The 127,964-nt window shown below is 28.0% G+C and overlaps 6 protein-coding genes and 2 long non-coding RNA genes across 10 annotated transcripts in view; 6 read left to right on the forward strand and 2 right to left on the reverse strand.

The window, feature by feature from the left end:
* Nucleotides 1-11,659, forward strand: part of LOC100198634 (uncharacterized) — a 63,380-nt gene extending 51,721 nt beyond the window's left edge. For both annotated transcript variants that reach the window (XM_065809158.1, XM_065809159.1), the window contains exons 4-7: nt 3,300-3,384; nt 10,043-10,203; nt 10,579-10,700; nt 11,406-11,659. In XM_065809158.1, coding sequence (XP_065665230.1) covers nt 3,300-3,384; nt 10,043-10,203; nt 10,579-10,700; nt 11,406-11,450 — 413 coding nt within the window. In that variant the 3' untranslated portion in view covers nt 11,451-11,659. The remainder of the gene's footprint in view (nt 1-3,299; nt 3,385-10,042; nt 10,204-10,578; nt 10,701-11,405) is intronic.
* Nucleotides 11,660-19,956: 8,297 nt separating this feature from the next.
* On the forward strand, nt 19,957-22,301 carry LOC136087302 (uncharacterized). Its single transcript, XM_065809739.1, has 4 exons — nt 19,957-20,523; nt 20,911-21,228; nt 21,333-21,869; nt 22,022-22,301. Exons 1-2 carry the CDS (start codon nt 20,084-20,086, stop codon nt 21,173-21,175), a joined length of 705 nt encoding a protein of 234 aa, XP_065665811.1. The 5' UTR covers nt 19,957-20,083; the 3' UTR covers nt 21,176-21,228; nt 21,333-21,869; nt 22,022-22,301.
* Nucleotides 22,302-28,232: 5,931 nt separating this feature from the next.
* On the forward strand, nt 28,233-32,201 carry LOC136086743 (uncharacterized). Its single transcript, XR_010641546.1, has 3 exons — nt 28,233-31,601; nt 31,671-31,739; nt 32,035-32,201. It is a non-coding gene; the product is annotated as an uncharacterized LOC136086743 (long non-coding RNA).
* Nucleotides 32,202-38,886: 6,685 nt separating this feature from the next.
* On the forward strand, nt 38,887-65,505 carry LOC100203971 (polypeptide N-acetylgalactosaminyltransferase 13). Its single transcript, XM_065809161.1, has 10 exons — nt 38,887-39,599; nt 39,677-39,840; nt 40,251-40,504; nt 41,559-41,707; nt 53,566-53,683; nt 53,779-53,951; nt 54,062-54,218; nt 54,337-54,438; nt 64,372-64,515; nt 65,305-65,505. The coding sequence occupies exons 1-10, from the start codon at nt 39,079-39,081 to the stop codon at nt 65,437-65,439; spliced, it is 1,917 nt and encodes a 638-aa protein (XP_065665233.1). The 5' UTR covers nt 38,887-39,078; the 3' UTR covers nt 65,440-65,505.
* A 42-nt stretch (nt 65,506-65,547) lies between these two features.
* On the reverse strand, nt 65,548-82,465 carry LOC124813791 (protein Abitram). Of its 2 annotated transcripts, XM_065809163.1 has the most exons (7): nt 82,334-82,465; nt 82,211-82,241; nt 82,057-82,129; nt 76,175-76,217; nt 75,829-76,029; nt 75,676-75,745; nt 65,548-65,776 (listed from the first exon to the last, which is right to left on the reverse strand). In XM_065809163.1, exons 1-7 carry the CDS (start codon nt 82,357-82,359, stop codon nt 65,561-65,563), a joined length of 660 nt encoding a protein of 219 aa, XP_065665235.1. In that variant the 5' UTR covers nt 82,360-82,465; the 3' UTR covers nt 65,548-65,560. The 2 variants fall into 2 exon arrangements, with proteins under 2 accessions (XP_065665235.1, XP_065665236.1); XM_065809164.1 differs by lacking the exons at nt 82,057-82,129; nt 82,211-82,241; nt 82,334-82,465 and adding an exon at nt 76,344-76,473.
* A 276-nt stretch (nt 82,466-82,741) lies between these two features.
* Nucleotides 82,742-92,601, reverse strand: LOC100215245 (uncharacterized). Its single transcript, XM_065809162.1, has 5 exons — nt 92,369-92,601; nt 89,038-89,107; nt 84,416-84,525; nt 83,385-84,303; nt 82,742-83,298 (listed from the first exon to the last, which is right to left on the reverse strand). The coding sequence occupies exons 1-5, from the start codon at nt 92,534-92,536 to the stop codon at nt 83,123-83,125; spliced, it is 1,443 nt and encodes a 480-aa protein (XP_065665234.1). The 5' UTR covers nt 92,537-92,601; the 3' UTR covers nt 82,742-83,122.
* Nucleotides 92,602-101,048: 8,447 nt separating this feature from the next.
* On the forward strand, nt 101,049-115,741 carry LOC100203986 (MATH and LRR domain-containing protein PFE0570w). The gene is made up of 4 exons (XM_065809165.1): nt 101,049-101,206; nt 104,391-108,505; nt 109,649-111,290; nt 114,008-115,741. The coding sequence occupies exons 2-4, from the start codon at nt 104,414-104,416 to the stop codon at nt 115,357-115,359; spliced, it is 7,086 nt and encodes a 2,361-aa protein (XP_065665237.1). The 5' UTR covers nt 101,049-101,206; nt 104,391-104,413; the 3' UTR covers nt 115,360-115,741.
* A 9,076-nt stretch (nt 115,742-124,817) lies between these two features.
* Nucleotides 124,818-127,964, forward strand: part of LOC136086746 (uncharacterized) — a 5,970-nt gene continuing 2,823 nt past the window's right edge. Inside the window, exon 1 of the long non-coding RNA XR_010641548.1 lies at nt 124,818-125,369. This is a non-coding gene — a long non-coding RNA (uncharacterized LOC136086746). The remainder of the gene's footprint in view (nt 125,370-127,964) is intronic.

Raw genomic sequence — 127,964 nt, forward strand, 5'->3', positions numbered from 1 at the left:
CATTTGCAGTCTGTTTTGATCTGACATCTCAAGCGTGTCGATAATTGTGTACTTCTCTTGGTAGCTAGTGTGGCTTATGTACATTTTGGGTCAGAAATATTTGCTTTTCTTAGCTGTTCAGATAAATGCATGAAGAAAGTTTTGTCCCAAAATTTTTGTTGTGTAACTTTTTAAAAATGATCCCACTATTTATGCCAGTCAAGTCCAAAATATTGAAAACAGCAAGCCACTAGTGTTTGTATCCAGATTTTGTTTCAGATTTATTTGCATTGTAATAAAGAATTCCCTCTGGTTTTTACTTTTCATTACTCTGGGTTTCTTGCATTCATACAACTGCGAAGATATATTTGGTCTATAAAAGTATCAAGTTCAATGTCTATTTAATATTCCATGCTTTATTTGATATATTTGCAAATAAAATAGTATAGTTTTTTTATAAAGTGTCATACATAGTCAGTTTTTTATAAAAAGTCATACATAATTAGTCTAAAAGCATCAATGGTTATCAAAACATTATGGCAATAAAGTTTTTGGCAGTGGACACACGTTCTGAGTTTAAAATATACCAGTTACACCTACTTTCATAATCTACCAGTTACGTCGGTTATGCTCCACTTTTCGGTATTCGGCTGAATTTTACAAACTTTTGGCAGAATATCAAATACGCCACACTGTAATGAAAAAAAACAAATAACATTTCCCTATTTTTTAAAATTTTTTATTTAAAAAAATGGTTAGCATATTTGATACTTGAACTTTAAAGTAATTGGTTATGATAAAAATATTTTCATCATTTGACGATAGCATATGACACATATTTCACATAAACTATACATACTTTCAAAATAAGCCATTTACTATGTACACTGCCACTGGCAAATAATAAGAAAATTTTGGCCAGTTTTGTTAGGATAATCTTTTGTGCTTGCTGACCACAACTTACAAAGGTTTGCTGTCAAATTTAAGCGAATAGTTTCATGTTAAAACTAATTTCATTTGTCATTGGACTCTTCTTTTCCACATCTTTATATTTATATTATTGTATATTTTAATGTATATTTTTTTTATAGAGATTGGTTTGATTGTTTTCATTTAAATTTTTCTTATGATCTAAAAGTGAATTATCACCGGTGCTACTAGGCACCAGTGATGGTTCATTGATGTCAAGCAGCCTTTGACTGAGAAGGATTAACCCTTCACTGACTTAATCTTTCTTAGAGCTTTTAAATTTTGTTGTTGTTTTGCTTGTTGTGTTTTAACTCATCCCTTGAAAGAGTAGAATGCATTGATGATTCGGCTGGAAAATCTTTGTATATAAATGTCTAAGCAATGGATAGAAGAAGTGAACTTCCTGTTATTTGTACTATATGTGAATATTCCATGAAAACCTATTTCAGAAAACATTTGATTTGATTTATCAATACTATCTAATATCTTTCATGGCTAAATAAAATGATGTTAATTTTTGTCTATTATATAGTTATAGGTGTCTTTGTTACTGTGTTAGTGCACCTATAATTTACTATACATGTATGTTTGTTTTATCTGAACCACTTGCTCAATGTTCACTAACCTGTAAAATACTATATGTATGTTTATGCTCTGTCTGAACCTTTGTCTAGGTGTTAGCTCACCTGTAAGTTATCTGTATCTATTTTTAAGTTCAGTTTAAATCTCTGGTGTAGTGTTCACTTACCAACGACTACAACTATATAACATTCATCTTAATTTTCAGTATTTCTTTAGATGTAATTTTTTTCCTAATGCATCTCCAAAATCTCCCATTTAATGTTTTAAACCCTGCTACTGGTAACATGAAACCTAAAACTACCTGTCCCATGTCCTGCTGCCTAAAAAACAAATCTTGCCTTATAGGGTTTGCATTTTTTAGGCAAAGGCTAGGAGAAAATTCCCCTGCTTTAGGGCTGAAATTCCCCTGCCTTAGGGCTCTTTGTTTGGTAAAGGCTAGAGATGGTGTCTTAATAAAACAACTCATTTTGGGCAGATGGTAACTGCATCCAGCTACTGTCTTGAAGATCTCCTAGGTAAAGACCTTAGGGGTAAACAGAATAATTTTGTTGACCAGCCTTGCATCTCTTCTTTATCTATCAGGTCGTTGTATATGTAAACCTGTGTTACATTGTTTGTATTCATTGTTGTGATTGATATATTGAAACAGTTAAAATGTGTGTGTATGTGTATATTTTTATTTCATTGGGTAAACAGCTGTAGGATATGGGGTGGATGCTAGTTATTGAAATGCAACACAATTTATATTTGTTTTGAAGAAGGAAAAATGAGACTAGTGTCTAATTTTTCCCTCTTCAGAGCAACTTCTTAAAAATACTAGAGTGACACAATCATACCCCGAGAAGTTCACCTTTGCTGCTATGATATTTAATCTTAGGATTTTTATATTTTTCATATTTTCCATCATTTATTTGATCATATTTTTCTTTTATTTATGCCTTGCATATTTTTGATTGCTATTTTGACTGTTTGGTTTTTATAGATGAGATTGTCATTACTTTGTTAGTTTATGTGTTCTTGGTTTATAAATGTTTTTTTTAATTTTTTTTTTGTTCAAGAGTGACACAGAGCACTAAGTACTAATATGTTTTGTTTATTTAAATATTTAAAGCTAAAATCCACTAACTATAAACAACTATAGCCAACTTAAATCAAAAAGGTTGAATGTAATAAATGTCCTTCACACATATATACTGCTACCCAAACTAGTATGGCACCATTAGTTCATGCACAGCTAAATTTACACGCAGAGTTTTTTTACAATTTCAGATCAAATGGCAACAATAACTTTTGCCAAATTTTTTCAATATTTTTTTTTACTCAAATTTATTACTACAATAAATTCATAAATTTTGTAGTATTTATTGTCATAGCTTAAATCTAAACTTGAAAAAATAAAATTATTGAAAATTTTAACTTCTATAAAGGTAGTTAAAATTAATTTGTTTAGAACATTTAACTAAAGAGAGGAATTTTCAGTTACATTGTTCACAAATAATAAAATAAAATAAAAAAAAGATATTTAAACTTGTTCTTATAAGTTGTACTTTTTATTTAAAAAAAAGTTCATAACATTAAAACATAAATTAAATGTAAAGCATGCCAATTTATGTTATATTACATATAAATGTCATATTTTAATCAATCATATGATAAAGTTAAAAAATATTAGTGTTATTAACTGTTTTTAACCTAGTGGTTATTGATGTTTTTTCTTTTAATAATGTAAATAAAACAGTGTGAATAATTTCGATTAATTTTATTTGAAGGTCAACCTCTAGCATCTGATATGAGTCCTGCCCCTCTACCTCAAGACATTTCTGATTCACCTAGAAAAGTTGAAGATATTTATAAGTATGTATATTTGTTAAATTATTAATACAATTATATATATATATATATATATATATATATATATATATAATATATATATATATATATATATATATATATATATATATATTTATATATATATATATATATATATATATTGGTATATTGGTCATTCCATGCCAACCTGGACCAAGGTCAAACATGGACCCCCTCAGATTTTGCTGAAACTTAGTGGGTTTGTTAATATCAATGAGAAAAGCAATTCCTGAAAATTTCAGCATAAAATCTTTTGTGGTTCATGAGATATGGTCATTGGAAATTTCTGATTTTTACAAAAATAAAAACTTCAGTAGCAAAAACATGATTTGTTCATACTTTGAAGCTCTATATTTTAAAAACAAAATTTCAGAAAACCTTCTAGTTTTTTTTATTGTTTACAACTCTAGACTTACTTTAATAAAACTTTGACATTGAATTCTTGAATGTCATATTTTTTCCATAATGGCTACCTAAAAAAACGAAAAAATTGTTTGCAAGTATAAAAAGTTGGTTTTTGATGAGTCAATATACAAAACCTGCAATTTAAGAAGTAAAAAGAAATATTTTTTTAGTTTCTATATATGGTAGGCTTCTAAATTTTTAGAAATTTACAGAGAAGATACAATTCAGTAAAAAATTATAGACCTCTAAAAATGGCTGCAGCTAAAATTTAGGAAAATGTGCCTCCACTTTAAACCACCGGTAACCTAGGATCAACACTGGTTATAATAAGATTTTTTTTTTCTTCTAATTTAGTAGACTTTATTACATTGATTTCAGAAAAAATAATAGTGGGTACTCATGGGAAAGTTACAAAATCAGAACAATGAAAATTGCCCAAAATGTATTAAAAACAATAAAAATAAAGTTATTGTTGTACTTTAGTTTGTATTATATATTGTAATACAAAGTATGTTCGAATTTAAAAGTATTTCATAATCTGTACTAGAAATAAGTCTTTAGTTAAGCCTGAATTAAATTCAATTTTTAAATAGCCCTAGCTCTTTCCTGCCCCCTCCCCCGTCCATTTACTTTTTAACATTCACATTTTTTCCCAGAACTTAGAACAAAATTGTAATTAAACACTTCTCCTTACATGGTGCGTCTGGTTTTATGTCCGATGTATGAAGTGCCTTTATGTCCAAACACACCACTAAACATTCATATAGAAAAACTAAAATTTAGTTTTTAATGTTTTCATATAAAACTTATTAGTAGCCTATTAAGTAAAACTGAAATGAAAGACTTTTAGTCTAATTTACCTGATATTTAATACCATGACTATCAAGAGTATCTTACTTTGTTTAATAGACATGGCATGGAAGATATCACCTTTAATCAGTGGCAAAAAGCCAAAAAAAAAACATGATATAGTTCCAGTCACTCTTTCTATGTATGATTTTATTGAAAAAGCTTGTCAACAAATATACCAATTAAGAGACCACCATTATATAGCCAAAAATCAATTACCAAGTAATCATATTTAATCATTACCAAGTAATCATATTTTACATAAAATGTAAAAGTGTTTATAACATTTCAGATCATTTGCAACACAATACAAACGCAGTTCATTGTTTCATCTATGAAGTAATAAAACAAAAGAGTTGTTGCCTTTAACCATTGCATTTATTTCAGTGATGGTGCATGTTCACAATACAAAAAATTATAAAAACATATCTAACTTATGTCACCATAAACTTGATCATAAAGAATCTGCAGATTGGCATTTTTTTACTACATCACATGGAAAGAGTGCTTGCCATGGTGTTGGGGGCTCTATCAAAACACTTGTAGCTAAGGCCAGTTCACAATCACTTATATATCCAGAGTAGGCAAAATATATTTTCAATACATTTTAAATGACGCAATTTTATTATATTGCTAGAGATGTTTCGGACTGATTGACGTTTTTCTGTTTGCCCGCGTTCGTACGGTCCGAACCACCGAACTGGTCGAACACGAGCAGCAATAATTTTGTCAAACAACCCGGACAACTTGGACACCCCAAACATCAAACAGAAAAATTAATGTCGAACCGAACACCGAACAGTCATTGAACTAAAAATCTCGAACGCGGTCGGACGTTGAACATGCAAAAAAATGAAAAATAAAAAATGACACAAGAATCGGACAATTTTTTGTTGTTGTTGTAGTTCTTCATATTTATTGGTATTTCATATTTACAGGTTCGTAGTAATTTCTAGTACAGATTTAAGTAAAGTATATACCGGTAGTAAATTTAAAAAAAAAGTTGAGTAAGTTTTCAATAAGTTTTTTTAGTGTTTGTCCTTGGCATTAAAATGGCATGTAATTTGAAGAGCAAAGAAAAATTCATCCAAACTTCTGACTTGCCTTCACTAGTAGTTTTCGCTTTCAAAAGAACAGAACCACTGGAAATTTGTTTATTTAAAATTGCATTAAGTTCAATGACTTCATCTGAAGTCTCATAGATATCTTTTATAGCATGCGTCATTTTGTATTTTTGTGTAATAAGTTCTCAAAAATGTGTAACTAATATTCACCAATATGCTGTAGTCCAAGGAGAATGAAACTTTTAAAAGTCTTGAAAAAATTTAAAGCTGTGGTGAATAATTTGGATTAAAATGGAATAAATTCAAGAGAGATAATAATGCTGAACAAGTCGTACAACCGAACAGTCGAACACTTTCGGAAAAGTCAATCAACTTTAATCGATTTGACCCAGAAATGCCGCCCCGGTCAGACGCCGAACATGGCGGCCATAAAAAAGTAGGACAAAACATTCTTCAATCAGAACCGAACATTTCGATCACGGACACTGTTGAAAATTTTTCAATTCAAACCGATCAATCATCTTGTAAAATTTTTTTTGACTCGGTCGCACATCGGACACAATTTGGCCCATGTCCGACCATCTCTATATATTGCATAATCTTTACAGATGAGACAGGTGTCTTACTTAATGTAATACTTTGTATTACAATATATAATACAAACTAAAGTACAACAATAACTTTATTTTTATTGTTTTTAATACATTTTGGGCAATTTTCATTGTTCTGATTTTGTAACTTTCCCATGAGTACCCACTATTATTTTTTCTGAAATCAATGTAATAAAGTCTACTAAATTAGAAGAAAAAAAAAATCTTTTTATAACTAGTGTTGGTCCTAGGTTACCGATAGATTAAAGTGGAGGCACATTTCCTAAGTTTTAGCTGCAGCCATTTTTAGAGGTCTATAATTTTTTACTGAATTGTATCTTCTCTGTAAATTTCTAAAACTTTAGAAGCCTACCATATATAGAAACTAAAAAAATATTTCTTTTTACTTCTTAAATTGCAGGTTTTGTATATTGACTCATCAAAAACCAACTTTTTATACTTGCAAACAATTTTTTCGTTTTTTTAGGTAGCCATTATGGAAAAAATATGACATTCAAGAATTCAATGTCAAAGTTTTATTAAAGTAAGTCTAGAGTTGTAAACAATAAAAAAAACTAGAAGGTTTTCTGAAATTTTGTTTTTAAAATATAGAGCTTCAAAGTATGAACAAATCATGTTTTTGCTACTGAAGTTTTTAATTTTGGAAATCTGATGAACCACAAAAGATTTTATGCTGAAATTTTTAGGAATTGCTTTTCTCATTGATATTAACAAACCCACTAAGTTTCAGCAAAATCTGAGGGGATCTATGTTGAAATCCTAATATTTTGGTCCATTTGGCATGGAATGACCCATATATATACTTCTATAAATTGTTGCATTTAGGAGTACCAAAGGTAAAAAATGATACTTTTGCCAACAAATGCGTCACTTTTAATTACTTTTGGTTTTTATTCAATATTTCCGTGTTGTCAGAAAGTTAAAACCATTAATTTAATTAGAAGTTGTTTGTTTTTTAAAAAAACTGCAAAAGCGCAAATTTAATTGACCAGAATGTTTTTAAAAACGTTCTGAATGTTTTTTAAACATTTTAAATGCTTTTAAAACATTCTGAATGTTTTTAATAATATAAACAATGTTTTTTTTTTTTTTTTTTTTACTGTAAATCATGCGTGAAGTGTTGCTACATCGACTATCTTATAGCCTGACTCACAACGGAGTGCTGCTACATCAACTGACAAATAGCCTGACTCGCAAGGGAGTGCTGCTACATCGACTAAGGGTTTGGTTGGGGCAGGCAGTCTATCAAGTAATAAAAAAAAAAATTCAGGTCTTGCATTTTAATTTTTTTTTTTTATGTCAACAAAATACAGAAAAACTTTCTGACCACCAGTTTGGAGTGTATATATATATATATATATATATATATATATATATATATATATATATATATATATATATATATATATATATATATATATATATATATATATAAATATATATATATATATATATATAAATATATATATATATATAAATATATATATATATGTATATATATAAATATATATATATATATATATATACATATACATATACATATATATATATATATATATATATATATATATATATATATATATATATATATATATATATATATATATACATACAGTATTGGACAAAACATTTGCAACCAACAACAAACAATGCTGAAAATTGTACCTAGTTTTACATGTCTTAAAAACGAAACGAACTATACTACCACAGCAAACAGTTCAGGAGTCTGGAGTCATAGCATGTCATGACATGAGCAATCAGCTGACAGGTGACAGCACACAGGCAGAATTTCATTGACAAGTGCCATTTTGCAGTGGACAAAACAAGTGCAACTTTTTTGGTTTGTTTCATTTTCTTAAGTCTGGTCCGTGTCAACGTCATGGAAGTTTTTTAATAATTAAAGGAAGTATCCAGAAGTTTCCAGATCAATGCAGAATCTTCCAGAAGTTTCCAGAAGAAGCATCTGGAAGCATCCAGAAGTATCCAGAAACATTCAGAAGCATCCAGATGCATCCAGAAGCTTCCAAAAGCATCGAAAAGAAGCATCTAGAATCTTCCAGAACAGGTTCACACAGGTTCATTTTACTATATAAGAGACATGTAAATCGACATGTAATTCAGTCAGTATATGGAAGTCAATTAGTCAGTATTATCAAGACAGTTTATCGAAGTGAGTTTTATCAAAGTGTTTTATCGAAGAACATCAATACAAGAAGATACAGAGCATTATTGTATCATCAATACAGAGCATTATTGTATCATCACAAGGTAAATGTAACACGGTAAGCCTTGAGATGTGTGATTATTTATTTTTATTATTTTCATGACTTCAAGTGCAAAAATGGCTTCAAGTGCAAAATCCCGACAGTCTTGGATTGGAACTAAGAAAGAAAATTATTGGCGATTACGTAAGTGGAATGTCACAAAAAAGTGTTTGTGATAAATATGGCGTGAAAAAATGGACTGTATCAAGTCTATGTTCCAAATATCGTTCTACGGGAAAGTTGACAGCAGATAACAAAGGTGGAAGACCGTGTTCCACCACTTCTAGAGAAGATTCTATGATCGTCAGATCCTTCAAGAAGGATCCCTGGATATCATCAGTCGAGATACAAAAGCAATTAGAGCTGTATCAGACCGAACAATCAGGCGACGTGCTGTTGAAGCTGGATTATTTTCTCGATGCCCTGCAAAGAAATCGCTGATTTCACTAAAAAACCAGAAGAAAAGACTCCTGTTTGCTACATCTCATATTGACTGGAATGTGCAGAAATGGCGAACCGTCCTCTTTAGTGATGAATCGAAGTTCAACATCATTGGGAGCGATGGCATTTGCCGTGTACGTCGACCGGCCGGAAAACGCCTCGATTTACGTTACTGCCATAAGACCGTGAAGCATGGTGGAGGCAATGTAATGGTCTGGGGGTGTTTTTCTGCTAACGGTCTAGGTCCAATACATCGAAACAATGGAATAATGATGATCGTTTCATGTATAAAAATATCCTGAAAGGTGTTATGTTACCTCATGCTGAATGGAATATGCCAATAAAATGGGTTTTTCAGCAAGACAACGATCCGAAACACACTGCAAAAGTAGTCAAGCAGTGGTTTCAAGACAACCACCTATCGGTGATGGATTGGCTGCCACAATCTCTGGATCTTAACCCTATCGAGAACCTGTGGGAGATTGTCAACCGCAGAATTAATCGTAAAGGTGTTCGTAATAAGGATCAACTGTTTGAACAAATCGAAAAGGCCTGGGCAGCGATTCCACAAAGTTTCATTGATCACCTGATCGAATCTATGCCTCGAAGATGCAAGGCTGTGATCGACAACAACGCCACGAAATATTGATAGCGAAATACAGCTTGATCAACATTTTGTCGAGTTGTACTTGTTTTGTCCAGAAGGAAATCAACTTTTTTTAATACTTTTGATTAAATTATTAATTTTCGTGTACAAATAATGAACTTTGTGATGAATAAAACTTGAAGAACTTTGTCTCTAAACAGTTACATAGTTATTTCTCTAAATTGAAAAAATGCAGCACTTTTATATAAAGAAACTAAATTAGCATTATTTGGTTGCACTCGTTTTGTCCGATACTGTATGTATAAGTTTATATTTATATGCATCTATATATAAATGTATACATCTATTCGTATAAATATAAATTTATTTTAAATTTTTGCATATGCTATTACATATTTTCAGAATTTTGGAATATTATGATATAGAAGAATTAAAAACAGGTTTTTCAAATGGTACAGAAATTGATTTAACTATAGATGAGGATACAAATGAAGAAGATTTGTTTCAATTCTTAAGAAATTATGCTGATAGAAAAAAAAGCATGGGGGGGAATGTATTGACATGTAAGTAGAACTATAAAAATTATTTCTTTTTTTAATTAACAATTTATTGCCATCCTTTTTTTAGTTAACAAATTATTTTGATCCTTTTTTTAGTTAACAAATTATTTTGATTCTTTTTTTAGTTAACAAATTATTTTCATCCTTTTTTTAGTTAACAAAATATTTTATCCCTTTTTTAGTTATCATTTTAATTTAACTAAAAAAAAAGTTGTTCATTTAACCAATTCACTTTAAAGTTAGTGATTTAATTATTGATTTTTTCAATTTTGCCAAATTAGAATAAAAAAGTTTATAATAAATCATACTAAATTTATATAAGACAATAACATTTATTTAAGAATGTTATTCTATTTAACAAACATATTTAAATTTCAGTGACATGCGCCAGTCAAGACACCTATCGTGCAGCAATGAAAAATCCAGAGAAATATGATCTTGTTCGAGTAAGAACTGGAGGTTGGGGTGAATTTTTCATATCATTTTACTCTGCTCATCAGGTACATTAGTCATCTAATCAGCTTACTCTATGTTTGTTAAGATTGGTGTCTCTGTTTTTTTGTTTTAAAATTTTAAAAAGCTTTGGAATAATTAATTTTGTTCTTTTAATGGGTGTTCAATACAAATCAGTAAAAAGTTTTTAGGTTAAAAAGACTTCCATAAGTTGTATTACAATTAAATTGTATTTATTTTGTTAAAAAATTATTACTTCTTTATATATATTGCAATTTTGTACAAGAGTTGCACATTTTTAAGAAAATATTAGAAAAAGAAGATAACAGCAAAAGAAATTATACATTTTGTGTATTCCTTGATGAGACCTAACTTAATGTGCCGTAACGGCATGATTACTTTCTGAGTTTCTATCAGCAGCTCCCGCTTCACACTGTATTTTCCCATAAAGAACTCGGTCTAATGCGGCTAAAATAAAAAGTTTTGTGAAACCGCTCTGAAAGCCAATGGGAAAAATAAGCATTTTGAAGTCTTAGAATAACCTCCCATCCGTGGTGGTCATACTTCAAGGCACTCAGCAGCATATTGACTCTCATGCAGTCATCATTGAGATTAAGCTATTGAAATGGACATAAGTTGTTAAACTTGCTTCAAAACTTCTTTTTTTATGGGGGAGGGGGTGGGGAGTGGGAAGAAAGTAGGTAGGGAATAGGTAAAAGACAAGTCATTTTAACTTTTATTTTATTCAATAGAAACAACATTTGCGTCGAACTTTTGCAACTGTTAGTTCTTCATGATTTCAATTCAACTTGGTTTATAATGACTCTGGATAGCGTTGTGATGATGTTGAGTTTCATAGTGATGTTACGGAGTTTATTTTTAACTTAGGTATTTTTGTATTTTTATAAGTAAAGAATTTTTTTACTGTAGCTAATAATTAGTGAAGTATTTTCATATTGTAAAGGACTTTGTACTTTTTAAATTTTATAATAAAGTTTGCAACGAATCTGTTGACTATTGTTTTTAGTTTATGTTTTGTTAAAAAAGTCTGAGTAAGCTTAAAATAGTTTTAGCCTGTTAATCAGCGTCTAAGCCTGTTGATCTGTGTTTAAGCCTGTTGATCCGTGCCTTGAACCAGAGTTGTTAACAAGATCAAAAGTAGTAAGGTCAAGGCCACATATTACAAGGCCAAGACCAAGGGCAAAAGTTACAAGGCCAAGGCCAATAATTTTAAGGTACAACTCCTAAAGTACAAATAGAAAACAAAGTAGAAACAAATACATTTTTTTTTGGAAAAAAGATTTTTTATGGGTTCTCTTTTGGGCCCTTTATAAATCGAACCACGCGTCAGAATTTGTGTGATTTTTCTTATTAATCATGTTAAACTAAATATTTTAACTATTTTTTTTAACACGATTTATATGGAATTGTACTGTGACATAATATATGGAATTGTACTGTGACATGATATATGGCATACAGAATTGTACCATGACGTATTAACTTAAGCGAAAAAACAAAAATAAACCTCGAATTTATCAACAAATTAATATTCTTGCATCGGAATTTTGGTAAATTTTTTCTTTGTATATGATGCGTTTTATTGGATTGGTATGATAAATGAAGTTGCCAATACCGAGCTAGATGGCATAATAAGTTTTATGCACCAGCTCGGTTTTGTTTTTTGGGCCGTCTAGCGCATATAGGTGTCGGCTTCAATTAATAATAAAATTTGTTGAAACAATGGTGTCTGAAGATAATTCGTCTTCAAATAGCTTTTTTGTTGTTGTCTTTGTCAACTTTGTTACTTTGTAAGAATCTGTAAAAAAAAAAAAAAAAGCACTTTCAAAAACTTTTTTTCAAAAAATTATTTAAAAACATGGTATTATTTTTGTTATTACTTATGGCATTCTAGAAAAATTTAAAGAAAGTGAAAACAAGACAATACAGACAATCTGTACAGACAATACAGACAATCTGTACACGCCAAAGCTAAATCTTAAGACAAACTTATTTATATAAGTTTGTCTTAAGATTTAGCTATTTTTAGATACTTTTTTATTTTAATACTAAATATATATCTCATTATTTATCCATTTACACAACCATGTACATTTTTTTTAACTTATGAGCACTTGACTTAATAAGCACGAGAAGAAAACAAATTCTTTTTTTTAATAATTTAACTCTATTAGATCGATTTAAATGTTTGCATAAGAAAATGTTTTTTCATGAAATATAACTAATTTTGAATGACGAGAGTTGTTTATGGTACCATAAAATACTATAAAATTTCTTTATGGTAACAAAGAAATAGAACCCATCTATGCATCTAAATCGCTTATATAAAATGTTTATTAAATTTAAAACTATTTAAATTGATAATTAGAGATATCTAATTTATATAATATAAAGTTTCTAAATATTTAGTTGAACTCCTTACTTAAAGTAGCCTATTACAATTTTTTAAGTAAAAAAAAAAAAAGTACTTTTAAATTTTTATGTCTTGACAAATCTAATTAAACATTGTAATCCTAAAGGAACAAAAGAGACCTGCAGCCGTATTCACATCCCTACGTTAAACTAATGGAGAATTTAGGTGTCCGTTAAGAAAAAAAACTCTAAACGGTCGGTTACAAAACGGAAGAAAGTAAATGGTATTCTAATCCTTCCGTTTAGGCTCCGTATATTAACCGCTCCGATGAACTTTTGAGTTAAAATTCCTCCGTTAGCCATCTCCGTTAACTAGTTTTTGTGCTGTTTTTTTCATCGTATATAAACGTTGCGATGCCAACAGACGATGATTTCGTTTAACTGGTAAATCGAAACCGGCGAATTTTTAAATAATGGTTGCTGATAAATTCTTTGAATTTAATTAAAACACGCTGCAAAACGAAAAATTCAAAGAGTTTGTATCTACTTAACACTTAGTTTCATTTTTTCGTTTATGTCTCTTCACTCCTATGGATTACACATTTTCTCATAACTGTATTTTGTTCGATTTTTGCAAAGTGTTTAAAATGTTAAAACAGTAATTTTATTGTGACACATTTCAAAAAAACGCGATCCTCTTTATAGCATCAAAGCGAAGGTTTTATTTTCCTAGTGTTTTAAACTATATATTAACTCCAAAATGAGTTGAGTGTGTACCTTATACTGTGTTCTTTTTGGTTAAGAAATTGACAAACGACAACTAATAATTCAAAAATTATTTTACTTTTAAAATGAACTTCTCTTAGGCTAAAATAAATCTTTGGTCGGAAGCACACAAAAATGTTATTCAACTTTTTAATTATAATATTTTAATAGTCTCTAAAAACCAAAAAAAAAATAACAAAATATCTAAAATATAACTTTTAAATAATATTTAATATAAAGTGCTGCGCACAAAAAAATATGGATATTTTTGTAAAAAATTATGCCCAAATTCTTCTAATTTTGCTTGGTATGGTTTCAACAGTTTCATGTAACCTCAACAGGGCTTTGTCTTAAAGCATATAGAAAGCTTTGTTGCCCACCCAATTTGAACAAAACAACCTTTGATGCTTCAGTCCTGTAATACAGGACTGTGTACATATCATCGATATAATCAGTGTGTGATTATGTAATTTAAAAATATGGAAAACAATTCGAAATACCACAATTGTTTCTTTTAAGTAGCACTTGATATATTTAACTGCAAATTATTCTTTTTAAGATCAAATTTTGTAAAATAATAGTTAGAAGGGGGTAGGCGAAAATCCATGCGACCATCTTAACCGCAGCATAGAGATTTTACTATGTGCTTGTTATAAAATACCCCTTAGCAAGTGTTTGTTATAAATTTAATATTGTTAATTGTTAATAAAATTAACATCGAAGCTAAGAAATATATACATATGTTCAGCTTATATAATTTATTATAAAATTGAATGGAAACTTATAAAACCAAAAATATTTCATTTTATATATATATATATATATATATATATATATATATATATATATATATATATATATATATATATATATATATATATATATATTTAAAAAACTTTAATTACTGTTGCAAAACAGCTGTGACGCTGTGGTTAGAGTTCCGGCTCAGAACCATGAGGTTCGTGGTTTGACACTGGCTCTAACCCAGTCAGCAAAATTGGTTAGGAAGATGGCAAGAACTACCTGGATAAATGCTTCTCCGTGGTGTTCTGTGATAAGTCTTTTATGAAGCACCTAAATAACTTAAAAAAACAACTTCAAAGCTCTTCTTATATAAATTGCATTATTCGCACAATATACTGTAACAAAATTTAAAATAAAGATAAATTAAAATTTTTTTTTTACTATTTTCCTCCCAGATATTGACTTATTTTTTAGTTAATATTTTGCTGCCAATATTTTTATGCCAAAATGTGTTTAGAGGAAATGCAAAACATTTTAAATCAGTTAAGTTGTTTTGTATGTTTTTACAAGATGTCAAAATATAAATATTATATAGGAGAGAGTGAAGGGAAGTGGGACACGGCAAAGTGATGCATCTCAATGAAATGCCTCACATCTCCCAATAAACAATGAAGTTTAGAAAACAATGAGATTTAAAAAATTAGATTAATAATCTCCCATTAGATTAATAACCTCTCCTATCACTTTTTTGCAATTATATTGTGGAAACCTTTTGAATGTTTGATGAGAATTACATAGTTTACAATTATAACAGTTTTTAAATAACTTTTGTAAATTGCAAATTTTGTAAATAACAAATGTTATTAATTACTCATTTGTCCCACTTCACCCCATACTTTCCCTACTTTAGTAGGGAAAGTATGGAATTAGTGCACGAAATAATGCTTTATTTTTTTAACTATTTTTTTAATATAGTTTTTTTTTATTTTAGGTGCCCCGAGAAGTCCTTACGGTCTTATCACAGAGACCCGCGGAAGAGCATTTGAAAGAAAGTTCACGTCTTCTTCCTTAGCAATGTTATATAACTTGTCCAGATGTTGTGGTGTTGGACCACGGATCTTCTGTTGTTGTGGTATTGGACCACGGATCTTCTGTTGTTGTGGTGTTGGACCACGGATCTTCTGTTGTTGTGGTGTTGGACCACGGACCTTCTGAGACAAGAGCGCTAACCACTGCACTACGGTTGCTCATTTGTTTCAATTTGTTTGGTGCAATTTGTTTCATTGGGTTGTTTGTAATTACATTATATAAAAAAGATATTAGAATCAGGGATGCGAAGTCCCAATAGGACTCCGGCTTCATATCTCTATTTTTTCTTTTCTCTATTGACCAAATGCTTCAATCGTGTTTGATTTATCATTTTTTTATTTATTTTTTATTATTATTATTTGCTGTGTATTAAAACTTACAATGAAATAAATCGTGTTAATAAATAAGAGAGCTGGAGCAAGCAGAAGACATAAACTGTCTTATCATCGAGCCCCATTTACATTGAAAAATCGTCAGTTTATATACAAAAATGAAAACTAGCTAAGTACATAATAAGAATTTTACACACGTTAGTTACAATATAAATATTAATATAATATAAACATTAGTGTTGAAATATAACGCAATATATCAAAAATTAACAACAATATAAAAGTATTCTAGTTTTTTTAGCAAAAAAATAAAATAAAAATAAAACTGCAACAAAAGAGAAGTAGTGTTGATAACTATTTTTTTAGATAATTTGTATTATTTATGTATTTATTTTAAAAGAGATATTTTAAATCAAAGTCATTTTGTAATAAGATTCTTTCCTGAATTGTTCCAAAGAAATGTTTTGAATATTATTTTTTTTTGTAATAAATTTTGAAAAGCGTTTCCATAGAAACTGTCCACGGTATTGGATTTGGTAAGAACTTAGTTTTAAATTAGTTTTTTGTACAATAAAGTTGTTAATTGAAAATTTAGTAGGATATTTGTGCGAGATTTCATTATAGTAAGACTAAAATACAATAGGAGAAAGTCCATGTTTTATTTTAAACATGAATTGTAGAACTTGGTGTATATTAAATTTATAGATACTTAGGGCACCAAGCTTCCTTCAAAGAGGTTCGCAATGAAAAATTCTGTGTGCGCCAAATACAATCTTACTATAAAGTTTTTCAAATTTATAATTATTACTACCACATACAATATTACAGTAAGAGATAAAACTATGAATAAATGAAAAGTATACTTTTTTCAAGGAAGAAGTGTTAAGATATGGTTTAGTTTTATTTAATATGAAAATATGTATTGAGATTTTATTTTCTATGTATTTTATATGTGGTTTCCATGACAAATTTTTATCTAGTATTACTCCTAAAAAATTAATAATTGGTTCCTTTTAATAAATGTTTTATTGATTAAAAAGATTAGGTTATTTTAGAGGAACATCATCACCTTTACTAGGTTTTTGAGAATAAGATAAATTTAGTTTTTTCTACATTTAACAAAAGCCTATTACTTGTAAACCACTCGTTTATTTTTAATAGTTCTTCATTAAATATATTAAAGAGAACTTTGTTTGTTGTTTTTGTTGGAATAAAAAGTTTTTGTTGGAATAAAAAGGATTAGAGTCGTCTGCAAACAATATGACATTTAAAATATTTGATACTAAGTATAAATCATTTATATACAATGAAAATAATAATGGTCCTAAGATTGAACCTTAGGACACACCACATGTAATGTGTTTTTCTTTTTCAATTTTTTTTATAAATAATACATTGTGACCTCTTCGCCAGGTAATCTTCAAACCAAAGTAAGTTTTCATTTCTTACTCCATAGAGTTCCATTTTTTTTATAAGTATCTTATGGTTAACAGTGTCAAAGGCTTTTGACAGATCAAAAAAAACTCCTAAGGTAAAATAGTCATTATTGAATGCATCTGATACGTGATTATTCAGTTCGAGTACCGCATGGTTTGTTGAATTATCTTTTTTAAACCCAAATTGTTTTCTGTACAGCAAACTGTTTAACATCAAATAGTAATAAAGTCTGTTGTACATAATTCGTTCCAATAATTTTGAGAAGGTAAGGCGGAAATAGGTCTGTAGTTTGAAATATTAGTTTCGTCACCAGATTTAAAAATTGGAGTGATTACGGCAACTTTAAGTTTTTTTGGCACAACATCTAGTTTTAATGAAAGGTCAAAAATATGAAATAATGACGGTTCAATGATATCAAAAATTGACTTAACAACATTTACACTAAAATGCCCGCACTTTTATTACTTTTAAGACCATTAAAAGCATTCCTTATCTTGCTTAGATTTAAATTAGATTCTTCCATAATATTATTACACGGTTTAATATAAGATTCAAACTCTATGGTATTTGGCGGAATTTTACTTCGGCCCTACTTCAAGAAAAAATGAGTTTTTCAGGTATTTTTTTATCATAAATCATTTCCCCGTCAATCTGCCATATGGGAAAAATTCATAAGATTTAATGAGTCCCTAAGTCCTTGTCACCATTATATCCAATGACTCTGGTTTCCAAAATTGATTGTTCCTTTAACCTAAAAGCCATAATTTTTTTCCCATAAACTTTTTTATATTTTTAGAGCTCCTGGATACTAAAAACTTGGAAAAAGTAATCGTTCTGTGACTTTCAAATCCGTAGTCTTTTTAGGACTCCGCATCCCTGATTAAAAATATTTTAGAAATATTGTCCCATTTTTTTTACACCTCTTCTCCCGTATTGTCTTTTTAAAAAAAACAATTAAAAAATTGACTCATTTGAATATATTTTGAAAAATATGTATTTACCATAATATTATTTATGAAATTGAATATACTGATATTGGTGTTTTTTATTGCTGAACAAGAAATTTTTTTTATGTTGGAACGAAAATGCTAAACTAGCATCAATCTTTTGCCTTTTTTTTATTTTTTTATTTCAAAATATTGAGCACAAATAGTCGAATTTTAACTTTTCATGACTTTCAATTGATAAACTTTTATGAAACTTATTAAAATGACTCATATTAATTTGTGGAGATCCAAAAAGTGTATGCTTTTCTAAAATAAATTAATTTGAGTCTCTCGCTTATATAAAAATATAGCGCAGATAAACTTTTTATTTAGTTTTTTAAATTTTCAAAGCAAGATATTAAATAGTTTAACTGATGGTTAAATAGCTTTTAAATTTTGAATTATTGTAATATTGTTATTATTGTTTTTAGTATTATTATTATTAATTTTTTTTTCCGTATAAATATAAGTACTGTAAAGTATTTCAAAATAAATATAATTGATCAGAGCAAGAAGATTTTGCTTTTTTGCCAAGCCCGAGCTTCCGTAAAAAATGTATAATATCTTATACAATATAAATATAAAATTTGTCAATTCAGTCTTATCAGACAAAAAAGCAATACTAAAGTTTATTTAAATTATATTTTAATTATTACAAAGAAATTTAAACGAAATAAAATTTTTAAAAATTCTAAAAATGTTACAAAATATTTTGCTACAAATAATCGATGTAGTACGATCGTGCTTTTTTATTTTTTATCAGTCTTTACATGGCCTACTTAAAGTATATACTTTATGTAGGCCATAGTCTTAAGACAATTTAATTGACTAAACTTCTACAGCTGAAGCATTACTTTCAGGTAGAGAAAATAGAAAGCCAACGCATGCGCCTAATTTTGGACATTAAGAACATCAAAAACTTCGGGAAAGCGGAATAGTATCGAAAATTAACTGATCGAAAAAATGATTAATATCGAAAAATAACTGACCGAAACCCATTTTAATGATTAAGATCGAAAATGTGATTTTCAGATTAATATCGAAAAGTTTTTATATCGAAATTCACAAATGCGGAACAATATCGAAAACAATAAAAACGGAATAAGATCGGAAACTCGTTTTAATGATTAACATCGAAAATGTGATTTTCTGAATAATATCGAAAACAATAAAAACGGAATAAGATCGAAAACTCATTTTAATGATTAACATCGAAAATGTGATTTTCTGATAACACTTTTTTTCTTTTTTTTTTTTGTATGAAAAACTATTACTAGGAAAAAATCTTAAGAAACTTTTAATACTAAGTCACTTTTCAATAAGAAACTTATTTAAGAGTTCGATAAATATTTCCTAACTTTTCACCTAAATTAACTTTACATTAACTTTACACGTATATTAACTTTACACGATGTTAGTTATCTGCAACGGAGAACAGCAGTTTAAATGAACAGTTTAATTTGCAGCACAATAAACAGTTTAATTTGCACGTGCAATGAAATTCAATTCAATTTTAAAGTTGAAATATAAAAAAATTTTAAGAAACTCAATATTCCAAAATGTCGTTAGACCTTTTTAAAAAATTATAGTGAAACTGAAGGAGAAAGAAAAAACTCAAAAGTTTTTTGGTCTGGTGATTTTGGATACACAAAAGATAAATTTTATAAAGATAAACTGCATCGTAAGTGCCGTTTTTTTACAAGAATGAACTGCAAAGGCAGAGCTTTTATTCATAAAGATAAACTTCAGGTTACAACTGTTCTTAGTTGCAGCTCAAGAGAAACAGATTTTGAAGTGCTGCTTGCTAAAAGTACCATGAAGAAAAAAGCAGAAGCAACATTTGAAGACCTGCGCTCAATTTTTCAAAACACTGTGAGTGAGTTTCCTGCAGTTGTTTCTGAATCTGTTAGTTTTCCTCAAATTATCCCAAGGCTTCAGAAAAGGAAAAGGCTAAATGAGCCCTCGAACCCAAAATCACCAAAAGAAGCTGCTAAAGTTCTGAATGACAAAGAATGTCATCGCTATGGAGATATATTCTTGGGATCAGTTGCAGAACAGGACAACGTAGCATTGCTGTTTGGGCATATGTTAGTCATTAACAAGGCGAAATCGGCCAAAGTGTGTTTTGTTGATGGAACATTCAGGTATTTATATGGAAGCATTTTACTTTTTCAAAGAAAAAATTATCTAGTGGGCTGTCCATTAATTTCGTCAACAAACTTTTGGCAATTTTTACCTTTCCCCTCCCCCTTATAAACAATTTGTCAAATTTCCAGAGACACCCACCACCCAGACCCCTCTTTTTTTGAGTAATGAAATTAAATAAAGGAAAGTAAAATATTTGACGTCAACTTTATTTGACCTCCTCACCTCACCTTTGTCAACAATTGTCAAAAAAGTTCAGAACCCCTTCTATTTGTTAATGTAATTAATTGACAGCCCCAAGACGAAAAAATTGATATACTAAAAACGTTAGGTAGAACACTTTTATTTACAGTTGTAAGTTATAGTTACATTTATTGTACTTCCAGCATGACACCACGCATGGAGGAAAGCAAGTGGTATCAGCTCTTGATATTTTCTGTTGAGTATTCAGCAGTGCTTGAAGATCCAATTCCAGATGAGGATCAGATAAATTTTGATCCTGATAACCCTCACTTTTGGGGCACATCTGTTCCAGCTGTATGTGCTTTAATGACATCCAAATCCGAGGCTCTATATAAGCTTGTTTTTTCCAAAATAAAAGAAGTTTTAGATTTCTCTCCAGCCACCATTATGTCGGATTTTGAACGATGACTACAGAATGCTCTAAGAACAACTTGGAGTGAAAGCTTGGTGAATGGTTGCAGGTATAAGTTATTAATTTGTTATTACTTCGTCCCAGTTTCCAACATATCAAAGTTTCTCATAGTTTGTTATCAATTAATAATTTCATTTAAATCCTTATCTTTAGGTTTCATTTTGAAAATGCAATCACCAAGCAATTAGCAATTCTTGGTCTTCAGAGGGAATACCGCCATCAAATTCACCTTTGTCTCCTTCCTGCAAACAAGATCTTGGTTGCTTGGGGATCTCGAGTTATTGAGATTGCAACATTCAGTGGCGAAATCAAAAGCAAACTACTTGCTTTTAAAAGGTATTTTGAGAGGTATTGGCTCAATATAGTGACCCCACGAGGGTTCAATGTTTATGGCTTGAATCACAAAACAAATAACAATGCAGAAGGTCTCAATAGACGTCTGAAAACAAACATGGGTAATCGGCATAGAGGATTTTGGCAGTTTATATAATTGCTTAATCAGCATGTAATATTTCATACAATTCAAGAGCTTCAACAGCTTGCTTGCAATCAGCCAGTCCGCCGTGACCAACGCGACTATAGTGCAATTGAAAAAATGCGTTGTTTTGAGAAAAACCTTCGAGACGGAGTTTGGACAACTGAGAGATTCCTATCAACAGTATCATATCTTTTTCAAAACTTCAAAGCTATGTAAGATAATTTTCCAAGTTTTTGTATAACGCTTCTTATTTATCAACCTTCTTTAACCTTTTTACCAAACTAATTAACTTAACTTTATTTGATAATCTGTCTTTTTCAATGAAATATGGAAAATTGTATTTGAAGTATTTAAACAATTTTAGTGCTTTGGATGAAAACTTAACGGACGAGCTTGGTGAGAGTCTTCCTTTGCCAACTTCCACTTCAACAGAGTCACCAAAGTGCATTGTTTGCACCGTCAATGAACGAAATGCTTTGGTGATGCCTTGCAGACATTTTTTGTTTTGTCAGCCATGCATTCAACAAGTCCAGGAAAGCAACACACCTCATTGTCCCACTTGCCGAGGACCAATATCATCCATAATTGAACCTTTTCAATGATTCAGTAAAAGTTTCCCCTTAATCTACATTTTGAACACTAGAATGACACACAATTGTTCATATTTATTAGAATAAATTTATTATATAAAAACGGTATTAAATTATTTCCAATTTCTCTTACTCCGCTTGGGATAAAAAACAATCAATAACGTAATTTCGTTAGTTAACACAAATGCATTTTTTATCCGCTTAAATGGTATATGAAATTTAAGTGACGCAGTTACAAACAATGTTGTTTATCATCTGTCTTTCTGGTTAAAATTTTTGACTACCCGTGTTTTAGTAACTCTGGCTTCAGAACTTGGTTATTTTTGACAAATTTAATTAATAAAACTCAATTTAATTAATAAAACTTATTTTAATTATTAAAACCTAATTAAACTTAAAACAAATTTAATTTAAGAAAACTTATCAAAAATTCTAACAGCATCATTGGAGCTAATGACACTACCAGTGAAGTGAATTTTAAAATTTATTTAATAACTATGTATACGCGATATAAAAGCCATATATACAAAAATATAATTTGGTTTATATTTCGACAATCTGAACGAGTTTTCACTAATTCATACTTTCGTCTTAAAGTTTTTTAATAAAATATTTCATGTCAATTTTTCATTCAAAAATTTGCAAGGAAAGGAAAATTAGAAATTTTGATCTTCCAACGTCATTGGTATTAAACAAAGATAAAATTTGACAAATATGTTGACAATATATCATAAAGTACTGTAAAAAAAACCTTCGATAACTTGAACCTCCAGGGGACCAAAAGAATCAAGTTCAAGTTGACAAATGTTTGAATAATCGGGAGTATAATTAATAAATAAGGGTCCAACAGAAATTCAAAATATGTTTTAGTCGCTAGTTGTTCGAATTATCGGCTATTTATTGAACTATGAAACGTACTAAAAGTAATAGACAAGTCAATAATTATGTATCGACAAAGTTATGTATCAATTGTTTATAAAATTTTTTTTTTTTCTATTATGGTTTTTTACGACAAGTTGATAAAACTTGAAAACATCATTGACATAAAAGTTATAGAAAAAGTTTGGTTCAATAACAGGATTTTTCAAATATAAAATCATAAGTTTGTATCAAGTTACTCCTTCAATTTAACAGCTTCCAGCAAGGGCGAGGGCGAGTAGGTAAAAAAATAAGTAAAAAAGTGCCATGAGTAATTTTGCCTACTAAAAAAAATGTTCTTGGTTTTCGGTCCAAATTTGCAGACTGATCTAATTGTTTGGAAAGTGGAATTAAACTAATAGACCCAAATATGCTGATTGACTGAACAAAAACATATAAAATTCTCGACTGGATGATCTAAAGTTCATTGATAAGGAGTCCTATTGCTTTTATCACAGAGCTCCGCCATAAATACCATTTAATAAATTAGCTCTCCGTCTTTAACCTCAGCGGAAGTGTTTTTGTGCCACGCCGAGAATCAAACCCAAGACTTTGCGGTTTGAATCCGAATGCTTGACCACTACACCACGGTTGCAGAGATTTTAGTTACATATACTGCTATAGATTTACAAACACAGTGCATGCAATAGCGAGAGCAAATAAAGACTTATGCAATAATTACAACTTCAAACCTAGTAAACACCATGTTGTATTTGACTTTTTGAAAACCATTAGCAAATATATAAAAGTTAGTGAAGATGACACAGTTCTTACAAAAGCTGATACATACGGACATACAGCATTAAATTAAATTTTTTTTTTGGAAAGCACATGAATCAGTCTATAAATAAACTTTATTTAGAAAGCTCATTAAAACAACACCCCCTACGTATGAATGAAGTTCGGACCAGAAAAGATAATTTTGTTACTTCTAATATTGATATCGAGAGCAATTTAAAAGTAGTTACTGAAAATTGTATTTTATTTAAGGTTGCGAGATTTTAACTATCTTTGATAAATTAAGTAGGCTGACATAAAAATAAATAGGTGAACAAACGTCAAAATATGCAAACATACTTCATAGAACTAAAATTAAACAAAAATTTTTTTTGCATTTTGAGAGAAGTTTTGTAAAACATTTCGTCGCATGAGAATTATAGGGTTCTATCTGCATTTTTTTATGTTGTAAGAACTTAACTTTTGATATTTAATTTTAAAACGTTTTAATGCTATTATTCTTTATAGTTATAAATTACAAGTCGTTTATGTTATTATGGTTTCATTATTAAAAATATATTATTATTCATAATATTTTTAAAGTTGTTTGTTTTTATTATTAATTATTATTTAAAACTTTAATTGTTAGATTCTTTTAACATAAAAAAATGCAGATAGAACCCCATAATTCTCATGCGACGATTTGTCACTGAACATTTACCCAGTGAAAAATAAAACCGCGTCCCACATGGGTTACGCGTGGGTTCCGTGTGGGATTGATGGGATTTACGTGGGACGGTTTTTCCCATATGGTATCCGTATGGAAATTTGTCACCTTAAACCCATGTGGGTAATCCCACATGGGGTACATGTGGGAACCATATGGTATTTATACACATGGGAAATCCCACGTGGGTTTCCTGTGGGATTTGCATGGGAATTAATTTGAAAGCTGGAAACTAAAAAAAAATTTTTTTTTAAAAACTAAGAAAAAAATTTTTAAATCGACATTGCATTGCGTTACGTTTATATTGTGTGAAAATATTTTATAATTATATAGAGAATGGCAAGCAAGTATATAAGTACCACGAATAATGTTTATCTTTCTTTATAGAAATAAGATTAAGATTTGTGCAAATAGACTTATTATTAGGATAATATAATAGTTATTTGAATATAGATCTTGAGTAAATCATTTGCAAACAACTGATGCAAGTTGAAATGTTGTCAAAAACCAATCTTGCATGCATGGGACACTGCAGTGTCCCACAAAAAAATGCAGGTTTGAAAGTCGAAGAATTCCCAATTTTCTCTATTAAAAAAAGAAAAAAATAGGATGGAGATGGGTTTCTGTAACTTTTTTTATGCTCCAAAACTTTTAACTTTAGATATAATAAGGTCCCTAAGACTTAAGGGACTTACGAACTACATTGAGGAACAAAAACAGGATATTTACAGAAACTGTTCAATTTTTAATCTGGAGTACCACAGTGTTATTGAGAATAAAGCCTCAGGGTCCAGTTTTCAAAGTAATATGATCTAAAGTGATGTTTAAATAAAATAATATGCTTTAAAATGCATATAGTTATACATATAACTCCTGATAGTTAACTATATGTATAACTAGTTATACATATAATTTGTTATAAAAACTTAATTTTTAAGGTTATGCTTGAACAAGTTGGTACCAATTAATTTAAATTCAAGATTTAGTTAAAGTTCAAGTTAAAGTTCTTATTTATTCTTTTTTTTTTTTGTTAATTTTATATTTATTTGTTCAAATTTATCAGTTAGTACTATTTTTTACTACAGTAAGAATGTTTATCATTGTTGAACGTGATTTTATTAGTAACTCAATTTTATTTTTAACATATTTTGACAACACCCTTTATATTTTAAATGATGACAGCTTTACTTTTCTATTGATGTTAAATTTATTACGTTTCAATAACTCAGATTGAATCTTAATTTGAAATTAATCTTAAAACGGAATTATTGTAAGCTTTGTAGGGGTTTGTTGTATATCAAATGGTGTTGTAAATAAAGTAAAAATAATATATGTATATATATATATATATATATATATATATATATATATATATATATATATATATATATATATATATATATATATAACAAAAAAACAATAAAATTGATACAAAATTTCACTTTAAAACGAATACCATTAACATTGTGATGATAATAGCATTAGGAAACTAGTATTTATGTATTATTATTATACTATAAATAAATAGTTTTTTAATTCATTTTATAAAATAGAGACTGATAACTGATAATTAATTGAAATAAATACAAAGTATAAAAATCATGTAAACTTCATTTATTGTTTCTAAATACTATGTTAATGTTAGTCTAGTAAGTTAAAATCAATTTAGAGCATTGCTATTAGTTCTTTTGTGATTCGCACTTCCACTTCTGTCTCTCAAATTTATAAAATAGGTGGTCAAAGCTTGCTCAATAGGTAGGTTCTCAGCATAACAATGCTTTTTTCTTACACTTTCTAAAAAGAAATATGGCAAATTGATTACTTATTTTACCTAAATCATAGGGTCATCTATGCATAATGATGTCAGATGATGACCCGGTTTATTGAACACCTTCACCCTTTATCAAACTCAGTCAATTTTTTTGACTGAGTTTGATAAAGGGTGAAGGTGTTCAATAAACCGGGTCATCATAAGGGTGAAGGTTCAAATCTCCCATTGAAAATGATGTCAGTTTTTGTTATCATATTATGATGGTATATCTGAATTGTTAATATAATATAAAAAATGCATATACCATCAATTTTTTTCTGGTTCAATTATACATTTATTCTCAACAGTACTAAAATTAAAAAAAAACAAACATAAATTGTTCTTTCAGATAAGCAAGCTAATTTCTGAATTTAAATTGTTTTTCCTATGATCCGCTACAGTTTTAAGCAACAAAAGCGAGAAGTTTTTAGACCACATTGTTGGTGTAAATACCTCTAAAACCTGCTTATAGCTAGCATAAATTGTTTTACTTTTTTTTTAAATAAAATATTTTACTTTTTTTTTTAATTCCATTTTTTAATTGACATTATTTTGGTCTCAACATCCTCTCCCCATTGTCAATTATTGTTAAACTCACACTGCCCTCTATCTACTGGCATTATTTATGGATGATCCCATAGCCTAAATAATAAATATATATATATATATGCATAAATATATATATATATATATATATATATATATATATATATATATATATATATATATATATATATATATATATATATATATGCATATATATATATATATTTATATATTATATTTACTTTATTTACAACGCCATTTGATATACAACAAACCCTTACAAAGCTTACAATAATTCAGTTAAAATTCAATCTGAGTTATTGAAACGTAATAAATTTAACATCAGTAGAAAAGTAAAGCTGTCATCATTTAAAATATAAGGGGTGTTGTCAAAATATGTTGAAAATAAAATTAAGTTACTAATAAAATCACGTTCAACAATGATAAACATTCTTACTGTAGTAAAAAATAGTTCTAGTTAACAAATTTGAACAAATAAATATAAAATAGTGAAAAAACAATGAACAAATAAGAACTTGAACTTGAACTAAATCTTGAATTTGAATTAATTGGTACTAATTTGTTCAAGCATAACCTTAAAAAATAAGTTTATATAATAAATTTTATGTATAACTAGTTATACTTATAGTTAACTATCAGGAGTTACATGTATAACTGCATGCATTTGAAAGCATTTAATTTAATTTATATATTACTTTAGATTGTATTACTTTTAATACTGGACCCAGAGACTTTTTTCCCAATTACACTGTGGTACTCCAGATTAAAAATTGAAAAGTTTATGTAAATAACCTGTTTTTGTTCCTCAATGTACTTCGTAAGTCCCTTAAGTTTTATGAACCTTATTATATATAAAGTTAAAAGTTTTGGAGCCTAAAAAAAGTTACAGAAACCTCCCTATCTCCCCCCTATTTTAATATTTTTTTTTAATAAAGAAAATTTGACTTTCAAACCAGCATTTCTTTGTGGGACACTGCAGTGTCCCATGCATGCATGCTTGGTTTTTGACAACTTGCATCAGTCAATTGTTTGCATTTGAACTTGCATCAGTCAATTGTTTGCAGATAATATACTCAATAACTTTATTCAAATATCATATGAACATGTTAGAGAATGTTTATATGATATTTGAACATCACAAATTTAATGATATTGTTGTGATATGTTATATAAATAATACCATAATAGATTATGATATGATAATAAGATAGGATATGAAGGTAATGATCAAAGAATAAATTTACTTATAGAGATTTAGATGTTTGTTTATTAGTTTCAGAATATTATATTATGTGTGACCGCGGCTTTCTATAATAACAGGCCTTGACATCGCGCAACAAAGTTGTTAAACTGAAGGCCAATTTCTAATACTGTGTTTACATTTTCATCTTTTAACATTAGGCGAAAGTTTGTGTTCACGCTTTTTTAATAAATCTTTAAAATTTGATTGGTTTATAAATTAGATAGCGCAACTTCAAGACGATAACGTTGTAAGGTTCGAGGCGTTGACATTGTAAGGTAATAATATTGTCGATAAGTTTTTTTAATAATTAAAATGCCTTAATAATGCCTTTAAAATGCTGTGTATCTCTTTGCAAGTCGAACTATTTCAACAACAACAAAAATATCAATTTATACAACTACAACTACAATATCAATTGCAACTACAACAAAAATATCAATACTCAACTACAACAAAAATATCAATTTATAAATTCCTGAAGAATCTAGAGGAGAGAAAAAGATGTAGTGAAGCTGTCCCAAAAACTGGTTTTATTGTTACAGACTATACAGCAGTATGTCAACTGCATTGGCCAAATGAAGCACCTTTTGAAAGCAAATATGGGAAGCAACGACCTTTAAACCCACTATCTGTTTTTAAAAATATTCCGCCTAGTTGTTTAGCCACACCAGCAAGTAAAGTTAGAAAAACTGTAACTTCAAGCGGTTTTCGAAGCATTTTACCAGATAAGTTAAATGATTTTCTAAAAGAGGATGAACTTATATTTGACGATATTCAATCTTTGTTAAGTGATAATAATGATGTTATTATTTTCCAGCTTAATAAAAAAAGTTTACACATACAATCAAAATGTACAAACTTGGTGTTCCATTATTTATTTTAGTAATTATCAATGATTATTCATTTGTAGCTAACCATAATGGCACAACTTGTAATATTTCATCTTTAGCTGTAAACAAATTAAAGTTAATAAAAACAAAATCATCTTTATTTGAAGCAGTTAGATTTTTAAAAAATAAAGAAAGTTCACTTCAGTCAAATATTCTATTCGAACACCTTAATGCTATGAGAAAAGTTAATGTTGGTGAAGTTTTATATACTTCAGATATTATATGTAGAGCATATGAGTATTTTGCTATGCGACGAAGTTTATATGATTGTTTGTGTATTGACTTCAAAAATAAGCTCAATGGAGGACCTAAGTTTCATAAATAGTATTTTTATGAATTTAAATCCATTGAAAAGAACTTCCATACTACTAATTGATTAGGTCTATGTCAAAGCTTCATTACTTTACCAAAGAGGTGCTTTGTTTGGTCAAGCAGTAAACTACCCTGAAAAGTTAGCTAAAACAATTTTATCATTTATGATTAAATGTGTTTTTGGAGGTCCAGAATTTATATGTAGAGCTCAACCTGTTTCAAGTTTTTCCTCTGAATTTCAGTTTGCTCAATGTCAACAAATTGTTGATACGATAAATAATATTGAAAATAGTAATAATTACTGATGGTAACCGTGTAAATTAAAGATTTTTTGGAATGTTTAAAACAGTTGATAGTAAACCATGGTTATCAACATCAGGTATATATTTATTATATGATTATGTGCATCTCTTAAAATCTATACGAAACAATTGGTTGACAAAAAAGACTGGCGAACTTCAATTTTTGAACAATAAAGAACTGGCTTTGGCTAAGTGGAGTGATTTAGAAACTTTTTATAAAACTGAGTGCAATAGTCTTTTTAAACTCTCTAAACTTACAGCTAAATCAGTTTATCGAAAAACAATAGAAAGACAATCTGTAAAGTTTTGTTTGTCTGTTTTTTGCGAAGAAACATTAACTGCATTAAGAACGCATCCAGAGATTGAAAATAAAGCATTTGAAGGTACTGCTGTATTTATTAAAAAAATAATTTTTTTTCGAATGTTGTTAATGTCAAAGCACCTGGTGCTGGCATTCGGTTTAGAAATGAATTATGCGGAGAAATCCACTCAGTTGGTGATCAACAGTTACAACTGCTACGAGATATTGCTGAACTGTCAAATTTTATGAAACCTACAGGTAAGCGTGTAAAACAGCTTACGCTAGATACTAGTATTGCAATAGCGCATTCATGTTATGGCTTTATTGATCTCATAGAAACTTTGTTGAGTAATGGAGCAAAGTATGTCTTATTAGGTTGGTTTTCAACAGATCCACTTGAAAAAGCTTCGACAGGGATCTGGAGGTACTTAATTTACAAACGCTAAATCTGTAATTGAAAAAATTAATATTCAACATACTAAATTGATATTACAACTTGACATTCCTGTTGATGGTATCAATGGTCATACTTGTGACATATGTTTTAGAGATATTTTTACTGATGAAAAAGAACTTCTGGATAATATACATGATCTTGAAAGCTCAGTTAATAAATCTACATTAGTGGCTATAGTTTACATAGCTGGCTATGTGCAAAAAAGCGAAATAAAAATTTATGATAATTCTACCAATTATTATTATAAATATGGAAGTTATCTGTATAGCCTAAACAGAGGCGGACTTGAAATTCCTTCTGATACTCTTTTCTAATGGTCAATATTTTGCTTTTTTTTTTCAAGGTGCTACTGACCCTTTATGCAGAACATTTTGTGTTACTCAGTTTCAGTTCATTGCTGCTAAATATAAATATAAAATCACAAAAAAACAATGCAGAGTATATTCTAATATTCTGCTATAGAATTACTCACTAATTACCACTTCCAAAATACTAAAGCTATCATAATTTATGTGAAAATTAGTTTTGTAATTTATTATGCTATTTACTTGTAATGTTTTTTATTTTCTCATTAGCCTATATGTCTCTCAATATGTTTGGATTTGTAAATATTTACCCTGTTGAGATATATTGATAAAACTTTTTTTTTGCTTGAATCAACTTTTGTTGGTGTTTTTTATTGTTGGTGATTTTTATTGTTACCATTTATAGCAAAATAAATTAAAAATACAGTTATCTTTCTAATATATAGATATATACTTTGATATGGTTCTGCTTGTTATTGATACTATTTAATAGTACATAAATATTCTTAATGAAATTTGAAATACGAAAAATATGATTATCTTTTAACAATTTTTTGGTTTTCTTTTTATATTTCCGTCTTTACTAGAGATTATTATTAGAAAACATAGACTGCCATTACACCCTACCTAATATAAAAATATATCAATATAAGTAAAAGTGAAAGTTTAATCGGCCTTCAGTTTTTACAGCATTTTGCGCGATGTCTAGGCCTGTTACTATAGAAGGCCGTGTATGTGTGACGAAAAAGTAATGATACTTTTGCATCCAGTGGCTATTGCATCCAACGTCTACATCATTGAAAAAGTAGGTTTTCACATTTTTGTTTTTGTTTTTTTGTTTAACTACTTATCCTAATTGATCACTTTTTTTCAGGATTCTCCTCATGGGTTCAAGGTCATTACGCATAATATGTGTTCAATTACCCATAATACGTTAGTCATTGTAAGTAATAAATTAGGAAATAATTATTTGTGAAATATTGTAGTCAACCTGGCTAATAATTAAAATTGCTCGACTAATAAGGTTCCTTATTAAAATTGCTCTCTCTCTCTCTCTCTCTCTCTCTCTCTCTCTCTCTCTCTCTCTCTCTCTCTCTCTCTCTCTCTCTCTCTCTCTCTATATATATATATATATATATATATATATATATATATATATTTATATTTATATATATATATATATATTTATGTTTATATATATATTTGTATTTATATTTTTTTTTTTTTTAAATTTGAAGAAAGTTAGAAGATACTAAAAACCTTGGTATTATGCAAGCCGATGCGATTTAATTAATTCAATCGACAAAAAACGGCGTGTAAATCGCAAAAGAAAAAATAATTTTAATATTCATTTTGGATGTATTGATTAATAGCATTTATTTTAAAATAAATTCATTTTGCAACACGTTTTTTAATTTTATAAAATTTCGTCATAACAGTTTAAGGTAAATCCCACATAGGTTATAGGTGGAAAACATCACATGTAAAAGATCAAAAATGCTACACATTTTGAATACCAAATGGGATAAAGTACCAAATACCAGATTAAGTTAAGCCTCTCTGAAAGCTTCGATGATTAATTTGAAATTACTATTTAAGTAATTTTTAAATTAAAAGAATTTTAAAAATTATCATAGAAGCATTCGGACTTTCATTTGTCTAGTATTGACTACTTTTATACCATTTGGATTAAAATATGTGGCATTTAAGATCTATAACATGTCGTATTTTCCACCTATATCCCATGTAGGATTTAACACATAAAACCCATATGGGATTTGCCATATGAAACCCACATGGGACAAAATAATAATCCCCATATGGGTTACATATGGTAAAAACCCACGCGTATCCCATATGGGATTTACCATATGGAATCCATGTGGGATTTACCATATGAAACCCACATGGGACAAAATAATAATCCCCACATGGGTTACATATGGAAAAAATCCACGCGTATCCCATGTGCGCTTTTTCACTGGGTATCACGAAAAATCAAACTAAAAAATTTTTCAAATTTTTTTATACATATTTTTATTATCTAAATGCTTTTAATAGAAAACTCATATCAATAACAACTCTTCAAACAAAATGAATCATAAATATATGGCCAATTTAGGATGAAAGAACCATTTTTATAGCTTTTTTGTGCTGGTCTGTAAAATCTGGGTCTGTGTTTTATATAATCTATAAAATGTTGTACTTGGGAAGGAAACATTTTCAGCATATGGTTTTTGCATATTTTTTGTTCCGCTTGACGAGCTCTTTCTGATTATATAGGTTTTTATTTAGTTTCCTAATTTTTTTTTTGCTGGCTCTACTAAGTTTGACGCCATGGGTCCTGGCCCCAAATGTGAAAAATTTTTCTTCTTAGTTTTAACCTAAAAACAAATTAAAAGCAAAAATTTGCCCTAACACGCTTGTGCACACGAAGTACACAGTGACCCTCACTATTATCCGTAACCTTACATGTTTTATATTATTTTTTTTCAGCGAAAGTACAATGCTTAGAGCGCAATATGTTAATCCAATTCTTTTCTATTTTTATAAAATAGTCTCTCCTAGTATTATTACTGAATATTTTTGTGTTATTAGCACTATTATTCCGAAACACTTATTGAAGCTCGATTATCTAATGCCTTTTGTTCTAGGCGAATGGCTTTGGGATTGAATCCCCGTGGTGTTTATCTTTTATTTTTAAAATGAGTATGTGGTCACTGCCCCTTCTCTTTTCTTTTCAGTCCTTAACTCTCATCTATGTCATCATGCTCAGCACAAAATAAGTTTTTATTACGCAAGATAAATTCAAAACAAACTGAGCAGCTGTTCAGAATGACAAATCAGTATTGATAATAACATTAAAAGTAAAGTCTAAAATTGAAAAAGATTTACAAACATAAATTGTTAATATATTGTTTATCTGTTAACATTTACTAACTGTTTGTGAACTTTTTCCTTTTAACCTGTGATATGGAAGATGACTACTCTACTACTTCTTATAGGTAAATTTTTAAAGAGGATAACTGTAGTCAAAAATTTGTTGAATTTATATATTAAATTGTTAATTTATTTAAAATCGTCATTCTTTAAATATAAATTTGGTAACTCACAACGAAACATCTTTTAAGTAACCAAAAGTTAATGCCACTCATCTATTGATACTGACCTAAATTATCGACACAGTTATAATCGTAACTCAAAAGACCTTGAAATAAGAAGTCATATTTCACAACTGCAAAGGAGCACACAGATTTGTATTAGATTTTTATCCTCAATGCACAATATAGCTGTTTAAAATTTAGGTTCTTATCATTTTATTTAAATTTTCCTTGATTCAGAACTTTATTTGCAAGTTTTGAGATTTTATATAAATCTGCAGTTAAAATACTTGCCTGTTTAACTGTAACATCATCTTTGAACAAAGTATACTCAAATGGGGGAAGTCTGGACAGTTTATCGCTTATCGTTTATAGTTTAAAGTAAATCAACAAATCCATAAAATAAACTTTTTTAAAGTTATTTTTATCTTCTGATAGCAATCTATTAAATCTTTTAAAATTACTTGCATGATTGCAAAATCATGCTAGTAATTTTAAAAGATAGTCACAGTTTTTATGGTTTTATTTCTCAATAAATTACTATAAATTTTTACAACTGAGGCAGTTTTTATTATCGACGGAATGTTCCTATTATTTAATGAATGTTCTTAACAATTTTCTATTGAATACCCTTTTTGAAAAGTTCAGACTTAAGTTTTTTTAGTTCAAAGCTCAGAGAATTCTGTATATTTCTGTAAATAAATTTAATTAAATATTAAACAGATATTTTGCAACATTTTGGGCCAATTTGGAGTAATGATTTTGCATATTATATTGTGTCAATATTACCAGAATGTGCTTTCGATAAAGAAAGCAAGGGAAAATTTTTCCAAATAATTTTTAATGATGTTATAATGTATGCTTTAAACATGGAAGTATACACTACATGGAAGTATGCACTAAAATAATGCATACATATTAGTGTTTTGTGATTTCTACTTTATTATTTTTTAAGTTCTTCAAAAACTAAACCAAAAAGATTCTGCAGGATTTTGTAATTAAGTAAGAAAGTGTTCAAACATACATATCGTCGAGGATAGTGCAAAACCGCGTAACTAGCATTGGATAATACCGTGTATCTACAGTACATTTTTTTTACTGGAAAAGTTTAAAGTTCAAATTTTTATTTATTTTAACAGATTTTGGTTTCATTTTAGTATAAAGAGCATTATTCATGTTTTTTGTAATGTCAACAATAGATATTTGTTGTTAAAATTATTAACATCCAAATATATTAGCCAATGCTAGTTACGCGGATTTGCACTATCCCCGACAATATGTAGGGCATTTTTATGACTATTACAAAACATTATGTAATGATAATAGACAACTCTTGTAAAAAAACTTCATATAGGTTCTCAGCAACTTGTATAATAACCTCAATAACTTATAGTATGAAAGTTTTATTATATAGCATCTTGTAAAATAAAATATAATTACTTTTTAACATTTGGTAGCTACATATCGTAGCAGCAATGTATTTAAAGTTGTGTGCTCAATATTTTTTTAGTATTTACAATGTTAAACATTCTGTAACAGAATGACCAGATGACTACTTGTAATAGTAATTTTTCCATGACAATTGGAGGAAGAGTTTGTATTGCTTATAATCTTTTATTAAAAAAGATCTTTCAGCATGCTCTTCTTGCTTAATTAATCAGGGTTTTTTAGTCTGCTCTACTTGAATTGTAACAAGGAGTTTTGTACCAATAAAGAAGCTTTATATCATAAAATTTCAAGAAAAAAATACTTTAAAACAAGGCTTGTTTTAAAGTACTTTCTTCTTGAAACTTTTGTGCACATATAACAGATGACTTAGTTGGCATATAGTTTTGAATATTTACAAATAACTTTATCCTTTAAACTTTTTATGGTTTGTTGACATTAGCCTTAAATAAATCAATACATCTTGTTTTAAATTGTTTTATAAATAGCCAACAATACAACATTCAATGTTTTTTGTTCTACTAATCGAACTTTAATTTTATATTGTATAAATTATACAATTATACTGTATAATTACTACTCTTTAATTCACAACCGCAAAAAACTGGCCTTTCTATTTATTCTGCTTTTGGAATTTTTTAATCCATTCCTTTTTTTCACATTTTCAATATTATTCCGGAAAGTCCCTTTTCGATTTTATTCCGTTTTTCACAATTTCGATATTATTCCGGAAAGTCTCTTTTCGATATTGTTCCTTTTTTCACAATTTCGATCTAATTCCGTTTTTAAAATTTTCAATACTATTCCTTTTTTCACAACTTCGATATTATTCGGTAAGTCCCTTTTCAATATTATTCTCTTCTGAGCTATTTCGAGATTATTTTGCTTTTCGGATTTTCGATACTATTCCATTTTTAACAACTTTGATGTATTCTCTTTTTCGATATTATTCCGAAAAGTCCCTTTTCGATATTATTCCTTTTTTCACAATTTCGAGATTATTCTGTTTTTCGGATTTTCGATACTATTCCTTTATTTACAATTTCGATGTTATTCTTAATTTCGATGTAATTCCAGAAAGTTGCTTTTCGAGATTAATCAGTTTGACTGTTTTCGATACTGTTACTGCTAGTCAAAACTTTCTTTATAGAAACATCTTCGCTCTAAAAATTTTACGCCGCTATTGCATATAGAGCATGTTCGGTTTCCATGCTAAATGCATTTGTTTCTATCAAAATTAAATTTCTTTATTTGGACTTCAGCTGGACCGAATCGAACTGCGTTTTTAGAAAGTTTGCTCAAAGCTCTGTTTTTACTTGTCCAAAAGTTAGGTTTAAGTATTTCGCAAAAGTTAGAATTTTAAAAAAAGAATTTTTTTCTTAGAGTCTTCAATGACAACAACTATAAATTCACAACAGTTTTTTAGATAACAATGTAAACGTTCTGGTTGGCGCATGCGGACTCAATCTATCACTTGGTTGGATAAAGGGACAACTTTCTTCATCAGCCAAAGGCGCCGCAAATACATTAATAAAACTTGCCACTGATTGTTATTGAGCATCTTAGCTTTGTGGTTGTGCAGACGGAGGATAGTGAAATTTTCGACATCATTTTCTAAAAACCCTGTCGAGATTATTATCTAAAAATGCAAAAACTTGTTTCCAAAGCTACTTCATTTGAAAGGGTTCCAGTACCGCTAGTTTCTCTTAATTCCGAATTACCATTGAATTGCGGTGGAGAAACAATCTGGTTTCTGGATGAATATATTTGTTTCAATAACTTTGCTGTCGAGAACTACAGGTCTGTCGAGAACTACAGTACAGAGATGTACGAGAACTACAGGTCTGTCGAGAACTACAGGTATTGTCGAGAACTACACGCCTTAATCAATAGTTTAGAAAGCCTCAGGTACTGACATAAACTAACAATTTAATTTTCATCTTTAATGTGAAAAAATAGTTCGACTGAATAAAATAGGAAAATCATTTTGTCTACATATATACTCCTCAGAGAAAAATACTTCGAAAAAAGTTGCGCATCAATTGTTGAGGCATTATTTTGAAGATAATTATTTTCTACGCGATGTTTTAAACAAGTTTATTGAAAGACTTACGAATCGGTGTTTTAAACAAGTTTATTGAAAGACTTACGAACCGATGTTTTAAACAAGTTTATTGAAAGACTTACGAATCGATGTTTTAAACAAGTTTATTGAAAGACTTACGAATCGATGTTTTAAACAAGTTTATTGAAAGACTTACGAATCGATGTTTTAAACAAGTTTATTGAAAGACTTACGAATCGTATGAAGGAAAGGAATATCCAAAATATTGTGTTGAAGTCCATCAACGTACTTAAATATTTACACTATGAATTTTAAATATGGTTTATAGAGGAGATTGGACAAAAAAAAATCAAACCAAGATCAAAATTCTTTGCTCTTTGGTTTGCGTTACACTCCTTTTCAAAATATAACATGAGAGCATTTAACTAATCCCGAATTCTGCGAACTGCATTGTGCATAGTAAGACACTATATTTTGTCCTTAAAACAAAATGTTCTAAACTTTCTGCGTATATATAAACCTTTAAATTCAGCCCTCCTATTAGAACTGAGTTATGCGCACAAAATATAGTGTTAACTTTCCAACTTCATTTAATAAAATTTTTTCTTTTAGAATTGTCTTTCTTACTTCCACCATGAACATTTTTTTAAATTTGAAACATCCTGAGAAAATAAAAGAACTAAGTGATTGAATTTACTATAATTGACTTATCGAGTTGTTTAATAGACTTATCGAGTTGTTTAATATTACCAAGTTTTGAATTAATAAGAGATTGAGTTAAATAATCTTCACGCGAATACGTTTACGTGAAAACGTGAACGTATTCTTAAATTATATATATACATATATATATATATATATATATATATATATATATATATATATATATATATATATATATATATATATATATATATATATATATATATATATATATATATATATATAGTATATATATATATATATATATATATATATATATATATGTGAGGCATATATATATATATATATATATATATATATATATATATATATATATATATATATATATATATATATATATATATATATATATATATATACATATAAATATATATATATATATATTTAAATATATATATATATATATATATATATATATATATATATATACATATAAATATATATATATATTTAAATATATATATATTTAAATATATATATATATATATATATATATATATATATATATATATATATATATATATATATATATATATATATATATATATATATATATATATATATATATATATATATATATATATATATATATATATATATATATATATATATATATATATATATATATGCCTCACTCGACACATTATTAAGAAAGATTTTGAGCAGCACATGAAAGTGTTAAATCATGTTGGGTATACTTATATCGAAATTCCTGGCTGGCATATAAATATGCAGAATAATTATGCAGTACGATCACTGATCACATTGGTAGAAGTGTTTACTTTTGTTATCGTAGATATAAGTCTTAGATTATTCATACTCGATCAATTTATCTGCAACATGGTGCTTAGGACTTTTTGTATCGTTCATTTTGAAAACCGAAATAAAATATAATTTAGAAAGTTAACTTATAGTTAGTTTTTAAAAAACAAATAACTTAGTGTAAAATGAAAAACGAGTTCAAACGTTTTCAAAGAAATTGGATACGAACTCCTTCAAACACAGCAAAACCTTTGATTTATATTTTAACACAAAAGAAAATATTTTTAGCTCTAATACTTACCAGCGTATTCTGGATTTCATTGGATTTTTTGTTTTTGCTTCACAAACAAGCTCCCATCGTTGATGTTGATGTGTTTGTGATAAATCGACAAAAGAAAGAAAAACCATACACATTTATTCCTCCGCAAAGACCAAAAGATTTTCCTTTAACAATATTGAAAAAAATTATGATAAATGAAACAGAGAAAGAAAAAGAGAAAATTCGTAAATCTAGGCTAGGTCAATTGGGAATTGAACTTTATCCAGAACTTATTGACCCTCTATTAGGTGCAGGTGGTTACCCCGCAATTCTTCCAGATCACTTACAAAGTCAATCAAAAAACTTATTTAAAAACCATTCATTTGATTCTTTACTCAGTGATAGGATATCTCTAAACCGTCGATTAGGAAACGTGAAAGGAGATCTGTGAGTTTTATTTTAAGTTTTTTTGTACTTTTTATTTTAAGTTTAGTGTTTTCTCTAAAGTTTATTCTTTTAAATAGTTGTAGTAGCAAGCACTATCCTGTCGAACTGCCAAACACAAGTGTTATTATTTGCTTTCACAATGAAGCTATTAGTGCTCTTCTGCGCACCGTACACAGCGTGATTAATGAGACTCCACCGAATATCTTATCCAATATTGTTCTTGTAGATGATGCAAGTGTTGGTAATTCAATATAAGAAATAATCCTTTTCTTTAAAAATTTTGTTTTATTCATTTTTGTTACACGAATTTTCGTCATAAATTTTTTGTCATTAATACATTTTATACTTACATTAAAATTTAATCAAGAGATTTCTTCTTTAGATTAGTTTTTTCTTCAGAGCAGTTGACAATACTAAAGCCAAAATAAATAAAAATAGAAAATGATAAAATATTTTAAGTGTAACTTTTAACACAAATCCCTCCTTCTTTTCCTCACACACACAGGCACCTTGATTAGTTCTAGAATTTGATTTTTTTTTTCATGAGAATATTTTATCATAACAATGCTTTCACATTTTTAAATTAAACATAGTTTATTACTGCAAAAAGGCGTGATATCTTTTAATATTACATCACAAATTTACTTTCAGGAGCAGCTTTAAAAAAACCTTTGCGAAATTATATATATGAACTTAACAGAAAGCTTGGAGAAGAAATGGTTATTCTATACCGAAATGTTAAGAGACAAGGTTTAGTCAGGTCTCGTTTAAAAGGAGCAGAACTAGCATCAGGCACTGTTCTTACCTTTTTAGATTCTCATTGCGAAGCAACTGAAGGTTGGGTAGAACCATTGTTGTTTCGGATAAAGGAAGATAAAAGAAATGTTGTGTGCCCAGTGATTGAGGTTTATATTATTAAATATTATGTTTAAATTAATGATTTATTCATAATTGCATTCAAAACAATTAACATAACTATGTCGATTAATAATAATTGAATCCGTAGCTAATTTTTTTTACTTTCTATTTTATAACTTGTTTTATACAGTTAATATTGCGAAAAGGTGTTAAAATTGTAACGGTTGTTAGAGTTTTATTTTATTTAAGTTGAAGTTAGTCGCATTATGTTAAAATTAAGTTAAACACTTTCAAAAAATGTTTACAGTTTGCGTGTTAACTGCATAAATTATACTGTTTACGTGCTAACAATATAAACATGGTTTCCGAAGGAAGATCATCAAAACCTTAAAACGTAAATTAACATATTTAACTATGATATATACATTAGTATTTTAGTTATATTGTAGAATATTATCAAGAAGAAGCCTTATATTATATATATGCGGTGCGGTGCTCGATAGACAAAACAGAACTTGTGACTAAAGAGTTTATCAAAAATATATATATTTCTCAAAATGTATTTGTTGCTGGGTTTTAAATTAAAGAAATCTTTTAAGATTTTGGAAGGGAACGGGGGGAGGGGGCGGAGGAGGTGGGGTAATAGTTTTTTCTGATGTTTGGAAAACATAGAGTTTTCAGATCTTACTTAAGTTCTCATTGTAAGATGAAATTCCCAGTGTTATACTATATATATATATATATATATATATATATATATATATATATATATATATATATATATATATATATATATGTATATATATATATATATATATATATATATATATATATATATATATATTTATATATGTATATAAATTTATATACATATATCATTTTGTTATTTCGACTACGGTTAAAATTATTTATTCCTACTTTGCTATATGTGCTTTTGCTATTTTGTGCATTTGAGAAGAATAAGTAAAAATTGGTTATTAGTTTTTTGGAATCAACCTTAAAATCTAAAACCAAAAAGTATTTTTCTGTTTAAAAAGGAATTTTCTGATTTTTATTTTTATTGATAAAATGGAACGAAACTAAATTTGAATAGTTGTGTAGGTTATAGATGCTGTCGATTTATCCTACAAAAAAACAGAACTTGATCGCATTACTCAAGTTGGAGGATTTACGTGGGATTTGTTCTTTAACTGGAAAGAAATAACGGAGGATGAAAAACGTTTACGAGCAGATGGAACTCAACCATTAAAGTAAGACATTGGAAGAATGAGTAAGTTTTTGTAAATATTAATATGCAGCACGTTTTGCTTGTAGACTACATTTAGTTTAGAATAAAAAAATCTTTTTTTAGATTAACAAAATGCTTTTAAATTATATAATCAATAAACTCATCAAGAACACTAATCGTAAAAAAAGTATTACCTAAAAATATCAAAACAAAGTTTTACAACTTCGTTTTCTTCAACTAGAAAAAAAATTAGAAATATCTTCAAATTTAAATCTTTAAGATTTAAATTTGAAGATATTTCTAATCTTATAAATATAATTAGAATTTAAATTATTAAACTCTATTTATATTGAATAGTTGTTGCGAACAATCTCTAATTCGATCTATAAATGATCGACAGTATGACGTACAACTCGTAGAAAAATCTTTTCACTTTACACTATTAATTTTAGTAGATCACAAATATCAATGTTTTTTTTTACAAATAAAAATAATAAAAAGTAAGGAAAGGAAAATTAAAGATTAGTTTTAGTTTAATAAAATAAGTCGAATAACTTTTTAGCACAACTAAAATTATATTTATTTTAAAAAACACATTTTCATCTTTTTTTTTCAATTAATAAATGTACAATTTATTTTGAATAGTCGAATCATCAAAATGATGTTCAGACATTTAACCTTATGCAGATACTAAATGAGCTAGTTTTGCAGCAGCTTATTTATAATCATATGAATTACGTACCTTCAAAGTATCGGGTAGATTATGGTACTATGAGCACCTTAAGCGATACTGGAATTTTTTTGAAAAATAGTTATGCTGTATCCAAACTTAATGTGAATAAACAATTTTAAGGGATCTCTACTCATGATTCACATAAATATTTGGGGACACGAACTTTTTTTCTTAAAACACAGAGGTTTCAAAAAAGTTGCAAAAGTGCTCATATTACCCAGAGCACTGGGTAATATGAGCACTTTAAATTAGCTAAAAAATAAAATAACATTAATTAAGGTAAAAGAAATATCAACCTGACAATTAGAATTAATTTTTGGAATGTAATGATTCGTTATTAACAAACCTTATCATTAAAAGATCAAACTTTAGACCACCTTTTATTGAAACAAACGGCCGGGTGAATAAAAAAAGCAATTGCTTTTACTCAGTAATTGGTCAGTTTTACGTGAGTTAAAATCTTAAGCAAATTTGATTAAACTTTTATCCACGCAAAGCTAAACTATTACTCAGCGTTTTTGGAGTAAATTGCTTAGCTTTACGTGCTTGGTGTAGTTAAGGCGATTTGCAAATTGTCTGAATTCTTTTATTTGAAATTAGCATGATTTTATCAGCGTATTATGTCGTCCAAACAAGAACTTTAGATGTTTTAATTTTTTTTTGCTTTAGGTTTTTTTAATATTTAAAGAAACTTTTCTTTTTTATATATTACTTTCAAAACCTTTTTACCCCTAATAGTGAACCTAAAGAACACCATTTTTACTACCCCTAATAGTGAACCTAAAGAACACCATTTTTACTACCCCTAATAGTGAACCTAAAGAACACCATTTTTACTACCCCTAATAGTGAACCTAAAGAACACCATTTTTACTACCCCTAATAGTGAACCTAAAGAACACCATTTTTACTACCCCTAATAGTGAACCTAAAGAACACCATTTTTACTACCCCTAATAGTGAACCTAAAGAACACCATTTTTACTACCCCTAATAGTGAACCTAAAGAACACCATTTTAGAGTCTTTAGATTACTTTCGATCAGCGTTAACATGACTTTAGTCAAAATCTTTTCAAAAAGTGCCTTAACCAACTGTAGATCCTAGTTTAATTGGTTCTGACGTATATTAGCTATATATAGTTGTCAAAATACAATATTACTATCAATTTTAACAAAAAATACTAGAATTCCAACCAAGAAAGTACATATAATTAAGAAATATTGCCAATAAACGATCAAAACAGATCGTATTATTAAACTATGATGTTCATTTCACCTAAAAAGAGTATTTATCTAAAATCTTTTTCAAATTTAGACAAACGATCGCGATTTTAAGAAAACTTTTTTAAAATAAAAGAATCTTCGGTCAGGTTTTTTTTGCTACAAATATATTTTATGATACCGCAAAATTTATCGTTTTAGTTTTTTTCGTCTTTTCATAATTTGCAGACCTGATCTTTAACGGAAATATGTCGTAGTCAACAATATATCATACAGATGTTATAATATTTTAAAATTGCCTTAACTACACGCACTAAAAAATAAAGGTAGAAGTTTTTAGTTAAGGTAGGATATGCGATATACGCTTAGTAAGGTATAATTTTCTATCTTATAAGGTAGAAAATTATACCTTTAAGTTAGAAAATTGTATGAAAAATAATTGTTTTTAATATAATTTTCTACCTTATAAGGTAGAAAATTATACCTTACTAACGGTATATCACATATCCTACCCTAAGGTAGAAATTTCTTTTTAATAGGTGCACACTAAAAAAACCTTTTTTTAGTGTGCACCTAGTGAGTACAAATTTGTGCGAGTTTGCTAAAATTTTTATTTACGTAAAGCTGAGCAATTACTTCAAACACGCTGAGTAAAAGCAATTGCTTTTTTTTATTGGCCCGGTCTAATACAACTTTGTTTACACACAAAAAAAAAAAATTAGTACGTTATTTTTTCAACTTTATCAATTCAAACGTTTAAACAATAAAATTACAAACTTTTTGAATTTAAATTATAGAAAGATATTTAGTATTATTTAGAAATATATTTAGTATTGTTAAAATAATAATGTTTTTTATTATGTTTTGTTTTTATTTAAAAAACAATTAAAACTACTACAATTTTAGGGCTTTAAACTACATCACATTACATGTTATATCATATACACTTAGAACATATACATGCTCATATTACACAAAAATGGTATCTTTAAATAAAGTCAAAACTAAATGCTTCTATGCATTATTTTAAGCATTATTTTTTTAAATTAAGTTTTATTTTAGCATCAAAATTTAGCGCCACAGATTTATTCATGCGTAACGATAATATTTAAATAACTCATATTACCCTAATGTACCCTAATAACTTTTGGTGGATTGGAATTATAATCAAAACGACAAACAAAAGGTATTATAAAATTCAGTTTATGCATACACATGGTTCCAGTCCAGGATTTTCCTCGCCCAAACAAGAACATACATGTTTAATGCACTATTGATCCCCTATCTACAAAAATGGTTGTGTATACAAAAATACGTCATCAGACGTAAAATATAAAAAATGTTAATATATATGTTATTAATACGTAAATTTTGACTTTTTATTGCATAATATGTTTTATTCTCTGTTGTAAGGCTTAAGTAAGACTTATAGACTTTCAAATAATTCCCAATAGTAATTCCGGAGTCTACAAACTCACATGCACTTGTGGCGGTATACAGATTGGCGAAACAACAAAAAAATTTTTAACAAGATGCATTAAACTTCCAAAAAACTATTTAAAAGATTTGGAATCTAACTTGGGCAACTGAACATGGTAGAGAGGTTAATGATATGTTTGATTGGTCACGCATCCCAAAGCTCTAGCAATAAAATCAGAGTATGAGGGACGCAAAGTGAGCGAATCACTCAAAATTAACTACGCCTCAACATACCAGGTAATAAAACACACTCCCATACTTCTCAACCATAACAATGACGTTAAATTATTTACAAACAGTTGGAGACCTCTGTTTAAAAAAATAATCCAAAAAAGCGGAGTTAAATTATCTTTGCTAATTTTATATTTACGTTGCACAGTGGGCCAGAATGCACTTTTACTGGACAAAATTCATAACTAATTTAATATTAGAGCTATATTCACTAAAATTGGTATGAGTACTAATATGATGTCTGCGCTTTTTATGAAGGTATTATTTTTTTATTTCGTTGCTATGGATACCTTTATTTTGCTTAGCAACAACCTACTTTTATTATCTGCAGATATTTTATAAGTGCTATATTCACTAAATTTGGCATGAGTACCAATATGAGATCACACTTCTTACAAAAGTGATAATTTTTTAAATTTAGTTGTTATGGATACTTATATTGCTTAGTTACCGGATACTTTCCTTAGTTACAAAGTGGTAAATTGATATTTGAATATCTTATCGGATTTTTGACCCACCTATATTGAATAAAAATTGAGTATTTAGGTAAATAATGTTTTAGGAATAATAAAAGCAAAAAATAGTGCAAGAAAACGTTATCAATTTTAAATTACATCAAAAAATTATAAAACAATAATATCGTTTGAAGATTATTTAAGTAATTGTAAAACATCTGAAGGAAATGCTTTATGATTTGTTTGGTGTGATGTTGATTTACGCAATGATGAAATAACAGGATCACTGGAAACTAGGAGTCTATTGATAAGATCAGTATTTGTTGCTTTTCTGGATGTTTTTCGGCTAAAGTCTTTATTTCTAGCCACTTGAGCTACCTCTGACATAAGTCCGATGGGTAATGTAAAGCTTTTAATTATGTCATGTCCATGTATCAATACTTTGTGAACTGATTGAGCCATGTAATAAATGGATATGGGGATAAAGGGACACATATAGTCTAAAAGTGTCAAAACAATAATCCTTGAACTTTAAGCAGTCTATTTCATATCCTGAAGAGAGCGTTACCAAGATAATGTAAAATCTGAGTATAAGGTTTTGGTTAATACCCAGAATTTCAGCTGTTTGTTCATATGCTGCAAAAGCACGCCTTGAGGTATTGCCATCATTACTTGTTCCAGAACCACCACTTTTAGGGAAATCAACAACAAGTCCCATTTTGTTCATAAAATCAGTCTGAATCTTTTGTTTAGCTACAGATGCCTTTTCTTTGTGTTCTTTAGATCTTGCCACTTTTTTGTTTCTTTTTATATGCAATGTGCAATAACATCTCAAAAAATCGAATCCATGCATGAAGACTGGAAAGACCATATTTGAACTCTCTGTTAGTATAATCTATATTAAGGATATCAAGACTATTCATATTTTTTGGAGAGACACCACACACCGAACAGCATTGGTATGAGTTATTTTTTTCAGATAATATTGTTTGAACCTTCCCATCAATCATTGTAAGTTCAATAATACAATTCACTTCACTAGAAGATCCGCACACCTCTAATAAAATCATACCCAAGCTTTCTATCTCACTTTTAATGTACTGATCTTCTTCAATCACAGATTCCTTGGATTCCATTTTGTATGCAAATCTTATGGGTCTACAATAGGCTGTGGAGGACGACTTTTGATTTCTCCAAATAGGCACCTTTTTGTTGCTGTTGTTAAATCCAGTCAAATCCAATGGGACTAGACAAGTAATAAATAATGATTCTTCACGCTTTAAATCTCTGTTAATGTCGAGTTCTGATAAAACTTGTTTATAAATGCTTTGGCCAGTAGCACCATCAAAACCAGCCTTACACGTTAGTGTCATTGTTTTTATTGCTTTGTCGTTCAATATCAAGTGCCTTAGAACAGGTTCCTGAACTGCACAGATTCTTTGCAAAGTATGAGTCATTAAATCTTTTAAAGGAACTGAAGCTGAATAGTCCTCCACTGTTATGTTTGCAGGATAACATTTCAATTTTGCATCTCTGACATCATTGTAAGCGGGGTAGATGTTATATTCTTTCTCCAAGGCTCCGCTTCTAATCAATTGATAGGAAGCTTTTGTCAGACTTGCATCAATTATTAAAGCCAGTGCTTCGTCTGCTGAATATTTAGTTGCTTTATCTGTATTTGATATATTTAAAACATTCTTGGCAGCAATAACAACAGATTCATATCTAAATTTTTTATTAGCAGCAAAAAATAATTCATCGGATGAATGAGATTCAATTAAACAAGATACACGCCGTTTTTTAGTTTTATTAGAACTATTATCAAATGCAACTGGTTTTCGACCACGTCTACTTGCAGTTGGTTCATTGTCTTTTTTTCTGACAATTAAATATTCATTAAGCCAGTTCACAAACTTCTTTTCAAAATTTTTCACAGTATAGTTTGCAGATTTCCACTTTTTTTTATACAAGTAAACAAATCGTTGAACAGCATGTTTAAAATCAACGTCTTTAAAATCAGCAAATTTTGGCTGAATAAATTTTAATATATCTTCAGTAATATTTTGTTTTGAAATACTAAGATTGTTTTTTTGGAGAAAATTATGAATGTCTAAGTTTAACAAAACCATATCTAAATAATTATTGTAACAAGTATTTTGTATTTAAAAGTAAAATGTTATAATATATATGCCGCCTGGACTACTAATACTTGTTAGTAATTAAGTTACTACAAGTGTTAGTAATTAAAATAAAAAGTAATTAAATTACTGTCAGTGTTAGTAATTAAATTACTAACAACTACCGAAAATATGTTGTTGCTATGTTATGCAAAGTAAGGTATCCATAGTAACCAAAAAAAGTTAACCATATAAGAATTCTGAATCTCATTTTAATACATACCCCCAATATTGTGTATTTAGCGCAAGTAAAATACTGTTAAAACAACGTTAATGTAAAAATGAGTTGTTGCTATGCAAAATTTAGTACCATAGCAACCAAGTTAAAACATACATAAAATCTGAACGGGGATTTAAGGGGACGAGCAATCAATTAAAACTCGATTGAAGCATCATATAGCTCAAATAAATATAAGACAACACATGGCAAATTGTGGTAATTATTAGTTATTGTGCGGCAAAAAATAAGTTTCTTAAGAAATTTTTTTTTTTAATCTGTGATTTTCAAAGTATAACTGAGATAACATGCTATGACAAATTTATTTCACACATTGGTTTTTCTTATCTCTAAATACTCTAGAATAACATGTACTAATTTTTTGTTTCAAAAACGTAGATGTAATTGAAATATAACACAACGTTGATGTCACCGTTAATTACTTATTTATAATTTTTATTTTTTTTTATTTTATCTCAATATTCAAATGCTTAGAGTCCTGGTAACTAAGGGATTTAACATAAATAAATTATCAATAGATTTCTCCTAATATATGTAGATACTAAAATTAAATAGGTTTTCAAGATTAGACAACTAAAATTTTTCCCATTTTGTCCACATATTGGCCCACTGTGCGTTGTTATGAATAAGGAGCTTCTTTTTAATGTCTTCTTTGACGTTTTGATGTAATATTTGTAACAATTTTTTTATATTTTACGTCTGATATTGTATTATACCTATTTTGTATTATACTTTAAGTCTTTTTTGTATTATATTTTATGATCTGTGCAAAAACAGGTCAAAATATTACAAAGAAAATTTAGCTAGTACGCAACAGTTGTTTTATGCTTTATATATATATATATACATATATATATATACATATATATATATATATATATATATATATATATATATATATATATATATATATATATATATATATATATATATATATATAAAGCATATTTATATATATATATATATATAGCATATTTATATATAAATATATATATATATATATAAATATATCTATATATATATGTATATATATATATAAATATATATATATAAATGCATATATATATACACACACATATATATATATATATATATATATATATATATATATATATACATACATATATATATATATATATATATATATATATATATATATATATATATATATATATATATAAATATATATATATATATAAATATATATATATATATATATAAATATATATATATATATATAAATATATATATATATAAATATATATATATATAAATGTATATATATACATATATATATATATATATATATATATATATATATATATATATATATATATATATATATATATATATATATATATATATATATATATATATATATATATACACTGCCGCTCACGGAAGTTAGGACAGTGGAGATTTTTTCGAAAAAGCAAAATTAATATATAATTACGTTATGGAATTTTTTTAATTTATATTAATAAAAATTATATTTTTTATACATTTTCAATATAAAATATATTATTAGTCAGCTTTATGTAATACAAATGTACAAAAACCATTATAATAATTAAATTTTTTTTTTGTCACAAAAACCACCCTTTGATTTAATAACTGGTTTAACTATTCTCGGCATTCTTTCAATTAATTTTCTAATTGTTTCTTTTTGAATATTATTCCATTCCTGTTCTATAATGTTCCATAAATGAGATTTTGATGTTGGACATACAATATTCTGCTCTCATTATACCATCGATTTTATGCAAATATCCCACTCTATCCAGAGAGAAGTAACCCCAAACTATCACAGAGCCTTCACCATGTTTTACTGTTGGAACCAGACATTGAGTTAGTATTTTTTCTTTAGCAGATCTTCTAACGTAAACTCTTTGCTTATTTCCGAAAACTTCAAATTTTGACTCATCGGTCCAGAGTACTTGTTTCCATTCATCCATCGTCCAATTTTTGTGGAGCTGTGCCCAACGGAATCTCTTCTTTCGATTAACTTTTCGTAGATATGGTTTTCGGATAGCAACACAACCATGCAAATTAGCTTTTAGCAATCTTTGTTTGATTGTACTGACAGAAACTTTTTTTTCTCGATTACAGTTGAAAATAGCTGTTATTTGTGGAGCAGTTAACATTCGATTACGCTTACTAATGATTTTTATACGTCGGTCATCAGTTTTTGTTGTTATGCGAGAAGGACCTGGACGATTTCTGTCTTCCAAACTTCCAGACTCTCAATATCGATGAATCGTATAGCTAACTGTTGATTTACTCAGATTTAATTTTTCAGCTGTTTTTCTAACTGTGTAGCCTTCTTGAAGCAAAGTGAGTATTGCTGTCCTTTTTTCAACACTTATTGGCTTACCTTTAGGCATATTTTTTTCAATATTTTGAATTTACACTAAAAAAATAATTTTTAATTTTACTTTTAAACTTCTGCACTTGAAATTTTTAAAACACTAACACAAAATACACAAAATATCTGCAAAAACACAGTAAACAATAGAAATACTTGTTAAATGACAAAATTAAAAGATTTGAGTTGATAATGTAAAATACAGGTTCATACGTGACCTTTAATATGTTTCTCAGTTCTCTGTTTATTTATTTAAAATGATAAGACTTTTACTTGTGAGTACAATTTATGTTATTTTAAATGTTAGTTATTTTAATATATTTACATTAAAATAACTTAATTTAGAATTTTTTTGATACAAATTTTATTTAACTTGATTTATTTTTATATAAACATAAATTTTACTAATATAAGTAAATAATTCTATAACGTAATTACATTTTAATATTGTTCTTTTGAAAAAATATTTTTTGTCCTAACTTCCGTGAGCGGCAGTGTATATATATATATATATATATATATATATATATATATATATATATATATATATATATATATATATATATATATATATATATATATATATATATATATATATATATATATATACAACAAGATATAACGTACAACAAGATATAACAATGAAACATATTTACTGTCATATTTTGAAAATATTAGAAAAATAGTATATATTTTTTTTTAGAAATCTTTATATTATGTCCAATGATTTTTCTGAAATTTTGTATAAACAATCATTTGTTGTAAATGAGGAATTAATGGTGCATAAAACATGATCTTGTTTGTTGCTTCATTCTCCCAATCTTCCTCTGACCAATAAATTATGAAAATCTAAAAGAAATACAAGGATTTTTGACAGAAGACTATAAAGAGTTTTTTTTTTTTTGTTGAGAAAGTCAACGCTTTTTTTGCTGGAACATACCTTTTTAAATGAAATTATTTGCACAAACAAAAACTAATTGTCACAATACTTGTTGGAACGTCAGTGGAAAGTACTTTAGATAAAGTTTCAAAAGCACTGGCAAATGATTACGCTTTTAGATAATGGGTGCAACTATCTGCTCTTCGAGTAGTCGCATTTTAGTTTTCCGGTTTTGCTTTTAAGATCACCAATTTTATAATTTTTATGATGAAACTATGTGTTACATTAAAACGTGCAGTTGTAGCAGTCAGTGTCAACCTTTGTTCACGTTGAATAACAATCTGAGCACATTTCTTTTGTTGTTATTTAATTGGGTTTTACCATAATTAATGTTCTATTTTTCCGCTATAATAACAACAAGTTAAAATAACAACAAGCTTTTTTTTATTTAAATTTAGTTGTTATATTAGTAATTAAATTTTTTTCAAACTTTTCAAATTTTTTACAATTTTTAAAAAACGCTTTATTTGATCGTGACTGAATTTTATATACAAAGAATACATCGTGCTCAATGTCATCAAAGAAGAAAAAAAATTACTTAGATATCAGTACACCACTTGATTTGATAAAAATAGGATAAAATATATCTTTTTGATTTTAGCTTTTTTAGAATTTTTGTTGTTCCAATTTCTTTTCAGTAAAATGTCTTTGTAACTGGCTGACAATTCCATCCTTACTTCCAGTATTTACACTCGTAGTGTCCGCTAAAATCATATTTATACTCTTCCATAAATTGTATTCATCGAGAATAACTGTTATACCATTAACAACAGTATCTGCTTATCCGTCGGGTAGATCTAGTGCTTGCAGCATAACTTCTTTTTGTTTATTAATCAACACTAACACTTGATATTCTTGGTGACTAATACGTTTACCATCAAAGTGCAGTGACCAGTTTTCTAAATATAGTGTTTTTTTTGTTTCTTCTTTAACTTTAACATCTTCTTCAATAGTTGGTTTGAATATACCAGACTGTGAAAGTGTCTGAAAGTCAATACCATCTTGAGACAACTGTCAACAATTGGTTACTACTTTACTGGTTGATAACTTTGAAGATGTTACTAATTTGGTTGCAGTTTTGGTTTTGCTATAATTCTTGCTGGTACTTGTGAGATGTTCTTCTAAATCTTCAGACTCTTGATATTCTGCTTCAGACTCGGTTTCGAAAGTTAACGTTGTTTATGTTTTCGTTGTTGTTGTTGAAGTAGGCTTCAAGCATATTTTTTTTTGGATAAATGGATGGTTTTTTTTTATTTTCCAAAGTTAAATGACTTATTTTTTAAATTTTAGTTCACTGTTATTATCATTTCTGTCTTCATCTTTTTTAGTTTTTTATAGCAGCGTTCCCAGTTGTATACCCGACCTTTTCCTTTGCTTTCAATTTAAAGATGATTCATTTCACTATCTTTTTTTGTGGTGTCAAAAACTTCATTGAATGGATCGTATTTTCTTTTTCACATTTTTATGTTTCACACATTTATCGTACAATTTCAGTACTTGATCCAGATTTGCTTGTACGACTTGTATTGAAAAATATGGATAAAATTTTATTTTTGCCATAAATTTGTTACTTCATTCTAATTTTGCTTCATGCGTTCTCGTTTCTTTTGATAGATTCTCCAGGAATAGATAGCGACCAACAACTTTGATTTTGAGTGGTATTCTGCTGCTTTCATCCGAGAAAGGAGACTTTAAATTAAGAAAAATATAAAATGATTAGTATGTTGGTTGAAAGCGTAGGTACTTTTAGGGAGGTAGAGGGTACTCAAAAAAACGTACATCAAAAAGCCGGGGGAGGGATTGGGAAAGGAAGGATGAAAGGGAGGTACTTTAGCAATTAAACCCAAATTACCCATTAGACCCACAACACCCCACTCTATCCAAGTAACTTTCTATATCTAAAAAACGCAATTAAATTAGTTGCGTTCTTATTAAATTAAAGCTTCTGTATTTACGGGACCTAAAGTAACTAAAAAATTTTTTTTTAACTTTAGTTGTTGAGTTTAAAGGTTTTAATAAAAATGTTTTTTAATTACGTAGGTCTCCTACAATGGCTGGAGGGCTTTTTGCAATTGACAAATCATATTTTTATGAGATTGGTAGCTATGATAACCAAATGGAAATCTGGGGTGGAGAAAACTTAGAGATGTCGTTTCGGGTAATAGGAAAAAATAAAAAAATACGTATTTCATTATCAGTTGCTAAACCCATTGTTATTATAAAAAAGTTTTTTTTTTTTAAATATAATTTTAGATTTGGATGTGTGGTGGAAAACTCGAAATAATACCTTGCTCGCGGGTTGGTCATATATTTCGAAAAGAAAATTCTCCATACTCTTTCCCGAATGGAGTTTCTAAAACACTAGCAAAAAATTTCAACCGACTTGCTGAAGTGTGGATGGATGAGTACAAAGATTTATACTACAGGCATTTTTTTTTTAATTATGATGACTTTTTTTATAATTAAGTTTTGCGGTCTTCTCTGTTATTTGGGTGACTAATTTGCTTGTTTGAAATTAATTAAAGCGTTGGTTTAGACGAAAACCTCCAGAAGACAAGTTAGTAAAATATGGGGATATCAGTGAAAGAGTTGAGTTACGAAAAAAACTAGGATGTAAATCTTTTAAGTGGTATATTGACAATGTCATTCCAGATATGATTGGCGCAGATCCAAATCCACCAGCTCACGGAGAGGTAATATTTTTAAGTTTTCTTTCGAAGTAGCCGAACACGTTTTGACGCCAAATTGTTTTCACACCCATAACGTCATAAAGAAATTTGTTAAAGATTAGTAAAAAATATTAAATTTTAGGTTCGTAACGCTGCGAGCAATATGTGTCTCGACTCAATGGGTAACAAAGGAAATAGAGCACAAATTAAAGTTTTCCCTTGTCACAGACTAGGAGGCAATCAGGTAAAAACATTTACAAATATTTTATGCTGTAGCATGAATTAAAAAAAGAAAAAAAGATTGATGAACTCACCAGCATGCTGGTGCGTTTATTAATCTTTTTTTTTTTTTTTAATTCATTTTTTTAACCATAAGATTAAAAATTAGGCATTTATTTATAATTTTTAAAAATCAGATTGATATCACTTATATAGTTAAAAACTAGTCAATAGAGTGAGATATGAGTCAATAGAGTGATACCTTAATAAAATAAACAAATAAAACAAAAATCAAACAACCACATTATTATATACTACAATTATATAAATATTTAATATTAAACGTTTGGACATTAACATATTAATTTTAAATTAAAAAAGATGGAGACAGAAATAATAAAAGTAGTATCTAACTAAAATTAAAAAAAAATTAATAAACATCGGAACTAACAAAATTAAATATCGGAACTAACAAAATGGCAAACTCAATCGACCAAGGATAACGTAAAAAAAATTAATACGCTTAGAACTCACGCACAATAATAAATACGACTGTTTAAAAAATTTACAAAAAATAAAAGTTAAAAAATAAAAGTATAAACAATGTACTAAAATAATAAAAACTAAAAAAATTTTTTTTTTCTTTCTTTGTTATTTATGTTTTGTGTTTTTAATAACTTTCTTTGAAAATGTTTTTATTGTTTCGTTAAAATTTGTTCCAATAAAAATACTACAAATAAAATTATTGTTCAAATAAAAACTACGTTTTGATTGTTCCATTTTGTGCCTTGTTTTTTTTTTATCTTTTATTTTCTTATATCTTTAATCTGGTTTTAACTAGTATAAACGTTTTTATTGGCTTTTTTTTATTTAATTTTTATTAAACCAATATTGTTATTATTATTATAGTTGTAGCAGTAAAGTATACACAAAATATATACATACAGTGAGCAGGGAAAACACCCAACTATAAACAACCAGTTTTATAAATATTCGTTCCTAATTTTATCCTCAACCAGTGATCTAGTCTAATTTTAAAAGAAATACAATTGAGTAGAAAATTACTTGCTCGGGTAGTTTGTATTTTGCTGATCTATTATATAGTTGGTTGGGTCTTGGAAGACAGTTTGGAACACATTCACGCCTTTTTTTAAGATGGTGACCACGTGACAAGGAGTTAATAAATTTTGGTTGCTATATATTTATTAGTTATATCAAATTGATGTATTAGTTTAAAAATTTGGATAAAATTGCATCGTAGGCGCCGAAACTCAAGTGATGGTAGATTTAGTCTTTTTAGTTTTTCGTAGTATTGAAGATTTTTCAAGCTTAAAGTCCATTTTGTTGCTTTAAGTTGAACAGGTTCAACCAAAGCTACGTCAGTTTTTAAAAACAGGGCCCAAACAGACACATATTCAAGGTGTGGTCTAATAAACCCTTTATATAATTTGCGAGACATTTTTTCATCAATGATGGTGAATGTCTTTTTTTGCATACCAGGAGTTTGTAAAGATTTGGAAACAACTGATTGAATATGTGTGGTTAGATGTAAAAATGACTTCTAAATCAAGCTCTTTAGTAGAACTTCTTAGGCTTTCATTTATACCTTGGTTATTTTGCAAAAGGTAACTATACATAGGATTGATTTTATCACAATGAATAACACAGCATTTTAAAATGTTTAATTTAAGTAACCAAGTGTTTGAATTGTATACTAAGCGTAGACGATCATGCAGATCAACGAAATTAGTCTGCGATAAAGTTTTAGAAAAAAATTTAGTATCGTTGGCAAGTATTTCAGAAGTTTCAGTAAGTTAGGTAAGATCGTTTGAAAAAAGAATAAAGAGGAGCGGGCCTAGAACAGAACCTTGAGAAACACCACTATGAACATCAACCCAGACAGAGCTAGTATTGTTAATTGTAACGTGTTGCTTTTTACCTACTAAAAAGGAATTAATCCATTGTAGTAGTATGCTGTTTATTCCGAATGATTTTTATTTTACATAAGTCTGTTGTGAGGTACGGAATCAAAAGCTTTAGCAAAATCGAGCAAAATCTATAAACTGGTGCAATGCTAGAGAAGACGAAATAATATCAAAAGCCTCTATTAGATTAATTACGCAAGATTTATGATGAAGGAAGCCATATTGATTTATAAAGAGCAGATTGTTATTGCTGATGTGCTTCAAGATTTTATTCTTTACAACTTTTTCAAAGATTTTGCAATCAACCGAGGTTAGTGAGATAGGTCGATAGCTTTCAGAAAGTAGTTTGTCTCCTTTCTTTTTTTATAGACATGACTAATATTTGCTAATTTCAAGAGAGTTGGTACTATTTCAGAATTAAAAGATTCGTAGAAGATTTTTGTAAGGAGAGTTGCGAAGCTTTTGGCACATATCTTAAGTACTAAAGAGTGCAAGCCGTCAAGTCCGAAAGGTTTGTAAGGATTTAGATCGGTAAGATCATTAATAATATCTGCAATAGAGAAATCCAATTTGTTTTGACATTTATTTTTATCTTCACTTTTGTTTAACAAAGGAAAATTTTCGGAGCTTTCAAGAGTAAACATAGATTTGAATTGAGAGTTCAAAAGTTCAAGTATATCGGGAAGAGTTTCAGTAATTTCCCCTGAAACATTTTTGAGAGAACGAACTTTATCTTTAATTTTTAGTTAGTTGTTAATGTATTTTAGACGAGTTTTGAGTTGTTCTGAGATTTTGATATTATTTCTTTTGCGTGTAATATTTTTGTTTTAAATATTTTAGCTTTAACGGAACGATTAAGACGATTGTAATTTGTTTTGAGATCTTTATTCTTCCATTTGATTGAGCAGATGGTATACCAAGCCGCTTTTTTGCTCAGATTAATCTTTTAATATGTGAAGTATATGGAGTATAGTGTATTCTTTTACTATTTAAGGGAGATGCACCCTCAAAAAATTTCAAAAATTTTTTTTAACTGTTTTAGATACATTAATATATGGGGATTTCAAAAATCGTAGTGGACATGTCTGAAAATTGCTCTAAGTATCAAAATTTTGCATTTTTCAAATAGTAAGAATGTCGTTTTTCAAAAAATATAGATTTACATCTTGTAGCACACCTCAATAAATGACTTCTTATGCAATGAAAATTTAGATAAAATTCGCAACTAAAAATCTTATTTGGTTTCTTGTTAAATTTAAAGAGCTTTATAAAACTATGAGTAATAAAAAATAGTTTTTAAGTTACTAACTTAAAAACTATTTTTTATTACTCATAGTTTTACTAATTTAATAAGTTAGTTTCGGCTCAATCTTTATCGCAACAGAAATAAATTTTTTAAAAGTTTTTAAACATGGTAAAAGTAGATAGAGTTAAAGCAAGAACAAAACGAGGAGTAAAAAGAAAAAAGATTTTTAATGGAAATGTGTTACGTGGCAGTGGAATTTTAAATAGTTTAAATCACCTTTTAAATGATAATATTGAGTCTTTTGTTGATAAACAAACAGACATCTTCAAAACGGCGACTTCTTTTCGCAATCTTTAACCTATTTTGAACTTAACACCACAAAAGAATGATTAAGTCCAAAACAAAGGTGTGATAGGAGTAATTGACTCTTTTATTTTGTCAGATGCTGTATCAGTTTTAAGTTATACCTCTTGCTTTCAAATAACTTTAGCAATAACTGAAAACATTAGCAAAAAGCAAGGACTTGCATGTGAACTTTCACTTTTTTTTTCAAAATGTAAATATCAAAATAACTTTTATACTACAAAATTATTAAATCAAAAAGGAATCTTTGATATAAACACACGTAGAGTATACACTATAAGAACTCTTGAAATAGGATATTCTGGAATTCAAAAATTTACAACCCTTATGAACATGCCAAAACCAATAACGCCAAAAAACTATGATAAATTTGTTTTAAAAATAGCTAATATTACAGAGGAAGTTGCACAGGAAACAATGGCTGATGCTGTGGCTGATTTAAAACAAAATTTTCAAAATGAAGATGAGATTTTTAATATTGGTGTATTGTGTGATGGGATATGGCAGCATAGGGAATTTTCCTCATTAAATGGTGTGGTTGCTGCACTCTCATTGGACAGTGGAAAAGATTTAGATGTTAAGGTTTTAGTCGATTTTGCAGAGGATGCTCTTTAAATCAAAACCTTGCTGATAGAAATCCTACTGCTTATGCCAAGTAAAAAAATTTACGTATTTGTAAAATGAACTTCATTGGTTCTACAAATGGAATGGAATGCGAACGAGCCAGTCGCATTTTCCAGCGACCGATTTAAAAACATAAACTAAAAGTTTTTTGGGTGAAGGAAATAGTAAAAGCTACAAGATTGTCAAGGATGTTTATCCTGACACTCAAGGATGTTTATCCTGACACTCAAGGATGTCTATCCTGACACTCAAGGATGTTTATCCTGACACTCAAGGATGTTTATCCTGACACTCAAGGATGTTTGTCCTGACACTCAAGGATGTTTGTCCTGACACTCAAGGATGTTTATCCTGACACAAGGATGTTTATCCTGACACTCAAGTAACTAAATTGGAATGTGTTGGGCACTATCAAAAGCGTGTTAAAACCCGATTTCGAAAATTGAAAAAAGAGTGAGAGGACTAGGTGGTCGTGGAAGATTGACGAATGCAACAATTGATCAATTGCAAAATTTTTTTGGTATGGCAATTCGACAAAATACTAGTGATTTAGTTGCCATGAAATCATCAGCACTCGCAACTCTTTTTCATTTGGCATCATCGAAAGATAACAACTGGCACTACCCACATTATCCAACGGGTGCAAGTAGTTGTTGTAAACTCAACAGAGACAAAGTAAGTAAAACCAATACCTACAAGCCAGGCCCTGGCCTTCCTTTAGATGTTGTATACAAAATCAGACCTGTTTTTAAGGACCTCACTAAAGATGATGAGCTTAAAAAATGTCTTCACGGCAAAACACAAAATGCGAATGAGTCCTTTAATGGAAAAATTTGGAATCGTATACCAAAAACAAAATTTGTCACCATTACAGTGCTAAAGTTTGGTGTCTACGACGCTGTAGCTAATTTTAATATTGGGATGAAATTGTCAATCCTAATTTATGAAAAACTTAACACGATTCCTGGCTATTATACAATAAACGGTTCAAACGCTATAAACAAAATCCATCTTAAACGGTCAATCTATCGAGGAAAGCCAAATAGATTGCGTCGTCAAAAATTAAGGGCTAAAAAATTGAAGAAAAGTGACAAAACCTTAGAAAACGAAACGTTTTTGAGGTTTTTCAATATGCCGGCCAATGTTGCAAGAGAACCGCTTAGGGTTTTTGTCTCAAATTTTCAGCACATCTTTCTTTTAATAAGAGCTGTGTTTTAAATGGAACAGAATTTTTATATCTCATGAAAAAAACTAGTATGGCTGTTTAACCTTTTTAAAAATTGACCTTTTTTATAATGCCATTTTTGGAAGACATGTCCTCAGACCCAGATTTTTTTTTCAAATCTGTTCCATTTAAAACACTCATGCATCTAGGGGAAAGGCGCCTATGATGACATACTTAACTTTGAAGCTTCATTATTCAGTATCCTGAAGACCAATAATAAAAGTTTTGATATGGATACATTCCTTGTTACATCTAGAACAATAATTACCTTGGGAGTTTTCATCAGTTTTATTTTTTTATAAGTTATTATTATTGTAAAAAAAAAAGCACAAGTATGCCATCATAGGCAACCACTGCTCCTATGATGGCATAGGGGAGGATGAGGCTAGTTAGGATCGAGGGTAACTTAATGATTTCTTTTAACCTTAGAGTCTTCCCTCAGAAAAGTCAGAAATTACTCGAAACCATCCTAATTTACCATTTCATGCTACACACCAGCATTGTAAAATTTTGCGCATGCGGTTAGGAAATATTGCGTTTTACGTATTTTTTGGACCAAAAAAAATGTTGGAGCATCGTTTTCTTTTAACTTTACTTAAAAATAAGTTTTTCTTATAAAAAAAAAGGTTTTCCCAACTCGTCAATATTTCAACATCCCCAACTCGTCATTTTCATTAAAACAAGCTGTGTCTGCTTTGTTCAAAAGATAAAATTAAAGTAACTATTCCAATAATTGCACAAAACTTGAATATAAAATGCATGAAAATTTCATTTCTGCACAGTTAATAGTAAAATCACAATCTTAAATATATGAAGGAAATAAAACTACAACAGCACATCCCAAAATCGATTTTTGTTGATTATAAAAATAATACTTGTGCTCAAGGGACGTTTTTTCACTAAAACTAATGTAAAGTCAGTATAGTCATGTAGGTCTAATCATTTTTTTACCAAAACCAATTTTAATGGAAATATGACCGGTATTCCATCATAGGCGCTATGCCATCATAGACGCCTTTCCCCTATTCTAAATGTAATACCAAAGTTTCACTTTGCCTTTTTTAATAGTTTTTGCTGAATCTTGGTTGGCGCAAATCATATTTTCTGCTTATTTTGGGGTTTTTTTTGGGTATATGCAACAATCATTGACCCAAAAAAAAAAAAAAATGTAAATTTTTTGTTTTCATTACATTGTATGTTAGATTACTTTAAAAGTTTTCTTCAATTGTCTATATTTAAATTTTGAGGTTGATCTCCCTTAACTGATAGTTTTGTAAAACATATCCATTGCACCGCTGGGCTATTAGGTGTTGTCGTTGGAAATATATTTGAAATAATGTATAACAAAGTTGCGTGGTTGTGATATAACTTGCAGAAGACAAAGAGAAGTCTTTTAATCGAGATCTTTGAGAATATAAGATAAGTTTAAAATTTATAAAACACACAAAAATATTTTAGGCCGCGTAATAGACCTCAAATTGAAGTCTACTAGTAGTATTATATTAGTATTGTTGTTAATAAAGTTGTTAACTTTTCTTTTTTCTTTATGTAACTAATATATATGTAATATATATGTATATGTATACAGTGAGAACAGAATTTAATCGTACAAAGTAATTTTTGCATTTTAAACTTGCCTTTATCTTGATTAATAATGAAAATAACAGAACTATTTTTTTTTTAATTTATTATAGCTATTTCTTATTCATAATTAATCAGTAAAAATACAAGAAAATGTGTTTTTTATACAATTTTTCACTTACACAGGTATTAATTTGCGTGCACAAAAATTAATTGTACAAAACTGTTTTTATTATTTGTTATGAATGTTTATGGTTTTTAATTTATCAAATATCAATTTATTATTATTATTGAATTTACATTTCAAGAATATTATTTTCAGCAATTAATAACATTTTTGATTAAAAAAAGTCATTAAAAACTCTGTTCATCTAATATTATGGCAACTAAATGTAAAAATTTAAATACTACTCAACGAAAACTTGTTATAGACTTGGTTAAATAAGGAAATACTTATAGAAAAGTTAAAGAACTTACAAATATTCCATTTACAACAGTTGGAGCCATTGTAAATAAATACAAACAATATGAAACGTTTGAATTCGTACTGGACGAGAACGAAAGCTGAAGACAACCTCATGAGATGATAGAGAAGTTTTAAGAATGATTAAAAAAAATCGGTTTGAAAGTGCAAAAAATATAGCAAATCATCTAAAAAAACTTAACAGGAAACACAATTTCACTAGCATAGATTAAAAATAAAATTCATAAAGCAGGTTTAGTGGAGGTAAAGCTCGAAAAAAACCGCTTTTAACAAAAAATCATTTGAAGAGAAGAATGAACTTAGCAAAAAAGTATTATTTAATGCCAGCATCATTTTGGATAAAAGTACTTTGATCTGATGAATCCCAGGTTAATTTGAAAAAATCTGAAGGTGCACAGAGAGTTTGGCAAAAGAGGTGAAGCATCTAATTTGAGTTGCACGAGAGGAACAGTTAAACATGGTGGTGGAAGTGTAATGTTATGGGGTTGTATGGCATGAAATGGTGTTGGTAAACTAGAATTTATTGATGAAACTATGAGCGCTGATTTATATAACAATATATTGAAACGAAATTTAAAATCTTCTGCTAAAAAACTTAGGTTGGGAAACAGTTTTTTGTTTCTACCAGACAATGGTCCAAAACACACTGCTAAAAAGACTAAAACCTTTTTTGATGAAATTTGAATCCAATAATTAATAAAATACAAAAACTTGAAACTGTTTCTTAGTTATTTTAATAAACTGGTAATTTTTCTTAGCTTTAACATATATAGTTTTTCTTGTACAATTATTTTATTTGCAAGTGTTTTTACCCCCTTCTTTTTGTTTCAAATTCTTAACCAGGTTATTCAAAAGCATAAAGACAAGTTTAACAATTTTTTTTGAAGGTATTTTACCAAATAAATAATTGGAGAAAAAAAGTTCTTTATAATTACTGCATGATACAGTATTTGATTCAAAGATGTTAATTTTATTGAAAAATTACTTTGTACGATTAAATTCTGATATATATATATATATATATATATATATATATATATATATATATATATATATATATATATATATATATATATATATATATATATATATATATATATATATATATATATATATATCGTAAAATCGCCTAACTTCGGTCATTTAAGAAAAAATATAAAAAAAAGCACGCAAAACTCAAATTTTACAAACTTTTTTTCTTAAATGATATTTTTAATTAGTTCGTAAATATGAATCAATAAAAAAAAAATAATAATAAAAATAATAATATAATAAAATAATAAAATAAAACAATGTAGTAAAATAAAAATAATGTTTATATGCAACCTGCTGAAATAATTATATGGCAAAACAACAATTTGAAAAAATGCATACTATTAAAATCTAAAAAAGCTAATTTTTAAAATAAATGATCGTATTTAACCTTAGTATAATTAAAAATCATCAAACTAATATTTACAAAAAAAATTTATTAATAATTGAAAACTAACTACTTTTTTTATAAAAATTAGTGAAATTTAGAAATACTCTAACTTCGATCATTCACGGATAAACAACGGAGACAATTAGTAGTAATATTGTGAAATGTTGACAAGTGTTGCGAATGTAAAATTTACCGGTAACTTAACCAGTAAATTTTGACATTTTTATAATGGGTACACACCATGGTATTTTATTTGAATAAAAATTTTGTGAATAATTTCAAAACTAACTGACGGCTCTTTGAGTTCTAAAAATTATCCAGCTTGTAACATTTTTGGAAATAAAATTACAGCTTAACGACAATTGCATATACTTAGCGAATCTTGTGACAATTGGTTGTGTGGATCTTGCTGTACTACTATGGTCAACGATACGTACAAGAATTGCTATTAAACATACAAAGCTCATTTAATGCAAAGTAGTGTTTTTTTGTTAATTGAAAAAACCTTTTTAAATTAATTTGAAAAATATATTTTTAACTTTATTAACCAGTAGCGTAGCAAATGTGATAATGGTCAAAGTAATAAAATAGTTGACTAATTACAATAAAAATTAAAAATACTACTACTTATATTAAAAAAGCCTTTTTTTATGTGCTCCTCCTTGTTTTCTTTGGTGCCCCAAAAGACCTTTTTTTTGAGCCCGGGACGACGCCCTCCTTAGTTACTGGTATTACCTGAATTTATATCATATTTTTACAATAAAACAACATTTAAAAATAAGTTTTCATTATTTTTGATGTTATTCGTTTTTATATAGCGGCTGAACTTATGAGATGGTATTGAAAGTTCGGTCAAAGTAGACGTTTTCATTTTAAATTAAATATTGAGTACAAGTTTTTATTTTTTTATTTTTACAATATCAATTATCAATAAAGTTTTTTGTATGTTTCAGGAAATAAAATTGAAATTTTTTTATTTATGCGTGATAAATAAATGTTCAAAGATTAAGTGACCGAACTTAGGCGATTTTAAGGTATATATAATTATTTTAATATATATTTTTTTATACCTCTTGTATACTTTTAGTTTTTTGTACTAAGTAAACGTGGAGAGATAATACATAACGATGAAAGTTGTCTTGATTATTCATTGGAAAACGAAGAAAACAAAGTAGATATGTGGAACTGTCACGGATTGGGTGGAAATCAAGAATGGATATACACTAAAGATGTATGACTCATATCCAATAAAGAATTTATTTAAGAAATAATTATTTTTAGTTGTTATGTGTCTGTATTGTATATATACATATATATATATATAAATTTGTAAAAAGACTCATCCAATATTTCTGTCTCTCTTGTAGGTTCATCAGGAAGTTTTTATATATATATATACATATATATATATATATATATATATATATATATATATATATATATATATATATGTATGTATATATATATATATATATATATATATATATATATATATATATATATATTATATAGGGGCGGATCCAGCATTTTTTGGTCTTCCAAACATGGAGAAAACTCCAAACATAAATATCTTTATACTTATGTCAAATAAGGAAGAATTACTAAAACTAGCGATGATTAGAGCGTGTGAAAAAAATCTCCAAAATATTGGCCTTCATCTGTCCCAAACATGAGAGCGACAAGTTTATAAAATGTTTTTGTACTATTATCAACTAGCCTTATATTCATCGATAAATTTTAAATTTCATAGTATCTTGCAGCGTTCAAAAACTACGACCATATAAAATTTATGTATATATATATTTGTTTTTTTAAATGACGACTTCTTGTATGAGAGTTTTATTAATACTATTTATAAACATTAACAAATACGATTTCTTTTAATATTATTTTTTATTATTTTTTTAAGAAATCTTATATATATATATATATATAATATATATATATATATATATATATATATATATATATATATATATATATATATATATATATATATATATACATTACCACAAAATAGGGCCGTATCCAACATGTAATTTCTTCAAAGTGTTTAGCAATACACAATGATGATAATCTAACAGTTCAAGATTGTGATAACCAAAATATAAATCAAATCTGGAGTTTTGGAAGTTATGGAAAAATGACTTGGTAGAGACTTTCTTTTATCACTTTTTGCAATAATAGAAATAAACTATGAACAAGTTTGATGAGAACACGCTGATAATGTGAAAAATTCTCTCAAGGAGCAAAATCAGAAACGCAAATAAAATGCACTATTCAAGACACTGGATACATAAACGTTTTGAAGAAGCGTTGCTATCGCAATCGTTACCGTCGTATTCTCTTTTTTTGTCATCTCGTACAATAGAATCATTGTGCAACAAATCCAAAGATTTCAAGTACTGTTCGTGACTAAGCAGACCTGAACACAGCTCATTCGCCGAACAAAATTTATGAAGCAAAATGCAAATGTAACCTTCAGTTTCACGCTAAAAAATATTTGCAAAATTATAACATTTTATTCGCAAATAAAAACCTTTGCTTATAGCATGTATATTATATATAAATATTATAATATATAATTTGAAAATTGTTAATAAATCAAGTATTATAAAAGAATGCGTTGATGTCGTTGAAAAATATTTTAAGATTTTGTAAGAGCATTTAACAAGAGAGAAATATTATTAAAATTAGTTTAATTTTTTACTTTTAAACTATTATTTTTCTTTTGAATTTTACTTATTTTTCAGTTTTCTTTTTTATAGCTGAGCAATTGTAGTCATTTTTAAACCATCACAAAATAATTACAATAATACAAAATTTTGCTATTTCTTTTACAACTACAGAGTTATTTTTAATGCTATTTCAGGGTAATTATTAATGCTTTTTCTGATTTCATTTTAAAGATGATTTAAATATGGCATTAATGTTAAAAATGTGAATTAATCTTTTTTTGGCTTACATATAACTTTATACACACAGTAGGTAAGTATAATTAAATACTCTTTCTTTCTTTTACAGACAGATGCTTTATAACTTCTCTGGCATACTTTGATCCCACCTGGGACCTTAAAATTAGTAGCAGGATTTACCTTGAGCCAAATTGTGCTTAAAAAAGTTGTTTTTTAATTTGTATACTAGAGTTTAACGAAATTACGTGTAATATCTACACACATGGGATAAAGCATGATTTTGAAATTAGCGCGAAGTTTGAACATATTGAGGTCATTTTCATGAATTTTTTAATTTATTTTTACAGTACATATTTATGTCTAAATAATGACCCATTGATTGCTCTCATTGCTGCTAGAGACTTATATTTTTCAGCGGCTCTAAAGCCAATTTTATAAACAGTTTGTGTTGATACATCATAATTTTATTGGTATTTTATACAGGTTTTTGCATAAAATATTATAGAACGCGTATAAATTAAAACGAAATATATGTAAATTACAATCAATATTGATTTTATAATTATAAAAAAATCATAACATAAGAACAATAACTGGATCTGGATCTTTTCTCAAGGAAAAATAAAAACTATGATTCTAAATTTACCAGCAAGCTCGATATTAATTTTTTTTAATTTCTTTTTTATTCCTCCGCAGAAATAAATGTAAAGTATACATTTAAAATATAAAAAATATATAATAAATAATTAAAAATTTGAAACAATCATATACTTCAGTGACTACACAAAAACACTTTTACATTGTTGTTGCTATTTTAATACTTATCAATTATAATAAATCTAAAATTTTTAAATACATAAAAGTTTATATACTTAAGACATCAGAATATGATTTAAGGTAAAAATGTCAACTGCAATTTTTACCCTAAATCATATTCTGATGTCTCAAGTAACAATTTTTTTAATTTAGCAAAGTCGACGAAGGTAATGAAGGTGATCATTCTTGTGCAGATTAAAAATAATGAAAGAAAATTGCTGAATGAAAGTCTAATTGATGAACTAGTAAGTCTAACTTACAGCTAAACTCAATTGATTTTCTGATTAATAAGTTTTAATTCTTTTAATGCTAAAAGTCAAGCTATTCAGGCTTCAATGTTATAGCTATTCAGACTATCAATGTTGATAAATTTAAATCTGGTTAACAAATGTTGTGTTGTTGGGTTTCAATTATTCAGAAAATCAAAATTTTATTTTCCAACAAATAAAAGATAAAAAAAAAAAAGGATTTGATTTGTAAGCAGGAAAGACTGAAAAACAACTTCCTCACCAGTAATTTGTTTAAAATATTTTAACAACTTTAATCAAAGGTTTAAAAAATTACAAAATTGTACAGAGTGTTCTTGTGGAGAATTGATTGGCAATGATAGAATCAACTTTATAAAAGCATCGTATACAATACATACGTATTATAGTAATGGAGTTCGAAAACAATATACATCATAAAAGTCTCGCCAGATGCCAAAATCAACAGATAGTGGTAAAAATGAAATTTTGAGCTGCATATTTAGCTGCATAGATAATTTAATAAATGTGATTTTAGAAAATGAGTTATGGCATGTGACAATCATGCTACTGTTTCAACCTATTCAAAGTTAATGAAGCTGCACATTTTTCATCTTAACTTGATAAAAAATGTTAGAAATAATTTGTTAAATAGAAAATAATTTGTTTTCCAGCATTTAATTTTCGTGAATTTCTAGATGTTTCTGTCAAGTCTGGTAATATTTTATATAAACTGCGGCACAATGTTTACAAAAATAATTAAAACTAAGATGCAAATATAAGAAAACCTCAGAGAACCTTCAATTAAGTTATATGACCAGGCAAAGTTAAGCATATCCAGACATTTTTCATGGAGCTATTAAGGCTGCTATAAAATTGTTTAATTTTCAAAACTGTTTCTAGTTTTCTCTAACATTGTAATCTGTAACTATATAAGGCAATAAAAAGTCTGAGTTTCTGTTTGCAATGACACACAGTTGCATGAAGCTAACTGTGTGCAATGACACACACATGAAGCTAACTGTGTGCATTGACACACAATTGCATGAAGCTAACTGTGTGCAATAACACACAGTTGCATGAAGTTAACTATAAAAGACAAAAACCATCGTCATCACTAAGTTCTTTAAATTTATTATTCACTAATATTCGTGGTTTTTGAAGTAACTTTTCTTCTGTTGAGTCATATCTCTTGCAAAGTTCACCAGACCTACTCACTCTTTGTGAGACTAATTTAATTCAGCTGTCTAATCACATGATCTTATTGTTGATGATTATCTTCCTTTAATTTGTATAGACTCCAATAGTCACATGCTTGGCCAGGGCATTTACATTCATAAGAACTTACCATGTTACATTATTTGTAAGAATTCACCCATTTGTCGGGAAACTAGATTTGAATCCACTGACTATTTTTATGTGTTTTCGTTTAGCACCACTTCACTCTATCGCCTTTCTCTTTGTTTTATATTGCTCTCATTCATCTAAAGACTGCACTCTTTTCAATGTTATTTCTGATCAAATTTACCAAGCCTTCACTCTTTATCCATCAGCCAATATTGTTGTTGTGGGTAAATTTAATGCTCATCACACTGAATGGCTTGACTCTAGTGTCAGCGACACTGCAGACATCAAGGCCAACAACTTTTGCCATTCTCAATCTCTAACTCAAATAATCAACTTTTCAAATCGCTTTCCTGACAACCCAAATCATGTAACTTCGCTACTTGACTTATGTCTTGTTTCTGATCCTAGTCAGTGCTCAGTTTCTCTGTTTCACCCTTAGGTGCTTCTAATCATGGTTTGATCTCTCTATAACTATTATCTCATTCTTTTTTATCATAAAAATCCCCCTATCATCCTACCCCCTATCATCCTACAAATGTGCTTTTTACATATCTTCTTGGATTCAGGCTGGCATGGAATCTTTTATTCCCTCTTGACGATTCCAAGTCAAGCCTCACTCTTCTCCATAGTTTTATTCACATTGTGCTGCTGCAATTTCCAATTGAAACCATTACTTCCATATCTATCAGCAAAACAATTCTTCAGAAAACAGACATCTGTTTAATATTGCTGGAAACCATTGTAAAAAGATTTTGTCTAATGCCAAAGCCCACTACTCTCAGGTCATGAAATCTCATATTTCATCTCAAAAATTAGGCTCTAGTAGCTTCTGGAGAATCTTTAACAGCATCAATAATAAGGGCAAATCTGTTATTTCACTCCCCTAGCATGGTTCAGATTTATAGTCTCACCTAAAGACAAAGCTGAATTGTTTGCTAAGAACTTTTCATCATTATCATCTCTTAATTCCACTAGTTGTGTTCTAACTGATTTAGCTGACAAACAGGTTGATCCATTGCTTGACATTTGCATCACTCCAGCTTCTGTATCTAAAGTGATTTCCTGTTTAGACTCTTTAACAGCTTGTGTCCAGACAACATACCTGTTATAGTCTTGCAGAATTGTCCTCCGGAGCTGTTGTCTATACTTTCAAAAATATTTCATAAGTGCTTATCAGAGTCTTGTTTTCTAGGTCTTCTCCATGAGCTTTGTTCTTATGATGTATCAGGTAACATTTTTATGATTATTGAATCTTTCCTTACCAATTGTAGTATAAAAGTTGTCATCGATGGACAGCACTTTTCTTCATATCCTGTAACTTTAGGGGTTCCTTAAGGTTCTATCCTTGGCCCTATACTCTTTTTAATTTACATTAACGATCTTCCAGATATTCTCACATCTAAGGTGGCATTGTTTGCTGATACTACCATTTATTCTTGTCTTGATAAGAAGCCAACTCTCTCTGATAGCTTGGGGGAAGAGTAGGGAGGGGGGGGAGGATGAGGAAGGGGCATTTGAGCTTGAAAAGGATCTCACTTCTGCTACGGCATGGGGCTCACAGTGGCTGGTAAACTTTAATTCAGATAAAAAAATTTTTGTAACTGTTCCTAATTGCTCCAAAAACTCTTATTCGCCTAGTTTTTATCCTCGAACATCAGTTCTTTTTTCACTTCATTCCTGTTTCATATAATGCAATATTTTAAGTTGTCTGTCAATCGTTATCTTGCTCTATAAACTTTATTTTTTCTCTTCCAGCAACTTCCAACCCTAATAGTGGTTGGTTGCAGCCTTGTTGGATGTGATGATAATGAAAAAAAAAAAAAAAGTTTAGGAAACCTTATAATTGTTAAAATCTCACCATACCACCTAAAAACTTTTCAGCTTTAAAAAGCCATTTTAATGCCAAGCATTTTTTATAAAGGATCTTTTATATGATACCACTGACTTTAATTTGACTGGTCATTTCCTTATTAAAAAGCATTTAGGCTAATATCAACAAAAGAGTGTTGGGAGATTTCTGGTAAGTTAAATAGATATTTTATGAAATGAGTGAATAATAAAATAAAAAACAAAATTTGGTAACAAAACAAAAACATTAATTAAAGTGATATCATAGATAACAAAAAAAAAAAAAAAAAATGTTCAAAAAAATTATTAAAATACATTTAACTTAAAAAAATTATACAGTCTTATAAATCTTATGAAAACATGATGCATGCTGGGTATTTGATGGTTTTGCATATATTTCTTATGTTTTAGATCAACTGTTTTAAACTGTAAGACATAAAAGCAGCTAAAATTGTTCTCAATTTTTGAATGAAACATCAAGCATTTGAATGAAAAATCCCTTAAGGAAATATTCCATGGGTATCCCATGGTTTTCCCATGGAAAACAGAAATTCCATGGGTAAATTTCCATGAAAATTGAAATCCCATCAAATTGGGTGAACTATGGTTTTTTTTTCATAGCTCACGTTGCACCATGGGTTTTATGAATGCGCTTTTAAAGGCGCCGTTGCAATTCGTAGAGTTACAATCATTTCTAACTTAGTAAGTAAACAATATTTTCTGTATTCCTCTGTTTTTCTGTATTTAATAAGACTATAAATTATGTTTTTAATAATACATCACATTTAATATGATTCAAAATAAACATATAGACATGAACAACTAGATAAATTTGCAATAGCTAGAATATAATAACTGTATGGATTTTATAATGCATCATAATATATTATCACAGATGTTGGTCTCAAAACTTAAATCTTTGTCCTGAGAGGTCTCGAGACTCATTTAACTGTCTTGTTCTTAGTCTTGGTATTAAATCAAAATGTCTTGGTTTTAGTCTTGACCTATACTGCTTTACGTCTCTGGATATTATCATTATATAATGCATTTTAAAATGCATATATTTATTATTTATATATTTAATTATATATTATTTATGCATATACTTATTCTAGCTATTGCCAATAGTTTTGCTTACTTTGCATAACTTGCAATAGTATAGCTGGTATGTCAAGTAAATCAGTTTGATTTTTAATGTTGATTTGGTTTACAACAAATATTTCAGTTTTCGACCATTCAAGTCGGCATTTAGTTAGTGACTAGATCTAGTAGGGGATATTTATTATGTTTTTTTTTTTACTATAAATGGCAGAATTATTAGAATATGTAAATAAGGTAATATTTTGTGTATAAATTCTTTTATTTTTACTTTGTTATTTTATTTAAATTACTACATTGCATGCCGACAGGTTTGACGGGCGATATAAATAATATTGTTCATCATTTATATCATTTATAACATTGTCAGTTTTTATATGCATTTAATATTCTTAAAAATAGTTTAAAAGCTGTCTAAATAAAATGGTGAATTGATTTTTATTAACCAGAAAAGATACAAGCGTAATCTTTGGGATTCAACTTGTAATAATGTTATAAGAACAACTTAGTTGGAGAAGGAAAACTACAGTAATTTTTTAAATATATTGCAAAGGGAAGTTAACAAATGTATAAGATTTTACTTCTCAGTTAAATATAAGCATATAAAACCAATATTTATAACTAATACACTATTATTTATTATAATACAATTATTTTTATTTGTTTCTATTTAAATAATGTGAAGTGCTTGTCTTAAGTAAAAATAAATTAATTTATGCACACTTTAATATTTATTATATTTTTACATTACTATACTTAACAAATTACATATTTATTATATTTGTTATGTTTTAAATAGTAAAGTAAAAAAATAATAAATTTTTGAATTTAATACTGTGCATAAGTTCTTTTATTTTAACTTTATCATTTTATTTAAATTACTGCATTATAAGCAAGTAAGTTTGACTAGCGATAGAAATAATGCTTTACATCTTTCTGATAGATTGGATGAAGAAAGTTTTTTTTAAATTACGATTTATAAGTAATAATATATTTGTTGCTGCCTTGTTCTATATAAATGTTACCATCATATGGGTAACATTTATATATGTGCATAAATCTTTTTATTTTGACTTAATCATTTTATTTAAATTACTACATTATCAGTAGGCAGGTTTGACTGGCAATATTTATTTTTAATTCATTTATTTAGCCATACATTTACAAGTTCCGTTTTTTATAATAAATATAAAGATGGCAAAGACATTAAGAAAACTGGTTTGTAAATGATGTTGTACATCATGCAGATAGCTCAGACAAAGAAGTAAGTTTTTTCTTTAGTTACAATTTATAAGTAACTATATTTGTTGCTGCCTTGTTCTATATAAATATTAGTAACATGCAGGTAACATTTACATATGTATTAGTTATCATAATCTTATTGTTTAACTTTGTCATTTTATTTAAAATACATTACAGAATGTTTGACTCGAAATATAAACGATGTTGTACATCATGCAGATAGCTTGGGCGAAGAAGAGGTAATAATCTTATAATTGTTATTTATAAATAATGATATATTCATTGCTACTTTTTCCTATATAAATGCTATCCAACATTTGGCAACATTTATACAGAATGTTCAAAAAGTTGTGTGTTAATGTGTAAATATGAAGTAAGTTATAATAGATAATAATTATAAGTATAAATGAATTAGTAAAAAAAAAATTAGTTAGTATGTATACATTAATTGTATGATGAATTGTCTAGATTGGTGAAATAGACAATGATACTAACTGTGGTGAAAACCTTAATAAATATCAAAATGTAAATGGTACTTTGTTTGACATTTACCTGGTTCTACAGACACAGTTGGTGGTGCAATTGCACTTATAAATGGTCTTGATGTTTTTTTGGATTAAATATGTTGTATTGATGATTCTTTTGAATTTGTTGAAACTTGAAGTTATTAATTATCAAATTTATATATACTATTTTTATCAAATAGTTAATATAAAATAATGAACATGTAAATTGTTATATTTTTTGTAAAAACTGTTTTTTTAATCTTTAATTTCAATTGTTTATCACTCTATGTATATCAATTAGAGTATAATATTACTTGTAACTTTTTGTTTTATTTATTTTCAGTATGTTTATACATACGCATGCGTTAAATATTGTGGTGAAGTCAAGTTTTAATGCCTTAGGTGCATTATAGCTATTATTTTTCAAAGATTTGTAGGATTCAACAAGATTTAAATTAGTTTATTGATTTTATTTGGTGAAAACGATCCCATAGATTATAAGAACTCAATAATATAAGCAACTTGCGTGACAAAATTTGCTTTTTATGATTTAATATGACATAAAATTGCTTTTTATGGTTTAATAATTCAAATAACATTAGATCAAAAAACTTGAAAACAAAACATGCTATTTTACCATAGAAAATCCATGAGTTTTCCTTGGAAAGGTGCAAATATGCATGGAAATTCCATGGTTTTTCTATAGATGGAAAAACTCATGGGTTTTCCATGGAAACGTGTACGAAATACCCACGGTTTTTTTTATAGATTTTCCATGGAAATTTTCCGTAAGAGATCAAGAACTTCACTCACTGGATTATGGAAAAAAAACTTTTTTTATTTCCATAATCTAAATTTCTAAAATGTAATTCAACAATATCCAAAAGATACTCACTGACTCATTAAGTCAATTTTTTAATTCGACTAAATTAATGCTGTTATATAAAAGATCCTTTATAAGAGATGCTTGGCATTAAAATGGCTTTTTAAAGTTGAAACATTTTTAGCTGGTCTGAGTTCCGATTCATTATGTGATAATAACTTTTTAAAATCATATTTCAATTCCTATTTATTTTCTATATCTTTTATATATACGTATTTTATATTATCAAATTTCATATTTTATTTCAATATTATATATATTTAATCTAATGAACCTATTTAACTCTAATATTAGGAATTACTGAATAAAAACACTTGTATTAACAAGATTTATAGTTTTTTTCTTTAAAATGTTTTTGTTGTTCTTCTATTTTTCTTTAAAAAATGTTTTTGTGTTGTTCTTCTATTTTCAGAACAAATAGAAAACACTACTTTTGAAATTTGTATTGTGTATTAAACTACATTAATTATAATGAACAGTAAATATTAAAGAAGTCTGTATTTAAATCAAACTTAGATGTTTTTGTGAATGTAATTCTAATGACCTTAATAAATGCTCTTTACCATCATCAATAAATAACACTACAGTTAAGAATTTGTTCAGTTACAAGTTAAGAATTTGTTCAGTTACAAGTTAAGAATTTGTTCAGTTACATACAGTTAAGAATTAAGTTATTTTGTTGCAACAAGCCACATTAAATCACCTTGTCATAGTTGTGAACTGTGAAAGGAAAAAAAACAAACAAAAAAAAATTTGACGCTACATTGTAGGCAGAGAAAAACAAAAACAAAATTGTTTTCAATTGATGACCATTAAAAAGATAGCGAGCACTACATTGTTAATTTGGAAAGAAAAAAAAAAAAACACTACAGTTAATTTGAAGTTCTTTTATATTTTGGGTTAGAAGCACATCAGAATTTTCTTTTAAATTTATGCTGTCAAGCCTCTGCTGGTTATTACAACCTCATTATTATCTGAATACTAAGATATTATTTGACTTTTATTAATTTTTCTCAAAAACTTCACTAATAAATTTAAACCTTATTTATCAAATTTTTCAAAAAACTTATACTTTATTTATCATAATATTTATACCTTAGTTAACAAATTTTCAAAAATTACCTTGTTTATTAAAAATCTATGTTTTGGGATTTATGAATAAACTAGAGTAATGTATTTGTTTAAATCCCTACCATGTCTCTGTTAGTACTGTGCTCAACTTGTTTCTCTGCGCAGCGGCCTTGTTCCTCAAGGTTTGTATTTCGTTGTTTCGAAAAGTTGAGAGGGCTGTAACCACAACTAAAGTAGCCTCCCTGACTGTAGTGGCCTTCATGGCCTTGAGGAGGTGAATTGAAATAAATAATAATAATAAAAAAAATCGTTAAATTCTAAGATGATATGGTTCATGGTGTCAAAAATATGCTGACTTAACAATTGTTAATTGTTAATAAAAATATCATTAACAAATGATAATATCAGAAATAATGGTACCTTTCTATCTAGAAGAGAAATGTCTTGAAGTAGATTGTCATTAATTTCCATCAGTCGTCCAACAACACCACTTAAAAGCAAACACCAATTATAAAGAAAAAACCATTTTAAAGTGAAGAATTCAACAAAACTCTTCAGGAAGTGAAAACAAACCATTTTATTTTATACTCCGTCCCATTAGCTGATGTTATTTTGCAAATAGGTGTGTTAAGAGTTACTTTGAATGCATTTTTCTTCTTTTTTCCATGTGCATCATTATATTTATAATCTCGATTTCCTATATTATAAGTGATTGACTGAACAGGGCCTTCTAATAATGCCTTATGATCTCCCGCCAATGTCACTATACAGATTCTAAATAAACAAAATGTTAATAAATAATTATAACAAATCTTTATTTAAATAACAATTTACTTATATAATATTAACATATAAATAACTGATCTCAAAAAAAATTACTTTAATGAAAAATAAAACTTAATATAATAATATAATAAACCTATTTGAATGGCTAAGAATACAAGTGTGACCATTATCATTGTCTAAAATAATAAAAATTAGAGATAAGAATACAAGTGTGGCCATTATCACTGTCTTAAATAATAAAAATTGCAGATTCAAAGATCTAATCTGTCATAATAAAATAATAAAAATTAATTAAAATTTACCTTTATAATAATACTTAGTGAAGTATCTTTCAACGAAAGATGGGTAATTTTTAGTGTCCATAAAAATTTTATATACCTATATATCTATATGTTTTAAATATCTATACATCTATAAATTTTATATATCTATACATCTATATATTATATATATATATATATTTTATAAATATATATATATATATATATATATATATATATATATATATATATATATATATATATATATATATATATATATATATAAATTCTAGACATTAGTAACTCCTATTACACATGTTATTTTTAACCATTAAACATTTTTAACTACATTAAACCTGGTTTTTGTTTTCTATTATATCAACATGCCTGATATAATTTGGTACATATTCTGGTGTATATAGGTGATTCTAAAAACAACACTTTATCTACTGGCACCCTTAATGTGTTCTATATAATAAAATACTTGTTAAATTTTTTTTTTTTTAGAGCTAATACAAGATTCTCAAACATCTAAGGGTTATATTATAATACATACTTAAAATAAAAAAAAATTCCAGCACTAATTACTTTATTTAGATGTTTTTCCAGTATTTTGATCCTAAAATCCATATCCTTTTCCAGCATCAGTATTGAAATTCCGCTTAAATTCCAGCATTTATGATATTTCCAAAGTGATACAAAAATTGTCTTAAAGAGAACCACTGTACTTATAAACATAAAAGTATGTAATCTAAAACTAAATACTAAATACTACATAAATTTGTGTAATCCAACTTAATCAAAAAAAAACTGTAATAAATTAAAAAAGCATTAACACTATAAATACTATACTCAACACTATTGAGATTATATATTCAGAAAAAAAGACAACAAAAGCAAGGACTTCAATAATGTACTTTTTTTTAAATTTGTTCAAAAAAGGTTCAACTATATTTGCAATATTAACAATGAAATATGACTTGAGAAGCATTAAACAATATTGAAGTGCCTTTTTTAATGTCTCTGTCTTTTACATTGTCATTACATTACAAATGTTTTTTACATTTTGGTTGTTTAGATTTAGGTAAAGCATTCCAGAAAGAAAATAAAACTTTCAAACTTTTTCATAATTCGATCAACTTGTTAACCACCTTTTGTTTTCAACCCATTTAAAATATAAATCAAATACCATTTAGAAACATTTTAAATCTTATCTATTCATATTGGTCATCTTGTCAAACTTTTGTATCAGTCAGCGAGCCAGATGTTTCACAACGAATGTCGCCTGTCTTACTATAATTGCAAGTAACTAAATGTCATGTAAAAACTTGATTGTGAATTTATGTTTTGAATAGAGCTAGTACAGTAGTAGTTACCTTGTTGAGCAGAAATTAAGAGGATAGACAAAAGAACCAGTAACAGAATTATAGTCTTCTCTCCTTGCAGGACTATAATGTAAAATATAACAAACAGTATTCAAAACTTTTTTCAGATTCCATTCTGTGACAGCCTATCCAGTTTTTAAACTGCCATGAGTAATATGCAAACTGCAACTTCAGATGTTAATAAGAGAATGTAAAATAGTTTCATTCAAACTTGTGCTGAACTCATCGAAAAATTTTAGATTGATACTTGGACCATTCATTGATATTTGGTATAGATGTTTTATTTCCAAATTTTTAACAATATCCTTGAAATGAGTCAATAAGGGTTGGTGTTTTGTATAACCTAAGAAACTTGATCCAAAATAATGGACATTTACATGATTTCTATTAACATCCCAGAATCTAATATAAATACCCATTTCAGAAGATTGAGTTTAAACTCTAATCAAAAGAATAGACATGGATGTCTGACAGTTTTAGAATTTCTAACAAAACTGATTTAAGGAGCTAAACCATGATTAAACTCATATAAAGTTTTGTTTCAGACCCGTCTGAAATTGTGAAGCTATGGCACTGTTCAGAAACATAGCTGTAAAAACGTGGCTTAAGTCATCATTTGAACATAGAGAAAAACCACTATCCACATTTTTAAGCTGCCAAATAACTTCAGCCTTAGTAACATCTAGCTTTTTGACACGAGTCAAATGTCTTTTGTTTTTCTATAATTGACTCATTAGAGTCAGAAAAGACAGATAGCAAAGAACATTTCTCTTTTGGTTTTGCAAAGAATCTTTTCACTTTTCTTAATTCTATATTGTGCTTTATTATGGGAACACATTAAGGCGGAGCACGCAGATATTTTTAAAAAATGTTGTTTAAAGAGCCAGAGACTAAGAGCCACCCTAATACATGTATGCAACAAAATATTATTAAAATTTATATAGTAAAATAATTTTATTAAAAATATTATAACAAGACTCATTATGATAATAAATAATTTTTTATTTGTATAGAAATTACATCGTTACAATTGACTTATTACACACACACACACACAAAAAAAAAATGATACCCCCCTCATCATCCACCACATTTGAGGGGTGATAAAAATAACTCTTGCACACCAACACACTTTCTGGCACTCTCACATCCAAAAAAATGATAACTGCCTTTTTATAGCAACAGTAGAAGTCATTTTAGTCAAGATTTATAACAGTTCTTAATAACAAGTTTTATACCGGTCTTCTTTTAGCAATTGATTAGCAACATCCATTGATTATCAGATAAATTGAACTGATTATAATTTTGATTATCCTGATAATTTTTTAAAAACATTTATTCAAAATAGCATATCATTAGAATATTTTTGAAAAAAAATGAACATCAATATTATTTTCTTGGAACATGTTTATCAAGTTCATTACGAATATTAACAGCAAATCTTCGAACTACACGTAAAAATAATGGCTCATTGGTTAGATTCCCTTCATTTAATGGCTGAGAAAGTTTATCCAGTGATTTTTTCCCTGTTTTAAAAAAATTTAAAAATTAAATTTATAAAACAATATACATACATATATATATATATATATATATATATATATATATATATATATATATATATATATATATATATATATATATATTTATATATATATATATATAATATATATATATTTATATATATATATATAATATCACAGATGACATACAAAAAACAGAAACTAATGGGGACTTTTTTTTTTAGTTTTTAGTTTTTCAGTACATTTATCAAATTTCTTATAGCCTGATGCCCCAAAGGAGTGCTGCTACTTCGACAGAGGTTTTGGCATGGGGCAGCAAGCTTTTCTTTCATTATTATTCTTTTTTTCTCTTCTTTTTTAGAAAAGTTAAAGCAGACATTTTTTCACCAGGAGTGTAAAATGATAAATGATACTAGAAAAATGCTTCCTGAGATATGGATTAAGTATAGTATTATATATATAGATATATATATATATATATATATATATATATATATATATATATATATATATATATATATATATATATATATATATATATATATATATATATATATATATATATATATATATACACACACACACACATATATTTGGACATGTAATTAAATGAGGCACATTTTCAGTATAAAGGTTTTTGAAGAACTTTTAAAAATTACGAAAAATTTATTTTTCTCATGTCATAATTGTTCATATAACAATTTTAATCAAAATTTTGTTTTGTTTCAACAACTTCACTTCCAACAAGGGTGCAAGCAACCACTATTAGAGTTAGAAGTTACAGGAAGAGAAAATATGTCGTTTATAGAGCAAGATAACAATTGACAGATGACTTAAAAGATTGCAAATTATAAGAATCAGGAAAACAAGATTAAGGAAGAAATTCCAAAGAACTGATGTTCAAGGAAAAAAACTAGATGAATAAGAATATTTAGAGCATTTAGGAACAGTCACAGTAAAAGATTGAGACTTAATTGAATGATGAGTAATCCAAGAATGAAGTTTAGTAGATGACACAAGAGACGCTAACTCTTTAAAGCAGTGCCCATTATAGTGTTTGTAGAAAAGAGAAAAAGAAGCAACATTATGACGATGCGATAGTGGTTGGAGCTGAAAGTGCAACATTGAAAGATGCGCCCCAGATATGGCAACAATATTTCATACAAGGACGGATTGAGATTTATAGAAATAAAGTATAGAATCTGGAGAAAAAAAGTAGCAAGTGCGATAAAGAGATGCAACCTTAGCAGTTGCTAATTTTGCAATCGATTTGATATATGGTTTCCAAGAAAGATAGGAAGAGTTAATCCTAGAAGACTAAGAGAAGATGACTCATTGAGTACTTTACCATTCATAAATATAGGAAGATCTAGATTATTGCGATAACGATTAGCTGAAAAAAAATTGAGTTTTATTTGAGTTAAAGCTACTGTGAACCCTATGCTGTTGCAGAAATAAGATCTTTTTTAAGCTCAAATGTCCCATCCAAGCAACCAGAGAGTGTTAGCTTCTTATCAAGACAAGAATAGATGCTAGTATTATCAGCAAACAATGCCACCTCAGATGTAAGAATTTCTGGAAGTTCATTAATGTAAATTAAAAAAAGTATAGGGCTAAGGATAGTACTGTTAACAGTAATAATCGATAGGTTATTACTGTTAACAAATCAGCTGTAGAATGAGAAGTTTAAAATCCATATTGATGATCAGAAAATAAGTTATTAGATTCAAGATTAAGAGTTTGTTAATAAAAGATTCAGAAACCTTGCTTATGATAGTAATAAAGCTAATGGGACGGTAGTTAGGTGAGTCAGATTGCTCTCCAAAATTTTTGAAAATAGGGATAACAGATACCTCTTTCCAGCAGGCTGGAAAACAAGACTCTTATAAGCACTTGTTAAATAGTTTTGAAAGTATAAATGACTGCTCCGGAGAACACTTCTGCAAGACTGTAACAGGTATGTTGACCAGACAACAAGCTGTAGAAGACTTAAAGGAGGAAATCACTTTAGATACAGAAGCTGGAGTGATGCGAATGTCAAGAAATGGATCAACCTGTTTGAAGACTATATCAAGTAGAACGCAACTAGTGGAATCAAGAGAGGATATTGATGAAAAGTTTTTAGCAAACAATTCAACTTTATCTTTAGGTGAGGTGAAAAAATCCGAACCATACATGAGACGTGGAATAATAGATTTGCCTTTATCATAGATATTGTTAAAGATTCTTTAGAAGTCACGAGAGCCAGAAGTAGGAGTGTGAGGCCTGGTCAACAGTTAGAATCTGTTTACCCCTTAAGTCTTTGTCTAGGATGCCTTCTACAAGACAGTAGCTGGATGCATTTAACATCTGGGCAAAATAAATATTTTTATTGAGACACTATCTCTAGCCTTTACACAACGAAGCGCCCAAGGCAGGAGGTATTTTAAGTCGGAGTTAGCTTCTCCTAGTCTTTGCTTAGAAGTGCATTCTACAAGGCAGCAGGACATGAAGCACGTTGTACTGGGTTATATGTTACCAGAAGCAGGATAACCTGAACTGTCTATTTAACAAACTTAAATATTTAAAAAATAATAAATTAAAAAAGAAAAACCATAAAACCACCAAAAAAAATTACTATATTTGTAAAATATTATCATTATACTACACATATTAAAAATACTGAATATATTAATGAATGTTGCACATACTTTCCTTAAAATAAAAAAAAACTATAAAATAATAGCAATAAACAAAATATGAAAATTATAGACACACAAAACTATATGATATACAATTATGCACTAAATACTCTAAACACAACATTTAACACAAATATAAATGAAATAATACAATTAAAAAACTGACCATTGTATGTAGCTCTCATAGCAACAGAGTGTGTTATTTGAGCCAAGCGACGCATTATATATGTGTTTGCAAGCTAAAATTTTTAATGTAATATTTTTAAGCTAGTATAATATAAATTAGAAAAGGTATATAGGAAAATAATAATCAATAAAACCTGATTGACCAAATTTTCATTTGCCAAATACCTAAAACAAAATGTAGGGTCTATTTAAAAAAAGCCTAAAATAGAGAGTAAAAATTAAATACCTCAAATAATAAAATAAAATTATATTCTTACCTTGCAATAATGCGAAAAGGCATCATAAGTTATTTATTTATGTACTAAGGTAAAAATTATTTTATATCAAAAATCACATCAGTTTAAAGGTAATAATACATTAAAGCATTAAAAATTAATTGTAAAAACAAAAATTTAATTTAAGAAAAAATTTTGATTACTTTAAATATGATAAAATGTATTATAAAATATCAAAATATGATACCATAAAATATAAAATATTTTTATTAAAAAATTATATTACAATATTCTAAAAAATTGTAAAAATCATAACTATTAAATGTACAAACAATATTAATATATACTTACTCCATTTATTAGAATTTAAAATAAAAAACCTTTAAAAAATATCAAATTGATGCATGAAAATTAGTTTTCAAGTAAAAATAAATCACGAGACTAAACTGCTATCAAATATACTATTTCATTTGTAAACCAAAAAATAACAAAACTAAATGCTATTGTAATTTTTTTTATAATGGGAGATTTGGAATCTAACACCACGTTTTAGTATTACATTAATCAACACTATGATGTAGTGATCTTTGATGTAAAAAAAAAAAAAAAAGCAAGGATTCTAGAAGGAATTAAACAGTTAAGACAGCCAAATAGCAATTTTTGTATGTGCAAGAAAAAAAAATGCTAGCAACTAGCCACAACCAGATAATCTATTACAGTATCACAGACCATGATGAAAAAAGATGATGGAAATAATCATTATTTGATATATCCTTATTTCCAGGAATCAAAATTTTCCAAAGAAAACTTCTGCATTTTTGTACACTAAAATTAAACCCGATTTTCACTTTCCAAAACATCGTTTTTAGCAATATCTTGATTACGATGCTTTTTACGTGACAAACTTCTATGTCTGCTAAATAGACTATCAAAGGGCAAATTTTTTGCCAATAAATCTTGCACTGCAGTTGATAGTTCTTTGTCTTGGCTTGTTATAAAGTTGACAACTAAAGAAGAAATCTTATTTAAATTACACTTTATACAATTTTTATTAAAAAACCAATAAGTAAACTATTTGAAGTCTTATACTTACTTTTTCCTTTTTTACCCATTCTGGCTGTTCTGCCTGCTCTATGTAAAATGTCTATAGCATTAGTAGCAAAATCATACTGAACAACCATATCTAAATCTGGAAAATCAATCCCTCTTGAAATAACGTCTGTAGTAATAATCATAGCTCTATTAGCAAATAAAATCTGACTAAAAACTTCTTCTCTAGATTTATTGTCGATATTACTATGAAGAAGTGATATGTTATTCTGCCATACTTCATGAAATAAAGCAAACAATGTGGTGAACTTGGCATCATTTTCTAGTATAGATTCATAATTAATTTTAGAAGTTAGTTTTTTATACAGATTAATAGCAGTTTCAACTTTATTCACAAAAACTAAAATTTTGTAAGGCATATCTTTGTTTTTACAATGCAAGGAGACACATTCAACTAAATGTTTATATTTGTTTCCCTCCAGTACATCAATAAATTCCATTTCTGCTGTAGGGACTACTTTGTGGGCACTTTCACTATGAACAATTTGAATATCAGGAAGCCATGAACGTATGTATGGTATTGCAGTTTTACTTTTTGGACTTAAATTATCTGGCATTGTGGCTCCAACAAATACAAATTGTCTTTTAAAATTATTAAACTCTAAAAAGCTGTTAGGTGTATCTAAAGAAATTATTGGGGGTTTATAACTATCTGCTTGATTGAAATGTTTAATGAGGTTAAACAAAGGGTCTTTCTTTCCTGTCTTTCCTACTTTGCTTGCTATTTGAATGTCAGCTTCATCGATGACAACAACTTGTGTTTCATTTAAAACATTTAAGGGATATGTTGATAGATATAATGCAGTACTGACTACAATATCAGTATTAAGCAAATACAGACGCGATTCTTCACATGCAAAACATGTATTTAAAGATAAAAGAGACTGAAATACCTCACAAACCTAAAAAAAGAAAAAAATTAAGTTATTTATAGGAATCCATATAAAATATATTTCAAAAGAATAACTAACCAATAAAATTTATTTTAATCACATTAAAATTTAAAAAAATTACTTGATGAGCTAAATGTGCATTTGGTACCAATACTAAAGCAAAAGGCCTGGGTAGTTTTTTACAAACTTTCTTTAAATTAATCAACTTTTGAGCAATGGGCAATGCATAGGCTAAAAATAATTAACTTATGTATATTTAAAATTTTTTACAAAAATAACTAACTGATATATATTATATTTTATATTTTTTACAAAAATAGAGAAAATGAAATTATAAAAAATATAAAAGCTTTATTTTAAACAACAATTCATCAAAACGCTGCAAAATACTTTGTACTTCATACTGGTTTAAATACTTTATTTAGAATACTAAAGTAATGTACCATAAATACCTCATACATTGTAAATTAAAGTCAACAGATTCAATAGGTAAATTGTGACAAAAAAACTTGGGACTTAAAAATAAAATGCTTTGAAACAATAAAAAAAAATTACATTGTCTGCTGAATGGTATTTATTAATAATACCTGAAAAGAAATAAATTCAAAACAACATAAAAGCATATTGCTACAGATCAAATATACTTATTATAGATATTATCAAATATACTTAAATGCAAATTTTTTAGAAAACTATTCAAGTTATTCAGAGAGAAACAAATTAAAAAAACAACTAAATTAATGGTGTTTGTAAAACTTGGTTTAAACTAAAGCCAGTTATATTTGAACAGTATCAACAGTATAGTTTAAATATCAACATATCAACAGTATAGTTTAAACATCAACATATCAACAGTATAGTTTAAATATCAACATATCAACAGTAGAGTTTAAATATCAACATATCAACAGTATAGTTTAAATATCAACATTTCAACAGTATAGTTTAAATATCAACATATCAACAGTAGAGTTTAAATATCAACATATCAACAGTATAGTTTAAATATCAACATATCAACAGTATAGTTTAAATATCAACATATCAACAGTATAGTTTAAATATCAACATATCAACAGCATAGTTTAAATATCAACATACCAACAGTATAGTTTAAATAGCAACATATCAACAGTATAGTTTAAATAGTATAGCAGGGCGTTTACCAGGAATAAATTTGATACAGCATTTTGATGAAATTGGGAATTTGTCAAAATATTTCCCAATCATCTACCCCCCTCCCTTGATATTAAAATGTGTTTCAGGAATGCATTGGGTCCTTTTACATTCTTTCTTCTTCTACTCCACTACAGCTTTACATACATAGATTGGACAGCAAAAATAAAATAAAATACTGTCTGTAACATATATTGAAGATGAATATGAAATCAACACAAAATAAAAAGTGGTTTCACAACGACCTGGCAAATTAAGCTCAGATTTTCAAAGATATATTAAGAATTATTTATTTTTATATTAAAAAATAATCAGTGTATATTAATTAATTATTATTAAGAATAATATATTTGATTTACTTGAAATCTTAATATATTGTTGCCGCTTTCATTTTAAGAATATTCTTTTAAAAATATATTTCTTTTTTACTGGTGGACATAAAAGGGCTTTTAAAGTAATATAGCGATTTATGTTCAATGAAAATCTCTGCGGAAGAGAGCCAATGATCTTCTACTTTTAATTATTACTTAAATTCTGCTTGACCTCCTTTATGGACGAACCCTTACACCATCATGTAATAAACTGTGTCATCAAAAAAAATGTTTTAAAAATAGAAAAATAAGAAAAGTTATTAAAATAGTAAAAATAAGCTTGTAAATTATTGCAATTCTGTTAAACTAAATTTTGAAATGCACCATTTTGCGCACAAAGTTAAATTTTAGTTTACTACATGGTTTGGTAAATAAATGCGATCTTCAAAGATAATGGCTAACTTCAGTTTTAAGAATAAAAAGTAATAAGTTCAAAAACAATATAATAGTCAAATAATATATAATTATCAAAGTTGTATAAAAATATTAATTGTCTCTATACATAGATAGCATAGCAAAATAAAATTACAATTACAAAGTCGGAGCAAAAATAATAACAAATGTCATTTAATTACAAAAGAATATTGATCGTAAGCGATCAATAATTATTATAAATTATTTTTTCATTCTTAGTCATAAAATGTTTTTATGACTATGGTTCATTTAAACATTTAATTTGCTTTTATGTTTTAAATTCAAGCAAGCAGTGAACCTAATTTTCTTGTTTTTAAAATTTCTAGTACCAATTTGTTGTAATAAAAAAAAACATTCTTTTTATTAAACGAATTTAATTTATGTTTCAAATTAAAGCAAGCAGTAAAGTAAAGAAATATATTTGATGAAGCACATTGATAATGCACATTGATGAAGCACATTAATGAAGCATGTGTATTACTTGAAGTAGAGTTTGCAGTAAGACTTAATAAGTTATTTAACTTTTCAGCCAAAAAGGGCAGAACTTGTAAAGAAATAGCATTTGCAGGTGGTTAAACCAAACAAATTTGTTATTTTTTTAGATATACTTCTTGTTAACATTTTTATATAATATTTGCTGCTGTTGGAATGCATTGTGAAGATTTTTTTTGTAAATTTTGAGAAATAAATTTTAGAAGCAAGTCGCCAAGAAAATCCCTAAAATCGCTTGGAAAATCCCAATTCTAAAGAAGTTTATTCCCAGAGACATTTTCACAGTCATACCAAATGTGGTGATTTTATTTCAAGTTTTACACAATAATTAAATTAAAATTTCTTATGTTCTTTTTCTATTAGTTTTTAATAAAAATTAATTTTCAATAATTTTTAGAATTATTATAAAACTTTAATTTGGGAAACTTTATTTGGAGAATGGGATTTTTTTACTTTTAAATTGGGAATTTTAATTTTATGAGCAAAAAAAAAGGTCATCCAATTTTAATTTGGGGGTGTAAATCGGAGCCCAAATACAGTTGACGCTGTCAAAACGGTCTAGAATAGCTACTGAATTCATTAAACTGTCACTCTGACATATTGAGAATTCATCAAAGTCACTTGCTGTTAAAATTATTTTTCAAGGAATCATTATCTTCAACTCAATTTGACATAGATAGGCAACACCACTTTTTAAAAAAGTTGGCAAAACAATTGCAACAAGTAACAGACTGTTCACCAGTTCCTTATACTTCTGTGGCATGCTAGATATTAGAAGGTAATACTCTAAGCAAAATTGAAATTAAAACAAAACAAAAACAATTTGCTAACAGATGTCAACATGGATTCATAATCATAATCAAGCCCAACAAATTTATTGGAAGCAATTGACCTAGCAACATTCTATACACAAAATCAAAATGAAGTTGACATTGTTCTACTGGATTTTGCAATGGTATTTAACACAGTTGCTCATAACAGATTGTTGTTAAAACTAAAAGTTCATGACATTGATATACAAATACTAAAATAGATTGCATCTGTTCTCAGAATTAGGAAACAGAGAGTAGTTAAGTGTGATATTGTCTCTGATTGGATTGACGTTTTTAGTAGTGTTGCAATGAGAAGTTGATGGAATGCAAGATTGATGGATTAAGTAATGACAGCTGACTTGTTGAGATTCAACATAAACATTAGTGCTGTGACAGATTATGGCTCTAAATTTAAGAAACTTTTTATTAATCATTTATAAATTAAGATCTTAACCAAATTCTTAAATTTTCTTTTTTTTTAGAGTTAAATTTTCTACCAATTTTTTTCTTGAATTTATAATTTCAGTTTGGTCTTCTTATTTAAAAAGAAACAGAGTTGAAAGCATAAAACATAGAGCAATAAACTTATTTTATATAATAGTAGTCTTAAATATAAAAAATCATTAGTTAAGGTTTGATAACTCTGATTGAATTAAAAAAAAAGACTAATCGAAACACTTAATAAAAAGATATTTAATATCAATATTTTGTGAAAAGTGAAAAAGTAAATTAAATTTTAAATTAAAATAATTAAAAAGTAAAACAAAAGTGAATTTTAATTTAAAAGATTACATGTATTCGTTATGTTTTTATTAAAGTTAATTTTTCTAAAACAGCCAAAACACTGAGTCAATGTAGCAGCACTCCTTGCATGTCTACCTATTACAGTCAATGTTTGTACACTCCTTGAATGTTCTACCTATCAGTCTATGTACGTACACTCCTCACACGGTATTATACTTATTTTAGTCTATGTATCTACAGCTTTCAGTCAATAAAACAAAAATAAAAAATTAAAACAGTACAAAACATTAAATATATATATATATATATATATATATATATATATATATATATATATATATATATATATATATATATATATATATATATGTAAATTATGTTAGTGTATTTTACAAATAGAGTGCTCAATGTTCTTAAAGAACAGAGCAATAATTAATTAGTAAAAAACACTTATCTAACTTTTATCTTCGACTTGGAGTTTCACCATTGCTGGATCATTCTCTTCCTGATGATCCAGCAATGGTGAAACTCCAAGTCGAAGATAAAAGTTAGATAAGTGTTTTTTACTAATTAATTATATATATATATATATATATATATATATATATATATATATATATATATATATATATATATACATATATATAAACACATATATATATACACATAAATATATATGTGTAAATAAACATATATATATATACGCATATATAAACAATGTGACCAAATCATACCTAGTGTTTTTCCACTTCCAGTTTCAGAATTAATTACTATATTTTTCCCACTCTGAAACTCTTGGATGGTCTAAAACAAATAATATTAAAGCATTACAAATATGAGAAATCAACTATCTGTAGAGTAGAACAGCAATATTTGTAAGACCTATTTCTACTACTTCCCCACAAGTAAAAAGAGCCAGAGCGAAACAAGTAAATAATTGAAAAAGACCAGCATAAAAGAACTGCAAATTATATATATATATATATATATATATATATATATATATATATATATATATATATATATATATATATATATATATACATATATATATATATATATATAAATATATATATATACATATATATATATATATATATATATATATATATATATATATATATATATATATATATATATATATATATATATATATATATATATATATACAGTACTGTGAATATGTTTTAGAACACTTACATTTTTTCAAAAAATCCCGGAGAATTCTTCTTTAATATTTAAGTTTGTAGTTCTAAATTATAAACTTATTAAGACACATGTATTTCACACAAAATATGGAACAATTACAAACTTTTTAATGTCAAACTTCATAAAAAACTCTTAATATTTACTATGTCCTCCTTTTGCCTCAATCCCAGTCAATATTCACCGGGGAATAGATTCCCCAGTAAATATTGGCTGGGATTAAGGCAAATCCTGAATTGAGAATGGCATAAAATCCTGGGGTATGTTATGCCATTCTTTTTGGAGTACTTCAAAACATTCTTCAGCATTTCGGGGAACATGTTCGACCTTCTTTCTGTCCAGGTAATCCCAAATATGCTCAATTATATTCAAAACTGGACTCTGGGGAGGCCAGGTCATCAATTCCAGTATTCCTTCCTCTGCCATTACATTTAAATAATTTTTTGCCACTCAGGAACAATGTTTTTGGTCATTGTCCTGCTGTAGAATAAAATTATGACCTATTAGTCTCATTCTGGATGATACAGCATGGTGCCTTAGGATATCCACATAAGGTTCCCTGGTGAGTTGCCCCCCTATTTTGATCAAATCACCTACTCCAGATGAAGATAAACAGCCCCAAACTTGTAAAGAGCCTCCTCTATGTTTAATAGTAGGGTTTAAACACTCGGGCTGATAGGCTTCTTCAATTCTTCTTCATTATATTGGTGTCCTTTCATTCCAAAAATGTTGAATTTGGACTCATCAGCGTACAGAACCCGATTAAACATTTCCTGGGCCCAATCTTTGTGTGGTTTTGCATATTTAAGTAGGTTTTCTTTATTACCACACCGTAATAACAATTTTCGAATTGCAACACACCCTCTTAATCACAATTTAACTAGGTGCTGTCGAATAAAAGAAGAGCTGACATTTTCCGCAGTTGCTGTGTTAATGTCTTTTGCCAGCTCAGTTGATTGTTTTTTGTATTTCTTTTAGATAGGGTTTTTAAATATTTATTGTCATCTTTTGTTAGCTTAGGAGGTCTACCACTTTTTTTCTATCTTCAAGGGAGCTAGTTTCTCTGATTTCTGTAACAGCATTCTTCGACTACCTTGTTTTGGATGTAGTTATTATGACACATTATTTTAATAAATAAACAAACGAATCCCTCATGCTTCTCCATCAATTTTGTTTATTTATTCAAAATAATATATTCTTTCAACTTTTCTTATATATTATTATACTTAAGTAGGCTTTAAAAAAGTTACACAGGAAAAAAATTGTAAATGTCTAATTATACAAGTGGTCTAAAACTTATTCACAGTACTGTATATATGATATATATTAAATAGTTATATATATATTATATATATAAATCATATTGAAAATATATTATTATATCATGCTACCATAATACAGATTATCCATGCGGGAATACACTCAAGTGAATGAAAAAAACACTAAACCATGATTCTAAAGGAAACAATCTAGATCTAAAGAAACAATTTGACTTTTTTTTTAAACAATGGTTTGGGATTTTCTCCCTTTTTTATTGGTATCTGACTTGGAAAATTTAGAGCTTTTTAAGTCTTCTGTCAACAGTTCTTGCTCTTTTTTGCTTTCTTTTAACTTCTAACATATATAGTAGTTTAATTGTAACCTAATTGGGAGTGAGTTTATTAATAAAAAATAGCATGTCTTGTAGTAGCAAGAATTCATAAAATTAGCTTTGCACAATTATATGATTTAAAAAAAAATAATTCTGTAAGGTAAATTATTGATGAAAAAAAAAATATCAATAGAAGTTCTAACAATGTGGTAATGGTGAAGTGGTAGAGTGCTTTCTTCATAAGCGAGAAGTTCCGAGTTCAATCTTGACTATGCTCCCAGCAGCAACTTTGTTCATCAAGGTTCGTGTTTCAAAGTTAAAGACTTGAAAGAGGGTTGCAACAACAAAAAAGTAGCCTCCTTGAATGTAATGGCTGTATTGGCCTTTAGGAGATAAACAACATTAAAAAACAAAAACAAAAAAACTAGGTACTAATACATAGCAAGTGGAAAACAGTTGTAGCTACCTAGAACAAACAAAAGCAATGCCAAAGTACTCTCTATAACTACTCATAATAGAGAGAAAACTCTATTATGTCATTATTAATGAAATATCATCATGTCATGAATAATGGAACTTCCTCACTGTCACAAGTAATGGAATTTTCTCTTTGTAATGAATAATGGAATGAACCATCTATACGATTTGTTTTTTAATTAATGCTTTTTTACTTCATATTTTTATAAATGTTGTTGTTATTCTAATTTTGAATGTTATAATGCTTAACACACGGCATAGTATATTTAGGAGCTATGAAATTATACAAGATGCAATAAGACTATTGATTTTAATTAAACTGTGCTTTCCTATATAAAAATAGACAATGTTTACTTTGTGATGGTAGTTTCAAAATGTTGGCGCAAAACAGATTTTTAAAACAGTTAACTATATGTACTGAACAATATGGCTTGAATTTTGATTATGGCATACATAGTGTAAAATACCCTTCTAATTAGTTGAAGATATTATTAGTAGTAGTATTAGTTTTCAAAAAAAATTTTGCAAAGCAAATTGTTTTTGTAACAGCAATCATATGCACATCATTTTTCATTTTAAATCAACCTTTATTCACGGGGTTTAACTGTTGATATTTAAATACACCTTTTGCTGGTTAACAATAACTCTTGCAACCAGTTTATTTAAAAAGAAGTTTATTTTTTATTCAATGTAAAAAAGTTTTAAAGCTTATAATTTATAAGCTTTAAAACACACACACAAACACACACATAAACACAAAACAATATTTATTATCAATTTATTATGCTGACCTGAATTTGTATATTAGTTGGAGACTTTATTCCAAATTCTCTTAGCTTTCTGATAATAGAAACAGTAATTTTAAGTTCGTGAAAAGAATGATTTTGCCTTATGCAAATATATAACATTCGATTTATTAATAACATATTTCTGGCATGCTTTAAACCTATAGGAGTCATTTTTAAATTGACTATTAATCTTTCTAATTCTCGACGTCGTTGTTTAACAACATACCTTTAACAACAATTGACGTATCGCCGATTTTGATCGTTTAATTAATTATAGTAGAAATTTGTATAACATTAATTACATTATTTTGAAATATAATTTTTTAATTTTGAGAGGGGTTTAAACTTTATATGGTCATAGTTTTTGAACTATTACCTGTAGTAATGGTCCACAGATATTGAATTTGAATTGAACTGAGTTTTAAATAACATCTTGGAAAAAAAAAATTATCATTTTAAAATTTCTTATAAATTTTTTTCTTTTAATTGACCGCTGATCAATTAAAAGAAAAAAACTTAACGCGATGTATTATTATCAAGAACCAGAGATTAGACTTCATAGACCCAGTGACAGAAAAAACAATTGAAGAGATCGGCAAACTCTTCCGTAAAATAATCACTTTTTTGGCTGAATGGAGAAAAAAGTTGAAGTTGTTAAAAGCATCTCTAGCAATACCACCTAAAGCCTAGCCTAAACCAAACCTATCACCTAAACTAAAGCTTTCAAATAAACTTAATCACTAAAACCTAAGCTACCACCTATGGTGTGGAGGTGTGCTTTTGACCAATGTTTAACATCTAAAAAGTAAAAGATAAAAACAATAATTGTGTAGTCAGATAAAAATGAATCTCGCATTCGATTTCATCTCGTCAGGAAGCTAATTGATCTCAACATCATGTTAATCCTGATCCCCAAAACTGCAACCACGTCTTGCAGTTTCTTGATGTAGGGTTATTTGGGCCTATGAAGGGAGCATGGTTAATGGTGATAGAAGGCTATAAAACAAAATATAATCCCTATGTTACAAAAGAAACATTCATTAGTCTTTTTATCCGATCAATAACTGAGGTGAAAATTGAAAGTATTTTCAAAAAATGTGGATTACAGCCGTTTAATCATGATGCTATTGATAACACAAAAATAATCTTACCAGAAGAACATACTGGGATGAGCGCCCTTTTTTTACATCTAAAGCAGTGACGAATTCAGGGGGGGGGGATGGGTTATGCATTCCCCCTTCCTCCACCAGAATCTAAAAGTCCTAAAATATCTCAGAAATGAGGACTTTTTTTATGAGACGCAAATGTGAAACAAAAAACAAAAATATTTAAACATTTTCCTCCCCACCTTCCTCCCCCCCCCCCTTCTCCCACAAAAAATTCCTGGATCCGTCACTAATCTAAAGTCTCTGCTAAACGTTGTATTTAGAATATTTATACAGAGTTTTAAAAAGCTGCGATGACTTTGTATTGAACTGTCCCAGACAGACGAAAGACAAACTTTTTAAGAGAAAAAATATTATTCACGTTTCTTCCAATATCCTATTACCAAATTAAATTATTACGCGCTCTACCATTCTAAGACTCATAAATATTTTTTTCTTATAAAATTCATGGTAGACAACTTTTCTTACGACTACCGAGTTTGCATGGTCTTAAGTAAAGCAGCACCATTATGTTTTATTTTTATGTCTATGTTATGTCTAATTGTTTTTTGATGATTGCATACCCATTAGTTTTTTAAAAAAAGGCAAAAAAGTGCCATTCTTATGAGTTTTTAGTAAAACTTACATTTTTCAAACGCTCTACACCCCCACTAGATAAACTTTTCAAGAAAAAAACGAAAATTTTTCACTTCTCTTCTAACATCCCAATACATAAAAAAATATTGCGTGCGCTCCCATATCCAAAATTTTAAAAGTATGACCCACCCTACTGGAAAAAAAGCCACAAAAATTCACTGAAATGATATTTTTATTAAAACATTAAAAAAGTAATTATTCAAAGGATACCGTTACATAGTTTTAATCATTAGTTATTGTAATTATTCAACTGAATGTTTACTAAAACTCGGTAAATAATTTTAAAAGCATGTTAGTTTAAGCTTCTTTTCTTGCTTCGAATCATAACACGATATTTGATTAATAAGACAACTAAAACAGTTTTTAAAAAGTCAAAGAAATTTTTTCTAAATTACTAAAGCTTCATTAGTTGTATACAGAAGCGATATTTAGGGTGTGGGGGATGTGGGTTAAGTTTCATAGTGTAACCTCTCAGCGTTCAAAAATTATGACCTTACAAAGTTTGTAACCTCCTCAAATTGAAGGGGGCTTAAATTTTATATGCTCATAATTTTTGAACGATATAAAATTTTTGAAATTTAAAATCTATCGATGAATATAAGTTTAGTTATGAATAGTATAAAAATTATTTTATCAACTTGTTGCTCTCTTGTTTGGGGCATGGAAAGGGAGTAAAAATTTTGAGGCTTTTTTGTTCTCAGGCTCCAATCATTGCAATTTTTTGCAAAACATCCTTATTTGACATTAGTAAAAACTTATAAATGTTTGGAATTGGTTCTATGTCTGGAAATTAGATGTCTCGAAGACCAAAAAATGCTCGATCCGCCCCTGGTATGTATATGCATATAATATATATTATGTTTATGTTATGCTGCATACATTATAACACAACTAACTATATTGAAAAATATAACAAGTCATGAATAAAACAGTTATGCGTATCTCATGAAATTAATAAAAAAAGGATTCTCGATGACTAGACTTTACACAGTTTTCTACAAGTTTGCCTTGACTACATAACTAAAATTAAATTTTGAGAAAGTAACATAAGTTTAAAAAAATAAAATTTTAAAAAAAAAAATAAAATTTTTTTAAACTTATCTTACTTTCTCAAAATTTAAATTGTTTTAAACTGTTTTAATTTATTATACTTTGCACATAGAGTATCTGTTAATATTATTTCAATTATTTTAGAAGTATTTTAAATGTATTTTTAATAAAAGTATGTATTATAAAAACATACAAATATAAAGATATTTATAGATATCTTTATATTTTTATGTTATGTTTTTTTTTCCGTATATTTTTATGACTACATAATTTTTACAAGTTTTAACAATATATACTATTCTATTATTTAACAGTATATATTATTCTATTAAATAAGTATATTTTTATAATTATATTTGGTCAAATTTATTTTACAGAACAGTATGTGCCACAAAAGTAATTATTGTACTGTTGTGGCACATATTGTACCGTTGTGGCACATATTGTACTGTTGTGGCACATATTGTACTGTTGTGGCACATATTGTACTGTTGTGGCACATATTGTACTGTTGTGGCACATATTGTACAAGCTCATGAACTTCAATCAGCATCTGTTTATCAAGCATCATGTTTATACATAATATATAAAGTGAAAATTCCCAGATTGCGTGCATATGATTCTTGCTAGTGGTCGCATTTGGATCTATAGGCTAAGGCTAAAAAGTTTATAATTTATAAAAAAACGAGTGAGAAATGAATACTTATATATTGGACTTTTTTGGTCCAAAAAAGTAGCGAACACTGGGTGTTTTGTCTTATTCTAAATGTTATGTTTACACGAATACATTAATTAGTTAAGCTAATTAATAGTATAAATTGCACATTCTAACAGCTAGTGCAATACCTGTCCGCTTTTTCTCTGCTATCTTTTTAACTCGACTTCTTCTGACTTTCACTCTAACTCACTTCGTTTTTCTTAAACTCACGTACTCTTAGTCAGCAAAGCGGGTGTTGTTGCTCTTTAGTGAGCTGAACTTGTCTTCGTGGGCCCGGGTATGTGACCTCTATATTGCAGTTAGCCGGAGGAGTATAAACCACAATACCTCCAAAAATACTTTTTTGTAAATGCAATGCATTCCAGTAAAGCTGCACCGAGCAGTAAACTCCTAAAGATGAATAAGTTAGAAAGAGTTTAGCAGAGTGAGTTAAAAGTACAAAAGGACAGACGTCCAGTGGAAAGCAAAGAGCCTGAATGTAGAAATATTCTAGAAAACTGATAAGTAAAATGTTGTAATAATAAACAATAACATCAAACAATAGTCGAGATAAGCAAGAGCCATTAACTGTTGTTCTACTAAGTTGTTGTTAGTATCATAAGTATGATACTGTCTGTACATCACACTTATACTTATAGGTAAGTATAAGCATAAGTGTGATGTACAGACAGTATCAGTGGTAGAGCAGAATTATTCGTTTTATAAGTAGTTATCATGTGGTCTGTATTATTAGGGTGATACACATACAATAACGATATAAGTGTGTTATAGGCGTCTCGAGTACAGTATGGATTCGCGCCTTATGGTACAGTATGAACATAAGAAGATCTCCAATATTCGCTCGAGACTGGTATCTTAAAAAAAGTTTCACTCTGGGTCTACACCAGGGTATTTTTTTCAAGGTATCCCATTGTGTTATCCTAAAAGGACTATTCTCAAAGTATCCCGTCAGGACGATTGCCACAGACTTCTGAATTGACACTGGGACCAGAGGACACTTAGTAGGGCTCAGTACAACTTGCATACAATTGTAAGTAGTTTTTTGACATGAGTGTTGATAAGTGCAGTGCTTTGTTGCATTATAACATGGGTTAGTGAGAGTTGTGAACTGTTTTGAGTTCTTATAGCTGTTTATGTAATAAAAATAGTCAATGCAGTGTACGTGTCTATTGTAGTAGCCTATCTTGATAGTATGAGTAATCAGTACAAAAAATAGTTGAAAGTCATTTAAATTGTTTAACGTAAGCTAGACGTGAATATTAGAAGTCCAAAAACATGTTTGTAATGTTCTGCTCACACTTTTCAAATGGTGGTGGAAAATTGTTAAAAGAATCAAAAGTGATTTCTTCAATTTTTAAGTTATTAAAATAGAAGAAATCATTTTTAAAGCGATATTTGAGGTTGAGTTGAGTTGGATATAGAAACATAAGTGCTTGTGTAAAAAAAGATGGAATAACAACACTACGACAAGTTCAGGCAATTCTCTAATATGACGATATAAAGCTTATCCAAGTCCTAGAGAGGACTTATCACTAAAAGGTGTTTATTACAGTGCAGAGTGGAGTTAGTTAAAGAATAATTTTTTTGTTGGTTCTTTGATATTTTTAAGCAGTTTTGAGAAGCAATAGATTTGAAACAATAAGAGAAAATAATCACAATAAATAAATAATGTAAAAATGATCAGGTTTAAGTTGAAATAACTGCTCTCTATTTATCTAAAATCTAATAATCACAAAGCAGTTACTTTAGACCAGCAGCAATAACATTATTTTCTCACCCTGATTCAGAACTTACGCCAACTCATTTTCGGGAGGGTGCAAATTTCACATGGTCATAACTTTTTAACATTAAAAACTTATTATATGAAATTTAGAACATGCCCTTAAAATCAAATTCAGTATAATTAAGTAAATTATTATTTTAAAAACTCATTGCCCTAATGTTGGGGGTTTGGAGCAAACTTTTTCCCAAGCTCCGTTCGCCGCGATTTTTTTGATTCAATTGACATAAACATACTTAAACTTGGAGTTTGTACAACCCTGAAAGTATCATATTTGTAACAGCAATTTTTTTTTGTTATGAACTGATGTAATACGAAACGCTTTTTATAAGAACATCTAAATATACAACTTAGAATGCAACAATCTTGCCCTTTTTCCTTAGTAAACTTCAAGTTTTTATGCCGTTTATGGAGATGTTTAAGTAACATCATTATTTGCCAAATAAAAATAAAATTTTTAACTGCTTTTAAACTTTTTTATTTAACAAATACTCAATGAGTAACTTTGTTTGCCCAAAAGCTTTATCTAAATAAGCTGGTTTTTCAATATCAACTTTGCACTTAATAGTGCATTAATAATCATTTTTATAGTTTTCGCCAACTTACCCCGTGGTGGGGTAAGTTGGCGCAAATTTTTTTTTTTTTTGAGGAGGGCCCAGAAAGGCCCTAAGAATTATTTTTGTAAATGAATGCAAATTTTATAAGATGTCCTAATCCATACTCTTTAAGACTACACTTTAATGTTTTTAAAAAAATGTACTGTTAGGGCTACAGAGCTCATAGAGTAAAAACCGAGCCAACTTGCCCCTAATATAAAAACTATAACTTCAACACATAAAAAGATCTTCTACCAGTTCAAGTCAAAATTTTTATTTTCTATATTTTGTAAAAAAAGAAAAGTTATCATAAGTTTTGCTTTTTTTAAATGACGAATAAATAAAAAAAAAAAGAAATACTTGAGGTTTCTATTTTTTTAAGTTGCTATTAATTTGTGCAATGCTATTGAATTGAGCAAACAAGTCTGTATTAAACACTGGTGGTAAAGCAACATTAAAACCGTTATGCAAATTACGTTCATCATGTTGTCAAGTGTATGAAGACATGTTTAATCAAAGTTTAGATCCTTAATTGGGGAGATAAAATGGCAAGTATTATGTGAAAAGAGATATATTTTAATGGTTCAACTGTTTGTTTATGTAAGGTAATTTGGCGCAAGTTGTAGAAAATAAATAAATAAATGATCATTCACGAAGATTAATTTCTTATCAAATTTAAACGCATTTTGTTAACTTGCCCCTGCTGCCAATAAACTCAGTTACCCAAAATATTTTAACTATTTTGTCTTTATGATTACTAATGTATTACTTGTGTTGTAGTTTGTAACTAATTTTTTTTTTACATCTTTATATAAGATAAAATAAAATATAATTTTTTCAGAGTTTATATACCAAGGCAAGCCTTCATCAACTTTTACTGTTTGTTTAGCACATCGTTAGAACTTTTGTTATAAGTCTAATGTGTCTTTAGGCAAATAAGAGTTTTTCTGCTGAATACCAACTTTCTTGATACCTTCTTCAAGACCACTAGAATTATTTTTATTAAAAATATGAATTCAATTCACACTACGCACAAACCACACACAAAAAATTTGATCCTAGTTATTCTCAAAATGAGTTCACAGAATACAAAAAAATTTAAATAAAAAAGGATTACTTTTTGAGCAGTGACATGGCAGTGTTTGTAGAAAAGAAAAGGACAAAAGAAAAGGACAAAAGAAAAGGACAAAAGAAAAGGACAAAAGAAAAGGACAATGGCACAGAGGCTCAAGCTTAACAGCTAGAACAGGTTTAATTGCAATAACATTACTTTTTTTGACCTAGAAGAGAAAAGGAATCATCAGAAGAACCAGCTCAAGTATGAGCACAGAGACGATTAAGAGTTTTGTTTTGTTAGAGGGTTGAGTCGGGAGTAAGAAGATTCCATAAAGGGACAAATAAGAGTTTTATAGAGGTAGAGGACGGAGATAGGAGTAAGAAAACAGCGAGTACAGTATAGAGAGAACGTCTTAACAGATGCTAACTTTGCAATCAATTGTAATTAAGGTTTGCATAAGAGGCCAATAGTAAATGATTACCCGAGAAGACGTAAACTAAGCAACTAAGGAAAGGGTTTCCATTCATCAATATAGAAATATAACAATGTTACATCATTATTTGGAATGAAACTAAAATAAAATTCAAATGCAGTATATTTTCAATACTAAAAAAAGTTGGTACAGATACCACTGTCTATGATAATAGCATTATTGAAATAATTAGAGTTGTCACTATTCCCTAGAGTTTACATTAAGTTTCAAAACATCTCTACGCTCAAGATTTGGTTGATTCGATCGTTCTAATATTTGAGAATAGCTGAATAGAGATTTTCTTTTAACGTGAGAAAAAAAAAAGTGGAACTCTTTTTTTTTAATTTTAATTTAGGTGCCCCAAGAAGTCCTAACGGTCTTGTCACAGAGCACCGCGGAAGTGCATTTAACCAGAAAGTTAACGCCTCCTTCCTTACCGTGACGCGAAAATTTGTCTTGAGCTCGTTTCGAACCTGGATCTCCTGCTTATAAAGCAAGCGCTCTAACCACTGCGCCACAGCCGCACAATCTATTCCCTTATTTTGTAGGACGCAGAAATTTACCAAGACATTCTTCCAAGTACAAAAAATGATCCACTCAAATGCTTCTTTTCTGAATTTTGAGCAGCTTAAAAACTATCCACACTGCTCCAATTCACCAAAATTAGATATTTTTTCTATAAACTTGAAATCAATTAAAATATATTAGATAAATTTCATAAAATTGCTTAAGCAACAACTTGGTTAAGCTTATAACTACATCTTTAGTGCTTTTGTCTGTGCCATAAATATTTTTTTGGTCTATCATCTATATAGTTTCACTAGTCTATCAGCTATATATATATATATATATATATATATATATATATATATATATATATATATATATATATATATATATATATATATATATATATATATATATATATATATATATATATTTTTATATAAAATTATATAAAAAATATCATTCACCACACATTTTTCTGCAACTTAATAAACTAATTTTATTAGAAAAAATATTATTTATAAAAGACGTAGAAAGCTTTTTGATGTTGTCAATTCTGACCTCCGACTGTTTTTTGAATAAAGTACTGAGAATAATATAAAATTTAAACTGAAAATCTTTTCTTAAACTTAAAAATTTTAAAGCGTCTGTAGTTTGAAAGCGACAACAAACTCGGCATCAGATTAGCATTTTCTCTAAAGCGCATGTTGGGCACAAACGCATGTTGCGCTTGGAAGATATGGGCGCTAGAAGTATAGCGTTTGTTAAGTTTAAAGACATTGGAAATGTTTACGGAATGTTTTGTTCATAAAATTAAAGGATTTGATGGAAATATCTAAAAGAAACGCAATTACGTAATGTAAGTCCTTATTTAAGTATATAGATTCATCATTTTGTCACTTGGAATATACATGATCAAAATTAAAAAATAATTTTACTATTGTCCATTGAATTTTTATATTTAACTTTTATATTGAACTGTTGAAATTTACCATTGAAGTATGTTTTATGGATACAATTATTATTATTATTACAATTATTAGCTTATTCTAAAAATACTCTTTTTGTTCAAAAATATTTTTACTACTTAGCTAATTATTCTTAAAATATAGTTAAAAACTCATTAAATAAGGAGTATTTATAATTTGGGGAAAAAAAAAATCAGGGTTGTCCAAACTTTTACAAATCTCGACGGACATAAGACGTTGGATGACACTTGCCGTATGAAAGTTCTAACTTTTTATTTGTTACTTTTTAACATAGTCTAAAGTGCAGTCACTTTCACTTTTTCGAATAATGAAAATTCAACGTTTTCTATCTCTTCGTGTTTTCCAAAGGTACTTATAATGAAAATAGTGAATAATTATTATTCAATACATGAAAATTTTAAAAAAAGTTTTAATTTTCGTATTTTATTTCGGAATTTGACTTTTCTGACTTTTTTAAAGTTAAAAAAATAAAAAAATAAAAAAGTAATAATAATTATTATTATAATAATAAAAAAAGTTCAATTAGATTGTATTTATTAAAAATATGATAAATATTCTAAAGGACGCGCATGTTCATATTTTTGGACACTTACAGCTTGCCCAAAAAATTTGACGAAATATCAATAAGATATGCAGTTAACACAAATAAATTTTTTAAAAATGTTTGAGTTAATTTTTTTCATAAGATGTTGATTTTGATAGCATTAACATTTGATTCCAAATGTTAACAACTTGGTAAGAGAAATCTTGTTTGCGAATATCTAGGCGAAATTGTTGTTTGCGCAGTTTAAATTTATGACCTCACGAGTTGTTTCTGTTTTCAATAAACACAGATTTATCAATTGAGACCAAGTTATGAAGAATTTCGGAGCAAGTTGATAAGTCATATTTTGATAGCGTTTTTCTTAAGGGACTAAAAATCAGGCAACCGAAATCAGCTGTAGTAGGTTAAACTGCTTATACCCAAGTTTTTTTGTGAAACCCTTTTGAACGTTCTCGAATGTCTTTATTGGTTCAATATGAAATTGAGACAAGCCTGGCGTATATTACTCTTATATTGGGCTCATTTATTAAGCGAAGGATCTTACAAATCTTACTAAGGATCATACACTATTATTAACTACATTGATAACGTTTTAAATATATTTTTTTATAATTACTTCCTAACTCATAATATCATTTGCTTTCATTTATTTGTAAAGCAAATTAATAGATAAATTAATAGTTATTATTTTTAAATAATGAAGTTATTCAAACAAATTGTTTAATCGTGTTAAATGGTAAGTAAGAGTCACATTTTTTAGAACAACAGTTATTAGATAGTTTTTTTGATTAGTACTATTTTAATTATGTAAATTAGAAAATACGTTACGCTTTTTAAAGAAGGCAATTTTGAAATTGAGTAAGGCAGTTGTGTGATCACTCCCTTTGCTACTTGCCATAAACATTTTGAATATTTTGACAATTATTTTAAAGTAGCTACTTTCGATTGACCTTTACAAAAAAGTTTTGGAATAAAACATGAAATCTACAACCATTTGTATAATTATCATAGTTTTCATGAAGTTCATTACCAAATTATTAGTTGGATGTTGGACCAACTATTATTTTAAAAAACTATATAATTTACGTTCAGATGTATAATAGGAAATATTCTTCGCTTTCGCTATTTAGAACAAAAGTTTTGTTGTATTTTATAAGAACAGAATATATCTAAACTAGTGATATTTAAACCTTTTTTTCGATTAATTATGTAATTAGTTAAGTCTTTAACATCTGCCCAATATCTTACGTCATTGATTGCGGATGTTTGTTTTTATATCAAATCTGCATTTAATTTTTTATTGTAGTTCTTTTTATTACTTGGAAAAGATTTTCATAAAAATTGTTTAAAAAGTTTGTATATTTTCCTTTGCAATTTTAGTTTTTTGAAGAATTTTTGTACATTTTTAATTGCTTTTAAAAAATTTAATAAATATTTTATCCATCCAAGTATTATTTTTAATTAGTGTTTGTGCTTTATTTTTTATTTCTTAATATATACAAGCTTCATTGAGACTGAAAATTAAGTAAAGAAAATAAAAGTTTTGTTTAATGCAAATTCCAAAATTAAACATCATTCCAATTTAATTCATGAGAAAGTTTAGATGTGGCGGAATAGTGTCGCAAAATGTTTATTGTCGCAAATTTTTATTGTCACAAATTTGATTGTCGAAAATGTAAAAAAGTAATAGTGTCGCATTATTGGTTATCGAATAAAAGAATAAGGAATTATGTCGCAAATCAATTTAATGAATAGTGTCGAAAATAAAAAAAAGGAATAATGTCGCAAAGGAGTTAAATTAATAGTGCCGAAAACAAAAAAAGGGAATAGTGCCGCAAGTGAATTTAATGAATAGTGTTGAAAATAGAAAAAGGAAATAATGTTCTAAAGGATTTCAGTACATACGCTAACTATCTTATTGCCTGCTGTCGCAAAGGAGTGCCGCTCATCGACTGAGGGTTTGGGGTTTGGTAGAAATCTTTTCTTTCATTATTCTTTGTTTTTTTCTTTTTTTTCTGTAAAAGCCGTATGCAGCAGATAAGCAAAACGAATAAGCAATTGCTGAAATTAATTATTTGCGACACTATTCCTTTTTTTTGTTTTCGACACTGCTCATTAAACTCATTTGCGACACTATTCCTTCTTTTTGCGACATTAGGCCTTTATATTCGACACTATTCTGAAGTTCATTTTTTGACACTTTTCCTGTCACCCAAAGTTTAATTGTGTTAGCAAATGTTTTATTTTTCTAAATCAAATCAATCAAATAATTTTTTTTTAAAATCAAATAAAATGATTATACAATATTAAACTAATACTGCAAATATTGTCCTATGCAATAAATATTTTTATTAATAAAATTAAAAAAAAAAAATAATAATTATACTAAATAAAAACCAAAAATAATGTTAAATGTTTAACCATGGAGAAAATAATTATTTAGCATAATTATTTTAACTATATCATAAAATATTATTATTTTCCATGTAAAAACAATTACGCATTTTTAGGTCACAAATGTTTCGGACCGTTGATGACAAAGGATTTAACCTCGACTTCAGAGAGCGGTCATCCGTCAATAAAGAATCCAAATCTTTCTGAAAGTGGTCCTGTTCAGCTCCCGCTTTATGTAAAAGGACGTAAAAAGAAGTTTGCAACAAAAGCAGAACGAGACGAGCTTGCAAAAAAAGCTGAGCTTTGTCACCAACAAGCCGACGATCGTTCTATTGCTCCTCAACCTAGTGAGGTAAATCTTGATTTTCTTGAAAAAAAACGTCAAGTTCTTAAAAAGAAACAAGAGCTTCTCAACCGATCACATTTGCAGAGTCGACTAAATATTACACACCAGTCAAAGGTAAATAAAGAATCAGTAAGAGATAATCCAAGTGTATATGTAGGTGATTATAATCAATTATTGGAAGATTCAAAAACTAAAGAGCATCAATACAAAACAACTTTTTCTGCAAGTCCTAGTTTGACTTCTTATAACTTAAACGTACAAAGTGAAAATGTTGAAAATAAAGATTTTAACAAAAATATTGCGTTGCAACCAAAACTTCAAAGAAGTCAATACTATGAGAAACCGTTTGAAAAAAGTTCGAAAGAAGAAAGTTCAATAAGAGAGTTCTTTTACAGATTAATTTGTTGCAATAGTTTTTGCTCGCTAACCTTATACATTTTAGTAATTTTTTTTGTTGCGGTTTTTGCTTTTACGCTCTATAAAGTCGTGACAGTTTTTAATGTGCCAAAACCAAAACATCAGGTTCATAAACATAAACATAATAATGAATCAAATAATCAATTAAAAAATTTTTATGCTTCAAAGTTCGATCAATTTCGACCGTTTCCAGGATATATAAATGAATTGCCTCAATTAATAATGAATATTTCAAGTATTGTTAAAAACGAAGATGTCAAAAATGTTGATAAAAATTTTTCTCAAACAAAAAAAACAATAATTCCTAAAGTTCAAATACTTAATATATCAAAAGAACAAACAGTAGTATTAAAACCAGCTACCGCACCATCGCTAGTATCATCAACAACGACAACTACAGCAACAACAACAACGACAACAACAACAACAACAGAAGCAACAACAAAGCAAACAACAACACCACCTACTCCAAAACCACTACCAACATCAACAACAACAAAGATCAAACCAACTACAAAAAGGACTACAACGGAAAAACCTCCTTTTACCAAATCTACTACATCATCTACAACCTTAGCAACAACAACCATGGAAACATCAACAATAAAGGTTCCAACATTAAAAACATTAATTACAATTAAACCTCCGATGTATCAATCAACATTTAGCAACTTTTTACAATACCCTGTGTGGAACGGTCAAACATGGATTTGGTCAAAAAAGCCAGTTTTTGACACAAAGACTGCAATGCCAATATATAATCAAAATCCTATTTGGAATGGCTTTAACTGGGTTTACACTACCGAAAGCTCTTTTAAAAGAAATGAAATTCCTTCTAGCCAAGTTTCTGAATTTTCTTATTTAAAACCAATTGATTATTTAGATGAGGTCTACACAACAATAAAACCTTTAACTGCTAGTTTGTTCTCGTCTTACATAGGACAGCTTTCTCCAAGTAGAAATTATAACGATCTAGATACATCTGATATCATTGAAGTTAATGAAGGCAAAAATTATCTAAAACATTATGTTCAAAAAGATCCGTATCCATCAAGACCGCCGTTTGATTCAATTGAAAACTTGTATCGTAACCCAAACCCTGAAGAAGTAAAGCCAAACTTTTTAAGACTTAATAGAATAAAAATGGTTCCTACAGCTATACATGATAATATGGAACCAACACCAATTCACGATGATAACGAAGATGACATTGATAACTTAATATCGGCAAAGCATAATAGAATATCTATAAACATAAATTTAACCAATGCAACAATCAAACCGACTCATGATAACTTTGATGACAACCAAAACGCTGATAAACGTCAAAGAGATCGTCATCGTCAACATCATCGTATTAATCTATCAAGTAAAAAAAAACGAGAACGTAAACACAAGCTTAAACCGAGAAAAAAAAATAAAAAAAAGAAATATGAAAATAAAGAGAAAAAGTCTTCTTCATTTATTTTACTCCAGCACACAACTACAACAACTGAAAAACCGACATCTACAAAGCGTCAAACGACAACAACATCAACAACAACTTCAACAACTCCACTTCAAACAACTCCATCAGCAGATAAAACTAATTTTCTACACCCAGATGCTTCTATTTCACCGTTAAATATGCTTGATATCAAATTAAATTATCCGGAAAAACTTCTTTGGGATCAGGATCATCACAGTTTTATTAGCGCAAATGATTTAAAAAATGTAGACAATTATCACTATAAAAATGATGGTTTAATCGAAACTCAAAAGCATGGTATTTTAGACGAAGCTTTCGGAAAACACGAAAATAGTGAAAAAAGTCAATTTGATCTTCCTCGTGAGTTGCTAGATCAAAATGTAAACAATAACAATAAATTAAACCTAATAGAAGATCAAGTAGGACAAAGTTATGAATCTTTAGAAAAAACTCCAACTCAAAGTTATTCAGCTGAAACAGAAGAAAACAGATTATCAGATGAAATACTTGATTCTGACGGAAAAAAGTATGCTTCAACATTTTTAGAAGAAAAACCCACACGACGTCGGTATTCACTTTTAGACCTTTTTCACCGACACCGAAAAATGAATAAAGAACCTCAACATATTACTAATGGCCAGCAAAAAGACTTGCTCGAAGCTCTGAATAATTTTGAAAATAATCATCATAAACAATCAAAAGATAACAATGACAACAATAACAACGGCGGCGAAGCAAAAATCGACCTTGAACTATTAAGAGATAAAGATAACAGTAATGATGATAAAAAAACTCAACATACATTATCAAAAGACACGGGAGAGAATAGTGAAGATGGAAAAGAAAACTTCCAAGAACTAAAAAGTAAAATCAATGAAGATAACGATTATGATGATGGTGAAGAAAATAATGACGGGAACGTTGATAGTGACAGTAATGATATTAAAAAACGTAAAACGCATCTTAAAAAAGAATTCGGTGACAGTAATAATATCTATAAAAAAAATAACGATTATAGCAAGGAACATGATGATAATGATGAAGATAACATCAAAGACAAAAATAACGATCGTGATGATAACGATTACAGTAAAGATCATGATGATAATGATGAAGATAACATCAAAGACAAAAATGAAGACAACGATTATGATTTTGAGAAGCAAAACAACAAAGATGAAACACCCGCATTAAAACAAAAGATGAAACCAAGCAATATTTTTGACAGACCAACTAAAAAATTATCGTATTTGCAAAAAATAAAAGCTTTAAAAAAACAACTACACGCAAATAATAAAAATCATCAATCGCACACAACTCGATTGTCAAAACCATTTATTTTTCATAGTAAACCAGCAGTTTTACCAAAAAATGCAAATGACAAAAAGAGAAAGAGAACTCGACATAAAACAAACATTCGAAAAAAGAAATTGATACATCAAGACAAAAAATCAGGCCTAATAAACAAAATTAAAGGAAAAGAGAAAACTGAAGACGCCTATAAATTTGTATTCAAAAACAATTCTAAAAAAAAGCATGAAATTAATAAACCATTTCATCGTTTTGATAGATCAATGTTACTGTCACGAATAACTCAAAAATTGAAGGAGATAGATAAATATAAACAGCCAAATAAAAAAATCGAAACTTTTAAAGTAAAAAACTGCATTATAATAAAAACCTTCAAATATGGCACTGTGGTAAAAATTATAAAAGGCCCTTTGAAAAAAAAAGACATTATTTTCTATACGATAAGAACATGTGAAAGAAAGCACGGAAGCTTTAATAAAATTAAATGCACCGATATAAATTATGAGTTGAATACTGGTCGCTTATCAATAAAGCAGGAAAGAAAAGGCGGTAAGAAGGTATTCTCAATTAATGCGTGTAAAGAGGAAGGCTTGACAAATAAGGTGCAACACAAAGTTACAAATAAAGAACTCAAAGAAATAAAGGACGAAAAAGAAGAAAGTGGAAGTGGTAGTGCTAGTGGGGAAGAGGTAACCACATTTTTATAAGCATTTCTATAATAATTTCCATAATTATTTCCAGAATCATTTCTAAAATCATTTACATAATTATTTCCCGAATACAATTATTTCTATAAAATACACATTTAAAAAAAGCAAATGGTACTAAAGATTTTTATTTTTTAAGAGTTTTTTTTACTAATATAGTACTAAAAGTTTTAAAGGAGTTTCAAAAGTTTGTTACATTTTTTCATTTGCAATCGAATGGAATTCCATTAAATACCACAATCGAATGGAATCTCATTCAAGTGCACGTGCAAGTTAAATACTAATTTAAACTATTGTTCTCCGTTGTAGAATGCTTTTGAACTTCGTGTTATGTTAATGCGATTTGCAGGTAAAAAATTGAAAAATATTCCTTAAACTCTTAATAAAACAATTTTCTAATTGAAAAGTAACTTAGTACTAAAATTTTTGTTAGATTTTTAAGCTTCTAGTAATAGTTTCTCATAAACAAGTTTGTTATAAAAAAAATAACAACGTATAATTCTATAATAGTAATTATTGAATTATATGTTTACAATAGTAATAAATTATTTATATAACACATTCATTTCCACAATATAACAATTTCCATAATAATAATAATTTCCACAACTTTGTTTAATAAAAATGTTCACTGAATAATAGCCTAGAAAACTGTATTTACTAATAAAAGTTTGTGATTTGGTTTCATTTAACCGAAGTAAAATAAAGCAAATAAGTTTGCGTTTTTATTTAAAGCTTTTAGTGAATAAAACCTTCCACATCAACAACTGTATGTTTGATGAGAATCCTGCATTAACATAACACCACTCCTTGCAATTTAATAAAACAATAACAATTTTTTAATGAAATATGGTCAAAAAGCTATATAAAAAAATATTTTGGCGGACTGCATTTTAAAAATTTATGTATTGTTATTATTTTACACCACTTTTAGTAATATAAACAATTTTATTGTATATATATATATATATATATATATATATATATATATATATATATATATATATATATATATATATATATATATATATATATATATATATATATATAGCTGTGTCTTTGTTTGAATAATATAAAATTTATAATATAATAAAAAATTTTGAATAATATAAAAATTTATTTTAGGGTAAAGATTGGTTAAGTTTTCAGTACACACAAACCACTAAAAAAATCACACCTCCTCCGGCAAAAAAAGTAGTTTTAAATATTGAAGTGAAAAAAGTATTAACAAATAAAGTACATTCAACAGCAAAAGTAAAAAATATTCTAACGAATAAAGTTAATAAAATTACATCCAATGGCAAAAAAAAATCGAAGCATGAAAGAGAAACACTTAATAAAAAAGAGAAAAAAAGTGTTCCACCAATCACTTTCACCTCCACCACCACTTCTTCACCTAATAAGATTACAACAACGACTGATCTTATAGATTTAGTAAAAATCATGGCTACATTTAAAAATAATATCCTAAAAGAAACCAAAGCTCAGAAGGAAAATGAACTTATTAATACTATAAAAAATATTATGGAGATAAATAATATAAAATCAAATAATGACGATCACAATGATCATGATCCAGCTAAAAAAGATACAGTTCCTCAACTAATTGACCAAAAAATGCCACAGTTAGAAGATGTTAGTTCTAACCATTCTACTTTAGTAGAAGATCATAATTTAATTTCAAATACAGTATTAAAAGAAGTAGAACCAACAACTGTGCATCTAAAAGATATAAGTGAAATACACCCAACCTCAACCCCAACCTCAAAATATCAAGATGACAAAAAAACTGATTATGATAACTTTGATGAAGAATTTCAAAAAATATCTGAGGGAAATATTAATGAGAGAGCAGGTTACAGAAAAATTGGAAATTTTGCTAAGCATGAAATAAGTCAAGTTTTAAATAACGCAATGGAGCCAAATGAATATCAATTGAACGAACAAAAGATCTTAGATGAACAAAAAATATCAGATGATTACAGTGGTAACGATGATTATTACACAAAAGGAGAAGATGAAGAAGGAAACATGATTATGAGTAGGTTCAAAGGAAAAACAAATGTTTACCCACAAAAGACATTAAAAAAATTCTCGAGCAAAAATTTAAATCATAAACACAACCCAAATCACGCTTATGACTTGAATTACGAGTATGATTCAAATCGTAAGTATAAATTAAATCACAAATCAAATTCTAAATACGAAAATAACGTTGACAAAACTGAAAATGATATAGAAGAATCAGAGTATGATACCACTCACAACATAAATCATAAAATTAAAAATGAAGAAGAGGATCATTCAGAAGATGAGGACACATATTTTAATAACAGACAGAAACAAAAAGGAAAACACAATTTAAGACATTCTCATAAGGTTCATAAGCACAAACTACTTAAAGTAAAAAGTAATCACAACTTTAACACACATTATCACGAAAAAAATAAGCTAAAATTATTGAAACACCATCATGAATATAACATCAAACAAGGAAAATATGATAGTGCCAAATACAAAGATTATGATGACGTCAATTATGAAAAACATGGTGATGATAAACATAAAAAAAAGAGTGTCATGAAACGCAAAGAAGAGGGTAAAAAAGATTTTGAACACAATAGAGTTAATCATCAATCGAAGCATCTTAGGAAGAGGAAGGATCAATTTTATAATCATCAGCATACGAAGATTCATAGACATAATAAATATGATCAAAAGAAAGTACTACCTTCATATAATGTAGGTGAAAGCGGAGACGATAGCGGTAAGTTCAAACAACTTTTTAAAATTAAGTTTGAAAAAAGAGTTAAATTATTGGTTAACCTTTTATTAAGTAAAAGGTTAATCAATAAAAAATCTTCCGGGAAAAATCTCTCCGAACTAATTCCCATAAAAAAATCCTCTTTAGAAAAATTTCCTACCGGAAAAAATCCTCCTCCTAAATAAAAATTTTATACAAATTTTGATACATTTTATAAACTTAATATTTATTATAAAAAGACGCGATAATATGTCCATTAGGATTATGAATTTTTTTTAACCCTATGGTCCTGTACTGTAGTTTGATGAACTTTTACCTAAAAAACACGAAACGATCTATTATATGCATATCTTTTGAAAAAAGCTCACCCCGACATTGAAAAATCGATTTTATGTCAAAATCGATTTTACAACGGTGGGGTAAACTTTTTTCTAAAGATATGCAAATAATAGTTAATTTCGTATTTTTTAGGTAAAAGTTCATCAAACTACAGTACAGCAGCATGGGGTTGAAAAAAGTCATAACCCTAGTGTCCATATATCGACTGACCTTAAAAGGGACGGCGTAATGTAATGACCATTTATTGACTGACTAAAATAGGGACAGGCGCAGTGGAGTGTTAACATATCGACTGACTAAAATAGGGACTGGCGCAGTTGTGTGTCCATATATTGACTAACTAAATAGAGACGTACAATGTTCATATATAAGCTAAGGGCTATGGCTTGGGTTGGCGGTCTCACCGATTAGTTAAAAAGTCTAGTATGAAAATAGCTGTAATGTTTAAAGTGTTAAATATTTGTAATACTAATTAACTTAAATTATCCAGTAAAATATTTTGTGAATTAAGAATTAACTTTAAATTAAGAAACGGGGGAGTATATGTAAAAATTAATTTAAATGAGAAAACAATAAAGATACAAATCTAATGTACAAAGATGTGTGTTGCGTCAAAGTTAGCTGTAGGAAAAAGTCTTTTTTGTGAGGATTTTTCTTTTGAAGGGATTTCTTCAGGGAGATTTTTTCTTGGGAGGATTTTTCTCAGGGGAATATTTCATGGGAATTTTTTCCAGGTGGATTATTTTCTAGAACCATCAAATACCATAAAATAAAATTTAGAAATTTAATTCAAAAAAGTTATAAAGCAACCGTGGCTCAATGGTAGCGCACTTGCCTAAGAACGATAGATCTGTGGTTCAAACCCCACCTCTGGGCAAGTTTTGCGACATCGGTTGGGAAGGAAGCGTGAAACTCCTATTAAATGCTCTTCCACGGTGCTCTGTGATAAGATTGTAAGGACTTCTTGGGGCACCTAAAAATAAAAAAAAATTGAACGATGCTGAATTTAAAGTCATGAAAAAAAGTTCAATTTTTTTTCTTTATTTAATAAAGATCATTTTAAAATAAGTTAACATTTTACTTTTTATTTGCAAAAAAGGTGCTTAGTGAGAAGTCCACTTCGTTGTACGGTCATATATTTAGTTTTTTTCTTTCTTGTATATATATCTTTAAAATTAATTAATAAAAAGCAAAACCAATATAGTTAAAAAAAAAAAAGGTTTTAAAAACATAAAAAACGTAACGATACCATAAAATCTCCAAAGTTCGGTTACTTAAGCTTTAAACATTTATTTTTTATATAATAGGGATAAATTAACGTTTTTGATTTTTTTTTCTGAATTATACAGACAACTATATTGTTTACTTAGGTTGTAAAAATAAAATAATAAAAATAAAAACTTGCACTCGATATTTTATTTTACATGAGAACACCTAGTTTGACCGAACTTTCAATACAATCTCATAAGTTCGGTCACTATATACATTCCTATCAATACATTGCAATACAACAAGTTCAACTTCCCAATAACACATCACAGTATCACAAACTTAACATCCAAACAACACATTGCAATAGTTGCACACCGCATTACTAGAAATTTAATATCAAAAGTTATAAAAACTAGTTTTATGATGTCATTTTGTAATAAAGTTATGAAACAAACCTTTTGAATCAATTTATATACAATTATAAATAAACAAGTTTTATTTTAATTAACAACTTGGACAAATTTCAAAAATAATATTCATTTTATAAAAAAACATAGATAAAAAAAATTATAATCAAAAAATGTTGTTAAATTCCCTATTTTTTATTTTTAGTTAAAAAACGTAACTTTTTGTTTACTAAAATCTAAAATAAAAATTTAATTATAAAATGATTAATATTTTTAAAATTTTTATATAATTTCCTTTCATTTGAGACCCAACATGACATCATTTTGAAAAACTTTTTTTTTAATAATATTAGGGACCTATATAATGTTCGAGGGTCGGTAGCAACCCCTTAAAATATTTTTTATTCAAAAATTTCTTAAATACAGCGTATTTTTAATTATATACAACATATTCAGGGGGTGCCAGCAGTCATTTTCAGAAAAAGTTGTTTTTAGAACCACCTTAATATATATATATATATATATATATATATATATATATATATATATATATATATATATATATATATATATATATATATATATATATATATATATATATATATATATATATATATATAAATATATATATATATATATGTATATATATATATATACATAAATTTATATAAATATATGTATACTATATACATTTATATAATATATATTTATATAATATATGTATACTCACATAAAGTTTTTTTATTTTACTTTCAAATATAGATGAAAGCGGAGAAGAAAAGTATTCAAGAAGTCACATACATTATCGAAGGAAAAAAGAAAATTACAAAAAAAAATTCAGCCACCAAAATGGTAATGTCTTTAAAAAAGATGGCATTCCACGACCATTAGGAACAAATGGAATGCTGGGTGCTGAAATTGACAACGTTGACATAATGAAACAGCAAAAACTGGAGAGCTTAAACATTGAAAGCATTGTTGCAAAAATTCTGCCTGCAGTAGTTAAATCCGTATCTGCAAATTATACAGTTAAAACAACATCAACGCCACCAATTGTTCTCCTTCCAACAACTATACCAATAAAAAAAACGCCTACAATTAACCCTGTTAGAACTATACATCATACAACTCCTAAAATAAAATATTTAAAAACTTTACACCCTTTCCAGACCAATCACGTAAAAATATCAAAAAAGCCAACTGTGTTTCCTTCTAAAAAACAAACAGGTTCTCCATTTAAACCAAAAACAACACAGAGTTCTACCCACAATATTGCTAAGGTACATCCAACGAATATGGAAAATCTAAATATGATAATTAAAGGCTTGAAAGCTTTAGGAATATCTAAAGATATCTTTGAAGAAAAAAGAGGTAAAGTTCCCACAAAAGCACCGTTTGTATCGCCTCACCGAACAACAACAGTTCATCCGCACGTAATTGCGCTCCACGATCCAAAGCGCATTCGAATATTATGCTTTGGCGATAGCTTAACGGCTGGTTATAATAACCACGGCAAGGGATTTTTCCCTTATTGCACACCACTTCAAAAAATTTTAAATGTTAAATCGAGTATTCCAGTTTATACTGAAGCTAAAGGAATAGTTGGCGAAATGACTCACAAGCAAATGGTAAGCCGTCTACCATTAGTTTTGGGTAATGCAACTTATGAATATGATTGGGTAATTATTCTTGGAGGAACTAATGATATTCTTCATGTCAAAAATTTTGCGGATGATCAAGAATTTATGAGTCAACTTGAAAACGTATGGCAACCAAGAATTACTAAAGACATTGAGAAGCTTCATCAGATAGCATATAACAGTGGTGCTCACACACTGTTACTCACCGTTCCCGAAAACTCTATTGAAGCCTGGCCCGATTATAAACCTTTATTAAAAATGAGACAGAAAATAAACGAATCCCTTCGAAAATTTGCACAAAACAGTAATGGCAAAACTGTGTTATGCGACATAGATAAAAAAATGCCACGCCATGCATTAGGACCTGAACAAGAATCAAAATTATGGGATGACCATTTACATATGACTCCAGAAGGTTATACTAAAATGGCAAATATAATTGCAGATTGTCTGAAGCCGTACTTGCCTCATTAATGTCTTTTTTTTACACAATAAGAATAGTAGTTTGTAAATACGTTAGATACGTTAGGTGCGTTAGCTAGATTTGACAGAAGGTAGTAATTTGCATTGACAAACTTTATGTTCGGCAAATTAATCAATTTTCCGTTATAGAGAAATGAAATTCAAGAGTAAAAAGAGCTTCAGTTCTAATGAATGTACTAATGTTGCTATAATTATTCTAAAAATAATTATGCATTAAAAAATTCTTCTTGACGATATATTTTATATATTTTTTATTTTTAATATTACGAAATGCTTTGATATAATTATGAAAATTAAATTGTAAATAATAATAATTATAAATATATTTATAAATGTACATAAAAACTAAAGAGTTTTAATACTTGAAATTTCAGGTTTTTGATGATTGTCATAAAATATTTTTTAACTAAAAAAATAATAGGGGAGATCAGGGTTAGTTGCCAGCGAGGTTAATTTTTTTAATTTAAAAACATTTATCGTTGATAATATACAATAGTTTAGTTTTTGTAAATTAATTAAAATTAACTCATTTAGCTTTAAAGAAAGCAACTACAAACACAAATTTTGTTAATAATGGAGAACCACTAAAAAAATATTGTTAATAATGGAAAACCGCAAACGCAAATGTTTTTAATAAGCAAACAAGTAGTTAAAATCAAGCCTGGACGTTGCGGTAGTTGCGGTTTCGTGTATAATGAAAAACTTTTTTTTTAAAAAAAAGCGTGAATTTTTTTTTTTAAGCATGGCTATAATAAACAGTAACTTTTAAATATTTATAAGCTTACGGAATTAGTTTATATATTTAAAATATTTAACAGTAAAGCTTTTCGAAAAAAAATATAAAGTAAAGATCAGTCTCTATAATACACTTATAATCTCGCTTTAAAACAACGAAGTGAATTTTTAACATTTATTTCTTTTATTTTGTGCATAAAGTGTCATATAATTTAGGAAACCTACGAGAACCTATATTAAATACTTGAACTAGTAAATGTAATATGTATACAACCGATTTGAACTAAATACATTGCCCCTAACTTCCCCTTTTGGGTTTCTTTAACATTTTAAAACAATGACTTGTAACTTTTGTTATTTGCTTGAAATTAATTTTTATTTCTTGTAAACAAAAATACATGTTATTTTGTTTGTAATTTATTCAATACAAATTGCACTGTTTACTTAACAATTTTTTTGTTTTTTTGTTTAGTAATAAAATAATAATTGGTGACATTTACGGACTTTTACAACAAAATAAACTAGTTCCTAATGATATAGGGGAACCTGTTGTACCTTTGACCACGTTGTACCTTTGGTCACTCTACTCTGTTGGCTTACTATTATTATTTAAAAAAAACGGGAAGTGTCATTTGAAATAGTAGTCCATGACAACTCTTCTTATCGTAAAACATTATACTTGGGATAGATGGTATTGATCCACAAGCAATTATAAGTTTTGACTCTTAAAAAGTAAATATTTGTGTTAATCTTATTCTGATTTTAAAACTGTGATAAATTGTTGTTTGATTCATCTACGACATTATAAACATTACCCAACATCTTTTTTTTGTTATGGAAAATTTTGGATGATTATGTCTGACCGTAAATGGGGATTAAGACAATAACTGTTAAAGAAACCCATCTCGTGTACCTTTGACCAGTCAAGGACGTTGTACCTTTGACCAATAAAAACTGCTTCCTCGGTAATTTGCGGACTTTAAGAGGGCAAGATTATAAAATTTATAATCTACCTTATTAGGCGTCGTCTGTGCTTTATTGCTTTTTAATGCAAAATTGTTTCTAGTATTATGATGATGAAATAATTCCATTGAATTTTAATGCAATTCACTATTTATTCTTGAACCACTACTACACTTAGAATAATCAATTTTGTTAATTTAGTTAGTTGGACAGCTGAAGCAATATTATTGTCAAGTTCATTTTATTACCTAGTTTCTGCTCAGCTATAGGGAATTAAATGTATCGAAATAGTTAATTAATTTTGTTAATATATTTTAGTTTTAAAATGCCAAGGAGCAAGATTGGTGTTTTTCGCAAAAAGATTTCCGAAATGGATATGCTAAATGCAGTGAATTTTGTGCTTCAACAAAAAATGAGTTTAAGTGAAGCTGCAAGACATTGCAACATTAAAAAGTCAACTTTAATATATCAGTTGAAGCAGTTTAAAAAATCTGGTAGTTGCGAATATTTATATTCACATACCAAACCAAAAAAAGTATTCTCAACTGAAGAAGAATTAATTTTGGTAAACTACTTGGCAGATGCTGCAAATATGCATTATGGACTTACATTAAAGCAGATAAGATCCTTTGCATATGAGTATGCTTTAGCAAATCATAAAAAAATTGAAACTTCATGGATGAAAAATAAATGTGCAGGTGAACAATGGCTGCAAGATTTTCGCAAAAGATATAATAACAAGCTATCTCTACGTAAACCACAACCTACAAGTCTTGGTAGATCTTCTGCATTCAATAGAGAAACTGTAAGAATTGTATATAAAAATTACAAAAATGTTTTAGAACGTTATCATTTTGACCCATCAAATATTTGGAACTGTGATGAAACAGGAATTACCACAGTCCACGTACCACCAAAAATTCTAGCTCCAAAAGGTAAAAAACAAATAGGGAGCATAACTAGTGCTGAACGAGGCAACAATGTAACAATGATTGCAGCCATTAATGCTACTGGAAATAGCATCCCACCATTACTTGTATTTCCACGTGCTAAATTCAAAGACTACATGTTAAATAATTGTCCTCCTGGAAGTGTAGGAGCAGCTAATGGTCTGGATGGTCAAATGAAGTCATTTTTGTGCAATTTCTTGAACATTTTATTAGTAATGTGCGACCGTCAATTAAAAAACCTGTTCTTTTATTAATGGATAATCATGAGAGTCATGTAAACATTTCTGTTATTGAGTTAGCAAAAAAATCAGGCATAGTTTTAATGACATTTCATCCTCACACAACCCATAAAATGCAACCTCTTGATCGTGGTGTTTTTGGACCATTTAAAACTTTTTATAACAATGCCATGAATAACTGGATGATATCACCAGGCAATGCTGGTAAACCAGTCACAATTTATGATATATCTTACCTTGTTGGTCAAGCTTATCCTCATGCTTTTGTACCAAATAATATTATAAACAGTTTTAAATGTACTTGATTTTATCCATTTAATGAAAATATTTTTACTGATATTGACTTTTTAGCTGCAAATGTTACTGATAGGCCAATAGTGAATACTGAAGCTTGCCTTTCTAATGAGATTATTGATGTTAAAACTGCTCCATCCAGTGTACCATCAACGTCATCTATTGTTTTAGGGGAAATCCCTACTGTGAGTTTACCATCAAGATCAATTGTTTCACCTGAGATAATACGACCTCATCCTAAAGCCAAATTAAGAAAAACAAATACTTCAAAAAGACGTAATAGAAAATCATGTATTTTAACTGATACCCCTGAAATTAAAGTTATTCTAGATTCAAAATCTAATAACCAACAATTTAAAAAGACCTCTTCAAGCAAAAGAAAAAAAATGGCAAAGCAGATTATTTTTAGTCAGTCTGACATATGTTTAAATGATGAAAGCTCTAATGAAATTGATTTTGGAGTAAATATACTTGATAATGGAAGTGAAATTGTTTCTGGAGATTTTTTAATTGTCAAGTTGGCTGGAAAGAAATGCTCTAGATTTTATGTAGCAGAAGTTTTAGAAGTTGTTGGTATAGTTTACAAAATTAAGTATCTTAAGAAATCAGGAGACTTTTGTAACAAGTTTATAAGAGAAGATGACAATCTTTATGATTTGGAACTTAAGGATATTATTATGAAACTTCCACCACCAAGTATTGGTCATGGTTCATCTAAGCGTCAGTATCTTATGTTTGATGTTGATCTGACTATTTGCAATAGTTAATATATTTTACTCTTTTATCATTGTATTTTTTGTTGTCATCATTAAGATATTTTCTATAAAAAGCATTATGATCATATGTAAATGAATATAGACCGCCAGCTAACATAAGTTATAAAAATATATTTTTGCTCTTTTCTTATCTAAAATAATAAAAATAACTGTATATATTAGAAAATATGTTTTGTACAATTAAATCGCGTTTAAAGTTTTGGACCTTAATCCTAATTATTTCATGTAAGTAGCATCTAACTAAAGAAAATATGTGACTTTATCTAAATAGTTATAATAACTGATTTTATTGAAAAAAATTAGTAATACTGAGTATCGTAACTTTAATACACAAGTCTTTGCAAGATTGTAAGGATTGATTTTTCTAGTTTTTTTTTAGACAATTAGGATTGATTACAAAATAATTAGATTTTTTTTATTGATATAAGATGGACCAAAAGTTACTATATAATATATAACAAGCTAAAATATTAAAAAGGGTTCAAACATTGCATGATTTTTTAATAATAACATTTTGGTCAAAGGAACAACGCGCATCGGTCAAAGGTACAACGTACGTGTTGTACCTTTGACCAATAGACTTCTTTTTTTAAAACGCGGGAAAAAGATACTTCTTGGTCAAATGAAAAAAAAGTTCTGAGTATAATTTTTGGGCAAAATATAAGAGAATATTATAAAGTTTGAATGGTTTGGATTTACTCAATAGGCTACGCAAAAAACGCCTTAAAGCAAAAAGTGGTCAAAGGTACAACAGGTTCCCCTACCATTCTTTTCATCAAAATTAACAGTTCAAGTTTTTGCAGATATTAAACTAGATGATTCTGAGTGAAAAACTTTATAAAATTATAATGTAAAAGGTTAATAGCTGCAAACAATGATAATACTCATATTGAGAGAAGTAATGAAAATTGGCTAGCTCAAGATTTTCAATATACCTACCGTACATTAAATGTTACATCATCAGTTGAAGTTGGGAAACCATATGGCTCTTTTAAAAAGCTTGTAACAGAACAAAAAGAATAAGTCTAAGAGAGTTAGTAATATTTTATTTAGCCATAAATTACTTTATGCAATAATATTAAAACTAAGAAGTGAGTTTAAGTACGAAACTGGCACAAAAATTTCTGAAATTTGAAATAAAAACCCAATTAAACCTGCTTAAATATATTCACGTGATGAAACTTTATCATTAACTATTAATGTTGATATATCAAAATCAACAAACCAGCTTCTAAGAAATGGGGCTGAAAAAAAAGGCTGCCACATATCCTTTATATAATGGTATAAGATCTTCAAAAGCTAAATGCTATCCCAAAAACATTCATATAGATGGCTAGTCAGTACAAATATCGCTAAAAGATCATCTAAAACACACTCTTGAAAAGCTATGTAATAGCTATAGTGACGTATAAAGAGTGCCTGTTGATTATTTGTATAGTACCTTTAGTACTCAGTAGACTTTATAATAATAAAAACGTTGTCATATCATTCACTCAGAATCTGCGGCCAATATATATTAAAAATAAAAGTACATTATTATAAATAGAGATGATAAATAATCTATAGACTTATTCAAAACAACGTGAACATGTAATAATATCAATAATAGAGTTTGAAATCTATTCACTTATTTATATTTTTTAATTATTCCTATATATTTATTTATATATTTCAAAATACAATAATATCGAAAATAGAGTTTCAAATCTAGTGATAAATTTTTATTTTTTCCGAAGTATAATTTAGTGCACATTTTTATTTTTAAAGTATGTTGCATCAATTCTTATTTTAAGTTTATTCCATCTGAAGAGTTTGTTATTCAGTTCCACGATATTAAGAAGTTATACGATTTGAAATTAAAAAAAGTTAAATCCGCGTTTTTAAAGTTTTATAAAGTTTGTTAAATAATTTTTAGTATTGGCAATTATTTAACTAAAATTTATAATAAAAGTAAATATATCTTAATAAAAAGTGATTCTTTGGATATAGAAAGGGTTTTAGTAAAAAAAAAAAAGATCAAAACAATTTTGTCTAACATACGTCCGGCCCACTGTGCTATTATCCGGCCCACTGTGCGTTGCGCGAACCGTTAATTTCAGTTGCGTTAAATTTTATTAACGGTTATTTTTCGTAAAAAGTTCGTTAAAATAATGGTAATAATTTATTTTAACGGACGTTAAACTTTGTTAACGGCCGTCAATTAAAAGATACAGCAAAACAGATATGTATATTTTTAAAAGCAAACTAAGTAACATTGAAAATTAAAACACATAAACAAATCAGATAATATTTATATTCTTGAAAGCAAACAAGATAGAATTAAAACACCATAGCTTCTTTTTCATTCACAGAATCGTTTAATTTCCAGTTTTCAATTTGATATTCTCAAAGTTTTCATGGCAAAATACCATTTGTCTTATTGTGTCAATACAAAGGTTTTTCCTTCTACAAGTTACAATATTACCTGACGAACTAAAAACCCTTCAAAGGTTCTTTCCATCAGCCAAGATGGAAAGAACCTTTGAACTGTCTTTCTATCAGGTTAAAACGTTTGTGTTGCTTTTGATGGCAGGCTTTGGCATTGAAAAAAAAGGAAATTTCTTCTTTAATTGAAGACATATCGCCCATTGCAAAATCTTTGACATGATGTTGCAATAGAACAACTTTTCCAGGGTAGGAGTTGTAGATGGCCACTACTTGCTTTTTGGTTGATTCAAAGCATTAAAAAAATAGCACAATACTGTAATACTTTTTAGATTTTTAAAATGAAACTTATAATTAAATTTACTTCAAATTTTTTTAAAACGGCTTCTCAATATATGGGTGTAGAAAATGAACAATTCTTTTATTAAAGTCGTCTGAACCACATGTTGGGACTTTATTTTTAATTTCAGTTAGCAAGGGTGCAATAAAAGCTTTTAATATAGTGATTTATTCAATTTTTTTTGTTTGTAAGGTGCACGGTAATGCTATAAAATGCTGCTATAACATTTTGAATTGTAGGATTCTTATCAGCTGCCCAATGAGCATGCGTCGTCCGGGGACGTCCGTCGGACGTCATACGGACGTCCATGAGACGTCTGACACACGTCCTCCAGACGAAGCGTGCCCATTGGGTGAAAGCATATCACTTATATTATTAAATTCTGTCAAAATCGGTAAAAGTTGATTCAATATAACAAAGTGTCTAGCATCAGGTAATAATTTTTGTAACTGAGAAAACTTAGGAGTTTCTAATAGATTCTTGAGCTGTTCTCAATTTCAAATTGGTTCCACTATCATGTTGTCGCTGTTCTATCGCGCTTTGGCAGGAGCAATTACTTTAACATAAGGCACTATAAAAGATGCAAAGATCATGTTATATTACAAATAAATTAATATTATGAATGTAATTTAAGCACTAAGTAATTTAAATAAACCAACAATCATGTTTATTGCATTTTTTTTTAATTTCCTGACAAGTTAAGAATGATTGATGAGTTTTAGAAGATAGTTTTATGCAGATGTCAAGAGCTTCTTGAATTTCATTAACCCCTTCTATCTAAACAAATATTAACCCTATGATCGTAACACAAATTATCAAAAGTTACATACTTTGAAAACGCCATTGCTTTTATCATGTTGCTTGCAGCATCAGTTATCATCACTTTTTGCTTTGCTTTCAAGCCAACAACTTACTAGGGCTTTCAATACCAGATCAAAAATAAAATACAGGTATCTCGTTGTTAGATTTAGTGAAAACCGATATACCGGTATTTACAAATACAAAAAAAAATAAATAATTAAAACCCAAAGAAACAAAAAACAAGTTCCCAAACATTATTATTGGAGTTAAAATAAGGTATAAAATTAATACGGTATAAAATTAATAAGGTATAAAATTAATACTACGGAAAAAAACAGTGAAACTTTTTAGTCTTGCTTGTGATTTTTGGCTGTTTTAATTTGTCGGATAAGTTAAAGAATTAGATATTACGAAAAAACAGTTCTATATTACTGCTCTATTTGTCTGCCTTGTGGTTTTTTTTATTTTAGCCTTTTTTGGTTTGAAATGGCTAAAAGTTATGCTAGCGAGGCATAACAATGGGGGCGATAATGGAAGAATAAATCTTGGAATCTTTAAACCATATTCTTCTCCAGATAGCTATTCAGTTCTCATATGTCGATATGGTGACTTAAACTGCAGTGTGGAAGATTTTTTGGAAGCCATTGCAAAAAAAAACTTATTATGTTATGTCTGGGGTATCACTAGGCCCTATAACAACCGTTATTTCGAGTTTGTCGTTAACAAAATAAATAAGGTTACCGACTTTCTAGAAACTGAAATAGTAATCAAAAACGTTTCCTTATCAATCACACAAAAATTTATTCGAAATATTCGCGTCTTAGTTCAAAACATACTAATAGGATTATTAGTCAACGGCGGATCGTCAACCATAACTGCATTAGAAAAACACTTAGCTGCTGGAAGAGGTATTTGTGATTCTTATAGTTGTCAGAAAGTTAAAGTTCACGGCGAATTTAAATTTACTGGTAATGTTATAAAAGTAATAAAAAATTTGCAAAACCCTCACTTAAACCCGTTGCCTCGATACCAAAACATAGATGGCTATACACTGAGGTATAAACACAACGGGCAACCTCAATCCTATTATAAACCCGAAAATTAATATTTTTTTTTTTTTACACTTGTATATTTTATTATATTTGTTATTGTATAACGATTTTTTTATTGTTACTGTGTTACGATTTTTTTAATCTTAACTATCTTATTGTATAAATTTATTTAATATTTAAGAAAAGAACAAAAAATTCAAAAAAAAAAAAAAAAAAAAATACAACCACACCAATAAACGTTGATGTCTCAGAAAAAATATCGTTAGAATCAAATGTGTCAACATTTGAGGTAAAACCACTGTCAAATTCGCAAACTGAAATGTTGCATGCTACCATAAAAGTTAGCGAAAATATAGACCCTATTGAAATCGAACAGTCAAAAGAATGTAGCAAAGAGAGAAAAACATCGATGAGAAAAAGAGCAAAAAACAAGACAGAAAATACTGTAAATCCAAAAAAAAGTAGCAACGATGTATTATGTGGAGAAGAAACGGGAACAAATAAAGAAAACAAGAAGGATTTCCTCGAAAAAAAAGAAACTTTGGTAAAAGAAGGCAGCATTGACAACGACCAAGATCTAAACTTTTGATAGTTATGATGCATTAAACTTTGCGGAGAAGTTCTCGTAAAATTATCCTTTCATTTTAATTTTTTTTAGATTTTAAAAATTTTTTTCTAAACTCTTTTATTTCTTTCTATTCTGAAAAGCATGTTCTATTATTAACTAAGTGCTTAAGCTGTCGTAATTTGTATTGTTGTAGTTCGCGCTTTTTTGTGAAATGTTATGGTCCAGTGCGTCAATCTGTTCGTATTACGTCAGTTCAATCGAAAACTCGTGCTCCAAGGTTAAGGTTTAGATGTTAGTGTTTTTTATGTCAGGTGGTAAAATTATTGTATTCAAGTTTAAGCTACACGAGTTTTCAAATTAGGAAAGCTGATCCTCTCCTTCATGGCTATTAATATTTTAATATGCAACATAAACGGTCTAAACGACCAAGACAAACGCGACAATTTTTTTAGGTTTCTCAAAAAGTCCACCTTTGATCTTATCCTTCATCAGGAAACAAAATCCGGACCTTCCACTGTTAAACAGTCCCAGTGAAAAATAAAACCGCGTCCCACATGGGTTACGCGTGGGTTCCGTGTGGGATTGATGGGATTTATGTGGGACGGATTTTCCCATGTGGTATCCGTATGGAAATTTGTCACCTTAAACCCATGTGGGTAATCCCACATGGGTTACATGTGGGAACCATATGGTATTTACACACATGGGAAATCCCACGTGGGTTTCCTGTGGGATTTGCATGGGAATTAATTTAAAAGCTGGAAACTAAATAAAAAAATTTTAAATCGACATTGCATTGCGTTACGTTTATATTGTGTAAAAATATTTTATATTAATAAAGAGAATGGCAAGCAAGTATGTAAGTACCACGAATAATTTTTATCTTTCTTTATAGAAATAAGATTAAGATTTGTGCAAATAGACGTATTATTAGGATAATATAATAGTTATTTGAATATAGATCTTGAGTAAATTATTTGCAAACAATTAACTGATGCAAGTTGAAATGTTGTCAAAAACCAATCTTGCATGCATAGGACACTGCAGTGTCCCACAAAGAAATGCAGGTTTGAAAGTCAAAGAATTCACAATTTTCTTTATTAAAAAAAGAAAAAAATAGGATGGAGATGGGTTTCTGTAACTTTTTTATGCTCCAAAACTTTTAACTTTAGATATAATAAGGTCCTTAAGACTTGAGGGACTTACGAACTACATTGAGGAACAAAAACAGGATATTTACAGAAACTTTTCAATTTTTAATCTGGAGTACCACAGTGTTATTGTGAATAAAGCCTCTGGGTCCAGTTTTCAAAGTAATATGATCTAAGTAATGTTTAAATAAAATAAAATGCTTTAAAATGCATATAGTTATACATATAACTCCTGATAGTTAACTATATGTATAACTAGTTATACATATAATTTGTTATAAAAACTTATTTTTTAAGGTTATGCTTGAACAAATTACAACCAATTAATTCAAATTCAAGATTTAGTTAAAGTTCAAGTTAATGTTCTTATTTATTCATTGTTTTTGTTAATTTTATATTTATTTGTTCAAATTTATCAGTTAGTACTATATTTTACTACAGTAAGAATGTTTATCATTGTTGAACGGGATTTTATTAGTAACTTTTGACAACACCCTTTATATTTTAAATAATGACAGCTTTACTTTTCTATTGATGTTAAATTTATTACGTTTCAATAACTCAGATTGAATCTTAACTGAATTATTGTAAGCTTTGTAGGGGTTTGTTGTATATCAAATGGTGTTGTAAATAAAGTAAAAATAATATATATATATATATATATATATATATATATATATATATATATATATATATATATATATATATATATATATATATATATATATATATATATATATATACATAATATATATATATATATATATATATATATATATATATATATATATATATATATATATATATATAACATTAAAACAATAAAATTGATACAAAATTTCACTTTAAAATGAATACCATTAACATTGTGATGATAAAAGCATTAGGAAACTAGTATTTATGTATTATTATTATACTATAAATAAATTGTTTTTTAATTCATTTTATAAAATGGAGACTGACAACTGATAATTAATGGAAATAACTACAAATCATAAAAATCATGTAAACTTCATTTATTATTACTAAATACTATATTAATGTTAGTCTACAAAGTTAAAATCAATTTAGAGCATTGTTATTATTTCTTTTGCGATTCGCACTTCCACTTCTGTCTCTCAAATTTATAAAATAGGTGGTCAAAGCTTGCTCAATAGGTAGGTTCTCAGCATAACAATGCTTTTTTCTTACACTTTCTAAAGAGAAATATGGCAAATTGATTACTTATTTTACCTAAATTGTAGGGTCATCTATGCATAATGATGTCAGATGATGACCCGGTTTATTGAACAACTTCACCCTTTATCAAACTCAGTCAATTTTTTGCCATCTCCAATTGAAAATGATGTCAGTTTTTGTTATCGTATTATGATGGTGTATCTGAATTGTTAATATAATATAAAAAATGCATATACCATCAATTTTTTTCTGGTTCAATTATACATTTATTCTCAACAGTACTAAAAGTAAAAAAAAAAAACATAAATTGTTCTTTCAGATAAGCTAATTTCTGAATTTAAATTGTTTTTCCTATGATCCTCTACAGTTTTAAGCAACAAAAGCAAGAAGTTTTTAGACCACATTGTTGGTGTAAATATCTCTAAAACCTGCTTATAGCTAGCATAAATTGTTTTACTTTTTTTAAAATAAAATATTTTACTTTTTTTTTTAATTCATTTTTTTAATTGACATTATTTTGGTCTCAACATCCCCTCCCCATTGTCAATTATTGTTAAACTCACACTGCCCCTCTATCTACTGGCATCATTTATGGATGATCCCATAGCCTAAATACTATATATATATATATATATATATATATATATATATATATATATATATATATTTATATATATATATATATATATATATATATATACATATATATATATATATATATATATATATATATATATATATATATATATATATATATATATTTTTATATATATATATACATACATATATATATATATATATATATATATATATATATATATATATATATATATCATATATATATATCTTTACTTTATTTACAACACCATTTGATATACAACAAACCCTTACAAAGCTTACAATAATTCAGTTAAGATTCAATCTGAGTTATTGAAACGTAATAAATTTAACATCAATAGAAAAGTAAAGCTGTCATCATTTAAAATGTAAAGGGTGTTGTCAAAATATGTTGATAGTAAAATTAAGTTACTAATAAAATCACGTTCAACAATGATAAATATTCTTACTGTAGTAAGAATTAGTACTAGTTAACAAATTTGAACAAATAAATATAAAATAGTGAA

This window comes from Hydra vulgaris, chromosome 11, assembly GCF_038396675.1.
Source record: "Hydra vulgaris chromosome 11, alternate assembly HydraT2T_AEP".
In the NCBI taxonomy this organism is placed as follows: domain Eukaryota; kingdom Metazoa; phylum Cnidaria; class Hydrozoa; order Anthoathecata; family Hydridae; genus Hydra; species Hydra vulgaris.

What these genes read in the sequence shown, in the direction of transcription:
- LOC136087302 (XM_065809739.1), top strand. Translation starts at nt 20,084, where the DNA reads ATGAACTGCAAAGGCAGAGCTTTTATTCATAAAGATAAACTTCAGGTT. An exon ending in TTTGTTGATGGAACATTCAG is followed by an intron (nt 20,524 to 20,910) that starts GTATTTATATGG and finishes TTGTACTTCCAG; the next exon opens with CATGACACCACGCATGGAGG.
- LOC100203971 (XM_065809161.1), top strand. Translation starts at nt 39,079, where the DNA reads ATGAAAAACGAGTTCAAACGTTTTCAAAGAAATTGGATACGAACTCCT. An exon ending in GGAAACGTGAAAGGAGATCT is followed by an intron (nt 39,600 to 39,676) that starts GTGAGTTTTATT and finishes TCTTTTAAATAG; the next exon opens with TTGTAGTAGCAAGCACTATC. An exon ending in TACAAAGATTTATACTACAG is followed by an intron (nt 53,952 to 54,061) that starts GCATTTTTTTTT and finishes GCGTTGGTTTAG; the next exon opens with ACGAAAACCTCCAGAAGACA.
- LOC124813791 (XM_065809163.1), bottom strand. Translation starts at nt 82,359, where the DNA reads ATGATGCCTTTTCGCATTATTGCAAG. An exon ending in TATGAGAGCTACATACAATG is followed by an intron (nt 76,218 to 82,056) that starts GTCAGTTTTTTA and finishes TTATTATTTTAG; the next exon opens with ACAATGATAATGGTCACACT. An exon ending in ACGGAGTATAAAATAAAATG is followed by an intron (nt 75,746 to 75,828) that starts GTTTGTTTTCAC and finishes TTTGCTTTTAAG; the next exon opens with TGGTGTTGTTGGACGACTGA.
- LOC100215245 (XM_065809162.1), bottom strand. Translation starts at nt 92,536, where the DNA reads ATGACTCCTATAGGTTTAAAGCATGCCAGAAATATGTTATTAATAAAT. An exon ending in CAACTAATATACAAATTCAG is followed by an intron (nt 89,108 to 92,368) that starts GTCAGCATAATA and finishes TATTTGTTTTAG; the next exon opens with ACCATCCAAGAGTTTCAGAG. An exon ending in TGGAAGTGGAAAAACACTAG is followed by an intron (nt 84,526 to 89,037) that starts GTATGATTTGGT and finishes AATTATTTTTAG; the next exon opens with CCTATGCATTGCCCATTGCT.
- LOC100203986 (XM_065809165.1), top strand. Translation starts at nt 104,414, where the DNA reads ATGACAAAGGATTTAACCTCGACTTCAGAGAGCGGTCATCCGTCAATA. An exon ending in GTAGTGCTAGTGGGGAAGAG is followed by an intron (nt 108,506 to 109,648) that starts GTAACCACATTT and finishes AATTTATTTTAG; the next exon opens with GGTAAAGATTGGTTAAGTTT. An exon ending in TGAAAGCGGAGACGATAGCG is followed by an intron (nt 111,291 to 114,007) that starts GTAAGTTCAAAC and finishes TTTCAAATATAG; the next exon opens with ATGAAAGCGGAGAAGAAAAG.